The sequence below is a fragment of the Mya arenaria genome, chromosome 3, assembly GCF_026914265.1.
Source record: "Mya arenaria isolate MELC-2E11 chromosome 3, ASM2691426v1".
Classification (NCBI taxonomy): Eukaryota; Metazoa; Mollusca; class Bivalvia; order Myida; family Myidae; genus Mya; species Mya arenaria.
Window position 1 is genome coordinate 43,600,987 of NC_069124.1, and position 121,896 is coordinate 43,722,882.

Consider the following 121,896-nt stretch of genomic DNA (forward strand, 5'->3'; position numbering starts at 1 on the left):
AGGTGCATGTTTGTGAAATTATTCTGAAAATCTGGCCATACTTTTTGGTGAGGAAATTTTGTATGTTTTTAAATATTCATATACTGAAAACTAGCCTCCCCTTTTCGGCAAAGTTTTAAAACGATCAACATTGGTAGAAGTATTTTGATACAGGGCCACATTGTCTGTAACATTCTTAGTTTTATAGTATAGTATATAAATGTTCCATATAGTCATATAAACTAACCCGCTAATAATAAGTACTAGTAAGTATTATTCAAGAAATAATTTTGCATTAAAACAATTTTAACATCTTTAGTCATAACGAATATTTATTCATATTTCAGTCAGGTTTTGTTCGAAAGATCTCAACTGTGCATTGGCTTGTATAAATATCTACCCCTAGTTTTGCCTTGCTCTAGATGATGGTTAAGAAATAAGAGAAGTATTCTGCGACATCACGTAGCCTTTTATGATATATGGCATGAATAATTTCTCAGAAATAAGGAATAGGCATTTCTTATTCCCTTTGACAATTGCTTACTTATAAGGCCAATAAAAGAAAACACTTCGTTGTCTTGTCAGGATCTATGTCTCATACAGTTTCAATATCAGCTGGAGTCACTCAAGGTTCAATTCCTGGGTATCTCGTCCTTCGCTGTCTTTATTAATGACATAATTTGTAAAATAAAATCGCCCAAACCTCTTTTTGTAGAAAACACTACTATCTCTCTATGTCGATGACCCTGTGTTTGCTGCTCAACGACTAAACGGTGACGTGGAAAAGTTATATATGTGGACTATAAATGATTTGTATCATTATTTCTAGCAAAAACGAATCTCTTTTTTATTTTTCGGTAGAAACATATCTAGGCTCTTACACACAACAGACATGAAGGCTTTGCACTTAAATGAGTGCATGAACATATTATCACTTTGGAAGCCCTATGGTCACAAAACAAGTGAAAATCAAAAGTTTGTGTCTTCGATTCCTGTCAGTTCCATAGGTCTCATCCCCTTGAATTGTGAAGTTAAATTTCAGTCATGTGCTCATTTTGTCAAGGTGACTTGCAGTACCGCCTTGTTTTGCGGGCACTGATATATATTTTATGACTCGTTAAAAGCGGAAACTAGCTATATTTTCCAATGATCTGAATTAAAATCACGGAAATCTATTTATATTTCAGATAAATATGATCTCAAACTTTAATTTGTATTTTTGTGATATCTTGGAAAACGGCGGCCTGCGTAATGCTAACTGACCACCCTCGCTAAAATAATACTCCAGACATCTTCATACCCAAATATACCTGGACAAAAATGTATACGGATGCCTCGATAGACAGTTCAAGTTACCAATTGTTATAACATATACATTTAGCCACTTGCTATGTCAGTGTTTGGTTTAACAGCTGCCAATAAACATGTTTTAACGGAACCCCCCAAAGAGCACTATAAGTCATATCCAAATGCTCATACATTTATCAAAATAGTCCCTTAAGCACTTAAAACACATGTCTTACCTGGGCTATTGGACTTAAAATGGCTTTTCGAAAATATTGTTTATTGTTAAAAAACAAAGTGTAACAACATCGCCCGTATTATGTAAACCTGAATCCTTCAATGTTTGAAGTTTGACAATGTTGGTCTGTGTTTTTGGCTTTCGTCCTGTTCCATTGGACGGTCTTCATAATTAAGCGTTTGACAACTGGACTTGTTTTTGTAGTTTTTCATTAACATTTTGACGTACATGTAATTTTTACATTCAACATACTGTTATAGTTCAAGGAAAAAGGCCTTAGGGTATTGTATCTAATGTTTTGTATAGTTCTGTAAGCCAAAACTACTTTCATATATATTGTTTCAAAGCTGATTTATTTTGACAAAAACCTGTAAAAAATGAATACAACGATTTGATAATATGTTTACTCAGTCTTAAAATGACGTTTAAGTTTTAACTACAGAGGTAGTTATTAGCTCAGCCATTTAATTTTTTATTGTTATTGATCATTGTCTTTATTACATTTAAATGTCAGACCAAAAGAAAAAACATGGTACTAAATTAACATGAATAAAATGGTTATTATTGTTTGCCATCTTAATTTCCTTTTTCTTTACCATTATGAATTTAAAGAGAAAGACACATTTTATTTAAATCGTGTTTATTTCAATTTCAAATACATAAATAAAGCAACTGAAAGGAAACTACATTTTGCATTTGCAAATGAAAGAAAGTCTAATAGTTAACATCTGACCCTGGTAATGAGTCAGGATAGTTAGGACACTAAACCATGTTTAGGACAGGCCATATACGTGCAGCCACTCACGCCATTCTCATAACAGGTGCACGTGTTACATTCGTCCATGTAACTTTCTCCGACACCGTACTTTACGCCGAGATGTTCACAAACCGAAAGAAAAACGACCAAACAGTTATTTATACGCAAAAGATTATTACTAATATAAAGTATAGTAGCGGTAACCTTGCAATTTTATATGAATTGGTCTTCGATCATGTGTCATTCAAATAAATATTAGGTTGTACTTTCATTTTTAAAACTTTTCGTACCAAATATTTTATAACATCATTTTACCTACTTACCTATGCAGTTAAACCTAAGACCGCAAAGTTTGACAATATTTTGTCTTCAATGGGTTTATGAATGGATTTCATTAGCAATACGAGGTGTTAATCAATTAAATGCACTTACATAAGTATGCAATTTAATATGATTTAAACATTTTTTCCACTGATTTTGATCATGTGATAAAACAAATAATGGGAACACGTGCCTTTCTCACATGCCATCTGAGTGCAGGCAATAACACCTGCGGAACAGGTACATCGGTTACAGCCGTCAGTCGCCAGAAAATCTGCACCATCCGCGTACTAACTACCGTTCACATCAATGCAACCTGCAAATCATTTTGTCAGTAATAATATAAGGTAAGCGGAGTTTTTTACTGGTTGAACAAAAATCAAATTAATGTTTTGTTCGTCTAACTTTTGCCGAGAAATGTTGGGGCGAACAAAAAGACATATCGTCATTTGGTTTGAATACAGAGCGGGCGAAACGAGCAAATTAATTGTTTTGATACAAAGTAAGTGTGTTCAGAAGTATGTAATAAATACAGATATTTAACAGTAAATAAGTGTGTCTTGAACATGCAAGATCGTAGTTCTGTTTTAAAAAGAATTTACATGCCAGTCTATCATGACTGTTGCACAATAGGCAAATAATAAACAACTTAAAAATATCAACACATTTTACATTATGTGTACATCTTATATCATAATACAACAACATTTTATTTTGGCTATATAAGAACCAATACTAGCTGTAATAGAAAAGAACCGTAGTTTTGTTTAAAACTGAATAGCCAATCGTGTCTTGTGTCTGTACGTTTACCTTTTATGGCGCCTTTAACGACCACTGCTATAACCAGTACAACAGCCAAACAGAGAATGCTCTTTATCATTAGGAATTTTGATCTAGGTACAAAACGTATTATTTTATGCTAGTCTTGTATATAAAATTTGATTTGTGATTAATTATATTTCCTAAATAATCATATAACGTGTTCGTATAATTCTGTAACATTATTTGTTTTTGTACGTTGCGTTTATATATTCACATAATCATGAATGTTATATATAACTCTATAGAAATGAGTTACAAGCAAAATACCATTGTTTTCTTACTTTCATTTCGGTTTGCATTGAAATACTCGTACACATCAGGTTTTATATAATTCGATTTTGCAAAGAAATCAATATATTAGATGTGAATTACATATTTACGATGTAACTTAATCAATATTTTGATTTTTAGATATTATTGTCTATATAAAAGAGGCATTACAATCTTCAAATAGACTAAAACAAGTGCCATAAATAAAAAAGTAAATGATAAAAACATATGCGTTATCAACAAACACAAAATTGTACCTTTGAAATGTCGATGTTCGGAATGAAGAACTTATGGTCAGTTTACGATTTTATATAGCAAGAAACATATGCACTTCGGCCTATTTTGACACCCCGTGCTGGTTTGGGGATCTGGTCGACAGGTTGTACTAACAACAGCATGACAGGTCGCTCCCTTTTTACCAAATTGACCAATTAATGTGATCACACAATACACACCCTGCGTCAGTAAATGCTTCACGTTATATAATAAACATGTTTAACCTTGATATTACTAATCATACGGTCCGCCAATCTGAACAATAACAGCTGGGCCATATTGGTCGTATCGTCCAATAACCCCTCTCATCAAGGATATCTTAGGCAGAGAAAAAGTTGTGACATGTTTATGAAAACAAAATGTTGATATATTTTTAAAAGAACTTTAAGCGTTATGAACGGTGAGATTTTTATATATAAATGTTTTGAGTGATGAACGCAAAACAAGTGGAGTATACATAGCATAATATAAATATGGAACTTTTAATTTCTGAAAATAATATATTTAATTGAACACTGTATAGTCAGATCTTAAATACTTGGAAGGGGCGTTTATATAATATCAAATCAAATATACGTCAAATCCTACTTAATTGTCTATATAACAGTAATTCAGAAAGGTGAACATATATCTCCCCTAGTGTAGAATCCGGTAAAACTACCTTGGACACCGACGAAAACCTTACACCAATTATAAGACCGGTCAATTGTATCTGACAACTGTACACATCAGCAACATCAGCATCATATTATACTATATACCCCTTGAAACAAATACTTGAGTTCCATTTTACAAGCATTCTCGTCAAAATGGGAACTCTGATGCCACAGTATGCACCTAAATTCATAACCCTTCCTCGCGGTGAAAATGACGTCTTGTTTCCCTTGAAAAAAATGTGTCGTTCTTTAAAATCTTACAAAAACTGTACATTTGAATTTAGACTTTTTTTTCAAATATATTCTGTCCAAATTATATAAAAAAAAATCGCCTGCTATCAAGAAAAGAGTCCCTTACCGACTTCGTTTTTGCTTAGAAATAATTATTTTTAATCAACCATTACGTATTTAACGCAATACCGGGACAATCGTGGAACTAAGTTACAAAACTATATTCCAAAACTCGCCCAATATTGACCAAAGTTGGTTAATACGAGTTTCTGCCGTTTTGATTGGCTACTAAACTCTCCAAATACGGGATTAATGGAATGGACCATTTTCACTGGTTGTCGAAACTCGCCTTTATATCAGAATGCTGTAAAGTGTTCTAAAGGCAGCCATGTTGTTTTCTGTTTTATTGACTCTTTTAAAATTGTGTGCCTTGTTTAAAACATATTTAAAATAACGAGCCTATAAAATACTTCAACCACTTTGTTCGGTTTGATATTTCAGTTGTATTTCACCTGTTGGTGGATTGTTTTGGCAAACGATTTACGAAATAATCGCGAAAGAAATGCTTCCTTACGTACAGTGCAATTAGCTTTATTCATAAATCTGTGCAATGTTGCTATAAAGGATTCATGTCAAAATCAGCAGTCCCGTCTTAATAAGCAGAATTCTTGAATGGAAAGGGATATAAGCTTCAGTAATAACTTAAGGTAAGATATTAGAATGTTTTAACCAAATGTTCGTAGCATACGTAATAGTTGATTAACTAAATTCTCATTAATCGTGTAATTTCGTATTGACCTAGTTATTTTTTTGGGCATTAATTACCGGTCCGGGTCTGTTCTGAACGTCAAAAATTGATCCGTCTTGCGTTGAACAGGAAAAAATGAATTTTGGGGTTAATATTCAACGGGATCAAAATTGATTATTACACCGGTGTAAAAGGGACTGTACACCAGATTGCCACCAAAAAAAGTTTTTTCTGTAACGAATCTCAGGACAATTACCTAATAGATTGTGTTACGCTTTGATACCATAATTGTAAAAAATGTACCAAAATGTAAAAAACAAATTGTGTTGGAGACCGGGTTCGAACCGCAGTCCAGCGTCGTATCCACTGAGCTACGACGGCTTACTTTAAATGGGTGACATAATTAAGCTATACATCTACCTCGGTAATATCACGTGATAACACCGACTAGCCAATCACGCATAAGGAATAAATTCTACCTGGTAGACATACCCAGTAATATTTTTAAATGGAAAAATACGAAATAACTGCTAAACTTAAATAAATTGTAAACTATGTGGTACTTCAGTTAGTAAGTTTCAATGCATTGTACATATCGATGCCAAGTTTATGTCAGTTTTCGACAATTTTCTTTTTTTTTTCGCTATTTTATCATACGGAGTACAGCCCCTTTAACATAAAAACACAAAATTATTAAGCTTTGCGCACGCACAATAAGACAAAATATATACTTCAAATGGTAATTGAAATGGTGACTTTCAAGTTTATGTAATTAGCGCGGTGAATTGTTGTTTAATTCTGTTGATCAACGCATTGTTTGTTGTCACGCTTACCTTGTTTTTATGTTTTCCAGACTTTATCCCGCACTCAAAGTCCATGCTGTGCAAACAAGCATTTTCATGAAACATCATTAAGCGATACATGCAATGCCCATGACACAGATGACAACACATCAACCTTATTTTGTACTCAAGGTTTCTGCTGTGCAAACAAGCAATATCATAAAATATAATTTAATGATACATCCAATGCCATTGACACAGATGCCATCATAGCAACCTTATCCCGCACTCCCTTCGGACTCCACACACATTGACCAACCCAATTGCGTTCATACCCCGATAATGACATCAACCCCGCAATTCATTCCTTAAAATGCTTAAAGTTTTTACGGGAACATTTGGAATAGTTCCATTCATTGTTAAAAGTGGTTTGTCCTCTAAATAACTGCAGTATTCTGTACCATGTATATTTTGCATTGACATACATGTGTGTGCGTGTGTGCGTGTGTGCGCGCGCGCGTGTGCGCGCGCGTGTGTGTGTGTGTGTGTGTGTGTGTGTGCGTGCGTGCATGTGTGGCGGCGTTGGGGGTGGGGTGTGCTTCGCGTGCGCGCGTGTGGGTATGTGTGCTTGGCGCATGCTTGCGTGTGCGTGTGTGCCTGACTTTTGGTGTATGTGCGTATGTAAGCGTGTGTTTGTACGTGAACTATAGCAACCCGAAATAAAATTTATTTATAATCATTGCAAATCTGATTGAATCATGTATACCTTTTGGACATCAAAATACAATTATAATAGAAGAATATTGAGTGACTACTTTAACGAAAATAACAATTGGCTATAAAATATAATTTATGATAGTTCATACAAAACACGATGCCGTTTTTCCCGCGAAAATTGAAGTTATTGACACAGTTAAAACAAAATACGTCAAATAAGAGAAAAAAACAACAACATGTTCGTGAATGTTTTCACAAGACTCAATTGAGGGTGAAATTTCATTGCTTTTAACGAACAATTGGCGAAAATATCAGCTAATGCAGCTGGGACGAAAAAATTACAGACGTCTCAATATTTGCATCAGTGGTATATTTTGAAAACTATTAATATCAAAGCTGTTTTGAATATAGAAAGTATAAAAAACAGTCCCTAATTGGGCATATGCTGTTTTATTTGTATACAAATTTTCGAACATTAACTCGAGAAATCGCCAAGGATCGCGTTCATCCAATGGCATTGACTGGACTAACATAAATAGTAGGCCTACGGAAAAACGTCGGGTTATCATTGTCACTTTTGTATTACATCAGACCAAACGTACATTTAAACAAGAGAGCCAATATGGCCATGAACGCTCACCTGAGTGAATGTTTCAAAGAAAACAGAGAAACAGTAAGTGGTTACTGACAACATCTTAATTGTAGCCATATTGGGAAAATGTGCCATGCACCTAACAGCATTGTTAACAACACGATTTTAAGACATATACGAAAGGGTAACAGCATGAAGACTAAAATAGCAGCTTCAGACAAGACATTAGAAGCTTACACTTCAGAATCATAGTGCATATTTGCAACAAATGTTTATAATAAATCAACATGACTTTAACAGTTTTAGGTGAGCCAAGGAGGTTCGCTGTGAGATTATTCAACAATTGACCTGTGTTTATGGCAACAAAAGATCTAAGTATATGGATCAACTTGAGATAACGCAATTCGAGAGAATATTGATGTTCAAGGGTTCCAATAATTTTCAAACTTATAGAAAATACTAGATATTCAATATTCACTTAACTATTATCGTTACTTATATTTCTATAAAAAATGTACATTATATTTTCCTAACACGTTAATGATGAATACTATAAACGCTACTAACTTAATGTATAAAACAAATTAATTGAACTGACAGCTACTATATATGGCTTAAAGGAATTTCATAAAGCGTCACCTTAGGAATGAAATAATTTTGAAATCCGGCCAATGGTCTCAAACAAAAAGTTATATAGTGAAAACTAGCCCCCCCCGTCCCCCAACCCCCCGCACGGTCAGGTTTTTTGCGAACAGGCGGCTGACGAATTTGGGGGTTTTGTTTTGAAATCTTGCCAGCAGTTTCTGAGGCGAAGATTTTCCTTGATGGTACATAATGAGTCTAGCGCTGCAACCTGTTGGCCGAGCATTTTTACGAACCTACATGGCTTGAAGAAAGTTGATAAAGGACCCTGGGAGGAACACTTTTGTGCAATTGAAATCTAGCTCTGATTCGCGATAGTCGACAGTACGATGATGAAATCACGAAACTTCGATAACAAAAACGCGACAGTACGTTGATGAAATGGCGATAGCACGCGTATAACAAAAACGCGATTATACGACAGTACGATGATGATAATGCGATATATATCGTGCTTTTACCATCGTACTGTCGCGTTTTATCGTGATATCGCGTTTTCGTGATCGAAGTACCGTACTGTCACGATACCATCATCGAACTGTCTCGTTTTAATCATCATACTGTCGCGTTATCATCATCGTACTGTCGTGATTTCATCATCGTACTGTCACTTTATAATAATCGTACTCATCATACTTTCGCGTTATCATCATCGTACTCTCGCGATTTCATCGTCGTACTGTCGCGTAATTATCATCGTTCTGTCACGTTATCATCACCGTATTGTCGCGTTTTTATCACCATACTGTAGCGTTATCATCTTCGTACTGCCACGTTTTCATCATCATACTGTCGCGTTATCATCATCATACTGTTGCATTATCATCATCGTACTGTTGCGTTATCATCATCGTACTGTCGCGTTATCATCACCAAACTGTTGCTTTATCCTCATCGTATCGTCGCGTTATCATGGCAATACTACTACGTTATCATCATCATACTGTCGCGTTATCATCATCGTACTGTTGCGTTATCATTATGATACTGTTGCGTTATCATCATCATACTGTTGCGTTATCATCATCATACGGTTTTGTCATCATCATCGTACTGTCTCGCTATCATCCACAGGCTCTTCAACATTACAGACATGAAGGCTTCACACTCAATAGGGTATAAGAACATATTCAGTCCGTCAAAGCGCAGAAGGTCTGGCAATGCATTTGCCTCGTGCGATCAATCAAAAACGTCCTTGATCGTAGAAAACTTAACCTTTTATATACAATGTTTATTCTGCGTGTGTTTGGATATACAAAAGTTGTTTGGTAAGTGGCAGACGAGAGGACCTAGAAAAAGTCAAGCATGAGGAAGCGACTCACTAATGGCTCATCATAGGAGCAACACGACTTATTTTCATTTCCAATCTGCATATTGAAACGGGACTTAAATCTGTTTCGTTAAGAAGGCGGAAACATAACAATACGCGAGCATATAACTTCTTTCCGACCATTTACAATTTTCTCATGTTTAATTTGAACGCCCTATAGTCACAATGAAAACGAAAGGTTAGTGTCTCCAAATTGTGTCAGATATATAGCTCTAACCCCCTTGATTTGTGAGATTAAATTTAAGCCATGTGTTCTTTTTATCAAGGCAGCGTGCAGTACCACCCTGTTTCGCGGGCACTGATATTCTTTTATTAATTCGTAAAAAGCGGAAACTTTTGCTATCGTTCCAAATGTTTCATTTAAATTACTATCACGGGAAATTTGTATAACTATTTAAAATTACAGAGAAATATGCACCTCAAAATTCAATTTGTTTTTTTATAATATTTTGGAAATCGCTGACCGACCCGAGACGATATTTAAGACAACATTTCTCGACACGCGTACACAAAGTATATTATCGACACTGTTTTGTTTGTGTTCCAACATAGCTGACCGATCCTATGCGATATCAAAAGCAACATTTCTTGACACGCCTTCATTTAGTATACTACAGACGCTCATTAGCTGACCGATCCGAGGAGTGATATAAGAAAGTTTGTCTCGACACGCGTATAATTAGTACCTTTATGGCGCTTAGTAGTTAAGTTTGCCAGCATCGCTGATCGATCCGAAGCAATATTTAAGGCAAAATGTCTTGACACGCCTATAGGGTATATTACTTACGCTTATTAGTCTTCTGTGCCAACATCGCTGACCGACCCGAGAAGTTATATCAGAACAAATGTCTCGACAAACGTAGAATTAGTACATTAATGGCGCTTATTGGTTGAGTGTGCCAGCATCGCTGATCGATCCGAGGCAATATTCAAGGCAAAATATCTTGGCACCCCTATAGGGTATATTACTTACGCTTATAAGTCTACTGTGCCAACATCATTGACCGATCCGAGGAGTTATATCAGAACAAATGTCTCGACAAACGTAGAATTAGTAAATTAATGACGCTTATTGGTTGAGTGTGCCAACATCGCTGATCGATCCGAAGCGATATTTAAGGCAAAATGTCTTGACACACCTATAGGGTATGTTACTAACGCTTATTTGTCTATTGTGCCAATATCATTGACCAATCCGAGGAGTTATATCAGATAAATGTCTCGACACGTGTATTATTAATATATTAATGACGCTTATTAGTTGAGTGTGCCAAAATCGCTGATCGATCCGAAGCGATATTTAAGACATAATTTCGTGACAAACCAACAATCAGTATAATACAGACTCTAACTAGTGTGCCAACATCACCGATCCGATCCACGGCAAAGTTTAAGGCATTTTCTTTCTAGACACGAATAAAAAAATGATGTCCGCATCAGTTTTAAAGCTATGTTATTGGTCGTATTGTCATTGCTTGATTTTAGACTGAACTGTTTAGTCCATAATAGCTATCCTTATTTCTTTTCTCTCTTTGTGATTTAGTTGCCATCGAAGTTGAAGACAAAATATGCAAAGTAATTCCATTGTGGAAGAATGTATTTGCTAAAGTTTGCATATCACACATCGCCTCTGCCTTCGAGGATATGACCAATGATTATATGGAACATGAATCTCAGTCGTCGGGTATGGATTACAAAATGTATTTACTTTTCGAATCCCTCGGCGTACAGAAAGAAGTCTACAAAGCAAAGGAAGAGAAGTGCTTACTTCACAAAATATCCTACTGTGGATACGTAAAGAACGTTTTAAACTTTTGGATTGAGACAAATCGGGATGCGAACACCGAGGATTTGTGCAAAGCACTCAATACAGCCGGATTTGAAGATATAGCTAAAGATTGTGAAGTCTTAGTTGACCGTTATAATAGTGGACTGCTTGATCTGGATGTGTATCATGATAACTTGATCTCGACGGAACAAATGAATGAAACGATGTGTAAACAATTGTTTGACATGCAAGAAATTTAACTTAATCGTGTAAGAATCACTTACGCTAAGTTCGTTAGCTTTTTTTCTGTGACGTGTCGAATGACTTCCAACACGTTCTTTCAAATTAATAAATATCAAAAACAAAACAAAAATCATTTTCCATTGTTTTTTATTTGATATAAAATATGCATTGAATCTGTATAGTTTCTACAAGTCGTGACCATTGTTTGTTGAGACGTGTGAGCATAAATAAAACGAATTTCAATTTATTATCTATTCGCTTGAGCTGTTTCGTAGTAATCGTTACGGGTATTTGTTACTATGTGATTCTTCAACTTTATTGACAAATGGTTATGTATACATAAGGAGAGACCAAATGACGGTTTAAAGGTCTCCGTAAAAAAACACTCTGTTAACTACTTGTTTATTGCACCGTATGCTATGCGGGCACGCGTGATTATTCTAAAATGGGCTGTATATACCATAGTAGCGCCGTTTAGCCCCTGGTTGCCGCTTCAACACGTTCATCTCTACGACACTAGTGGCCTCACTGGTTTGAGCTTGTAAACAGTTATGCCCAATATGTCTCTTAGGCCTTATTAGCCCCATACAGGAGTAAAATCTCCGTACTACGATCTTTTTAATTACGTACTCCGTATAGGTCTCGAAACCCTTACGATCCCCGACCTGGCAGTGCTGATTTCGCAATTGCGCATTTGCGGATTATTGTCATCATTTCTAGTATTTTCAATTGGCCCCGAAATCACCCAAATTAATTTTGAATTAATTATATTTAAAATAACAAAAATATATATCCCTTATTTTTGCGCATTATTTTATATGACGTATGTTATATGTTTCATCCATACTTACAACGCGTCTTATGTACTATTGGTAGAGCATTTGTTTAACAAAGTGTGCATACGTCTTGATTATAAGGTATGGTTATTAATACAGCACTATGATTCGATTTATTCTACATGGCAAGGGTAATAACTGCTATTACGTGATATAGAATACGGAGATTAGTTATTCTTTCTAACAATTCTAACACTTATTGTTCATAACATTTAATATTTTGAAATATAGCGCAATACCTTTAGGCAGCGGATATAATATCAAAGAAGAAGAAGAAGAAGAAGAAGAAGAAGAAGAAGAAGAAGAAGAAGAAGAAGAAGAAGAAGAAGAAGAAGAAGAAGAAAAAGAAGAAGAAGAATATCTTTATTTGAAAAGATGACACATTATGACATAAAATGGTTACAAAAATACTAATTTTACAATATGGTCTTCTACAACAACAAAGCAACTTGCCAACAAACAGCAAAGGTAAACGTTTAATACTTTTCATATAATATACACTAAACTAGTCAACACAACACAGACACATTCTCAAAAAAATAAGATAAAAAAATGAAAAAATAATCCATGTATTGGCAAAATAAGTTACATATTATTTAGACGTGAAAATGACAATTTTCGGTTCATTTGATGGGAATTAGATATTGCCGTTATTTTGGTTTAAATCTTGCTAAAGAAACAATATTTCAAAGACAAGTAGGTATATACTTTCATGTTTCAATTGCAATATATGAAAAAAGATTAAGTACCTATTTCTATTTTTTATTTTCACACGAGAAATATCGCTATTGACCATGGATCTCAATGCATATGACTTGTTATTTTTAGTGGACAATATCTCGTAAGTGAGAAGGCGTGTGGCCCCATAAATACATGTGGACAAACTTGCACTGTGAGATTTCCAACTATATCATTATAAGACATAAATATTCTTTTTATCTAATTTATTTTGAGCGTAATATACTGAACATTTATTTTATGAATATGACATGGAATTCCATCTCTTTAAATATAAACGTAGAGCTACTCTATCGGTATTAATTCTAAAGTATAATCATCAAAATTGTGTTTGGACGAATCGTTCGTACTCGATTTTTCATTTTTGATATGAAAACCAGAATTATTAGAAGCTTTATTTTCTATAGTATTTCAGACAAACTTATTTCGTCTTTTCAGTAGATATATATTTGATTATCACAACTATTACAAACATATTTTTCTACAATTATAACACTTTCATACAAAACTCATAGCATTGCCAACGTTGGAGCTTATCAGGGTAAAGACGGTCTCTATCGATTTCTCCTCTCAGTGCATTAGTAGCGTTAAGATACGCTAGTTTGGCACTTATTTACCAACTTGACGCAGTGTAAGATTAAGGCAGATAAGAAATACAGATTTTATGAGGGTCATAAAGTTGACCCGTCCTTTAATTATAAGTTGCGATTGAAAATTTCAGTTTTGGAGATTTTAGATTAAGTCATAATTAGGAAGAGTTGTTTTATATGGGAAACGTTAGTTGATAAAGTACTGAAATATCAAATTATATCTGATAAACTTACTTCTTTTACATATTATATTCCGTGTCGTTTCGTTGAAGTCTATAATTGATCGTTTATCAAGACATTTAATTGGGGCCATTTCCACACCTTTACTTTAACAGTTTGGTATTTTTTCTATTAGCAGTGTAATACAAAATTGCGTGTGAAATATCGCAAAGGAACAGTTAAAATGAAATTTTAACTGCAGTTGCTATCATTTAGTACCGGTCTTTAACGATACAAGTTAAAATGTTATTAAAGTTGTATTGACTATAAGACAGGCTTACCCTTTTATTCCATAACAACACGTTGATTTAATGGCATTTTGACACGTTATGAAAACCTAGTGCACTCTTTACTAAAAATATAATGCCAAAATCCATGTTCAAATTTTTTGCCTATTCAAAATAATTATATTTATCCTAAATTTATAAACATGTTTGGTTGAGCGCAAAATGGTAGACCAAAATGTTTACCATTAGGAATTAGAACTTAAGCAATTATTATGAACATGTTGACTCGATGTAGATATGTAAATTATTATCTTTGAACACCCTTATTTATTATATTTCATGGCCCATATGTATTTCCAAAATTGCCAATGAAACTTGAAACATTAATATTTAAAAGAGCTACGTTTTAACTGTCTGTAATAGTGATTGCGGTGAATTATGTGAAAAATTTTTCCTAAATATATGACTTTTCTTAACTACATATAAATTAATAATCGAGTATCATATATTATTTCAATAATATGATAATGATAAAAGCCAAAAAAAAATCCGAAATAGTTATGGAATAATTGTATTGCTATAAATGACAAACTTCGTTGCACATGTCATACCCAGTGTCATAACCTTGCCGATGAATTATTTCTATCCTGCCGTGAATACGCCGCAGGGTGGGCCATAAAACCATTACCGTGCAGTTGAATACACAATTTTTGGGGAACGATATTCTACAAATTTTACATAAATGTTCAAAAAGGACCAAAAGATATTTAAAAATCCATTATTTCGAAAAGTGCATTTGAAAGAGAAAAAAATCTACATCGTAATCCGTTGGAAGCTAAGCGATCGGATGTCAATAATAACTTTAAATAGCAAAACAATGTTTAGCTCCTTCATATTTCAATGTAACTTTTAATGACCAACAAAACCCTAAAAAAGGACCAAAATGTAAAAATCATACAATTAATACAAAACCATCATCTTAAAGGGCAAGAATTATCCTAACATATATGTAGGAAGTAGGTTGATCTGTTGAAAGACTAAGTCGTGAGAACTGTATAACCATATTTTCCCTATATAACTCTATAGGCACTTTCCCTACAGCGGATTTCTCTAAAGTTGGCAATGGTAAGATATTTATCGCTCTCAGTATACATTCAGGTTATTGAAGATTTTTTATAAAGATTTTATCACATCGGCAAATAGATCGATTGCAATTAAAACAGATGTCGTTTGAAAGTATTGTCTTTGGTTCCAAAATCGGAAACAATCTGATTTAAGCACTTAAGTAGAATTATTGTCCCTTTTCGATTGAAGTGAATTAGGTCCCTAAAGTAAAAATATTCATGAAACAGTGCATCCGTCCCCTAAAACGGTCGAACATAACTCGTCAAACGACAAAGCCTGTATGATTCTCGTACCTGCTTGATGATGTCATTAATTGCCATGACGTCACATTCTTTTCGCGGAGCTTTGTCATATAAGTAGGTTTTGCAACAATATTTAGGGAGCTCTGCGATGCAGTCCTGTCCACCATATTTGCAAAGGAGATCTCTATTATCCGGAGTTTGACGCGTCATTCCATCAAATAAAGATAAACAAACATGTTCGTGTTGTTTACATGTACACCGGTAGAATGCAATCGACTATATAAATCCCGATTATTAAGCCGGGGAGAGCTTCAACAACATCAACGTCGCCTCGTAAACCTCGTTTCGCAATTGCCTTTAAGATACTTTCTCTGATGATAAGAGTATCCGGTCTAACCGGAGTACAACTAATTGAACGCGTGTTGTTCGCACCGAAAGTTACCCTACCGATATCCGGTTGGCTCGAGGTTGGTGTATCCTGTGATTTTAGACTGTCATGGTTCTCTTTTTCTCTTTCTGCATTATCCGATGACTCAGCTGCTATATCCGTTAGTAGCTGTGGAACAGGTAACAGTACTGCCGGTTTATCGCGAGCACCTTGTTTTAGAATGAATAGAAACATTTGCGATATTGATGTAACATTATTCACCAGCAATTGTTGTGATTCATTTGCGGTTTTTACGCCGTCCGTCACTGATTGCAAGCGCATGCTGATCATGCCCGCCTTCTTTTCGCATTCAACTTGAAATGATTTTGCTCTCATTTTTGCGTCGTTCAGGGCGGTAGGTGCTTTTTCTGTGGACAAATTCTTCTGATGTTTTATACAGACGATCTCAACTCGGATTTGTGAAAAGTTGTTTGTCCATATCGGATGTGCGTATGTAAGCAGTGCTTTATATCATTAACGGATACCAAGATGGCATCCAAAGACTATATGTGTTTGCTCAAAACTAGTTTGTTTCGTATTGTTCTAATTTCCCTAAAATCAGAGGAAGAGGGACTAACCCCGCTTTTTCAATACATAACTTTTTTTCAAAATATAACGAAATATCAACAGCGGTAGTTAAAAAGAGTTATCGGCCGCTTTTTGATTATCGACGCCCATTGATGCATATTTTTTGGCGCATTTCTTACTCTCTCCATATCGTTTTCTACCCATTTCTCGACTCCTTGCACCTGGTCATTTTGGTCGTTCCACACAGTTCTCCTCCTCCTTACTGGCAATCCTCGCTGTGCCAGCGGGAGGGAATGTAAACACTGAAAAAGCAATAAGCCACCACGGCCATAATTTGCAGCCTATTAACTCTTTTAAGTTCAATCTACATCGAGATATCGACATGTAGGCACGCGAAAATTGCGGAAAGGCGATTACTAGGCGAGTTAATTTGCTAAGGCATAAGAGTACGATACACGGCGACAGAAAGGTTCGAGCGGGGAGGAGAATACAAACGCCTGTAATAATCAATGCGCGAGGCGCTGAAAGACTATCTGCGGGCAAATATGTGAGAGTTGCAAATTTTATTTGAACTATGGGAATGGTTGAAGGGCACATAAATGAAAGTGAAAAATGTACCGAGAGCGCGTGTGCCCACACTTGGCAAGGAAACAAACTAGGGATGCAAACGAATGGCAAAATTGATATTCGAATATTCGTTAATTCTTTCGATCGAATATTCGAATATTCGATTACCAATATGAATGTATAAGAAATGTAGTAAACAACTTTTATTGTTTGCTTTAGTAATAGCCGGGGCATTTTAACCCTTCTTCGTTGTAGCCGGTATACGCGAATGACCCTGATTTTTCCAAACATTGGCAATGAAATTCCCCATTTACAAAAATATCGAACAAAAGCAATAGCCACTGAAAAAGGCGAAGATCGTAAATGCCTGGTTGAATGTCATGATGCACCAACGGGTCGTTCTGTAGGACGAGCGGCCTCGTTCTGGGATTGACATCTACTAAATATAACTATGAAAACACCAAACCTACTCGGAAATTAGATAAATAATAAAACGAAAATAACCCCGAATTTTGACCAATCTATTGTATAACAATGACCTAAATTGCTATTCTATACAGTTACATTTCAAAGCACGAATGTTATATCGAAACATGGAAAACAGCATATAACTAGCACATGTCATCCATATTATTACGGCGATTTGAGCAATACTGCACAGCTTAATTGACAGCCATGACACCACTTTGGTTGCCGATTCCGTTTATTATCCAATAATGGTCATTAGAATTTACCGAAAATAATTGAAAGTTGTTTGATGCCACTTGTCTTATAGCCAGTTTTTGTAAAATTAAGGGTACTGTTTATAGTCTCCGACTATGTGTCCCTAATTAACATATGACGCGTGTACCGGTATAGTGTCATCACGTCACGCCTCTGGCATTAAGGGGCCAATCGTTGTAAAAACAAGACATGCTAATATATACAACAGCACAGATGTAAGAAAAAGGTTTATTATTATATTTACCAAACAAAAAGCATCGAATATTCGAATACCAATTTTGCTATTCGAATATTAAACGTTCGATCGAATATTCGAATATTCGAATATTCGTTTGCATCCCTAAAACAAACATATCTATATCTTTATGGGGTTTTGTGTCATTTTGTTTTAGTAAATGCCACTTCAATCGTCGTAATCCCCCATCCCCATGTATTTAGTGTTACAATGCATGCCCCATTTCAATCGTTTCTAACGGGTTGTCGTTGCTTTGATTAGATATCATACGATAGGAAAATACAATACATCATATATATTTCATTTCCTTTTATTAACATACACGTTTTGTTTAGGGAAAATCATTTTTTTACAAACAACTTCAGCAATAATTCCATTCAAAATGCACAGCTTATCACTTAAGTCGACATACCCCTATGTATTTGAAGTTACAGTAAATGCTCTTTTCAATCGCGTCTAAAGGTTTTTCGGTGCTTTGATTAGATAGCATACGTTAGACAAGTTTTATGAACTAACACGTTTTAATTCTTTAAGGAAAATGATTCTATTTTTACGAGCAACTTTAGCAATAATACCTTTTAAAATGCAGAGCTTATCAGATGATCGTTTTCCCGCGGTGAGGACAAACATGTTGTCAGTTAATGTAGTTGAAACTATTTTTAGATTATCGAACTTGTCTGTTTTATGAATGAGAATATGATTGTGCTTTTTAAAGTTTATTGATAAATTTAATGTTATTAATGTTTTATGTAAGTACCTGTGTAGAAATAGTACTAGTGTTGTTATGAATGCTTCGTACTCTTTGGATGTTAAACAGGTCTAATCCGAACTACTTTGCTTCACTAAACGTATGCATGACTCACTGTCGTATCAGGGCATGTGTGCTGATATAAATTAAAAGCCTAATGTCTAAAACTATGCCAAGAATACACCGGAACGAAACTTTTATGCAAAAAAATGAAAATATCTCATTAGAAATATAAACACCTAAAATCATAGAATGAATAGTATCTTGTTATTGTGTAGCAGGTAAATTGCAATGTATAGTATTTGAAGCATTAGCAATGCGAAACCTGAGATACAACTATTTTAACACTTAGACAATCATTTCTGTTTCTTATCTCATAAAAGACAAATAAAAAAGCACTATTACAAATAAGCGTGTTTCAGGGTCACGTCAGGTTATAATAACAAATCCGGCAGGCGATGGGACACTTGCGGTCGGTAATCATTTCTGAAACATCATGGGCTAAACTCAGAGTGAATATCAATATGTTATCTTACTACCAGAGCCTCCATTATCTTGACCCTCATTAATTTGATAAATATAACGATCTAAAAATAGTTATATTCTGCTAATAATAAAACGCCGGGATACATAATTACAGCGCGGAAATAGCCGAACAAGCAAAAACTCATACTCGGACTGCAACACAACCAATCTATTTTTATGGTGTCGACGTCATTCTGCTAAACATAGAGCGCATTGAGACAAAAAAATGGGTTAAAACGACATGAAGTAGTTCTTTGGAGTTTGTGGTCTTAAGACTACATGCGTGCATGCGCAGATAGTCTTAAAACGAATACAGCGAACAAGACGATACGGCGGACTCCTCCGAGGACGAGCAAAAAGACACGTTGGAGCTGTTGTTATATTCTGCTATTTAAAAGTGTCAAACGGAATACAGAGACCAAGTGCATGACTAGTAGGAGATTGAGTGTATTCGATCAGTTGATGCTAGTCCTGACCACAAATGCATCGGGTTTCATTACAAATGTAATTCAAATCCAAATATGTGTTATTTTCTTAATCAAATAATGAACTATTATTATCGGATCGCAAGTCTTTGCTTTTCATCCCATTAGGATCCAACGACGCGACCTAAGAGTGCATGTTTTGTCCTTATCAACACATATTAATCGTATAATATATACGGTTTATTGTAGAGCGAACTATATGGAACGAACGGTCTGGTACCTTTGACGGTCTTATATTAGATAACACTAAAATGACTGGTCTAGAGTGGTTAAAGACACTTAAGATGTACATAATATACGTATCATGTTCCGTTTTTCAAAAAGACTAAATACTTCTTTTCTAGGTAAGGTTCCTTTCAGAAGTGAAATGAATGATATTCCACAAAAGATCATATCATTTTTCATTATCCTATAAATTATGTTCCTTTCAGATAAAATACCTTCCCTGTCAGTATGTCATACTAAATGAATTTGCTTTTCACATTTCACGATGAAACTGAATATTACATATTTAATTCGATAGTTAAACAAAAATAAATTAAGCACCTTTGTAATATTTCATGTAAGCCCCAGTCAATGTCGAAGTCCATCCGGCCATCAGCAATATCCTTACGTTTTAAGAAAAACGTTTCTTGAGAAAATAGATTAAAGCCATATGGTCTTAGTGCAAGTACAGATTAAAGGTTTGTGTCCTTAAGTCATATTTAAGCGGAAAGATTTGAAATACTTGGGAACACGGCGGCCATCTTGGTTGCTGCATTAATAAGCATGGTAACCTGCAAAATGCCAAACTGTCGTCACCGTCGCTTAAATTAAACTTCAGAACACCCCATACACAATTATACTACAAAAATAATTTGGAAAGATGCGCACGAAACCTTGAGGGAATGTACGTATGTTGCTATAGGGTTGCTACTAAATGTTGTAATATATTTTGACTTGCTATGGCAATGCATGATTTCACAGCTGCCGCGCAACATATTACAACGCATACACCAAAAAGCATAAATTATATCTTCAGCAAATTACTCTTGTTTCATGTAACGCACGTATGTTACCTGGGATATTATACTTAAAACGACCTTTCGAGGGTATTAGTTATTGTTACCAAAACAAATCGAAATAAAATGATATCCCCCGCAATATTTTATCCTTAATCATTCGATGCAAGTTTTGGTGTACATGTAATTTTGATATTCAGCATATCCTTACACTTCAAGGTTTATTGCCGGTATTTATTGTTTATCATGGTTTGTACAGTTCTGTAAGTCAATGCTTCATGAATGTTGAGTGTTTAAATGACGATTTACGTTGAAGAATGTCAGCAAAAACAACAACAAAAATTTGATAATATTTTTTGCCAATCTTGAAATACGTTTATGTATCACTTATACTGATGTTATTACCATCCCAGCCATATCTGATTGTCTTTGATAGGTCCCAATGTTTTACAAAAGTTAAAACATTTTACTGATTTAAAATAAATTATATTGTTATGTTTGTTGTCGACCTTAATTTCTTTCTTTACTATTATAATTTTAAAAAGAACACACCTTTTTTAATTCGTTTTTATTTCAATGGATATAGTTTCAAGTATATGTTCACAAACTGTAAGAAAGACGATAAAACAGTTATTGAATTGCTAAAGACCATATCAAATATTAGCTGTAATAGCGGTCACTATTCAATTATTTTATTCGGCTTGATTTTCTATCAGGTTTCATTTGAGACAAACGAAGAAATAAATAGTTAAATAAGAAAAATAACTTAAGAACCTTTCTTAGCAGGTATTTGAGAATATTAATGTTACTTATTTTTCGCAGTTTTATATAAGTTTGATAATGCTATATTAATTAATGATGTTTTATGTAGCAAGGTTTTCTATCGGAATACACTGTATTTTACAATTAAAGACACGTACTAACGTACGCAATTAAACATTGCATAGTTCTACTGCTTCTGATTAGTTATGCAAGAATATAGCGTGAGCAGCTTCCTTTTTGTTTTAATTTCATTCCTTTTCCATAGACCATCCGAGTGCAGTCGATAACATCTTCGGAACAGGTACATCGGTTACAGCCGTCAGCCACCTTAAAACCTGTAACATCCGCGTACCCACTACCGTCCTCGTCAATCCAACCTGTAAAGTATTTTGTTGTATATGCATAATGTAAGCGGGATTCCGTATATGTTTAGCCAACATCAATTCAAAGTATTGTTTGACTGATTTCAGCCGAGAAACGTAGGGGCGAACAAAAACATATTTCCATTTGGTTTTAAAACAGAGCAGGCGAAACGATGAATCATATTTAAGTTTGTGTAACTGATTTCTGCTTGAATCGGAAAGTCGGTAAATATGTTCAAAATCAACAAAACCAAAAGACTGTTAATTTCTTGTTCTATTTTATTTTTTGTTTAATACATCGTAATTGAGGCAAGGCAGCTGTCTGAAATAGAAATTATACAAGATTGTAATCTAGTATATTCATATCCAGGAACAAACTGTTTTCTACCGCCTACGGATTATTTACATTTCAATCATAAATAAGTGATAATAAACGATAAATGTTTGTGAGTACCATTTAAAACAATCATTCATCTTTGAAAAAAAAAAATGTTTCAAATGTCTGTTGTTAACATTTCGCATCCAAAATGGCGGCTGTCACATGCTGTATTTGACCTAAATACAACCTGTTTTTGACCATGACCTTTAACTATACTTCAAAACAAAATTTGTGCACAATATTTTTTCATTTTAATTTGTATAACTTGTTTTAACTGTTTGAAGTATTAAAATAAATTTAAAAGTAATTAAATGTTTACATATTTTTTTCTTTATAGTTACTTATCACCACAAGAGGGGCAAAGGAATGCATCATCCCTAGCTTCTACTGGCTTTCACATGGGTACAAAATGATAAATTCACCCATCACTGGCCCAACTCTGAATGAGCCTCATATGACCTGACCTGCCTAGGCTGCAATATTTATAATGTTATGATAACTAAAAGCTCAATTATAATTCAATATAGTTACCTGAAGATAAATTTCATTAATTTTAGAATAAGCAAAATACCATATTTCGATGCGCTTTTAATGTTGTGCACTATAGCTAGAAAACGATAGGGCTGGCTCTGGTTGATATGTAAAATCTGGCAAACAAAAACAACATGATTTTAAAGAATATTTTACACGTGAAATCATTCTAAATGAAGGGTTTAATTTGTCATTAATTAAAAATGACTAATTGGTGTTGTTTCAAGTAAACTGAAGTATTTTTAACACTAGCATTCCCATTCTTTTTCAAATGAGGTTTTCTGACAGTTCTACTGTTATGGTTAACAATTGGAGCTTATTTTCACCGGAAGTGACGCAAAATGGAAGTGTTTTACCTATTTTCAGGGGGCGGTCGAAAATAGGTTGTGGTCGAAAATAGGTTGTGTCGGGATATATTAGGATTTATTTCAGTATGCATTCATCATTCAGCAAATTATAACATATATTCACATTATATTCTTGGAATGTGTTCAAACATTTGAACTTTTATATGAACCTTTTTTATGTAAAAATCCAAACAATTTTTTATATAATACCTTGTTGCAAGAATAAAATGCATGCACCAATCTAACTATTGTCCCAGAGTACAAGTACTTTTTACGGATATAGTTATAAGTTATTTCCTCTTTTCATAATGTTATTTAATAAGGAAATGTTCGTGTATTTGATTTTCAGTAAAGATACATTACTGCAATGCACAGTCTCTTCAACATTTAAGATAACATTTCACTGATATATAACGTCATGAAAACTGGGACTACAGTTAATTAAACTAAAGGGAGGAATTTTATGTCCGCTTCACGTACTTGTCCTCTTAAATAACATTTCATATAAGTTCTCATCATTTCCATTTCGTTTAAACAAGATTTGTATGACAATATAATTATACAAATGCATGCATTGTCAATTTAGATCATAATCAGTATATATCTACTGACAAACACACATGAACATAATAAAGTGAAGAAAGACATGAACAAAATTTAGCTTAAACCTGACACTTAGTATCTCTTCCGTCAATCATTTTAAGTACTTATACTGGTGTAAGTACTGTTGTAAAATGTTAAATAATTCTGATAGGACTGTTGTGAATGAATTGAACGACTTTAAACATGAGTATGAGAGAAAAAAAGGGGAAAGTAGACACACTGAGGGTCACTGAACGAGACGGATCGTTAAAAGAATGTGAACAGGTCATGTCAGTGGTTGAATCAGAAAGGTTCAATATAGGTAGCAGAGATCAAACACGTTTAGTTTGGCGAATTTAATGCTGAAAATGGTAAAATATGATTATGTTCGCCTTATCCGAGGCTTCCGTTAACCCGAACAGAAATACTATAATATGAAATATTTGCATGTACTATAGAGGATAGGAAAAGAAGAAGTTGTCAGTATTTTCAATTTTGCATTAACTATTCTATTGCCATTATTGTTGGAAAAAGAAATATTCATAAAAACACTACAGTTAATACTCAACCTTGTGTGAGTCACACTTAATTTGCGACCCTCTAATAGTATACATGAGGCATTAATGTATTCTTGTCATTAAAGCGTGGAAATTCAAAGCGGACATCTTAGATGGCAGGAAATAACTCAACAACAATTTATTTGTATGCAATTTCACGCAGGTTAACCGCATAACCAAGATGTCATGAAGTTTTATCATAAAATAAGCTGGTTTAAGGAAAGAAATTAAACATCTTTTAGAATGGGATGAGTCCTTTCGCTGAATTTCCCTCAACGGTTCGAGTCGAGTTTCAGTGAATGCGAAGTTGTATTGAAATTCTTTGAATAGCTTAAAGGTATGGCTTAGACATAAACTATCGAAATACAATTCCGTTTATAGGTAGGGAGGTAATTAGATACTAGTAACCATAAAGTTAAGGATGGCCCAGGTAGTATTGTCATGACATTCCAATGGGGTTACAGTGATATCTGAGAGCTTTGAAATCACAAATCTTCAAATGGATCTGCAGTTTAAATTTGTGAAGTTTAATTTAACATCCTGTTGATAATAAAAACGTTGGGGGTGCGATAAAAAAGTAGTGTTATGAACTCCATAGTGTGCATTGCTAAACTCCTAAATTTGGTACGATAAAATGGGAATCACGTTAACAAACCTTACCATGGTACTCGACAATTCTGACAATAAATGATTAATATGAAATCCATATTTTTCAACGCTGACCTCGAAGCAAAACCTGGACCTTTCATATGGTAGAACGATACACATTAGATGGTCCTCTTAAACTCCGAAAATTTTATTGAATTTCAATTAATAGTTAAAACACTATATGGCTTAGACAATACATATTGCTCTCTAGGCTGGAATTTTTACTAACAAGTCATGCCTAAAACCTAAATTGGCTTACCGTTTTTTTATTATTATAAGAATTTAAGAATTACAGCTTAGATTGGAATTGTATATATATCTATCAAAATTCAAATTCGATATGCACTAATCTTGTCATAAAATCACGCAATCTGCTCTTTAATTCTTGTCCGGCAATTTGGGTCGTAATGACTGGACATTACTGATTGGTAAGTATCGTTTGATACCATCCAAATAGGGTCAACTGTCCGAATACTAATAATGGAAATCAATACTCATATTCGTCAATTGCGTTTGTACTCAATCGAAAAACAGTAGCAGACAGCAGTTTTCTTAAACTGCAAGGAACAGTCAACATAATTTTAGGTTTAGTAATTATAAAATCACTTAATGCATACTGTACAATGTAACAGGATCAAACTAAGCATATTCATTTAATGACATATACATGTAGGATTATTAATTGATGGAAACGCCCAGTAGCCATACATTTTACGAATACCCTGCTTAAAGCACAATTGAGGCTTAGGCCTAACATACATTGAACTTGGCACAACGCACAAATAACAAGGAACAACCGCACTATATCGATAAAGTGTTTTCTAGCATGTAATTTCGGATTGTTCAATTGTAACCATGCAACATTGCAACCATGCGTTACGATTGTAATGCATAACTTCGGTAAATGTCAAAATAATTCAGGATGAATAATGATGGTAGTAAATGTCACATACTTACATTCAATTAAGTCTCAAGTTTCAAATTTTATTTCAAAGTCTAGATATATGAAATGCATGTGTCCTTCATAACTATAAAAATTAAAATAGTTGAATAAACAACTCCAATTGAACAATCTAATACATATTACGAAATGTTTTTATCACTTTATAGTTTAAGAACTTTCAATTGTGTTACTACTATATTTGCAGCTGTCAGTGCAAATGATTTATTTAAAATATTATACACAAAGGATTTTACGTAGGAGTGTTGCTCGAATACTTCGAATTCTACAGTTTTTGTTCGGTATAATACAATACCGAATACTTCGCCTCGGTCGACAGTATTTACCTCAGGTTGACAATATGCACTATCACCCTTAAGGCAGTCAATATTTGTATCTATTTCTGAAATTAATATGTGTTCTGTTATATTGTTTTGTACAATACACCATCCTAAAACGTACTTTGGTGTTCAAACCGAAAACATTCATTACTGCTATCTAGCTAGTAAATGTAGACGAAATTAAACATAGTATACTGTACATTACCCACATGTAAACGAGAGTAAAGTAGACTAATAACTCCTAAATTTGTACTTTAGACTAGGCTAAATGATTGCTTATTTTACGCATGAAGCATAACTTATATATAATTAATTAAGAACTTGAAGTATTTCGGTGATTCGAATCTTATTCTTACATATGCATAATTTATTTCATGGTCGATTAAATCTTCATAATTTTCAATAAAATTAAGCTATGCTCATGTATCTGTACACAACAGAATACAATGTTTTTAAATTAGATGTATGCATAAATAAAAGACGTTAAATGATCAAATAAAGCAAACTTGTGATATCTGACAGGTACGGACCAGTATCAAGGGGTTGTTTTTGTTATCGGAATAACAAATCTAATTCCAAATATCAGAGAACCTAAACGCGAATAAATAAATAATCGGCCGTTACGCACGGACATAAGCCGGATGTTAAACTTACGTAGTGCACTTGTTGTTAAAGGAACAGCCAAAATAAAAATAAAACAGATACGCGGTATGAAGTAAATATCAAAGGCACACAAACACACACATTATAATTATATCTTCCGAACTTTTATAATTTACTCTCTGTCAATACATAAACACAACAATGTTCAATTTTATGTACATTTTAAATGAATCCTTAATTATATATTTGTTCTTATTTAGTAAGCTGGTATACCAGGTATACCTGGTATATAAATTGTTGAAAAGTTTGAATAGTTGATGGTGGTAGTGTATATGTTACAATAACATGACATTCAATACTAGTAAATATACATCTTAATTATACAAACATTTTATGTTATAACACGTCTTGTTTTGAAGGCTTCAAAATGTTGGTTTGAATCCATTAAATAAGTCTGAAAAAATCATGACATCGTTTCACTAAGCACTGTTGCTCCATACACATACATTCATTTGCAGGTGGTGTTTGTATTTATTATTTGGGTATTATATCTTATAAGTGTATATGATAGTTTGCTTTGGTTTATTGTTTTCAAGTTGATACTGATTATGCTCATATTCTCAACCCTATGTCAGAACAAGTGTGATTTGTAATGTATCGTAGCTACTCGGCAAGTGTATGTTAGGAACTGCACCTTGTGCATATAAACACCGTCATCTCGTTTATGCAGCGGGGCATGTCCATGAATTTTCTTCTTTATTAAGTTAAAAACACATAACTTGCACGCTAACATAACATGAGGCTTAAGTAACTTATTGTTTCTTTCTGAATCATGCTTTTCGATAAAATATGGAGTTTTATCAGTGAAATAATAATAGATATTGCTGATATTTTCACGGCAAACCAAGGTGTGAAAATATTAAATATAAAACTACTTTTAAAATCAAGCATAGTTTCTTCCGCTTGATCAAAACTTAGCTCATAACTTTAGAACCAGTAAATGTTGCAAAATATAATTATCTAATATTTAAAAAGCTTATGTTAAAGAAATGATTTTTTGTGCAAATAAAAATAACTTACCGTTTATTCAAAAATGGTAACCCTGTTTTGCAAACGTTTTCTTGAACATGAAGCTGAATTTTCGAACATTGCATTCGTACACAGAAATTACAGACGAAAACAACTGCTCAATAAATAAATTCGATGTTATATCATCGATCAAATATCTTTTACCAACTGTATGACTTTGAAGTACGAATTTTTCGAAAATTCATTATTTTTTTGTGTGTATTTGGGACCGGCTATTGTGCTCGACTCCTCGACTTATTTAGGCATCGATGCAGCGTCGGTATATTTCATATGAAAATAGAAAGAAAAATGTTTTGACCTCGAGGGAGCTCCGGTGCTTGAACGACCGCCTGTTCAAACGACTGCAGTTTTACCGTAATGCATTGCTTTGCTCCAGCCGCCTTAACCTTTGTCAACAACCAAGCGTGGTCTTCATTTTTTATCAGTAAAGACACATATCTGACAGTGAGTGGTTATTAAATATTCATATATCATGAAACCGACACTTAAACTTGTAAAACTGTTTTAAATCCACGTTCATTCGCAATAGTTTTGCCTACACGTTCAAACTTTTCATTCAGTAAATAGCGACCAGTGTGTTTTTGATCATGACTTGTTCAATTAAAAAATACTGTCCTGAATTAAGTGTAAGGATATGGAAGATAGATGCATCAATTTAAGCTCTTTGGTGAATTTTCATGAAATGTGCACTAAAACACGAGTTTAAAATTAACTATAAATATTCTTTGAGAACTATTTCATTTCGAGCTTGAAATAAAATGACAGCTACGCCATAAGCCATCAACACTTAGCGTTATGGGTCTCCCACGGGAAGCGGCGAAGGAAACATTCTTTTCATAGAAACTCGATTTTCTTAATGCAAATGTTTAGGCGTTTGGAGTAAAAACATCAGTTTATTGATTTATGAATTTCAAGGAAGTTAGTACTCTTCGGAAAGGGGGTATCTAGAATAGAAAAGTAATTAATATACCAATAAAATTATAGACAGATATAGACAGAAAAAGATAAGATAAATAGCCATTAAAGAAACAGAAAATTATTTGTTCTTATTGTGAGATCGTATGTAATTTACTCGTAATCATAAAAAAAGTATATTTCACTCGTCGCTTCGAAACTCGTAAAAACATGTTTTTGTATTAAACTCATGAAATAAAATAAGTTTTTACAATAAAACCAACATAAATCCTCTATATTTACAAGTTTACATAACGATTTACATGATGTCCCTTTTAAGCAAACTGACTTTAAATATGATCAGTGCATGAAGTGTATTTTAATATTCGTTTGCTCACCGTGTGTATAACACAGATCTTTATCTGTGATGGCTGTGTCTTAAAGTAAATGGTTAAGATATATATTTATATATATTTGCATAAAGATTGGCTTAACACCATGTCAAAGTTATACTTATATTTAATATTTAGTGTGCTGGTGAGCAAAAGTAAAGCTAAGGACTTATATATGGAGTGCGGTCCAAGAAATGCTTGTGGTTGTGAAAAGTTTGACAATATATCCGTAAGAATGGATTGTGAAGCAAGGCATGTTCGTTTGTCCGAAACTTGCGATAGTATCAGAAATATTTCTGGTGAAGTCACGGAACTCTTTATCGGTGGCAATAATCTAGGGAATTTCGGAATGAATGAATTCCATGGATGTGAGGGGGTTACAATCCTTGGCTTGCAGTTTAATCAAATCACCCGAATGGAAGAAAATGTATTTAAAAAGCTTAAAAACTTGACCGTTTTAGATCTGTCCAGAAACAACTTGAGGATTTATGAACATGGTTTTAAAACGACATTCATTCCACAAACCGTTCAAATATTACGAATGAAAGGGAATTTCTATGGGAAAAACGATAACAATGATCTTCCCACGTATCCTAGTTTTTCTCGTCTCAAACGACTTCAAGAACTTCACATAGACGGTATAAATGGAGTGAACTTTGGTCTTTCGTATGCGGATATGAACTTAACACAAGTTGATATTTCCGGGTTGGTTAAGTATAGCTATTGCAATGTAACGGAGATAACAAACACGACATTTCAACATTTGAGTTCGGTAAAAAGCCTAAATCTCTCAGGATGTTCTGTTCGAAATATTTTTGCAGGTGCGTTTATAAACCTTCTTCAATTACAGACACTTGACCTATCCTTTAACAGACAACTTGGATTTACGCCTCTATCCAACGTATCATACGGCCTGCAGTTTACAAACATTAAAGTTTTAAACTACTCGCACGTCTACACGACATTTGGAACTGGTACAAAACTTTACAAAAAAGATATTTGCTATTTACGGAACACGACGCTAAAAGAGATGGTCCTTGACAATAATCGTATTGAACTGATTGAAACGAATGCAGCGATTTTGGCTCCACGCTCTCTTGAGACAGGTTACATACGCCAGAACAAATTTACGTTCGGACCATATATATTGCAAATGGGATGCCTTGAAGGTGTCAAAACATTATATCTCGAATGTCCAGACTTCCAGTTTAGTCCACTTGCCTACTCTCTGGAACCGGAAGATCTTCATGAAAATACCAGATCCTCAACATCTAATTGTCCATATATGGCGGAAAATGAACTTCAGAAAATTGCTGAAAAAAATAAGGATTGTCTTTATTATGACCCCAAAATCCCAGTGCGTTTACAATATCCTAGAATACCACCAAGTCTGCAAAGTTTTTACTTTCATGATTGTGCTATGACTTATAAAACTATAAGCATTGATTACAAAGTTTTCCCCAAAAATAATAATCTTTCGTATTTGGATGTATCTGGAAACATTTTTGATGCAATGACTGGACACATGAATAACCTTCCAGAATTACGTTACATAGGACTCTCAAGAAATTATTGCAAAGCAATTGGATTAACAACATTAAATTGGGAACAACTGGAAAACCTTCAACTAGACATCAATTTTCTTGGGACCGCATTAGCCAATTCTGACCGTGCAAATATCTTTGATAATCTTCCTAATTTAAAAATTCTTAATCTATCTTCTAATGGAATTACTACACTGCTTTCTAGAACATTTCACCGATTGCAGAAACTGCGTCATTTAGATCTCAGCTTTAACAACATAGAGAATTTCGATCTGAATATTAAGCCACTAAAGAATTTGCTTATGATTGATCTACAGGTGAATTCTGTGCATACACTTAAGGGAAATATTATTCAGCAATTAGAGCAAAATTCAAAACGTCTTAATACGTCATTTGCAGTTGATTTGCGAAACAATTCTATCTCATATGGCTGTGATAATCTTCATTTCTTGCAATGGCTGGCTACACACGAACACAACTTTGTAGGTTTTAATAGCTACTGGTTTGTTGCGGACAATAGTTCGATACTTTCTTCTGATGATTTCAAAAGAGATATAGAACACTTGCCGAAGAGATGCAAAACGTACGTTGTGCTGATTGTTATTTGCTCTATTTCGGTTGCGGTTTTTCTTTCGATTGTTATCGGAGGTGTGATTTATAAAAATCGTTGGAAGCTACGATACCTCCTTTTCATGTCAAAACGGCGATACTTTGGCTACCGAAGACTTGACGACGAAACTATAATAGAAAACTACAAATATGACGCATTCATTTCCTACGCTGAAGAAAACATAAGGTTTATTCGTGACAGGATTATTCCGGAGTTAGAAGGTCGCGGCCTATCACTCTGCATTCACCAGCGTGACTTTTTGGCGGGAAATGACGTCACTGACAACATTATCAATGCTATTAAAAGTAGCAAGAAAACTATCACTATTCTTTCGAACGGATTTTTCCGTAGCAAATGGTGCATATACGAGTTCAATATGGCCCGAATGGAGACAATATACTCCCGGGAAGATCGAGGGTGTCTGGTCATTGTCATGTTAGAAAAGATCCCGGCTGCCCGGATGTCGGCGGAAATGCTGGAGTGGATAAAGATAAACAGTTATATCGAGTATACGACGGACGAAGAAGGAGAGGCGCTCTTTTGGGAAAAGCTTAGAATCGGTATAGAAAACTAGTGCAGAACTATCTGATATATTTCTGAAGTAGATGTGTAGAGAGAAGAGCCCATGATTACGAACGGTCTCAAGTCCAAGCCTAGATTCAGACACAGAAAAACACGACTAATAAGTTATAAATATATTTGTTATTCCTTTCCTTTGAGAAAACTATATTTTAAAAAGGTTCCAATCAGTATTTTAATTCAACAGATTATGCTGGAAAGAAAGTACCAATGATATTTTTAGTTTTGAGTCTTATTTTTAAACTACTCGATACCTTTCGTAAACATGGCCACACATCTTTGGTTAATAAATTGTATAACTTATGTGTAGTTTATGCAACTATTTACATACTGCTAGATGGAATTGTGCAATTGTACACATTGCGTTGAGACACACATGTTATAACATATGTGAACAACATTCCTGCAATCTGCGTATGCTGTGATATTTCAAATTGTGAAAATTTTGCGCGTATTATGTGATGGCAAACGCGAGGTCTAGCTGGATTGTATGCATTTGTCAATGTCTTGTTTCCTAACAAAATTGAACCGTTACTCGTTTATACTGATTCTACTGGTTTTGAACCAGTTATTATGTAAGAATATTTTGTCAATTAGATGCTGCGGTTGCCTTTCAAAAAAGGAGACGTTTACAAAACACTGATGATTTGTTGACCTTATGTAAAATACTTAGTAAACGATAAACTAACATATATTGTTAAGCTTTCTATACTATTATTTGGCGATTAGGTGTTAAAGCAGCACTCTCACAGATTGAACGTTTTGACAATTCTTTTATTTTCTGTCTTGGTAATTTATGCGGACATGCATGAGAACCATTCAAATAAGACTTCAGACAAAAAATACGATTGCAATTTTTTTATATTTAAGTTTTAAAAAAAAATGATGTTTTATGCATTTTTCTTAAACCGTTAGTAACGCTTTAATCCATAAACATTAATTTTCGAACAGAAATAGGAGAATCTGCGATCTGATATTTTGTCAACAGTCTCTAATCACTGGTTTACAACTAATTTCGCAAAAAAATGCTCATTCCAGGGTACATCTGTGAGTGTGAAAATTTAAATTGAGATTGTATCACAATGTAATTGTTACATGACGAATATTGTTAAATACCGCAGTCATGATGATATGCCAATTGTATGATATTTTTATGTTGTCGATATTTTCATTCTGTAGATAGAACGACTCATTGTGGCAATAAGTTGTATGAAATATGAATATCATAACTTGTTAATAGCATATATTAGGTCATATGTTTGGAAACTGTGACCCCTATCGATACCATATATTCACAATTTATTTATTTTTGGTTCAATAGCATCTCGTTTAAGGTAATTGCGGAATCAAGTCTCTCAAAAGTAAGGCACAAGGTCATATAAACGAACACTCATGTTAATATTCGTCTCTGAAGGTCATACGGTATTCCCAATCTGTGTAAAAGAGGAAGAAACACATTCTGGTTCAAGCAATCTGCAAAAATGTTTTTAACAAATTTGTTCACATTACCAATACAAATATTTACTGTTTAAAGTATTTTAGAGTAGATCATATGAATAAGCCTCCCCGGACTTCGTATTAAATATATAAATTGTGTATAGCAATATAAAACTAAATATATAAACGTGTTATAATAACTGTATCATTTTGATCAAATAAAATACAGAGTTTCGTCGTTGTTGTTTATATTTCTCGATGTCCTACAGACGGCTTGTCAATAGTTTACTTGAAATGATCAGCCAGTTTCGCCCTTATTTTATTATCAAATCATGTTGTTGGCAATGTCATAGAATGTACTCTACAAGAAGAAATACATCACTATTATATATTTATAGAGATTTACCAAGAAGCACTTGGAATTTTTGAAAAACAAATTATTCATTTTCCTGCGGATTTAAACATTCTAATATTTTTTTTCTAAATTAAGTAAATGAAATCGTAATATATATTGTATAGCAATCATTTCAAGACAGTATTAACAACATGGAGTGTCAACATTTTTAATGTTTAACTGTGTAGGTATGTCTCACATTGCGAAACCAGTCTTGCCCGCTTCAGGCCACGCTTGACGCAATTTGCATATCTTTGCAATGTCAGGAAATTTAGGAATGAATCATTCAACAAAGTAATCATGTCGAAATAAGGAAGACCGTAAAGACTTGACTTTTGGAAAAAGTTTGCTCTGGGTTTTTTCTCTTTATCGATCGGATTCATGTGTCGGTAAGATATCTGGCAATGTTTCTACTGGAGCCTGGGCTGGTTTTCATGAAACATCCTAAGTCATTTCCTGTCTTTAGTCATTTTTTGCGCTTGAATATGTGATAATTCGTGGTTGCCATGGATATGCGCGCAGTGATTCCGATTATGTTAACAGTCAAATCGGTCTTTGAATCTAACTGATCATGTGATATTATATTTATATAATATCTGAAATTCTTTATGGTCATTGATTTTATTGAATATAAATATTTATTTTAAGAACCCTTAAACTTTTGTTTTAATTTGACAATGAATCATTTAATAAATCGACTTAAGTAAAGAAATGACTTAAGACGTTTAATGAATACCGAACCGGATCTATATATTGAGCGAGATACACTTCATGGTAGTGTTAATGTTTGGTTGTAACGCGAGCATTTGATTTATTAAAACTGGGAGAAAACGATACGTCTACATATTGAATAAATCAACTGTTTTAGAACACCCATACTTTTGTTTGAAGTTACGATCGCGTTCAATTTTGGAACGAATGACAACATTGCATCAGGGTCATACAGTTGGTTACTTTCCAGAATATCTCATCCTCATAGAAGTCAGATTGACTTCCATCTTTTTGTTGTATTCAATGTTGAAGATGTCCGTTCCGTATGTTGTGTTAGTTTTTTTTTAAATGAAACGTATGTATATTGTTTTTAATGTTGACTTATGTCAATTTTTCTTTTAAGAATTGATAAAAAACCAACATTTAAACAAATATGTATGTTTAAGTATTTTAAAAAGAAAGACACAGTTTGGTTTGAATCGTGTTTATTTAAATGCACAAATAAATTTTACTACGAGAACATAATGCGTTGAACATTTAAAATAAAGTTTGACTAACAACCAAAGGAAAGGTATGAAACATATGACCATCGTCATGTTTATGACAGTTAGGAAACCAGGCCATGGCCAGGACAAGCCATTAGCGTACATGCCATCATTCCATTCCCCTGGCAAGTGCAAGTGTTACAATCGTCCATGACACTTTCCCCTACACTGTACTCTTTGCCGAGATGTTCACATACTAAAAAATACACCATGAAACAATTATTAAAATATTGAACACCAATATAAATAATAAGTTTTATTACAGTCAATCATATTTGGTTCCAGTCGCTGTGTTGTATGCTATACTCTTACTTAAAATTTCAGTAGTTAGTTACTTAAGAAAATTCATAAAAGATTGACAACGTTATTACTGTTCTTACACTAGTTCGTAAACGATAAAAGTATGCATTAAAAATACAAGGCATTTTTCAATTAAATGCAAGTACTAAGCCTGCTAATAAACGCATCTAACCATGGTTTAAGCAAATATCTCGATTACTTCCGATAATTTGAACATTAAAGTAGTAGAAACAGATTAAATGCAAACACATAAGTACATGCCATTCAAACAGGCCATCTGGGTGCAGCCAATAGCTCCTTCGTTACAGGTACATCCGTTACAGCCGTCACTCGCCATAAAACTGGCACCATCTGCGTACTCATTCCCGTCCTCATCAATGCAACCTGTAATTATTTTGTTTACTCAACGCAAGGCGTTACTAGCAATAACATATAAAAGTATTCACTATAATATGACTTTTCAAGTATTTATTTGTGTCTTAGAGTTATTAATTTGTCAGCCACCTTATCCTCATGCTGCGTCAAAGCAGGTTTTGTTCTCATATTTTTCTTTTAACAACCACAAAAAAACGGAAATTGAATATGGCATAAAAATGGTATCATTATTAGATGCAATGTTCAAAAAATATAAACATATTTGTTGAGTACCTTCCCAACAAAAATATGTTTTGAAAAATGATTTTGAGCTATTTTCATAATCTAAGTATGTTCTATTTAAGCTATATTTAGACATGAACTATTTTATTAATAATACAGTATCGTTGTCAAGTTTGAACCAGAATTAGACTTAAATAGCCAATCGCGTCGTACACTTGTTCGGACGATTACCTTTTGCGTCGCCCTTGACGACCTCTGCAACAACCAGTACAACAGCCAAAAACAAAATGCTCCTGATCATCGTGAATTCTGATATACGTCCTAAACGTAAGATATTAAATTGGTGTTATTTTGTACTTTCATAAACCAAGTTTGTATGTGAATAAATACATTTCCTAACGAATATACCATTAGTATGATGATGGATCATGACATTAATTTAAAATTGCTTTCAAATATTTCACATAAAATATTTATGCAATATATCACTTAACGGCGTTCTTCTTACTTTCATTTTGATACTAAATAATAATTAATACATTCCAGTTTTTAAATAAGTCAATTTGCAAAGAAATCAATATATATGATGTAAATTTATCATTATTACGACATGGTGTTTAATTATGATTTTTTTATCTAAACTGTATCAAAGCATAAAACATCAAAAAAGTTTTAATTAAAACTAAAATAAATAGTATTGTTCTGTTTAAAGAAAAACAAATACATGTATTTTATGTATTATAATAATATACAAAATTATATAAACAAAGCTAACAATAAAATCGTACCTCTAAATCGTCTATGGATGGAATATAGAATCTATAATCAGGTTACTGCTTTATATAGCGAGAAACAGATGCATGTCTGCCTATTTTGACGCTTGCAGCTAGTTTTGGCATATGGTCGACAGGTTGAACTGACAACAGTATGGAAAGGCCATTCACATTTTAACCAAATTCATGAACTATTGTTTACCACGCAAAGTATCATCAATTAATGCTTATTAATACATTATTGTTTTTAACTATTTAATTACAGAAAAATACCCGATTGTTAGCACTTTCTACTCCACCATTTTCGAAACAACATATATATTGTTAAAATGATTTTATATCACTTTGTTTTGACAAATATAATATGAAATGCATTATCAATTACTAGATCATAAATTAATATTGTGATATTTTAATGAGAATACACAGAGGATAATTGCTTGTTTTTGTGAAAGATATTTGTAAAATAATATATTATCTGACAATGTTTTGATAATAATAACATTAAAAGGCATTATTGCTTGACTGTTATCCAAACGTTTGTATAATTTGCTAGGTCATAATTTGAGAGTCAGAGAATATAAGTGTTTATTTGACAGATTTGTATCATAAGATTAGACTCAACTCACAAATTGAAGTAATGCTTAATAAATCAGCCATAAACACTTTTTCCGGTTTAATCATATATGATAAATGTTCGCAAACTTAATCTGAATTACTTTGCGGGTGTCCTCAAAGAAGAGGATTCGGGGCAAAAATTGAAGGTCAATCACTTAAAATTGAAATGGGTGGTGCTGATCAATACAAAAAATTGTGTTATTTTAAGCAATTTCAATGAGGAGCCTGATGGTGTAAGAAAGTGACCTACATATACCATCCAATGTCATTGTCAAAACCTACATTAATGGTAGGCCAACGGACAAACGTACGGATATAGCTGTCACTTTTGTATGACATAAGACCAAATCTACATTAAAACTAGAGGTCCAATATGGACCTTTACGCTCACATGAGTATTTTTTTCAGGATTAGCAGATGAACATCTCTGCACATACATGTTTATAATAAACCAACATGGGTTTAATATTATTTGTACAGTCAAGGAACTTTTCTGTAAGGTTTTATTATAATTGACCTGTGTTTATGGCAACTAAAGATCTGTATGGATTAACTACATATAAAGGAATTTGAGTATTGATGTTCTATGGTTTCAGTATCGTTGAAACTTAAAGAAAGTTTTCAATATTTATTTCAACTATTTACATCACATATATTTCTACAAAAAAATGTACATTGCATTTATTCTAACAACACTTTAATGATGTATTCTTTTAAACGCTAATTACTTACTGTATAAATTAAAGTTTTTCATCTTTGTGCACTGACAGCTACTATGGTTTCCTTTCTTTTTTAAATTATGGCTGAAAAGAATTTAAGGAAGTGACACCTTAGGAACATAACTATGAAATAATTTTGAAGTCCGGCCAATGGTCTTAAAAGTATATTTACAGAATTGTACATATAGTCTTATAGTGGAAACTAGCCCCGCCCCGCAAGACTCAGTTTTTTTCGAACAGGCGGCTGACAATTTTCGGGATTTTTTTTAATCTGGAAAGCGCTTTCTGAGAAGATTTTCCATAGTGTAATAAAATCAAACTAGTCCCGCACTCTGTCAGCCAAGCTTTTGACGAAGCCACATGGCTTGAAGTATGTTCATAAAGGACCACTGGAGAAACACTTCTGTAAAATTGAAATCTGGCCTGCAGTTTCTGAGAAAAAGTTGTCCGTATAGTGAAAACTAGCTCAACCCCCTGCCGGCCAAGCTTTCTACAAACCAACATGACTTGATGGAACTTTATAAATGGTCACCTTAGGTGCATGTTTGTGAAATTATTTTAAAAATCTGGCAAGACGTTTTTGGTGTGGAAAGTTTGTATGCTTTTATATATTCATATACTGAAAACTAGCCTCCCCCTTTCGGCAAAGTTTTAAAAGGATCAACATGGGTAGAAGTATTTTGATACATTTTTATTTTTATAGTACAGTATATAAATGTTCCATATAGTCATATATACTAACCCGCTAAAGTAAGTACTAGAAAGTATTATTCAAGAAATAATTTTGCATTAAAACAATTTTAACATCTTTAGTCATAACGAATATTTATTTATTCATATTTCAGTCAGATTTTGTTCGAAAGATCTCAACTGTGCATTTGCTTGTATATATATATATATCTGCCACTAGTTTTGCCTTGCTCTAGATGATGGTTAAGAAATAAGAATATATAGAGAGAGTAGTGTTTTCTAAAAAAAGAAGTTTGGGCGATTTTATTTTACAAATTATGTCATTAATAAAGACAGGGAAGGACGAGCTACCCAGGTATTGAACCTTGAGTGACTCCAGCAGCTCTCTCTCTCTCTCTCTATATATATATATCATTGTCGATGACCCTATGTTTGCTGCTCAACAACTAAACGGTGACATGGAAAAGTTATATATGTGGACTATAAATGATTTGTATCATTATTTCTAGCAAAAAACGGATCTCTTTTTTATTTTTCGGTAGAAACACATTTAGGCTCTTCCGCACAACAGACATGAAGGCTTCGCACTTAAATGGGTGCATGAACATATTCAGGCCGTCAAAACGAAGACCTGGCAACGCATTTACTTCTTGCGATAAAACAAAAAGGCCTAGATCCTAGGTCACTTTGGATGCCCTATGGTCACAAAACAAGTGAAAATCAAAGGTTTGTGTCTTCGATTCCTGTCAGTTCCATAGATCTCATCCCCTTGAATTGTGAAGTTAAGTTTCAGTCATGTGTTCTTTTTGTCAAGGTGACTTGCAGTACCGCCTTGTCTTGCGGGCACTGACATATATTTTATAACTCGTTAAAAGCGGAAACTAGCTATATTTTCCAATGATCTTAATTAAAATCACGGAAATCTATTTAGATTTCAGATAAATATGACCTCAAACTTTAATTTGTATTTTTGTGATATCTTGGAAAACGGCGGCCTGCGTAATGCTAACTGACCACCCTCGCTAAAATAATACTTCAGACATCTCCATACTCAAATATACCTGGACAAAAATGTATACGGATACCTCGATGGACAGTTCAAGCTACCAATTGTTATAACATATACATTTAGTCACTTGCTATGTCAGTGTTTGGTTTAACAGCTGCCAATAAACATGTTTCAACGGAAATCCCCAAAGAGCACTATAAGTCATATCCTAATGCTCATACATTTGTCAAAATAGTCCCTAAAGCACTTAAAACACATGTGTTACCTGGGCTTTTGGACTTAAAATGGCTTTTCGGAAATAATGTTTATTGTAAAAATCAAATGAAAGTGTAATAACGTCCCCCGTATTATGTAAACCTCAATCCTTCAATGTATAAAGTTTTAACAATGTGCGTGTTGTTGTTCGGTGTTTTTGGCTTTCGTCCTGTTCCATTGGACGGTCTTCATAATTAAGCGTTTGACAACTGGACTTGTTTCTGTAGTTTTTCATAAACATTTTGACGTACATGTATTTTTTATATTCAACATATCGTTATTGTTCAAGGAAAAAGGCCTTAGGGTATTGTATCTAATGTTTTGTATAGTTTTCTAAGCCAAAACTACTTGCATATATACGAGGGTTGTCCGTAAAGTTTTGAGACTGCATTCATAATAACCTTACCACTCATAGGATGCATTTAAATTTTTATCAGCTGTCAATTGTATCTAATATAAAGAAATGATTATCCTGAAAGTTTCAACAATATACTACGAAGTGAACGTATACAATAAACATTACAAAAAGTACAGGTTACAAGCCACGGAGCACTTCGTTGTCTCATTGCGTCACGTCATTTACAGTTTTTAAAAATACGCTCCTTCTGCGCGTGCATACTTACGTTGGCAATCAACCCATTGCTTGAATATCTGTCCGTACCACTCTTTATGACATTATGAACACTTGTCCTTTTTATCTGAATGGATTCGCCAATTCCCCCCCCCCCACTGTCCTCCTCCGGTCTTCTTGTAACATGTCCCGCACTGAATTTACGTCACTTTCACTCACGACTGACGGTCTGCGGCTGCGATTTAAATCGCACACATTTCTATGCCTGTCACTGAAACGTCCATGCCAGCGAAATACCAAAGATTTTCTACCTTATTCGAAACGTATAAGTATTTGTAGGAGTTTCCCTGCTGCGAACACAGTGTTTGATCATAGCGCGCTGCTCCGATTTTTTTCCGTCATCTTCGAGATACCTCTCTACTTCCGCTGATTGTTACAACCATGGCTACAGTTAGAATGCGTCAATAATTTGCGCAGTGATGCAACTGATGTCATACTGTCGTCATATGTTTTGACGTGACAATTTGGCGTCTATTATTGAGACAGATTAGTATATATGAATTTTGAACAATTTTCAGAAAACGTCAATTTCAAAGTGCTCCGTGAAGCGCTAGTTTGGTTGTCTTGACAACCATTTCCTTCCTTATTATAAGAGTATTTCATTTTTCAAAATGAAACTCGTGAATAGTCTATATACACAGTTGTTCATTGTTTTTTTGCTTCAAAGCTGATTTATTTTGACAAAAATCTGTAAAAAAAATGAATACAACGATTTGATAATATGTTAACCCAATCTTAAAATGACGGTTAAGTTTCATTTTAACAGAGGTAGTTATTAGCTCAGCCATTTAAATTTTTATTGTTATTGATCATTGTCTTTATTACATTTAAATGTCTGACCAAAGGAAAAACATGGTATTCAATTATCATGAATAAAAGGGTTATTATTGTTTGCCATCTTAATTTCCTTTTTCTTTATCATTATGAATTTAAAGAGAAAGACACATTTTATTTAAATCATGTTTATTTCAATGTACATCATTTTCAAATACATAAATAAAGCAATTGAAAGGAAACTACATTTTGCATTTGCAAATGAAAGAAAGTCAAATAGTGAACATCTGATCCTGGTAATGAGTCCTGATATTTAGGACACTAAACCATGTTTAGGACAGGCCATTAACGTGCAGCCAATCACGCCATTCTCATAACAGGTGCACGTGTTACATTCGTCCATGTAACTTTCTCCGACACCGTACTTTACGCCGAGATGTTCACAAACTGAAAGAAACACGATCAAACAGTTATTTATACGCAAAAGACTATTACAATTATAAAGTGTAGTAGCGGTAACCTTGTAATTTTATATGGATTGGTCTTCGATCATGTGTCATTCAAATAAATATTAAGTTATACTTTCATTTCTAAAACTTTTCATAGTAAATATTTTATAACATCATTTTACCTACTTATGCAGTTAAACCTAAGATCGCAAAGTTTGACAAAATATTTTTCTTCAATGGGTTTATGAATGGATTTTATTAGCATTACGAGGTGTTAAACAATTAAATGCACTTACTTAAGTATGCAATTTAATATGATTTTAACAATTTTTCCACTGATTTTGATCATGTGTTAAAACAAATAATGGGAACACGTGCCTTTCTCACATGCCATCTGAGTGCAGGCAATAACACCTGCGGAACAGGTACATCGGTTACAGCCGTCAGTCGCCAGAAAATCTGCACCATCCGCGTACTCACTACCGTTCACATCAATGCAACCTGCAAATTATTTTGTCAGTAATAATATAAGGTAAGCGGAGTTTATTACAGGTTGAGCATATATCAAATTAATGTTTTGTTCGTCTAATTTTTTCCGAGAAATGTTGGGGCGAACAAAAGACATATCTTCATTTGTTTTAAATACATGAAGAGCATGGCGAAATGATCAAATTGATTGATTTGATACATGGTAAGAGTGTTCAAAAGTATGTTATAAATACAGATATTTAACAGTAAATAAGTGTTTCTTGAACATGCAAGATCGTAATTCTGTTTAATTGTCAGTCTGTACGCACAAAAGGCAAATAATAAACAATTTGAAAAATATCAACACATTTTACATTATGTGTACATCCTATATCATAATACAAAAACATTATATTTTTGCTATATAAGAAGCAATACTAGCTTTGTAATAGAAAAGAACCGTAGTTTTGTTTAAACCTGAATAGCCAGCCAATCACGTCTTGTGTTTGTACGTTTACCTTTTATGGCGCCTTTAACGACCACTGCCACAACCAGTACAACAGCCAAACTGAGAATGCTCTTCATCATCGGGAGTTTTGATCTAGGTACAAATCGTGTCATTTTATACATGTAAATAATATTTGATGTGATTTAATATATTTCCTGAATAATCATATTACATGTTCGTATAATGCTGTAACATGATTTGTATTTGTACGTTTCATTTATTTCACATGATTATGAATGCTATATATAACTGTATATAAATGAATTACAAGCAAAATACCATTGTTTCATTACTTTCATTTTGGTTTACATTGTAAGTACTCGTACACGTCAGGTTTTGAATAATTCGATTTCGCAAAGAAATCAATATATATGATGTGAATTAAACATAAAAACGATGTAATCAAATCTATATTTTGATTTTTAGATATTATTGTCTGTATAAAACGGGCATTAAAATCCTCAAATAGACTAAAAAAGTGCCATAAATAAAAAAGTAAATAATAAAAACATATGCGTTATCAACAAATACAAAATTGTACCTTTGAAATGTGATGTTCGGAATAAAGAACTTATGGTCAGTTTACGATTTTATATAGCAAGAAACATATGCACTTCGGCCTATTTTGACACTCCGTGCTGGTTTGGGGATCTGGTCGACAGGTTGTACTAACAACAGCATGCCAGGTCGCTCGCTTTTTACCAAAATGATGAATAATGCGATCACACAACACAGACCCTGCGTCAGTAAATGCTACGCATTATATAATAAACATGTTAAGCCTTGATTTACTAAGCATACGGTCCGCCAATCTGAACAATAACAGCTGGGCCATATTGGCGAAGGGTCGTATCGTCCAAAATACTCTCTCATTAAGGATATCTTAGGCAGAGAAAAAGTTGTGACATGTTTATGAAAACAAAATGTTGATATATTTTAAAAAGAATTATAAGCGTTATGGACGGTGAGATTTTTTTCTATAGATGTTTTTGGTGATGAGCGCAAAACAAGGGGAGTATACATAGCATAATATGAATATGGAACATTTAATTTCTGAAAATAATCATTTTAATTGAACACTGTATAGTCACATCTTAAATACTTGGAAGGGGCGTTTATTTAAGGAATGAATTGCGGGGTTGATGTCATTATCGGGGTATGGACGCAATTGGGGTGGTCAAAGTGTGTGGAGTCCAAAGGACTCCACGAGTACTTTGACCGGCCCAATTGCGTTCATATCCCCGATAATGACATCAATCCCGCAATTCAATACTTATATTTACACCAATAGTTTATGAGTTCATTCCATAATTGTTAAAAAATACTTCATTTCATTTTATAATATCTTTCAGTTATCCGTTCTTACCCATTCTGTAAATAGAACGACCCGACTGTAACCGGAAACATTTTTTCAAATGACGTCACAATAACGCGGGAAAAGTTCAACCACTTGAAATCACTTTTAAACGTTAAATAGAAATACTTATGGCAACATTACATTTAAAATATAATAAATTAACACTTTCTAAAATGTTGATTTATATTTTATGGGATCTGCGGACACAATAAAAACAATAACAAGATCAATAGTGTGCATCTATATTGTTATGCGATGACTTGAGATCCGAACATATCCGAAGATGTTGCGTTCATCCATTGATAAACGCAATTGCCAAAAGGCATTTCATTTAAGAAATGGAGGTTGAGGTGTAAATATTTAATATAAAATCAAATATACGTCAAATCCTACTAAATTATCTACTTAACAGTGTTTCAGAAAGGGGAAAATATATTTCTCCCCTCCCACCTCAGATAAGTAGATCCAATAATTTAACCATGCTAGAAATTCTTATCTTGCCCACTGGCGAAGATAAAATGCCCGTATGGAACTCCTTTTTACTGGTCACCACATTGTAATTACCTCCCTTGTTGAAGACTGTCGTCTGTAGCATCTGTCTGCTTCACTTTTTTAGAACTATTTAAAGACCGGTTTGACTATTAACATAATCTGAATTACTGCGCGCATATCCATGACAACCACGGAGTATCGCATATCCACACGCAATTATTTTCACTAAGCACTAAAAAGTTCCAGCAAAAAAATACATTTTTACTTAATTTTGTTAAACTGAGGTGGGAAAAAAGCATGTACCATAGCCGCTCGTGTGAGATAGGTTCATCCCGATCATCGCGCAGGGTGTTTTGCGGAAACTCTGTAAACCTCGTTTCCGCAAAACACTCTACGCTCGCGTCGGAATGAACCTATCTAACACTCACGGCCATGGAAGATACTTATAATCCCTAGTGTGGTTTCTGGTAAAACTGCCATGGAGACCGACGGAAACCTTACACCAAATATAAGACCGGTCAATTTGAGAAATGTATCTGCCAACTGAACACATCAGCAACATTATATCATATTACAGGGAACGTTGGGCGCTGAAACATGGTTGATGTTAGGATATTTAATTGTTTAATTATGGAGAGAAAATAAACAAAAATACATACCGTCAGCCCAGCTGTTATTGTTCAGATTGGCGGACCGTATGCTTAATATTTTTAATAAAACTCTGATAATTAATATATATAGTTGTGGCAAACTTTTCACTAACAAGATATTACTTACACTCCATAAAATGATAATTGACAGAAATCTATACCGCATTAAGCACTAGCGGATCCTGGGGGGAGGGGGGGGGGGAGTACAAAAATGCTATAAAGTACTCTAAAATGCAGAGAATACATTGCTTAAATGCATGGGTAGGTACCCCTTAGCCCCCTGCACACATTTCAAACTATCTTAATTTAAGGATCGGAGGAGGGGGTAAATGTCAAAATGTTGTTCTGACGTCAATTCTGGACCCGCTCCTGATATATACCTTGGATGCGACTATAGAAGTCAGTTCGAGGATTTAAGTTTAATGTAGCGACTTGATAGATTATCGTTGAATAAAAAAGAACATATTCAATTAATAAAAATCAAATAAGTACAACCATATGATTGACTAAGTTTGATTTTGAATATAACCCTTAATGAAGATATTTTTTCATCAAGGGTTATTATTTTCGGTCGGGGTCAGTTCTAAACGTTAAAAATTGATCCGTCCCACGTTGAACAAAAAACAGACTTCTTCGGTCAATATTCAACAGATCCGAAATTGATTATTACACCGCATACATGCGTGCGGTCGCACGAGTGCGTGAGCGTGGGTATGTGGATGTGTGTGTGCGTGCGTTTGGATGCGTGCGTGTTTGCGTGCGTTTATGTGTGTGCGTGTGTGCGTGTTTGTGTGTGTGCGTGTGTACGTGCGTTTGCGTGCGTGCGTGCATGTGTGCGAGCGTGCGTGCGTGTGTGCCTTCGTGTACACATGTTCGTTTACTTGCGTGTGTCTGCATGCGTGCGTGAGTGTGAGAGCATGGTGTGTATATGTTCGCTGAGCGCCTGCGTGCGTGCGTGTGTGCCTGTTTTTTAGTGTATGTGCGTGTGTAAGCGTGTGTTTGTATGTGAGCTGTAACAACCCTTAACAAAAAGAGCTTATAGAACCTATTAAATGTATTCATTTATAATCAGTGCAAGTTTGATTGACTCATGTATTCTTTTTGGACATCAACAGAAAATTATGATAAAAAAGGTTGAGTTACTACCCAAAGAAAATAAACAAGAGCTATAACTTATCATTTATGAGAGTTTATACAAAACTATACTCTCTTAAGTTTATTATCTGACCGTTTTATTTACATAAACAACATTTCGATTAACGTCATATTAAACACTTAAATACAATAATGATTGAGTAATAAACTGGTATAAGTGAAACATGAGTTGATATTGCGCAAAAAACGAAGTCATTAACGTACACTTTTCCAGAAACAAGACGATTTTTTTTAAAGAATGAATAAATACACATGTATGTCGTCAGAAATCAAAAATTTAAATGAACATTTTTTTATAAAAGTAAAGAAAGAGTACTGTTTTCAATGAGACACGATGCCGTTTTTTACCGCAAAAATTGAATTTATTGACGCAGTTAAAGTAAAATACGTTAAACAAAAGAGAAAAAAACATGTCCGCGAATGTTTTCACAAAACTCACTTGAGGGGGAAATATCATTGCGGTAAACGAAAAATTGGCGAAATGTCAGCCAGCTAATGCAGCTTGAACGTAAAAAAATACAGACGTCTTAGTATTTGAGTCAGAGGTTTATTTTGATAACTAGAAGTTTCAAAGCTGTTTCGAATATTGAAAGTATAATAACAGTCTCTAATTTGGCATATGCCCTTTAACTTGTTTACAATTTTTCGAACATTAACTCGAAAAATTGTTCAGGATCGCGTTCATCCAATGACTTTGACAGGACCAACATAAATAGCAGGCTTACGGAAAATGTGGAGTTATAATTGTCATTTATGAATGACATTAGACGAAATGTACATTTAAACAAGAGGGCCAAAATATTAGCCATTTACGCTCACCTGAGTAAATGGTTCCATGTAAACAGAGAAACAGTAAGTGGTTAATGACAACATGTAAACGATAACTTAATTCTAGCCATACAATGAAATGTGCCATGCTCCTAACAGCATTGTTAACAACAAGATTTAAAGAGATACATGAAATGGTAACAGCATAACGACTAAAATAGCAGCTTTAGAGAAGATATTTGAAACTTGCACTTCAGAATCAAAATGCATATTTGCAACAAATGTTAATAATAAACCAACATGACTTTAATAGTATTAGTAGAGCCAAGGGGGTCACTGTAAGATTCCTTGACCTGTGTTTATGGCAACAAAAGATCTGTATGGATCAACTTGACATAAAGGAATTCGAGAGAGTATTGTTAATCAAGGGTTTTAATATCTTTGAAACTAAATACTAGATTTTCAATATTTATTGGTATTACTTATCATTCTATGAAATATAGACATTGTATATTTTCTAACAACACGTAATTGATGCAAACACTACTTACTAAATGTATACAATATATTATATCAACTTTTTGCACTGACAACTACTATGTTTTCCTTTTAAGAACCAACATGGATGAAAGGAATTTGATAAAGTGACACCTTTTCCTATGCAATAATTTTGAAATCCGGCCAATGGTCTTAAACGAAAAATTATATAGTGAAAACTAACCCCGACCCAGCTAGGTCAAGTTTTTCGAGAACAGGGGGCTGACGAAGTTTGGAAACTATTCTGAAATCCGGCCACCACTTTTTGAGGAGAAGATTTTCCATAATGGTACAGAATGAATCTAGCCCTGCACTCTTGGGTAAGCTTTTTTACGAACCTACATGGCTTGATGGAAATTGATAAAGGACTCCGGGAGAAATACTTCTGTGCAATTGAAATCTCGATAGTACGATGATTATAACGCGAAATCACAAAAAAAGATAACAAAAACGCGAAAGTACGTTGATGAAATGGCAATAGTATGATAACAAAAACGCGATTATACGACAGCACGATTATGATAATGCGTTAAATATCATGTTTTTACCATCGTACTGTCTCGTTTTATCGTGATATCGCGTTTTCGTGATCGTAGTACCGTACTGTCAAGTTACCATCACCGAACTGTCACGTTTTCATCATCATACCGTAGCGTTATCATTTTCGTACTGTCGCATTATCATCATCGTAGTGTCGTGATTTCATCATTGTACTGCCGCGTTATAATCATCGAACTCATCATACTTTCACGTTATCATCATCGTACTGTCGCGATTTCCCCATCGTACCGTCGCGTTACTATCATCGTCCTGTTAGCATCATCGTACTGTTGCGTTATCATTATCGTACTATTGCGTTATAATCATCATACTGTTGCGTTATCATCATCATACTATTGCGTTATCATCATCATACTGTTGCGTTATTATCATCATACTGTCTCTTTTTCATCACCATACTGTCGAATCATCATCTTCGTACTGCCGAGTTATCATCATCGTACAGTCACATTTTCACCATTAGTCCGTCGCGTTTTCATCATCGTACTGTCACGTTATCATCATCATACCATTGCCTTATCATCATCTAACTGTTGCGTTATCATCATCATACTGTTGCGTCATCATCATCGTTTTGTCGCGCTATCATCCATAGGCTCTTCCACATTACTTACATGAAGACTTCATACTCAATATGGTGGCAAGAACATATTCAGTCCGTCAAAACGCAAAAGGTCTTGCAATGCATTTGCCTCGTGCGATCAATCGAAAACGTCCATGATCGTAGATAACTGTACCGTATATATACAACGTTCATACAGCGCAAGTTTGAATATACAAAAGTGGTTTGGCACGTAGCATACGAGAGGACCTAGAGAAAGTACAGCATACTTGCTCACTGATGGATCATCATAGGAACAACACCTTTTGTTTTCATTTCCAATCTGCATATTGAAACGGGACTTGAATCTGTTCCGTTAAGAGGGCGGAACATACCAATACGCTAGTATATATCTTCTTTCCGACCATCAACAATATGATCACGTTTTAAGTCGAACATAACTGGTGAACAATTAGAACGCCCTATGGTCACAATGATAATGAAAGGTTAGTTTCTCAAATTCGTGTCAGATATATAGCTCTAATCCCCTTGATTTTTTAAATGAAATCCAAGCAATGTGTTTGATTGAACAAGGCAACGTGCAGTACAACCCTGTTTTGCGGGCACTGATATTCCTTTTATAACTCGTAAAAAGCGGAACCTTTAGCTATCGTTCCAAATGTTTCGTTTAAATTAAAATGGGAAACTATTATAACTATTTAAAATTACAGAGAAATATATGTATGCACATCAAATTTTAATTTGTATTTTATGATATTTTGGAAATCGACGGTCTGCGTTATGCCAACTGAGCACTATCGCCACAATTTTACTAAAAACATCCCCATAGCAGCTGCCACTAAACATTTCCTTCAAAGAGCATAATAAGTCATATCCAAATGCGCGTATATATATCAAAATATTCCCTATGTGTACAACATGTAAAACAAATGAAAGTCGAATATTAGCCCCTGCAGTATGTATCCTCTGTCCTTCGATTGTGCAAGTTTTGACAATGAGAGTGTTGTTTTGTGTTTCTGGCTTTCGTCCTGTTCCATTGGGCGGTGTTTATTTTTAAGCAATCGACAACTGAATTTGTTTCTGTAGTTTCAAATATAAATATTGATATACATGTATTTTTTGTATTGAACTTATTGTTATAATACAAGGTTAAAGGCCTTAATGTATTAATTGTAAGGGTGTGTATAGTGCTTTAAGGCAATGCTACTTGCAGGTATATTGCTTAAACATTGACAAATGTGGCCTTTGAGACACACACAAACATGGTAAAATTTCAAAACAAGACATTTAATTGTGTTTTTATTTTTAAAATCTTTCATAGTAAAGATATATAAAAAACAATATTACATATGTACGCAGTTTCATAAGTTTCACAAAGTTATAACTGTTCTTAAAATCTATTAATACGAGGCATGGTTTTCTTTAGAAATTCAAGTATTTTACAATTATGGCCAAATATTGCGGTACGCAGTGAAAACGGTTCTGTTCTAAATATTATAACATTGCGGAATCAGGTATTGTTTTACTACATGCCTTTTTCACAGGCCATCCGAGTGCAACCAATAATTCCTCCGGAACAGGTACATCGGTTGCAGCCGTCGACAGCCAGAAAGCCTGCACCATCCGCGTACTCACTACCGTCCTCGCCAATGCAACCTGTATTGATTTTGTTGTATTTACTATCAGGTAGGCGAGATTGATATCGTGTTTTGCCAAGTAAACGAGAAGCAAAGGAGCGAACATATATTTATGAATCCACTTGGTTTTAAAACCAAGCAGGTGAAACAAATTGTTCTAAATGTTTAATATTTAAAATTATTATCATAAAGGGAATTAGACACGAAAAATTCAGTTTGTATTTCTGTTTCATTGTTTTCAGTAATAAATAAAATCATTTTGAGCGCTTGATGAAACATGGCTTCCTACGGATTGGTTTCGAGCGAGCTCTATTTGTTCTTATTAGTTTTAGACAATGTCTAAAAGCAGTGGCAGTAAATAATGTGGCCTTAATTAAGTGTCATCTGGCTTGCAGGTATTTGCCATTCGAAACGGAAATAATAGCATTTTCCACACTAACATTTGAATTAGATTTTATACAAAAGAAGCATGTTCAGAGCTATCATATTGCGCTATTAACTATAGACTTATTTAACAGTTGTTTACGGGTTTATGCATTATTGCAAAGGCATACTTTTGTCTTAAAAGGTATTAAATCGCCAGACTGCCTTTCCGCATGCCTGCTGTAAAAAGGCGTCTTTCAATAATTTTGCGTGGTAGGAAGTTTTGTTGTTGTAGTTTTTTTTTTCAAAATAAAACCCGGAGATAAACCAAGAATCAATGGGATATCATTCTGATAACATTTTCATGATTTATTTAGTTTCCATTCTGACTTAAAAAATGGCTACAATAAGCTAGAAAGATGCGTTCCGAAATATATGATGTAATTTTCTTTCTTACTTTATACAGTAATTATACTATACATAAATATTTCCTCGATAAGAAAATTAAAATATAAAACCATATGTTAAGAACCTTTCCTACCCAAAGTAGTGCTTTAAAAAAAAACGTTTATGTGTACATCTTCTCTACTTATACTTCATCATTTTCAAATTGGTTATCTATGACAGTGTGTGTATACCACGTGATAAATTGCGTCATAAATGCTACGTCGGAAGGCAATATTTTGCTTCGAATGAATACTTTAAACAAAGATAACTTCACAATTTCTTCACCATTTTAAATAAAACATAGCGCAGTCTACGCCGCTTACGGAGCCTCGCCTTCGGTATTTTACCAGAGTTTGATTGAGAGTTTAGTTTCTTAAAACACTTCGACAAACCTTTTCACAATACGGCGTTCTGACGGAGCACTGTCAAAACATTATTTTGGAAACAGGTTTGTCGAAGTGTTTGATGATACTAGTCACCTTATCAAACTTCGGTAATAAAACGAAGGCGGGGCTATTTAAGTGGCATAGACTGTCCTTTGTTTTATTTAAAATGGTGTAGTAAAGGAAAAGTTATCTATGTTTTAAGTCTTTATTTAAAGCAAAATGTTGCCTTCTGATGTAGCATATATGACGTAATTTATTACGTGGTATACACACACTGTATGAACGTGTACTATTTTCTTAATAAAACAGTACCTAAGTGTTTTAAAAACCTGAATAGCCAATCACGTCTTTTACGTGTTTGGACGCATACCTTTTGTTTCGCCTTTGACAACCACTGCCACAAGCAGCACCACAGTCAAACAGAGAATGCTCTTCATCATCATGATTTGTGATCTACGCCCAAAACGTAAGGTGTTAGTTGGTGTTATTTTATTCATTTAAAATCTTAGATGCGATAATATATAGTTTTCTTCAGACTCATACAACATTTAGTATAAAGTAAAGTATATTAGTTTGCATTTTGCTTTAACAAACTTAAAGCCTTACATCACAAGGGAAAATACTGCTATTTATTAACTTTCATTAAGGTTTTAAAACTTGATTATACATTCCAGTAATTGAAATAACAAACTTTGGCAAAGTCGGATTTTGAAACATCACATTTAGATAAAGGTAACTATATATTTTTATTTCTTTATATTGGAGAAAATAGAAATGAATACAAAATGTTTAAACAAAACAGTGGTAAAAACTTACCTTTTAGCTGTCGACGTATGGAATATGTAGCGTATGGTCAATTAAAGGATTTATATAGCAAGGACTAGATGCCCACTGGAAAAACTGTCATTGGCATATGTTGAAGTTTAGTGTCGGCTGTGGCAAGTCGGCGACAGGTCGGACTGGTCACAGCATGAAAAAAAACGCCCCCTTTTTAATGAAATTATAAATTATTGTGACCACTCAATACTTACTCCCTGTGAATAATTAATTTACACTTCAACTATCAATATTTAGTATTGAAGGACAGTAGCTTCGTCTTTCAAACTGGGAGGGTCCCATAATCCGCCAATCTAAGTCGTAACGGCGAGGTTGATTTATAAGATGTTTATGTTTATGCTTGAAAAACACCAAAAAATATTGAACGATCAGTTTTACTTTCGGGTTTTATAAATATGGAGCAACACTATATATAGTTACTGAAAAGACATGTTGCATATACGACATCCAAAATATGCGTTCAAGGGGAATGTATGTTATATGTTTTATATGTCTGTCGAAATGAATTTTTTAATACGAACTTTTTTTTGTCGAGAATTGGCCTTTACCATGTTCTATTAATAAAAAATGTGTTGGGTAATTATAGTTTGATTTTCATGAAAAACTTAAACATTAATGGGCCAGAAATGTAACACTGATGTACTCTTCCGAATTAGGATTTGACTAGCGAGTCTTAAAGATGCAATCTTACTCCCCCAAAACGATTTACCACCATTATATTATTTAATACAATTGTTTTATTATCCCGAAATGTGCATTTATTAAATCCTTCAAGCGGTTCGTTTGTGTTGGTTAGAATGACGTTATAAATAGAACAGAACAGAACGTATATATATATCTGAACTGAAATACACACAAATACAAAATGAGTCTAAAGGACAATTGATTATTGACCAGAATTATTACGTGTTAATATATACATGGCTAGCAGTTTGTCAATACACGAAATGAAAGAAAATTTAGTATTTGAGCACAAAATATGGCATACTTCATTGAAAACATAAGAGATTCCAGAGAAAGTCAATGTTAAATTAACCTTGACCTGTCATAATATGCTCTTCGTGCACACCACACTTGATAACATCATTAAAGAACATCTATTACAATTCACATTTTTCTTCTCGTAATTGAACGCACCTGTTCCATTATATTCGTGGTCTCAGGTCCCAGTTATGTAAAGTGCAAATTATAACTCGCTATAGCTAGTTGGTGCTCTACATTCGGGAATACTGCGTTCTGATGATCCGTGCTTCATGCACGCAAGTTACATATTATCTTTCATCATGAGGGTGGTTGAATCAGTAAATATTCTGTCATTGAAGCGTACAATGTTACGTTCTGTATTAAATACCGGGTATGTCAACGAAATGACAGGCGGTAGTTCTAAAACAAATTATTCAATCATAAGTTCAACCAGTTCATTGCTTTTAAACGCTAACATAATAAACTTGCACAGTGCCATAAGTTGCTAAGGAGAAAATTAACAATTGAAGAGTTTTAAGTGTAGATCGATTGATTATTTATTCCGAACACCTGCGAGAATGGTTTTTGTCACGTTTGTGCCTATGGCGTAAACGGGTATACGTAGATAGCAACTTTAAGGTACACATATCAGTAGCGAGGGATATATATGGTGTTTACCCTAAACAACTTTTCAAACCCGAGTTACTTTCTATACACGTAATTGTAAAGGGGCGTATTTTTATTTTATGGCAGATGGAGCAAAAAGGACGAGAATGCGAAACAATAGCCAGCATAACAGTTGTCTCAACAATCGGCGGTTAACTCATGCATAGGGATTAATTATAAAATGTGAGAAACCGCCCCACCCCGATTTCTGACCACATTTCCTGTAAGTAATGTTGTAATATCACGATGGTGTAGTGCAGCATATGTTTATAGCTTAGGTCTTGTAAGTTTCTTTCAAGCGATATTACATTAAGTTCTTCCCAAACAAAACAACGTATATAAGTTTGGTTTTGCAGCATGAGGCACACTAACTTTAATCACAGCAGGAGTTGCATTCACTTGACGTGACTCACTTGACGTGAACGGTTTAGTGTGACTCAACAGACCGCAGCTGGCATAGTGTAGTGTTCAAATCAACGAATCATATAAACTTGTGGTTATTCTAATCCTATGAAGTTAGTACTTTATGAAACATAAATACATAGAAATAACGATTGAAGGTTTTTTTGTAATTAAAAATTACTTGTACAAATTTATATGTAGAAAAAAATATCATTTATGCATATTATTGCAACATAAGCAATAAGATGTAAAATGTACGTTTAAGATATATATGTAAATTTGGGTATAACATATTTTATATATTAACATTACATCTCTGCATTCCATTCCAAACAGTTACGGCTAACTTGCTAGTACACCATGACTTACATATATCACATATTGATAACGATATAACTTATTTAAAAATACACCATGGCTTACATATATCACATATTGATAACATTTACGGCGTACATACAAATACACCATGACTTACATGTATCAAATATTGATAACATTTACGGCGTACATACAAATACACCATGACTTACATATATCACATATTGATAACATTAACGGCTTGCATACAAATACACCATGGCTTACATATATCAAATATTGATAACATTTACGGCGTACATACAAATACACCATGGCTTACATTGATCAAATATTGATAACATTAACGGCTTACATACAAATACACCATGACTTACATATATCACATATTGATAACATTTACGGCGTACATACAAATACACCATGACTTACATGTATCAAATATTGATAACATTAACGGCTTACATACAAATACACCATGACTTACATATATCACATATTGATAACATTAACGGCTGACATACAAATACACCATGGCTTACATATATCAAATATTGATAACATCTACGGCTTACATACAAATACACCATGACTTACATGTATCAAATATTGATAACAGTTACGGCCTGCATACAAATACACCATGACTTACATATATCACATATTGATAACATTTACGGCTTGCATACAAATACACCATGGCTTACATTGATCAAATATTGATAACATTAACGGCTTGCATACAAATACACCATGACTTACATGTATCAAATATTGATAACAGTTACAGCATACATACAAATACACCATGGCTGACATATATCAAATATTGATAACATTTACGGCTGACATACAAATACACCATGGCTTACATATATCAAATATTGATAACATTTACGGCGTACTTACAAATACACCATGACTTACATATATCACATATTGATAACATTTACGGCTTGCATACAAATACACCATGACTTACATATATCACATATTGATAACATTTACAGCATACATACAAATACACCATGGCTTACATATATCAAATATTGATAACATTTACGGCGTACTTACAAATACACCATGACTTACATATATCACATATTGATAACATTTACGGCTGACATACAAATACACCATGGCTTACATATATCAAATATTGATAACATTTACGGCTGACATACAAATACACCATGGCTTACATCTATCAAATATTGATAACATTTACGGCTGACATACAAATACACCATGGCTTACATATATCAAATATTGATAACATTTACGGCGTACTTACAAATACACCATGACTTACATATATCACATATTGATAACATTTACGGCTGACATACAAATACACCATGGCTTACATATATCACATATTGATAACATTTACGGCTTGCATACAAATACACCATGGCTAACATTGATCAAATATTGATAACATTTACGGCTGACATACAAATACACCATGCCTTACATATATCACATATTGATAACATTTACGGCGTACATACAAATACACCATGACTTACATGTATCAAATATTGATAACATTTACGGCGTACATACAAATACATCATGGCTTACATATATCACATATTGATAACATTTACGGCTTGCATACAAATACACCATGGCTTACATATATCAAATATTGATAACATTTACGGCATACATACAAATACACCATGGCTTACATATATCAAATATTGATAACATTTACGGCATACATACAAATACACCATGACTTACATATATCAAATATTGATAACAGTTACAGCATACATACAAATACACCATGGCTTACATTGATCAAATATTGATAACATTTACGGCTGACATACAAATACACCATGACTTACATATATCACATATTGATAACATTTACGGCTTGCATACAAATACACCATTGCTTACATTGATCAAATATTGATAACATTAACGGCTTGCATACAAATACACCATGACTTACATGTATCAAATATTGATAATATTTACGGCTGACATACAAATACACCATGGCTTACATATATCAAATATTGATAACATTTACGGCGTACTTACAAATACACCATGACTTACATATATCACATATTGATAACATTTACGGCTTACATACAAATACACCATGGCTTACATTGATCAAATATTGATAACATTTACGGCTGACATACAAATACACCATTGCTTACATATATCACATATTGATTACAGTTACAGCATACATACAAATACACCATGGCTTACATATATCACATATTGATAACAGTTACGGCTTACATACAAATACACCATGGCTTACATATATCAAATATTGATAACATTTACGGCTGACATACAAATGCACCATGGCTTACATATATCACATATTGATAACAGTTACGGCGTTCTTACAAATACACCATGGCTTACATATATCACATATTAATAACATTTACGGCTGACATACAAATACACCATGACTTAGATATATCACATATTGATAACATTTACGGCTGACATACAAATACACCATGGCTTACATATATCACATATTGATAACATTTACGGCTGACATACAAATACACAATGGCTTACATATATCACATATTGATGACAGTAACGGCTTACATACAAATACACCATGGCTTACATATATCACATATTGATAACATTTACGGCTTACATACAAATACACCATGACTTACATATATCAAATATTAATAACAGTTACGGCTTACATACAAATACACCATGACTTACATATATCAAATATTGATAACAGTTACAGCATACATACAAATACACCATGGCTTACATATATCACATATTGATAACATTTACGGCTTACATACAAATACATCATGGCTTACATATATCAAATATTGATAACAGTTACAGCATACATACAAATACACCATGGCTTACATATATCAAATATTGATAACATTTACGGCTTACATACAAATACACAATCGCTTATATATTCCAAATATTGATAACATTTACGGCTTGCATACAAATACACCATGGCTTACAATGATCAAATATTGATAACATTTACGGCTTACATACAAATACACAATGGCTTACATATATAAAATATTGATGACATTTACGGCTTACATACAAATACACCATGGCTTACAATGATCAAATATTGATAACATTTACGGCTTACATACAAATACACAATGGCTTACATATATCAAATATTGATGACATTTACGGCTTACATACAAATACACCATGGCTTACAATGATCAAATATTGATAACATTTACGGCTTACATACAAATACATCATGGCTTACATATATCAAATATTGATAACAGTTACAGCATACATACAAATACACCATGGCTTACATATATCAAATATTGATAACAATATGGATTACTTGCAAATACACCATGGCTTATTTTCCTTTTTGGAAGCACTAAATGGTGATCCTTTTATTTTTTAAGTCACGTTCATTATTTGCATGACAAAAATTGAACAAGAAAACCATCACATACAACACTTTCATCGTAAATTCATTGCATTTATATGAGATACATATAATAAAGCCTGACTTACATAGAAAAGATATTGATAACATGTTTGGCTTTTACTTTCAAATATACAATTTGACTCATAATAATAGCATTTTGGCTAACATGTCAAAACACCATGACTTCCATCAATCGAAATTGATATTGAAAACATTACGGCTTACTAGCAAATACACCAAAATTACATAGACACGAAATTGTGTAATTGCATTGAAATTATTATGATAGCTAAATAATCAAAATATCTTACAATAAACCAGTCAAAATACATTTCCCAGTCTTTAGAATATATAACCCGGCTACAATTTAACCGCGTTTGCAAACATTTGCAGGTTTAACAAAACACTCGCCAACTTCAAAGGATTTCAGCACAGGTTCCAGAGTCTGCCTCCAATAACGCCCGAATTAACTTCTTCCTCGCTCAAACAAACGTTTATTGTGTTGTAATTAAAAGTTTGGTAGCTGCTTGTTTACCGGAAACTTGAGTAGGAGTGAAAAAATGTTGTGGCTTATGTTTGCCGTGTAGGTCGAAATCACATTTAGTCTTGATATTTACAATTTTATGATGGATCGTTCCGTGTTTTTTCTTGGAATTATTATATATTTGTTTAACGGTGTTAGCTTTGCCATTGGTCGAAGGTAAGTTTAATTAGATGTATTTGTAAACATATTATTTTTCCCAGCAAAAATAAAGTTCACGTACAAGGATGACGTATATTTGGCCAAATTGGAAACGTACTGAGTCTTGTAGGCTTACGATGTATTTGTATCTGAAAGTAGAACCCACGGCAAAATAGTAAATATTCTCAACGTTTCCCTTGTAGTTTTCTTTGAACAATTTAATGTACTCTCGCGCACAGTGTTCAGAAATTGGCCCAGGAAGAGCAACATGTGATAAGCATATAGAGAGCTGATTTTTCTACCTTCTGTACCCAGTGCGTAGGGGTGAATGGAGTTTTATTAATGAACCTGTGCAACAGTGCAAACATAAAAAATAAGATCCAAAAGTTATATCAGTCACTGAACATTATATATATCATATAAACAAACAAATATGATAAATAAAAGACTGATAAAAATAATTCATATACTCTGAAACTATTCTGTTGCCTTTGTTTTCAGGTTTTATATTTAGTGCAATATGTTCAGACAGTTCGATCATTATATTATTTCTTCTACTTTTAATGCACAAACTGTTTCCTTTTCAGCGGGTATCTGCTAACATTGCCTCAGGAACTCCAAATCGGGGCAAATGAACGTTTCTGCCTTAGTTTGTACAACGTCTCATTTGACGTCGACATCACTGTCAATATAACATGTTACGGAAGAGACGTCAGACATCAGCCACCGGCGTTTAAGCAAGGTTTGTTAATACAGTATATGTTTTTATTGTAAAGTTATTGTTAACTGTTCGAATTAAAGATGGAATATTCATGATTAAGTGAGTGAATATGAACAAAAAATATATATGTTTCTTCTTAATAAGGGTATGTACATAGACGTTATTACAAAACTTAAAACTGAATTAAGACTGGACATAGATTACCTTTAGCATTGGACATAGTTAAAGCTGCACTCTCACAGATTGAACGATTTCATAACTTTTTTTTCTTTTTTTATCTTGGAACGAGCCAATTTATGCGAAAATGCCTAGAATTCAGTTAAATAAGACTGCTGACAAAAATTATATCGCAGATTTTTACATTTTAGTTAAATAAAATATGTTTGAGGCATTTTTCTTAAACCGTTCGTAACGCTTTTAGCCATAAAACATTAATTTTCGAACGAAAATCAGCGGTCTGATCTTTTGTCAACAGTCTTTTATCACTGGTGTGCAGATATTTACGGTAAATTTGTAAGAGTGCAGCTTTAGAGTGATAGATTAATAATGCCTATCATGTGTTTCTGCGAAAGATCCGACCCTCTGTCTCGTGCATAAGCCCATTACGACGCTTGTCGAGTTACTGGCCACGCAGCGTGCACAAGGGTCAAATCTTTCGATCCGGACCTGAAACACATATTGATCCTTTTTCTTGCGTACCTTAAATTTTCAGTTTTTGTAAAAATTAATGTAGAAATGGTATTGCTGTACCAAATAACACGTGCGACGTTCTTTACTGACGACATGATGTGAAGTAATTTATTTCAATGATGACGTAAAATAGTTCGTTTAAAGACGTAAAATAGTTCGTTTAAACTCGCGTTTCCAAAGTTTATCAAATTTGATTTTGAACTTAATAATGTTTTGGAATTATATATTAAATTTGACATTTTTGAAATGTTATTAGTTATAATTCATTAACTGTTGAGCAGCAAGATGTGACTCGTCTTTTATTATTAAGAATTGTTAAGCCGTGCCTAATATCAGTGTGTGTACACCATGTGAGAAATACGTAACATTTATGACGTAATTTATCACTCGTTATACACACACTGAATATTACTCTTTTGTCACATGTAAGCTAATTTGCGACCAAATCCACGCAATGTCTTCGGCAGTTCCATTTGAATGTTGCAGAGGGGAAAGGGTCTGTGTAGTCTGTCAGAAGTAATTACAGGACAGGGCGTGATTGCGCCGTAAAATATCGCGAAAAGCGTAGGTCGCCATACAATCAAGCATGGATATATATATATATATATATATATTACGCCTGCAATATAAATGACGCAACGCCATTGGTCCAGGACTGGTCACGAGGTGACCCCACATTTCTCAATATTGAGTCACAGAATTTGAAATGTTTTAACATGTAAACAGGTTGTCGACGTGGTGTATACGATATGGGGATAAAAGGTGACCCGATATGGGATATACGGGGCGCAGGAAACCATATTCGGGTTCGAGCTTCGCTTTTCTTACCCGATATATTTTCCTTTGCCCCGTATATCCAATACCTACTAACCCCGTAACTTATAATATTTTTAGGACAAGGTGGATGTTTTATGTGGCGTATTCCGGAGTCCCTTGCGGCCGGAAAATGCGACTTCCGTATGATTGGCGGAGGCGGGTCTTGGGAGATAGATGACACGAGACCAGTGGACGTGGTTGACACGCACCAGATCACGTACATACAGACAGACAAACCCCTCTACAAACCCGGGGACAAAGGTTTGGAAATGACAGTGGTCATTAATTATACTGGCGTTTCTTTAAGACACAAGTCGAGGGGACGAAACAAAATGATTCTAACTAATACTTATTCACTTAGTCATTTAGACCCGTTACGCTTGCTTCTATTGATATCTAGCGATCTACTGACTTATTTGAGCGCACTTTTTACGAGATCTTTATCAGATCTTGACCGTGTTGAAATATTAAATAAATTAAGATTGAATAACATGTACTCGAGATTAAAAATCGGTTAAATAAATTTATATAAACAGTAACAAATTTGAGTGTGATATTGATGTCTTCCATTTCGGTTATTGACCTGTCTTGTGAATATTAGTTCCTTCTTGAATAGGTCGAATATTTACATTTTTTTCGATTTTTTCAGTTCGAATTCGTGTTCTCACAGTAACTCAGGATTTGCTTCCTATTCAGGATAAGGTATACTGTTCTTTTGTACTTATTAAAGATTATTATAATTGAAATGTTCTTAATCCTTATATTTCTTGTATTACATGGGAAAAAGTATACAATAATTGAGCTCGATTTTACAGTCAAAACGTCCCAAAGACAAAACACCCTTGTTCAAAACGTCCAAATTCTAGTCAAAACGTCCCGATTATGGATTCAAAACGTCTCCAAAAAGTGTTTTGATTTGATGTTATGAATCACGTATATGGTTTTAAAGCATGAAAAGGTTTTCGAAAAACCATTCCAATTGCATGAATCAAGGACGTTTTGACCTGCAACCGTTGAGCTCCACTGTATTTGGTTTTGCTGACTTTTCCAAGGACGCTTGTGTCAGGTCAAGGTCACATTTAGATGTCACCCAGAATAAAAATAAACGGAAAAAATGTACTTTATCAGGGAATAAAGGTCACAAGGGGAAAAACTCTGCTCAGTTTATTTTTCGATTAAGAAAGATTTTGTGTATGCTTCACACTTAAACGGACTCAAATGTAATTTGTATAGGCATAATAAACATTATTGTAAAAAATGTACGTGTTTAAATCATTTGAAATCCATAGGCTGTATTCTTATAATTATGAAAAATACATCTTCTCTTCGTACCTCGTACATACTAAACTATCTTACATAATTAACATATATAATTACAATACAATTGAAGTGATTGCAAAGTATACAATTTACTTTTTCCCTGCATTAGCTTCAGTGCTGATAAAATGTTTTAGAATAGTTAACAATTCTTAGTTTGATTTTCACTTATACATATTATGTAAAAGCATCAATGACAACTTTTAATGCATTCAGGAAATCATGCCTCTAGCATACAAGCAATTTAAGAGCTAACAGGTTTCAATAAAATGATTGATCAAAATGTACAAACTTCATATTATAATACCACAACAGAAAAGTGCATGAAATAAATTGCCCTTTGCCACATGATCGTATAATTAGGGCGTGTAACTATATAAGTGCACAAATAGTTTGCAAAACTGTATAAGATCGCTTGTTGAGAATGCACAACCAATCTATTGTTAAAACAAATGAGTTATAATCCGGGTTCAATTGGCCGCATACTACAAATGGAATGTTGAGAAGCTATGAGCAACAAATTTGATAGTTTGTCTATAAATTGTTATACGTTAGCCCACGTTTATTATTTAGAACACTCACTGCTCTCAATTGTAGTTAATCTTATAGGATGGCAAGGTTTTTTGTTGTATTTTTTGTGTGTTTTTCTTCAAATTCGACGTATGTTTTTTTTTGTAATTCAGCAATCATGCGTAATTGGTTTTAATCATGTCTGAACAGAGGTTTGGCTTGAAGACATAACATAATCTTGAATGCTTAAAATCAAATTAGGCGTAGTTTAAGGGCCGGTGACTGCTTTGATTTGATAATTGCAAGCATTAGCCTGATTAGTGTTCACAATTATGTACTGACAAAACCTCTGTTTAAATGCACAACAATGAAATCAATAACGACCTACTGCTGAACAAATAGTGCCATTGTTTTGGACGAAATGCCGTATTGAACACCAACTACATGTTTCCACTTCTAACCTATTCTGTGTTATTGTTTCTACTGCCTTTAAGTATATGATTATCTTTCTGAAATGTATTAAGTTTTATAGTGTACGTACGAAGGGCTGTCTTTCAAAATGAGTTAAAGTTAGAAATAATAAAGTTTAAACATTTATCTTGTGTAAGCGCTCACTAAATATATTTAACCCTTTAGTGGTCTACATTTTATTGTGTTAACTATCCTGTAACTGGACTCTGTAGCATATACCATTCCACCTAATATAATTCAATCGCGGCTGACAGCTAATATTCCGAACTAAATGTAATGGACAACAGTAAAAGTGCCTTCTTATTTGACAAAAATTAAAATGTTTACCACTAATATCCATTAGTTCAAAAATAGTATTTTAAACAGTTTAAAATCATGAATTACCTCCTATAATTGTAATTCAATGTTTTTGGTTAGTCATGATCATTCAACGTCATCTGGACTGACGATATGATTTTAGAAACGTTTTTAACTTCGACCCCTCCGTGACCTTCCGTGACCGTGCATGTGCAACGCGTTACGGTCATTGATCATAATGGAATATACATTACTGTATGAATTCACATATAAAAACTCACATTGTCTGGACTGATGATATCATTTTAGAAACGTGTTTAACTTCGACTCTTCCATAACCTTGCAGGTGGAACATGTTACGGTCATTGATCCTAATGGAATATATATGAAGCAATGGACCAGGATTCCCGTACAGAATGGTATGACCCAAAATGATGAAGGCCCTATAAGTTGTTTAGTTGAATGTCATGCAACACATTGTATGAAAGTTATCCTTGTTTTAAGAAATCATTCGAGTCAAAATGTTGACTTCCGACGTAGCATTTATGACGTAATTTATCTCGTGAAATATACGCACTGTTATTGGATGAATATTGGCCAATCAATAAACGTTTCGGTAATCTCTAACCAAACTAAAATACCAAGTGTTATACCATTTGCTGCTGTTGTAGTGTTGCTGGCGGATATTAAGTAATAGTTAGATGAATAATAATGGGCGTAGTGAGCATAGCGAACCAGCTATTATTACTTTCCTGAGTTTGATCAGGTGATTAGTATCCTCAAACACTTTGGCAATATTGTCTCCCAAAAAACTGACTTAGAATACAACCTCATTGGCTGATACAATGACGGCGCAAAATCTGACTCAGGGAATGTGCATTCGAATGAGTGGCAGTAGGCGGACCTTTAAACACCCGCGAAAGGTGAAATTCTTAATGATTAAGTCTAGTGCTTAATGATTGCCTATCTGCAATATCATTGGTTTAAATGTAGGTTGTATTCTATAAAACAATGTTATATCATTGATACTCATGTAGGCTCGTCTTTCATCGAGAGTCAAAGTGGTTTATTTCTAAGTATTTAGTACTTTTAGCATTTAATTACCATATGATATAAAGGTTTATTTCTAAGTATTTAGTACTTTTAGCATTTAATTACCATGTGATATAAAGGCTAATTGCTACAAAGAAGTGTTTTCAATGGGAATTCACTAGCAAATTAAGAAGAAGTATATAATTTGACTGAGCTAGTGTAATCAAAAAGATAATTGAATGATTAAATACATATTGGCTAAACCTTCTAACACATTGTTATCTATTTTTAACAGGTTTGCTGAATTTAGAATATCGGCTTTATGCTGAACCCTTACTCGGTAATTGGTCAATTGAAGCACGTGTAAATGGCCGTACCACTGTTCAAAATTTCATCATTAAGAAATACGGTAAGTGATACATAGTCAAGCAATCGGAACAATCCGGCCTTCATCCATCGAAATCTATATTGTTTGTATATGGACGATGGGCAATGTCAGATTTTTAAAAATTTAACTTCTCTGCAATTAGATTGCATAGTAATTTTAAATTAGTAGTTACGCCTAGGGACTTTGCTTGAAGGAATCTTTATCATTTATGCAAAAATACACTTCTCTGGGAATGTATTTAAATTTAGTAATATTATATATTTCACCTTAAAACGTTACAAGTACGTAATATTATTATTATTAATTTTAAGAACAACTTGTACTGGCATACATCCGAGGTTGTTGTCGCCGGAAAAGGGCCTATGTGTTTCGATTGTTTGCCAAGATATCATTGTAAAAGCAAGGCAAAATGAATATTGGTTTATTTTGGTGAGTTGGTAAGTCAAACAACAAGATTGGTTAATTTTGTTTAATAAGAAAACGTTCAATCTTGTCGACCTACTTAAATAAGAGCGGACAAACATCGTCCGCAGCCGCAGATGTTTGTTTGTGCATTTGCAGCAGCATGGTTTATATGTTCTGTGGAAAAATATACATTTAATGGCCTTGTCCCTTATATTTCATGGTCAAATTATATAATGTTTCTTTTAACAATTACAGTTTTGCCGAGGTTCCAGGTTGATGCTACACTACCGGACGGTCTGACAGTTGACACAAAGTCTATCGACATTAACATATGCGCCAAGTAAACATAGACTTCTTTGATACGTTGTTATTTTATTTCATATTGGATATAGGGAAACTCCTACTATAGTTTGCATTTCAAAATTGCTGACACTGGTTCCAAAACTTGGGAAATTATATTCGATACGCAAACACAAACATAAAATTCAACGCACTTTTGCATGTATATAGCTTATCATTTCACCAAGACATTTCTTATCATGTCACTAGTTATACCCATGTGTGGTTTAGTCATATACTCTTAGTATCAAGTGAACGGGTACGGCTTGATAAATACTTATATAGAAAACAAATGATTGAAAAGGCTCTATAGATAAATGTATTGTAGTTTGTAAGTCTGATCTTTATTTCAACTGCGATTGGTCGTAATGTCTATTTTTTCGAAGGCCAGAAAAGCTTGTGTATAAAATGTGTTCGGTACATGTTTCGTATTGTTTCTTTAATCATAAAAGCCTTTTGGTTGTCCGGTTAGCGCAGTGGTTAGTGCACTTGCTTCTCACATAGGCGACCCGGGCTGGGCGCATGTGAGTTTGGTTGTGGTCACCAAGCCGGACAAGTGGGTTTTCTCCGGGTACTCCGGTTTCCCCCACAACACAAGACCACACTCTCGCGTAACATCGTGCCAACGAGAGTGATTAATATAAGTTGAAATAACTTGTTTCACAATAGTTGTAAAATTAAATAAGTTTAAATTAAAAGCCTTTTGAATGGTATTAACAAACCACCATAATTAGACCTTGTATACCTAATTATAAAGTATTTTTGTGGTATATATGATGTAACCAAAGCGGCTAACTCTCAGATAAACATTTTAAGGTACACGTTTGGAAAGGTTGTCGAGGGAACAGTTAATGCGTCCGTCTGCCTGCAAAACCAGGAGACAAACTGGTACTGTTTGGAGCAGCAAAGGCCTTGTGTTAACTTCTATGTGCAAGTAAGTACTATTACCCAAGTTATCTAGCCATTTTGTTGCAAAAATAGGGATTTATACATGGAAAAAACTGATAGCACCTATTATCGAAGGCAGAAACTAAACACGTAAAAAGAACATGGCAACTGTAATAAAGCAAGTCGAAAATTAATAGTTTAATATATGTTGCAATAGTTTTACCGTATTTAATAGTATATTTAAGAAATTAAGTTATAATGAAATTATAAAACAGTTAACTGGGATGCTTTCAATTCAGAAAATCTTTTTGTAGATATGCATATATGGTTCTCAATAAAGAATACATAAAACATTTTCGGCTTGATAAGTGTATATTTCTCTTTTAATACTTCCAAATTATTTTGTAACACCGTATCGGGGATAAGGTGTGGTCGAGCTACATTGTAACATATAGGCGAGAGCACAAATTAAAGACTCTTTGTAATAGACAAACCTGTCTTTTCACAGTTGCGGGGCTGCCACCAGTTCAACGTGGAAACGTCCCGTCTGAACCTGACGGATCGTACCTTCTCCCTTCTGTGCAGGCCACGCCTACACCTGGATGTTAACGTCACTGAAAAACATACAGGTGATATACGGGTTTCGCAATCATAACACACCTATATTTAGTTTAAATTCTCAAGAAAATAGGCCAAAAAATACACTTAAGGAGGGACATATAACGTAACAATACGATAATCCATTCGGAGCTCCTCGGCCATTTTATCGAAAACAACCTCGGATGTATTTGGACGGTTTACATACTCAAAAAGTGCCACGTTTAAGTCCGCTGCAAGTAGATCGCGTAGTAATTTTATTAAGCAGTTAAATTTTATGACTTTACTCGTGGGAATCTTAATTTTGTTTACAATAATTCACTTCACTGGCAATCAATTTAAACTTAGATCAATAAATACAACTCTAAAACAATACATTTAATAAATGATATAATTCAAAAATTTACGAACTACTTCAACTGATGTATGATATATTCCGAATGTACGATAATCAATACGATAATGCAATCGCAAACTGAGTGATCTCCCTTGACGTGCAAAGAAAACATTTGCAAAACTTTACCTAAAAGGGTGAATTTCAGCATTGTTTTTATATTTGAATGTATTTTTACACATATTCATGCAGTTCTCCAAATGAAAAGAAAACCTTTTTTTAAATGACGTCAGGTGATTTTTACTATCATCGCATGATAAGCGTGGTGACAGTGATTACTGTATGGCAAAGGGAAGTAATCGATGTGTAAAGTTCGATTCTTATGTCTAGGTTTATGACACGTTGAGGGCAAGCCACATGCCTGTGAATCAGTCTACTATGAAAAGGATCATAGGTCAAATGCATATGTATGATCGGTGAATAAAATAATTGGGGATTTAAACGAGCTTGAATTCCAAATGAATTACTCCGATTGAATGATGAGTTTATGAATGTTCAGAGTACTATGCAAATTTTTCGCTGTCTTTTAATTCTAAGAAAAAGTTTGTTTTGTCTTTGGACTGTGCAATGTACTGTACGTGTATTGTGACATTAAATACGATACAAGGAACAGCTGAAGAGATAACCAAGGTAGTTTAAGATTGGGCAAGAATGACAACTCCGTCTTTCCGAACCCAGGAAATAAAAGCTGCTGCTTTCCCTTACATTGGAAATTAGAAGAAATATACTGACCGTCAATGGAAACGCATCATAGGTTGATCCGATGTCATGTCGTTATTTTTTGTTATTTTGTTCTGCGTCCGATATCACAAAAATACAAATCTTAATCTCATTATAAAACTCATTTCACCGCTCAACATCAATTGTTACTCAAAGCCGTTTTTGTTTTCACTCATTCTTAAAGCGTATATTCTCTCAGAATGTATTGATTACAAACTTTAGTCAACGATCTAAAGAAAAATAATATAACAGAATCGATCTCAACTCACTGTTTTTGATCAATTGGCCAAGTATACTTTAGCTCTTGAATTATTTTTTGTTTCGAAATATCAATCAAAAGTTTAAATGAACATGCTCCTTGAGACATTACGATCTTCAATCCAATACGGTCAAACCAACACCCAGTTGACCATATACCTTGACTTGTACTGTCGACTGCAATAAACAACACTTTTCACTAGAATATAATTGCCGGTAAACTGTCAACATGCTATGCTTTTAGAAATCCACATTTCATGAAAAATACATTGGAATTCAATAAATCTCTACATTTCTCTATTTGTCCATACCCTGTCAACTTGAATAATATTGCCAGCACAATCTCAAATAGTGACAAATGCTCAGGAATCTTGACTCAAACGTGTTCACCCCCCCCCCCCCCCAAAAAAAAAACAAAAAAAAAAAACGTGTAGTGTACACAACCTTTGTGTATTGATCTTAATGTAATTGCGTAATTGTATTATCCGATCGCCGATCTGAATATCCTGCTGTGCAGTTTCGGAGGTTTAAATATAGAAATGGACCCTAAATGGCCCTGAGCCAATAAACGAATAAACAGGAAATTGACCACCAGTGCAATTAGCAGGATATGCACAGCAGGGGATTATCATGGCAAACATTCCTTAAACTAGGCCTTTAAAGCAGGGCGTTAGTATCAACATTGTGTAAAACGTTCCCTGTTTCGGCATTTGCATTTCTATTTTCCAATAATAATAAATGAATCAGGGCTTGTCTTATGCAACGTTTGAACTGGTCTGAACCCGGATATCGTTCCACGAAATGTTTTGTTGTGAGACAAGTATCCCCTGAAATCGTTATATCAGATGAAAATCTATTTCATTGTTTGCCGTGTGTGCATGCTATCGCAGAAAGGTTTGATGAATTACATAATCCTTATGCATTTTGTTTAAAGTACCACATTCCTTTAGACATAATCAAAACGCCCAGCAATATATGATGTCACTCATTAACCGTAACCCTAGGAAAGTACAATTTTGAGTTTATTTCCTTTGATTTTGCCTAAAAAATTTTTTTTAAAACAAATATGTAATGCTTGGTATTGTTGTCGCGTTGTGAACTTGTGAGGCTCTTGTTTAGCGTTTGTTTGGATTTGATCCTTATACGTTTAAGCATTAACTTGGTTACTGTTCAGGCCACTAAGCTTTCTCTGTAGTTCTCAATGTTGTATTAAATTATTTGTTTGTAGTTTATAATGAAAAGGATTTTCCAAACACGTGTGAAAATGCATTTAAAGATTATAATCTTCATACTGGTCACCGACCTAAAATATGTTTATTAGTTATGGAGTATCATCCATTGTTGATCAGTTACTTTACTTCGACGTCAAGGTGTGACTGTCCATGACGTGTTTGAGGGTCCCGGTGTTTGGGAGGAGCGGGTCAAGATGCAGATTCTCTCCGACAAGCACTTTCGGCCCTTCTTTCCCTACGTTGGCAAGGTGAGTGGTTCATAAATAGCTGTAGTTGTATTTGTATTGTCTTCCTCTGGTTACTTGCGTTTTCTTGTAACAAAACTTACTATCGTAACAGTGAAAGCCATGCTTTGCATGTAGAAATGTCCGGATACTATTACCAAATGTACCAATTTCCGAAGGAAAGAATATTGGGGTTGTATCTGACACAATAAGACAAAACAGTTCGGTCGGTAAACATGTAAATTCTGATAAATTTCATGAATGATCTAACAATCTTCAATGTACATAACATACAACAAATGGCGAAATGAATGTGGAAAATCCCATATGAACGTATTAAATAATGTACCTAAATTGCGACTACCTACTTTTTTATATGGATTTACTCTGCAGGTTCATGTGTGGAAGCCAGATGGTTCCCCATCAATTGGGGAGCGGATAGAGGTCGCTGTCAATGAGCTGGGTATCAGCGTCAACTTGGTGACAGACACTTCCGGACATGCGCATTTCACAATACAAAATTTGACGCAGGCTACACCGTATTTCGTAATAAATGTAAGTAATATAAACCCTAAAATGTAATTCGTACTAAAGAAAGAAAATACAACCTTATTCTCTGCTTGTAGATAAAAGTTAACCTTACAAATCTACAAACTTACAGTGTTTTGTCTGCTTGTTTTTTCCGGCATAAACCGTGATAATTTGTGTCATAAATGCTACGTCGGAAAGCAACATTTTGTTTCGAATAAAGACTTTAATAAAAAATAACTTCACTTTCTCTTCACCGTTTAAAATGAATCATAGCCAGTCTACGCCGCTTACGGAGCCCCGCCTTCTGTCTTTTACCAGAGTTTAATTGAGAGTTTAGTTTCTTAAATCACTTCGACAAACCTTTTCACAATACGACCGTCTGACGGAGCACTGTCAAAATATTATTTTGGAGACAGGTTTGTCGAAGTGTTTGTGATAAGTAACCACCTAATCAAACTCCAGTATTAAAACGAAGGCGGGGCTCTGTAAGCCGCATACACTGACCTTTGATTTATTGAAAATGGTGAAATAAAAGAAAAGTTATCTTTGATTTAAGTCTTTAATTTAAGCCAAATATTGCCTTCCGACGTAGCATATATGACGTAATTTATCACGTGGTATAGACACACTGTTATTCATACTCTCCTGTATAAAATGCGATTTATTAGACTCATATGGCGCATATATGCAATTTTCAATAAGACAATTTACAATTGATGTACATCAGGCCAGATCTCTTGACAAAGAGTACACAGACAACAAGATTTACACGATATACCCGGCCAAGGCAAGACGTCACGTAAAGCAGTGGTTTTCGCGATCGTTGTCGTACGTACAGCTGTATACCTCATACCGTGAACGACGTCACTGTGGCGACAACGTACACGTGCATGTGACGTATTCACTGCGACCGGAAGCCAGTATTGCATCTGCGTACTACCAGGTAAATGCAGATGAACTAGACAAAAAAGAGATACGAGAAATAAGTTTAAGTTGTTAGAGTTATTTTAACGGCAGGAAATCTCCTATGAAAAAAAATAATACCCACATGTATATACCCATTAAAAGCCCATACGCAATACATATCGATTCAAACGGCAGTCTGTTTTCCTCTCCGGTCCAATACGGCCGTATTCCATATTGCTTACGTCAAGTTATAACAAGTATCTCTGCACCAGGTTTAAAAGACGTCTTAAACAAATGCGTCAATAAAGTGATATCCAATATGTACGCATGTGTCATTTAATTAATCTTACCCAGCAATGCAACAGGTAAAATTGCTTAAAAGATACCTTTTTTGCTCCGGAATGTCGTATTTGACTCTTGTGGATTCTTTTGCAGATTTTGATTTCACTCGGCTATACCCTCGTAAATTCCGAATCTGAAAATCCACTCAAATCGAATTCATCCTCCCGGTTCAAAACTCAGTAATAACATTATACATAAGAAACAAATGCGACGGAAAGCGTATTGTGTATCACACATAAACAAGACATACTAGACATTTAAATTCTACCGGTAAAATATATTATTTTCTTTTTAGGCTAAGGTCGAAATTATCTCCTTTTAGATATATTTGGTTATAGTGCATACAATTTATTTAGTTTTTCATTTGAAAAATAGAACTGGGTATTCCGTTATTATTTCAAATTTTATAAGGTTTACTATCTTTGTTATTTTTTATTTTTTTGTACATTTTTAGCTAGCTCTAATTACATTATAATGTACAATACAAGACATATATCACTATTCTTGTGTTCTGATATGGCTGTATTTGAGGTTGGCTTCCTTTAACATGAAGTTTGTCTGACGTAATCAATTTATATTGATGACGTTTAGAGCAAATTTTAGCATTGTACCGAGGCTATGAATGTGTAGTTTTTATTGAGTTTGATGCTTTGTCATCATACAAATAATCAATTTATTAACTCATGGCTCTGTTAATATTGTCAACATCTACGTTATATTCCGGCAGGTAGCTAGCATTGTGTTTTACAGTTGGTATGTTTATAACAAAAAATACTTCAAATCATTTCTCAATTTCATTCTTTATCTCAAGACATTCTTTCCACATAACAGTATTGCATGATTCAAAACTAAATATGTTTTACTCTTTTGAAAAACTCATTCACTGATACTTTGTGTTGATAAACAACATAGCTGATTATTGATAGGAAAGGTATTATGAGAGCTGATTATTGATAGCAAAGGTATTATGAGAGCGCTTTCCAGTGTATAAAATATATTAATAATGTTCTCATGAGTTATAAAATAACTTAAGTCTGTCCGTGGTATTGGAACCTGGTTCCAACATGACAAAGTTTCTTGTATCTTACAGCTCATCTCAAAAGGCAATATCCTTCAATTAGAAGACATCACATCTAATCTGACCCTTAGTAGAACATTCAGACCAAGGACCAACGGAGTCCTCCTTACAGCTTCTGTCGGAGCAGGGACACAAGAAGATATTGATTTCTTTCCTGATGACAACTACGGCGTGGCTGGGCCGCCTGTAAGTGAGGGCAAATCGTATTTAGCCGGCCCTCCCGGGTCTGAGGGAGCTAAAATAGGGCCTCCAGGGAGACCGGGGTCAGAGGGGCGTGGTACAGGTGCTCCTATACCACCTTTTCAAAATTTAGAGTTGGATGACAAAAAGGGTAAGTCCCTCTTTTTGGTTTATTAAACTACATCGATTTCTTACTATGTAAACAATATCACATTTGTATCTAAATTGCTAAAATATAATTTACATTGGCATTTGTTTCATTCGAAACACTAGTATATGCCTCTGTTGCATTTAAACCATTTAATCCTTTTATTAACTTCTTCAAAGATCAATATCTATATCATATTGTAACATTTTGCTAATGAATTAATTAATAATCATTTCTGGTAGTTATTTAAGGAGTACATTTTTCGGTTGAGAAATAAACTACACCTGGTACTAACTTCTCATTTATAACATATATTTTCCAAGAGAGTATTAGTACTCAAATCGAAGAAGACACATCGAAACCTGCTGAAGAATTCATAGACCTTTCACCACCAGCACTCCAAGAGTTCACAATAAGTCAAGTGCTTACAAGGACAATGACCCCGAAATTACGAATCCTTGTCTACATGGCGACTTTGGATGGGGAAATCGTGGCTGACTCGATCGACCTTGATATCATGCAATGCCATTCAAATAAGGTATGTTTACTGCATGTTAAAGGGTTAAAAAATGTTTGGTTTCTTTCAGTCCAAACCGTTCCGTTTTCTTCCCGCCCGACTTTGTGTATTATTGCCATTTGGACTATTTTCCTGACTGTTTTAAATATATTTGGTAGTGTCTTGCTTTGGAAAAGCGTGTATAAATATTGGTTTTACCTTTAACAGGGATCACTAGTTAATGTTAATCCAGGCATTTCAGACACAGCATAAAACACTGACACCCTATCATAGTATCCAAGGGCAGTGAATCGGAGGCAAACATATGTAATAGATTTGGCCTATTATGATAGGTCGCAGCAGGAGTTTGTATGTTTAGGATAATTGTTATTTCAAAGTAGTTCTGCCTCAAAAGAACAAAGCTGTCGAACCTGTACTTAAGGTATCAAAATGTTCCCAGGTACTGATATATCATTATCAGTTTCATTTTATTGCTATAACATGTTCACAGTTTGTCTTTGACGCAATACAAGGAATTGGTTTTAACAACGTGTTTAGGGCGTTGACACAAAACGTGTTAATGCCAGGACAAGACTCCAAGCCATGGCCTAATGTAAACTAACGAATACAAAAAATAACAACACGAAATGTCTATTTGCCTAGTAACGAAACTGGCATTGGGACAATTGCTAAGAACTTTGTTAAAGCTTAATAGGTGATTAATAACACCGTTGTTTAACTTAAAAAAGTTGATAAAGTGCCATTATATTTAAAGAAACAAGTACTTCAAATCACAGTTGTATTCGTTAAACCTTCGGAGCAATAAAAGGTTACAACAATAATGTTAAATACGTTTAAACACCAGCAAAGTTCTAAACACAAGGCCTGATAACCTGGATATAATTCAAAACTATTCAAGATACTTGCATGGCACTTGGTACATATAATGTTGGAGAAGAAATGCACAGTAATCTATAGAAAGGCCCATGGACGTTGTTTTTTTATTGTAAATTATGCCTATTTATCGACTGAAAGACAACAAATTAGCTTGAAATTGTGACCACGACGGTGGCGGTCATTTTAATTTCTTGATAGTTGCCTCAAGGCAGAGCGCTGGTATCTAGCTTTTTTTTGGTAAGTCATCTAAGCATTGTCATACTCCTACGTTGAATATTATCCTTCAAATATGCTGGACCAAATTTGATGGTTGCCTAAGCGAGAGGGCATTTCTGAAATAGTCCGCCACCAATTGATTTTAAATAATGTCTAATGCCGTAAGGCGTAAGGATGCTTTTTGGCCGTTTATCTACTTTCGAAAAGACAACCAAGTGAACTGAAAGCTTACTGCGCTCTGACCCAAAGCATTTCGTTTAAAGCGCATTATACATAACAGTCCTGTTGTGCAATGCTTAGGTGCAGATGTCATTGGACCGCAGCAGCGCCCGACCAGGGGAGAATGTCAAGGTGACGATGGTGGCCGCCGCTGACTCACTGTGTGCTGCTACCATGGCGGATCGGGCTGTATACATTGCGGGCGGCCTAAACATCCTTAGAGAAGAGCACGTGAACAAACGTCTTGAGGAGTATGACGCCACTTCCGATTTCATCAACGACTGGAAGTACTGTTCTGATGCATCTATTTTGCCGCCGGAATTCGCAGATCAATATGCTGGTATGATATTTTCTACATCTACGTTTATATGCCAAACAATTGCCCCTGGCGAAAATTAATCAGAGAGCCAATCCCTACCCGGTCTAATTTTGCCCCGGGATATTTACATGATAAGTGAGTGTAATGCATATTTTTGAAAAAACAATGCATATTTTTAGTGAGTTAAAAACGCACTTCATGAGTTTGCTCTTGTGCCCTCCTGCGATTGAGCACATGCACAAAAAGAACAACCAATCATTGCAAATACTCCCATTCTGCAGCTCCACCGTTTCCACCCGGAGCGCCCGGCTCAGACTGGTTCCAGTTTTCTCAGGATGCCCCCAAACGCAAAAAACGAAATATCATGCAGTACTACAGCAATATGTACGACTCCCTGCTAGCCTTTAAGGTACGTATTATTACTTTTTATGATCTACTAATTCAATTAAAGATTAATTGTTTTAGTAGTGTGGTCAATCGGATAGAACATATTTGAATAGTGAGCGATTGCTTAATGCACCAGTCATTTGTAGCCACGGCCCACCAGGTCCGGGGATAGCGGGGACTTTGACTTTCGGTCCAGCCAAGCCCGGGCAAAGTCTCCGCCCTGCGGGGACAATCTGCTGATAAAACCCCCGCCAAATGCCCCCGCACCCAAGGGACCCTAGATAAGACCAATATCCCGCTAAATTTGGCGTGAATACAAAACCACCGCAGTCACCCGGCACCGCGGGGCCACCTAAAAAGTAAAAACACGGCCCATTTCCCCGGCTATCCCCGATATACCCTGACCTGGGGGAGGGGGCGTGGTTACAATTGACTAGTGCATAAGTTCGAGGCACTTTCCTTTTATTTCGGCAACTATCGAATCCTTTTATACATAGATGAATGTTTCATATTGGCATTCACTACTTGCATATGTTATCCTAAATATTTTAACTAGAACGCTAAAGAACAACACTTCCAAGACAATTCAACGTAATATGTATGCGACAGTTATACATAGAGGCTGACGTCACATATAATTAGTCGTGTCGTCATTTGACTAATCAACAGTGTCGTCATTGTAGGATTAAATGTTTGGACGATGTTGAGTTCATCTGATTATGATCTTAATTGAAAGAGTTACGTATCGCAATGGAGGTCTAATTTTGGGTATCGTAACTATTATTACCTAACGAGGCCCTTTTTACATTTTAGGTAAGATTAATATCATATTACGTAGTATAATAAAGCATTGTATATTACCGAGTGAACACAAACATTACTTTTGGTCTTCACAATATACAATATTCTGCAAAGTTACATTGAAGCAAACATTTTTTTAATGTTTGTAGTTAATAAAAAAAACAATGATTCATTGATTTTTATTTTCTAACTCTGGAAACGACTTTCCTTCTATGGTAGCTTATTCAAGAAAGATATGACATTTTGTTACTACTGGAATTGTTTGTTTTGGAGCTTGAAGTTTATAAACTACTGGCCCCGATTTCTCGAAACTTCTTTAGTCCTTTATAACAGGATTAAGCTAATCTCACTATGTTTGTTGTTCTATAAAATGTGTTATATTTACTTCTTTAAGAATTTTTAGAAAGTATGTAGGAATAATCTGTATGATTATCAGAATTAACCATTTTTCATTGATCAAAATCCATTTTCAGTATGTATTTTGGCTAATTGAAATAAGCGACTTAAGCCTGTTAAGCTTAAGAAGTTTCGAGAAATTGGGGCCTGTTTTCTTTAAAGTACGACGTTATTGTCACACTTATTTTTTGGCTGACATAAACTGCTTCGCAAGTTTATTCTGCTAATTTCACGGGTTTATTTAAGGTTTGAATATGTTCGTATAAAGGTTGTACCGAAACACTTGGTCAGCGCATGATTAATATAATCCGCGGGTCTTATATTATCCTTCCAATGATCAAATGTTTTCTCGCACAGATGAACGCTTAATCTTAAATGCAGTTTTATACGGTAATCTTAGGAAGTGCAATGAAACTGTAAATTTAGACTTAAGGGTTTATTAACAAAACATCGAGTTAGATATGCCCTTGAGTATACATGGTTAAAAAAGACAAACATAATGACATAGTGATCAAGGTACAATTACAACGTTCAATAAATTTCAAATATATAATTATCACAATCATGATTATGAAAAAAATATATAGAACATTATGTGAGGTGAATATTTTTAATAGTGTCAGTCTCATAATACATTAAATATGTGTCCCTTATTTTTATAGCATTATTCCATGAAATGAGCTGTTTTATCAGTGAAATAACAACTGTGAAAATATCAATACGATGAAAATCCATCGTAATCAAACTTAAACGCCATTTTTTAACCAGAAAATGTTGCCAAAAATAGTTTTAAAAAGGTTGCATAAGTTTCAATAAAGATATAGTTGGAAATTAACAATTCACCGTTTATAAGAAAAATGGTAATCCTTTTTTTTAGATGTTTTCTTGAACTTTGAAGCTGAGTGTTCGAACAAAATAAATCACAGACACAAGCAACTGCTCGAATACCAATGTTTTGCTATATATTCGTTTAAACATCCATTTTAACTGTTTGTTGTTTAAATACGTAAAATAAACGTGGATATACCTGACGACTCTGAGTTTTACAAATCAGAATCAGTACCAAATGCATCTTTAATATTTCATAGAGGGCGGGAATGGCGGTACTGACAGACCTTGACCTTCTGACCCGGCCCTGCTTGCACACCGGGGACGCCCTTGGCCCTCCTCACTTTCCAGGAGACCCCAGGGGACCTATTCCGGCAGAAGGTGGCAGCATACATGCGCTTGACCTACCACAAGGTACGTAAGTTATCACAATTGACGGGAGAAAAATAGTATATCACGCGAGTGGTCGCTATATGCGCTACATGTTTTCATTAAAAAAGTTTAATTAAGGAATGAATTGCGGGGTTGATGTCATTATCGGGGTATGAACGCAATTGGGTTGGTCAATGTGTGTGGAGTCCGAAGGACTCCACGCGTACTTTAACCAAACCAATTGCGTTCATATCCCCAATAATTACATCAACCCCGCAATTCATTCCTTATATTTACACCAATAGTTCATTATTTCATTCAAGAATTGTTAAAAAAATTTCTTCATTTCATTTAAGAAAACCTTTCAGTAACCCGTTCTTACCCATTCGGTAAATAGAACGACCCGACTATAACCGGAAACAATTTTTTTCAAATGACGTCACAATAACGCGGGAAAAGATCAACCACTTGAAACCACTTTAAAACGTAAAATTGAAACACTTCTGGTACCAATATATTTAAAATATAATAAACTAACACTTTTAAAAATGTTGATCTATATTTTACGGGACCTGCAGACACAATACAACCAATAACATGATCAATAGCTTTCATGTATATTGTTATGCAATGAAATACGATCCGAACATATCCGAAGATGTTGCGTTCATCGATTGATGAACGCAATTGCCGAAAGGCAGTTCATTTAAGGAATGGAAGTTGAGTTGTAAATATCAACCGATACAGCTCTGCAGTTCGTTAATAATGATCTAAAGCATACATATTGTCCGTTAACGCGTTACACATGTTATCCTTAAATCTTATATTTTCTTATGATACGACAGTTTTAACACGAACTATGCGTTGTAGTGTATCTCATTTTAATATGTAAATGCTGCCCGCAGAAACAATGTCTTATCATTAGTATCCGACAAGTTAGGACATACATTCAGATATAGGTCTGCGTTCAAACAGTGGAGGAATTCACTACATCTTAAGTCATTAAAATAAGTTAAGTATATCATTGGTCATATGATAGTATAATTTGATATTGTCTGAACTTCTTTATTTGCATTCATGTTTCATTGATGTTATTGAAAATATAAATTTTGAATTAAAAGCACTCTGACTTTTTCTTTTAATTTAACCATGAATATTTTTGGAAACTGACCTAAGTTTAGAAGACGTTTTTATGAAGTGCCAGCTTTCTTAACTTAAGTTATTTATGGCATGGTTTTAAGTATAAAATAACACACACACAGGCGACACAAAAACTATTGATTATGTATTTGTAACGTTTTCCTTACTTCCAGAGCCGTACGATACGCAGGCGCCGGTTTCAAATCTAAGAAGGCATTTCCCTGAGACATGGCTGTGGGAACTTTATGAAATACCGTATGGTCACATTTCTTTCATTTTCTTGTCTAAATTTTGATTATAAAAATCGTAATCGATTACTTTAACGGAAGTTTATTGTCTTAACTACCTTTATAAATTATTTTAAAACAGATTAAAAAAAATATATACCCTAGTTCAATAACAAAATGGTTCATCTTTTGTGTAAAGATTGTTCATGATTTGGAATGATTAAGGCAAACTTTTATTTTCAAAACCATTGCAGTAAAAGGAGCCTTTCAATACAAATTAATTTAACAACAAAGTGTTTCATCGTTTGTCTTAAAGCTGCACTCTCATAGATTTACCGTTTTTTCAACTTTTTTTATCTTTTGTCTTAGAATTAGAAAATTTCTGCATAAATATTTGCAAACCAATGATATAAGTTTGCTGACAAAAAATCAGATCGTAGATTTTCATATTTCCGTTCGAAAGTTTATGTTACTAACGGTTTAAGAAAAATGCATAGAACATCATTTTTACACTCAAATATAAAAATCTGTGATCTATTTTTTTGTCAGCAGTCTTATATAACTCGTTTCCATGGATTCCCGCCAAAAGTGGCTCGTTCCAAGACAAAAAATAAAAAAAAAGTTGTCAAAACGTTCAATCTGTGAAAGTGCAGCTTTAAGATTGTCTATAATACAGTAATAATAAACGTTTTTTTTATAATTACCTGTGACACAGAGCAAACGGTAACGTAACCTTCACTGAGAGGATGCCAGACACAATCACAGAGTGGGTGGGGAACACTGTCTGTCTACACGAGAGCGCAGGGCTCGGGATATCTGACGTCGCTTCCGTCACAGGATACCAGCCGTTCTTTGTTGACGTCAAACTGCCGTACTCTGCTGTTAGAGGAGAACTGCTCACCGTCGACGTCAGCGTGTTTAATTATTTGCCTCACTGCGTCGCTGTAAGTCACTTTTGCGAAGTATTCTATGTAAAGGGGCTAAAAGTAGATTGATGCAAGTTCATTTTTATATACATGCATTATTATGTTTAACTCATTTGACTTTATGATAAAAACAAAAACAAAAACCTATGATTTGTGTAGAGTTAAAAACATAAAAGCCTTTACATATGTTTGTTTTTGAATAAATAGCTACATAGCCATACATTATCCAGTTAAGAAAGCGCCAAAATATAGTTTATATGTTTATGAGTTTAACCGTGTAATGCATCAAAATTAAAAAAAAATGATCAGCATCTACCTATATTTTGCCCCTTTAAAGGTTCCCTGCTTAGTACATTGTAACAACAAAAAGAAAAGAACACAATTGATCCTACAAAAAATATTATACAAAATGTGCTGCCATTAAAGGAACTGTACACCAGATTAGCACCAAAAAGTATTTTATGTAAAGAATCTCAGGGCAATTATTGAGTAAAATGTTTTATTCTTCGATATCATAATTGGAAAAAAATACCAAAATGTAAAAAAAAATCGAGACGTAGACCGGTTTCGAACCGGTGTCGCCAAAATAGTAGTCCAGTGTCGTATCCACTGTGCTACGAAGGCTGAGGCTAAACGGTTGGAATATTCAAGATATATACCTAACTTGGTTATATCATATGATAACATCGACTAGCCAATCACGCATAAGGAATGAATTCTACTAGGTAAACATACCTAGTAATGTTTTTAACGGAAAAATAGGAATAAACTGCGGAAAATAAATTAATTGTAAACTATGTGGTACTTCAGTAAGTAAGTTTCAATGCATTGTACACATCGATACCAAGTTTATATCAGTTTTCGAAACTTATTTTTTTTTGGCCATCTTATCATACGGAGTACAGCCCCTTTAAGAAACGAAACTATAACTTGTAATAATTTGTAATAATTTGTAATCTTTGCATGCCAGGCCCGCCATTTTGACAATAAATAAATAAAATTACTGACTAAAACACATTTGTTTTACTTTATTCAATGACAAGGTCAAGACGTAATAGTGCATGTACATTGTCAAAATCAATCTTAACAGTGAATTATCAATAACTTATAAGGGTACACAAAATTCAGGTTCAAGTAGATACAGTAAGAGACAGTAAATTTCAATGGATAATTTATGTACACAACAAACAGGTACAAGTGGATATCATCGAGGGGGCGTGGTTTATCTTGGAGCCGCATGAAGACAACCAGTTTTGCATCTGCTCGAATGCTGCCCAGGCGTACACCTTTAAGATACGACCTCATACGCTAGGCCGGAATTCTATCACTGTTTCTGTAAGTATGACCACTTACTTTATTCGTCTGATTTTGAAATGATAAATTCCGGCATGAAATGCCAGACGTATTGTGGCAAGTTGGTTTCCTCTAGGTACTCTGTTTACCCCAACAACACAAGATCACACTCTCGCGTAACATCGTGCCAAAATATTGTGGATGATTGTTTGTTTCAGTGTAAGATCGTAATATATTGCACAGAGTGGGCACAAATGCTAAATTTCACAAGTAGCATTACAATGAGTGAACTATTTACTTTTAGTGTTCGAGGAGTTAAATATGTTGCGATCTTACACTAAAACCAACAACTTTTCTTTTCATTATTTGCCGAAAAAATATATGAAATAAAAATAATTTTAGTTTTTCATGAAAGCGCACTAAATTGTATGCGGAAGTAACGTCATTTCGGAAATTGTGTTCTAGCCCTGTGCGCGCTGACGTTTGATTTGAATTTGAGAGCTGGGTAAAACTTCAATACAGTGTAAAATATCAGATTCTTATACTCCAAAGAAATATGGAGTTTTATCAGTGAAATAACCACACTGAAAATATCCATAATTATCAATTTGATATTTTCACTGCAAAATAAGGAATGAAATTATTAACGTTCAGAACTACTTTTAAAATCCATTTTAGTTACTTCCCCTTGATCGAAGCAGAACACTTCACTTTTTAACCAGAAAATGTTGGCAAATAAAATATTTAGAATTTAAAGGAATGTTATATACGTTTAAATGAAGACATATTTGGAAAATAACAACTTACCGTTTATTAGAAAAATTATAAATTCTTAATCTTGAAGCTGAATGTTCGAACATTTGCTTTCATACCAAACAAATTACAGACGAAAACAACTGTTCAACATAAAAAGAATGCTATATAATTGTTCACATGTATTTTGAACTGTTTTTCGTTGTAATATGTAATACGAACTTCCCGGAAAATTCACACGGAAGCCACTCGTGAAAATATGTTCTTCTATGACTTTCCTAAAAAAATACGCTCTTTCACTGAAATAAACGAACATCTTCTATATAATTTTGTAATAAATGTTTATATATTTAGATATAAATTTACTGAATTTACATCTTTTTCTATATATCTATTGTGATAGAATATTTATAGTTTAAAAGTCTACCCACTTCCATAACTCTACTAAACACGTTTCTACAAGTGTGTTTTTCTACAAGTATCAAGGCGTCCACCATCATCCACGTGTCGACAGGAGAAACACTTGTCAACACGTTTATGTTCGAAACGTGTTTCTAGCTTGACCGATAGACGTACCTATTTTATTGTTTCATATCAGAGCATGTGCTTTTACACTTTAATGTATTTGATGGATCTGAAAATTGCGGCTATAGTAAGTCGTAAGACTTGCTGCGACTAAGAGATTCGATTGATAACAAATATTCTCCAGTAGTTCATTGAGCGTTGTCGTAATTTGTACGATGCAAATTCATAATAATACGAACTAATGGTTGATTATAATGTCAGAAAAAAATATTATTGAGCGTTCAAGGACTTTAACCCTAAACTTTAATGATGACGATACAATTTTATGCAACCTGATTCTCTTGTCATGTTGTATTGTGTGCCTTGTTCGGCATCTTTGGGCTTTTGATACGTGTCTCTTTAAACACGCTTAATAGTGTCAATATTTTGAAAGCTGGTCTCAAGCCTTTGTTTCTACTACATTGTTTAATATTTACGTGTTAGCTGCCAACAAGGTTACCAAAGTATTAGCGTTCAAAAACCCGTACCTTTTATTGTTGCAGGCGTTTCTGCGAGAACACCGAGTAAGCTGTCATAGTACTCAGTCACCTCCTGGCTTTTCAAATAAACGCGCTACAGAACTTCTCGTCCGAGATATCCTTGTGCAGGTATGTTGGTGGTGTACGGAGCCCCTGAAGTGACAAAAGGAATTTTTATTTGCCTTTAACAAAATAAAAAAAAATATCGAGAAAAAGTAAGTATTCTGTTTTAAACATAAAATGAAATTTGTTATAACAAACTATTACTTTGTTATTTCAATTTCAGGAAATAAATATTTGTAATGAACTTAAAATATCAAAATTATTCTTTTTCTTTCGTTATAGCAAAACAGGTAAAATGAATTAACCGAAAACAAATATGTGTTAAGTCATTTTAAAGGTTCCTTAGTTGAACAGCAAACACATCGTTAAGAATACTATGACACTATTGTTACTCATTTCACAAAGTTTTTTGTTATTTAATTCTTCATATATTAAGTGGAAACATATTTACAACTTCGATTTTAGAATATAGGTCTAAGTTAATGAATTGCTATATATGTGTATTCCATGTATTCCATTTATTCCGATTTATTGTTTATATGTAATCAAGGTAAATGTAATGGGATGACACATGTTAAAATTGACTAGTTTTGATAATGTGTTGATATTCAGAGACTGTGTTATCAATATTCCGTCGTTAATGGAACAGTTAAGACTGCGATAAAATAGTTTCTCTCTTTAACGCACTGACGTGAGGGATCCAAGCGTCTTTGGTATGCTACCTATTCAATGCATTTAAATCGATAGGTCACGTTAATTACTAAACACTTTTATTGAAAGCTGTTAATCCTCGACCAAATTTGTATAATCTAAAATTGTTGTCGTACAAAATATTTGTGAAACTTTAACCAAACTCAAATATTGAAAGTGAGTACAAATGTATTGTTTGTACCAATAACGATGTAGAGATGTTTGCCACTTTGATATATTTTTCTCTTCGTTAAGAGAAGTAAGTAAATAATTGGGTCATCTTTTTTAAGATGATACAAAGAATGTTCACATTTGTAAATTTGTTCTTTACTAATATTGACTCTTATTTAAACTTTAGTTTTAAGTGTGTATGTTATGCTTTATTTTATAATTTATGTGTATAATGTAATGCCAGGAACAGGAAGGTTTGAAGAAAATAGCATTTGATAATAAGATCAACAGCCTTACATCGAAATAAAATATAATTATGTTTGTTATGCTAATAGCGCATGTGAACTGCCTACGATAGTGTTTACCCGGTTACTCGTTTGTAGATTTCTTTTTTTAATGTTAATGGTATAAATTATATATTTACTTAATACAATGTTATAGGGGGATAGTAGCTTGGCTGTTGTAGAATATTGTAGTATTGTCATATCCTTTTTATCGTCACCACTAGCCACTAGGGAAATACGCACATGTGTATAACGTTATATTCCTGACAAAGTCTTCGTATTTTATACGCATTGATCAACATAAAAATGGACATGGCAGAAAAACAGTTTTTGTTTGTTTGTTTTGTTAAACAGTTTTCAGAAAAAGTTTTCTACTACTCATTCTCCACAACCGTTTCATTGATATTATATGTAAGGTAAACAAAAACAAGACCTTGTTTGTGTGCACTTTAAGCAAAACACTCCTCACTCTTATTATAGTTGTTTACTTCAGTGGGTAACGGAACGACCATTTTGTCCTACAATGCAGACAGTGTGTTCATACCTTATTACACAATTGTTTCTCTATTTCTGTACCGTTATGCCATTGATCGTTGATCTTCGTCTACAGAAGGAGTTGGGGTCCCTTATCGTAGAAGTACTTTGGGTTTACCTTTTAGTTTATCACTATTTGTTTTATTCTAAATGTTCCTCAAGTTAATGTATGCTTTGATTAGATTTACTATTCACTTTTTAACTTTACTCGGGAGTTTTGGGATAAGAGTGAGGTTGTTTACATAAACTAGTTTAAACCTCCATTAAATTTACATTTTCCTGACAGTTCCAAGGCGGCACCTAACAATCATTGATAAACACACCTAGTTGTATATATATTATATGTAGTGCGTTGTTGGTGGAGTTTTGTGTTGTTGCTTCATGTTTCTGGTTTGTGTTTGTTTGTTTTTGTGTCCTATGCCATTGGCATTGACCCTATGCCATTAAAGGGGGTTTATGTTTAAAAATTCCTTTCCAGGCTGAAGGTTTTGAGGAGGAGAAGACACTTTCCAAGTTCATATGTCCACAAGGTTTGTTCCCTGTTCGTTCTTCCACGTGATAGGCAAGCTCACATGTTGTTGGAAGGTGATTATTGTCAACAATAACAATTATCACCTCCCTAAGTCTTCACTCATATGCCTGTCTGCAAGAACCGTTTGGCAGCACAGTCATACACAATGCATATAAGTTCCACATACTGCATATTTCTTTGCATACATGTCATAAGTAATCGCGTTTTGTGTCACTCAAAACTTTAATTGGTAATAAATTGAATACTTGTTAATTTGACACTTATTTTTCTAAATACAGTACATGAACTATTATTCACAATATGCTCACATGATTATTGACTAGCACACCGTGTATATAAATAGTTTTCATAGCACACCGTGTATATAAATAGTTTTCATAGCACACCGTGTATATAAATAGTTTTCATAGCACACCGTGTATATAAATAGTTTTCATCGAAAATGAATGTTTCAAACATAGCAACACATACAAACGTCGGAAAGCCATAATAAAAACACATCGAATATATGTATATATATATAAAAAATATTCTCGTTTGAGCCGTTAGGTTAAATTATGTTATATGCCTTTTTTGAAGTTTTTACACGTATCATAAATGCTCCTGAACACATATCTTAAGCAAATTAGATGAAAAATGTTACCGTTGAGATCATTTTTTTCTTATGTAACTATAATTATCAAAAGACACATTCAAAATAAAAATTGCAAACATGTATATCTATAGACGCGATCTGAAGACCAGATAGAATGAATATGAAGGATACTGTCGCCGAAATCAGTCATATATATTTAGCATTACAAAATTGCTCAAATGAAATTTGATTTAGCAAGTGGTCCATTTGTATGCAGAACAATTTTAAGAGCAAATATGTAATGTGCACACAGATACCTTCATTTGTGAAACTCGTATGAATTTATTTTTAGTAACGTGACAGTTTCTAATATACCCTTTATTGCTCAATTTCGGAATAATTCAACTCACTGTTTAAACGATGTAATACAGAATTGAATAAGAAATATTACAAAGTGAACATTCGTTATGAATGACACAAAGTGGATGTATGGTCAGTATTGATATGAATAAAATAATCTTAAACAGTCGTTTAATACCAGATTCTACTGATGGCGTATATAGCGAGGTCTTACAGCCAGATATACCAGACACCGACTACATAGTGCCGGGATCTCTCAGGGGATGGGTCAATATCGTAGGTAATGTATTTTAAGTTTTGTTTCAACGTGTGAAGTTGATATCTGTAAAACTAGTTTAAATGTTGTTTCTATAATTATTTATATGATATGAACTCATAAATAACCAAAGTAATTTTATATTTTAAAATTGCAATTCAACAACATGACTGTGTTAATCATTATATCAGATGTTGATAATTGTGGAGCATAAACGACTCCTTTGTCTTTGTCAGGCGACATACTTGGTCCCGTCCTGGGTGGGTTAGAGGACATAGTTCAGTTGCCAACGGGGTGTGGAGAACAGAATTTGATTCGTCTTGCTCCCAACATAGCCGTCCTTCGTTACCTGACGGCTACCGGACAGATTACCAACGACATTGAGCTGAAAACCATTAGTCATTTAGAGAAAGGTGCGATATAATGCTGGTATAGTCTTTCCTCTTTGTTGTTAATGTCGTTCTATATTCTACGTTGCTATGGTTATTAAGGTAATAATAAGGAATCATACGAACGCTCTATATGACAAAGTAGCTATGGTAACTAAGGTAGCACATTTACACTCTATATGACAAAGTTGCTATGGTAATTAAGGTAGCATATGTACACTCTATATGACAAAGTTGTTATGGTAATCAAGGTATCGTTTGTAAACTTTATATGACAAAGTTGCTATGGTAATCAAGGTATCATATGTACACACTATTTGCCAAAGTTGCTATGGTAACTAAGGTAGCATATGTACACTCTATATGACAAAGTTGCTATGGTAATCAAGGTATCATATGTACACTCTATATAAAACAGCATCCGGATTAAGTTTGCAAATCCGGAATTTTTGCAAACTTATTTTTTTTATTTTTCACCCAATGTTTTTTATTTTTGTATTTTTAAAATGTGTTAGGTAATACTAATAAGAGATATTTTTTGTTTCCTGAAATTTAATTTAGAAATATGTTTTTTTGGCATTTAAAGTCAACTTTTCCAATGGGAGTCCCATTGGAAAATGGCCTTCCCATTGGAAAATGGCTTTTTCAAGCTTTTCCAATTGGAAAACTGGCTCTATTAAAATTGTGGGAGAATTTGGAACATAATTTTTAAAATTGAAATTGACTGTTTAATTAAGAATATTTTACACTCACTACATGAAAAATAATATATTCATTAAAAATGAAGAACCGATAGATTCATTTAAGGCATTTGTTTGCGAATCCTTCCCATGAGTGAATCTTTCCAATTGGAGGATTCCCACATTCAAAGTGGGAAAGTATGAACATTGGAAAATTCCAATTGGAATATTTGGTTAATGGGAACATTCCAATTGGAGAATAAAGTTCAGTTTTAAAATGGGAAATTTCCAATTGGAATGACAGGTAAGATTTTGTAATGGGAACATGTAGGAAATGGGAATAAAGAAAAATATTGCCATATTTAAAGCAAAAATTAGCAAAATGACACTTCTTACAATGTCCTTACCTGTCAACTGTCGACTTATCCATATTCCTCATCGCTGCTAAACTATACAATGGTTAGCATGACGTCTAACCATCGTATTGCTTCATTAACCCTGTATAAGATACTAGTACAATTTTTTATCCGATTGAAAAAAAAGACAAACAAAAAAATCCATCTTTCATCAATGTCACAAAAACGCTGTCGTTAAGCTTGATTACAAACATCTTGCCATTTAACCGATTATTTTCAAGGTTAAAGGCAACTAAAATTTGGTCAAGAATTAGCATTAATGAAGTTCTTTGAAGTCGAAGATATAAACTTTTTTACACTTCTATCTTTGTAGACCACATGATTATGTTCATATATTTACACAAATTATAAAGGAGTCGGAGAGGTGATGGAGATCTATTGTATGAAAAGGCTTAATTTATGGTATTTATGGGTAAAAATAGTGAAGGAACGACTCGCCATACTGTCATTATTTCATGTACATTGTGCTATATGAAATTATTCTCGTTCACCAGAGTGATGGTGCCATGCGTTATACATTTGATTTATCACTATCAAACCTCTTGTAAATGAGAATGTGTGAATATGGTGTTGATAAATCAATGAATGGTTTAAAAAATAAACATTTTGAATTTTAAAAAAAAGAAGCCTGAACTTGAAGAATACTGCCATGACTAATGAGATGCAATATGCCAGGCCGCAAAAGTTTTATCAGTGAACATATTAACAGACAATTAAGATATTACATTCAAACAGGGAAAAAGTAATATGAAAACCTATCGCTGTCGCTAAAGTAATGCACCAGTCAATGGTAAGCATCCCCCCCACCCCAGGTCCGGGGGGACAGTCGGTGGTTTTGTGTTCGCGCCAAAATAGCGGGGAATTGGCCTTGGACCGACTGTGTAGCTCAGGGAATTTGGTCGAAGCGCTAGCGGTTTAAGCGCCCGGCGTGCGCCACCTCTAAAATAATCGAAGTTTACTGTTTTCATCAATATCGGAGAAACAAAGGTAATAAAATAAGCTCATAATGCACCATTTCCGACTACATACATGAGGGAGTAACCCCAAATTCCCGTAAAACAGTTTATGCCATATACTTTCGGTTCTGAGGGAGGAGCACATGTCAAAAGTTGCGCCCCTAAGTTACTACCCCTCTAACATCAATTCCTGGATCCGCACCTGCGATGTGCCATGTTTCCGCAACCTGGGAGATTTAATAAAAACGCTTCTGTTTCTGGGGCTGTGATTACGAAGTTCGTAATCACTGGTTCTGCTGTAATAAACCAAGATGATACTTGACTTCTACTACTACAAGTTACCTAGATTCACGTGCATTATTTAGCACGTTATTGCTATGTGTTTCACAAGATTTATACCCTGTGTACTGCTAATATTTAGCATTCTAAAACATTTATTGTTGAATAAGATTTTAGCTGATAGCTATTTTCTATTTGTCTGAAGATGATGAAAAACATAATCTTATATATTCAACCTCAAGTCAGTTTCCTAGTCTGAATTTTGAGAGGATACAAAAAGTATTCCTGGTGGGTACAACCTTTAAGGTAAAAGACAGACACAAATACATGCATGCCATACTTTTGAGAGGCTTTGCAGTGGATTTTAGTCTGAATTCCAGGGAATATTGGTCTAAAGTCCAGCGGATTTTGGTCTTAACAATATCAACATTTATTATTTAAGACTAAATACAGAAATTTGAATGCATATTTACTTATATTTATTTAATGATCTAGAATACATACAATAAAAGAATAAATAATATATTATGAAATTATAATCAATTGTCAATGCATATGATAAATAAATAATACATAAAACAAGAGGGCCATGATGGCCTTGAGTAAAAGAGTTTAACCTTTGTTATTAATATAGCTTGTTTCTCAAAGAATATTGAACAAGAGCTGTCAAAGTATGTGACAAATGCCCCCCAATGTGACATTGATCTATGAACAAGTACATAACAAGAGCACCGCGAAACGGAGCATTATACGCCCGAAGAAGATTCGGCTTGAGGTCCTTTTAATGTAGTGATGATTTGTATAAAGTTATTTGAAAATCGCTTTATTAGTTACCAAGTTATGGCCTGTACACGGAATTGCTAACGGACGAGTAACAAAGATGTGGCCCGGACACAGAATTGCTTATGCCCCCCATGGTGATTCTAGTCTTTGAGGTATGGACCTGGAAATTGCGCGCGACACATCCTTTTAATGTAGTGATGATTTGTATAAAGCTATTTGAAAATCGCTTTATTAGTTACCAAGTTATGGCCTGGACACGGAATTGCTAACGGACGAGTAACAAAGATGTGGCCCGGAAACAGAATTGCTAATGCCCCCCATGGTGATTCTAGTCTTTGAGGTATGGACCTGGTAATTGCGCGTGACACATCCTTTTGGACACGGAATTGCTAACAGACGAGTAACAAAGATGTGGCCAGGACACAGAATTGCTAACGCCCCCCATTGGTGATTCTAGTCTTTGATTTATGGCCTGGACATGGAATTGCTAAAGTCCCCCCCCATTGCTAACGGACGAGTAACAAAGATGTGGCCAGGACACAGAATTGCTAACGCCCCCCATTGGTGATTCTAGTCTTTGAGTTATGGCTTGGACATGGAATTGCTAACGTCCCCCCCATGGTGATTCTAGACTTTGAGGTATGGACCTGGAAATTGCATGTGACACATCCTTTTAATGTAGTGATGATTTGTATAAAGTTATTTGAAAATCACTTTATTAGTAACAAAGATGTGGCCGGACACAGAATTGCTAACGCCCCCCCCCCCATGGTGATTCTAGTGTTTGAGGTATGGACCTGGAAATTGCGCGCGACACATCCTTTTAATGTAATGATGCTTTGTATAAAGTTATTTGAAAATGACTTTATTAGTGACAAAGTTGTGGCCCGACACAGAATTGCTAACGCACCCCCATGGTGATTCTAGTCTTTAAGGTATGGACCTGGAAATTGCGCGCGACACATCCTTTTAATGTAGTGATGATTTGTATAAAGTTATTTGAAAACCGCTTTATTAGTTACCAAGTTACGGCCCGGACACGGAATTGCTAACGGACGGACAGATGGACAGACAGACGGACAGACGATGGAGGCCATAACATAATACGACCCTTCGGGCGTATAAAAAGTTTATCTTGCCTGTATGTGTCAAATACATATTGCAAGTTATATTAAATTGCCTCTGAGCAAAAAAACAACAATCATACTAAATGACAGCCAACACTCTTTATGTCCTCATATTCAGCATTCCATTGTGAATAAACACTTAGTGTATCTTTCACCTTAGAGGTAGGGACATGGGTCTTGCACACGACACATTGTCTTGGTATGTTGAAAACATATGGCATTTTCATTTTAAAATCTGTCCATATAAGAGAAAGTCACAGCGCGGACACGACAGCCTATAATTTCCTTCAGGTTGCCATGGCAACCAGAGTTCTGCAAGGAATTAATTTTTTTTAACAATTTTGAAAAAGCACCAACCAAGGATCATTCCTATGAAGTTTCATCAAAATTGTCCAAGCGGTTTAGGAGAAGATGATTGTAACCAATTGTTGACACTTTTCCTTTAGGTTGCCATGTCAACCAGAGTTCTAAATGGAATTAATTTCTTTGAACAATTTTGAAAAAGCACCAACCAAGGATCATTCCTATGAAGTTTCATCAAAATTGTCAAAGCGGTTTAGGAGAAGAAGATGATTATAACCAATTGTTGACATTTTCCTTTAGGTTGCCATGGCAACCGGGCCAAACAAAATTATGTGAACAAATTTAAGAGAGGTCCATGCAAGGACACTTCAAACCAAATTTGCTGAAGATCTATCAAGGGGTTCATGCGAAGAAAATGTTAAGTTTTTTTACTAATTTTAGCTCTGGTGGCCCTTAAAAGGGGCCAAACAAAATTATTTGAAAAGACCTGACAGAAGCCCATGCTAGGATGCTTCAGACTTGAAGATCCATCAAGCAGTTAATAAGATAAAGTTGTTTAAAGGTTTTTCTATTTTTTGCTCTGGTGACCCCTAAAAGGGGCCAAACAAAACCATTTGAACAAAGTTGAGAAAGGACCATGTAAGGATGCTACATATCAAGTATGGAGTCATTCTGAACTTTACTTTCAGAGGAAAAGATGTTCAGTGACAAGACAATGTAAAAACAAATGACCCCTGAGCAAGGCCAATTTGACCCCGGGACAATAATTTGAATACCTTTGGTGTAGGTCCACTAGGTAACACTATATACCAAATATGAAAGCTCTAGGTCTTATATTTTGGAGAAGAGGATTTTTAAAGTTTTATTATATAAGACTATATAAAAACAAATAACTTTCAGGGCGGGGCCAATTTTGACCCTGTGGCAATAATTTGAACAACTTTGATAGAGGTCCACAAGATGATGTTGTATACCAAATATCTAATCTCCTGGCCTTACGGTTCTGGAGAAGAATATTTTTAAAGATTTACTATATAACACTACGTAAAAACAAGGACCCCCTAGGCGGGGTCAATTTTGACCCTGTGGCAATAATTTGAACAAATCTGGTAGAGGTCCACTAGATGATGCTGTATACCAAATATCTAGGCCCTGGGCCTTACAGTTTCGGAGAAGTTTTTTAAAGATTTACTATATAACACTATGTAATGAAACTAGTGACCCCTAGGGCGGGGCCAATTTTGACCCCAGGAGAATAATATGAACAAATTTTGTAGAGGACCACTACATGATGACACATACCAATTTTCAAGGTTCTAGGCCTTGTGGTTTTTGAGAAGAAGATTTTCCCTATATAAGTCTATGTAAAACAAGTGACCCCCGGGGCAGGGCCATTTTTGACCCCAGGGGGATAGTTTTAACAATTTTGGTAGAGGACCACTAGATGATGCTATATACCAAATATTAAGGCTCTAGGCCTTGTGGTTTTGAAAAATAAGATTTTAAAAAGTTTTTCCTTTCCGTTGCCATGGCAACCAGAGTTCTGCATGTAATTCAATTCTTTGAACAATTTTCAAAGGGGACCACCCAAGGAACATTCCTGTAAAGTTTGGAAGAAATTGGCTAAGCGGTTTATGAGGAGATGTCGTTTAAAGTAAAAGTTTACGGACGGACGGACGACAGACGGACGCCGGACAAATTGTGATCACAAAAGCTCACCTTGTCATTAATTATTATAGCACTGCGCATAGTAATATACTTTTCATTTTTTCATTCCCCCCCCCTCCCCCCCCCCCCCCCCGGGAATATATGGCATACACAAACCAAACTTATACTCTCAATTGTTTCAAATGAACATTATTATTTATTAACTATTTTGATTCAATTAGCATTCACATTTAGTCAAGTCACCATGATTTGCATTTGAATTTTTGCTATTTGTAACATTAGACATACCTTATATACTTCATTTGTACCAAAATTAAACAAATAACGATCTGTATTTTAAGATAGCATAATTTGAAAAAAAGAAAAAAAACAACTTTTATTACTTAATTAATTGCTTAAACAATAAACATACATTTTTCCATCCTTTTTTATGAAATTCAAAAGCCATTGCATTACTCTTCATATTGACAAACAAGAAATAAAAATAGTTCATGTATGTAATCATCTATTTTATTTAATTTAAACAATCATTTGATATCATTATAATTTAGTTCTTACAAATCATGTAAGTAATTTCACTTTCAATAAATTGAGAGTTAATAAACAGTCACATGACAAATTCCTTTTATTGGATCTTCAATGTCAGATGGAAAGCTATTATTAAGGACCCAAGTGATGTTTGTTCCTGCATCTGAACTGCCTAAATGCAGCCAATTAGAAATTTTGCATTGAATGTTACATATTTGGGTTAATTAAGGGCTATAATCCCTGTCCCGACAATTTTGAAGATAGAACTTAAGAGAAGTTATTGACTGGCTAAAAGAAAAATATAAATTGAGGAATATAGGCAATGTAATCTTTACAGATATACAAAAATGATTCGCAGATACATATTTAGACTTATCGACATTTTACTTAATATCAGGTTCTTACAAATTATTTATAATATTATTCTTCATATACATACACATTATTTAGTAAACAGTACTGTTTCAACAATTCAAACAAATACATAGTTACAAATCAAATGTTGCTGTATTATGGCAAACACTTGGTGTTCTATCAGTACTTTAACTGAACTGGAACCTCAGATCAACCCATAAAGAAATGGAGTCTAGTAACTTCCCACTCGCCTGCCTCTTGGAACAACTGGGCCATGATTTTACCAGTTACCAGTAAGTGTTCTTTTAGACCATCATGTTGATCAAAAATGTAATCAGACAAATCAAGACTGTCCGTAACTGGAAATTGGACCTGTTTCAATACATAGGCCACACTTTTTTTATCCAACTCCTTCCAAATGATGGGTAGTGACATGGACATTCCTCAATCTAACTTCTGCAGTGACTTCATTCATTCCTTTAGTCAAATACGGACAGTGTGAGCTGTTGAGCTCCTGTGACATCACATTTTATTGTGAAGAATGTCCAGCATAGATGGCTTGTCATCTAATGTAGCTAATATGTCCGCCCGGTCAGCTCAATCGGTAGAGCGTTGGACTCTGAATTGGACATCCCGGGTTCGATTCCCGGGCGGACCAGGTCACCTCTGTTGTGATTGGTTATGAAATCCTTTCTACGACCATTCGCACTGTACCACTGCACCTGGCATGTACAGAAGCTGTCAGTTCCTTGCAGAGGTGAAGGCACCTAGTACTGGTTCTGCCCAGGATAGGTGTGCGGTGGTTGAACTGTCACTCTGGGACCCTTCAATGTGCTCACGCCGGGACCCGGAGTATAAACTACTAACACCACCACCTGGCAGCCTGCTCTGAAGCTTGTCCATAGCCCCATATGTGTGGCCAGTCATCCATTATCCCCATTTTAATGATAATCTGAAAATAATCCCAAGCACATTTATATGCATATTTATTATATCATATCCACTTCTATACACTTATCTTCTCTAGGATGTTCAAACAGGCTTGATGTGACAATACAAAATGTGAAGACAAATAAACAGTGAGATACAACAAGTATATTGAATTTTCTGTCTGATTTAAAATGATTTGTAATATAAACAGGACAGGTGAAACTTCCTATTCGACAAATACCTTTTTTTTTTATTGTCATTTCCAAGCATTTTTTATGATTAGATTATTTAATATTTCACAACTTAAATACTATCAGGAAGTCATAAGATTAACCATCTATATATATATAATAAATCATATATATATATTTAATATATAAAAACAAGTCATTATACAAATGATATACACAAATTAAAAAGGTATTTATACTTCTGAAACACTGTTGCACAAGCCACTGGGCACAAAGAGGTTGATGAAGGTTTTCCTGATGCCCTTTGAGGTTTCCCCACAATAATGAGAAAGATGACCTCTGAGAGAGATGGTGGTTATTTCCTGAAACATTAAATTTATACATGTTGTATATAATTTAAAAACTAGAAATGTGTCCATAGGACACGGATGCCCCCACTTCGATTTTTTGTCACAGAAAATAAGCCATAATGATTATTCAGGATAATCTGCACATATAGGATAAGTTGAGTTGAGTTGGGTTTTACGGCATCGCAAGACTGTATAGGTTATATGGCGCCATTCAGGCAGGAAAAAACTTGTTGGATCCACATTGGACACATACTTTTCAAGAATTAGATTGGAAACATATATCTTTGAAGTATTTTTGGCAAAAAAGGGCCGTAACTTCTAAATGACTAAAGCGATTTCCATGACTATCGAACTTGATCAAGATATTATGGTCACAAACATGTGTTTAAAGTTTGGTGAGGATTGGACAAACAGTTTTCAAGAATTAGATTGGAACATATATTTTTGAAGTATTTTTGGCAAAAAAGGGCCGTAACTCCTAAATGACTAAAGCGATTTCCATGACTATCGAACTTGATCAAGATATTATGGTCACAAACATGTGTTTAAAGTTTGGTGAGGATTGGACAAACGGTTTTCAAGAATTAGATCGGAAACAATCTTCGGGACGTACGTACGTACAGACAGACAGACGTACGTACGGACAAGGGCAACCCTTTATGCCCCCACAAAGTGGCGGCATAAAAAGGACACTTGACAATATACAGAATGCTGTACATAAAATTCATAAGTCCTATAAATAAATGCTTTTGAAAAATTCCAGAACATATAAACAGCAAAACCCAAAACCTCTTGATTTTGTTCTCAATTGGCCAACAGAAAGTATTTTTTTTTCAAGAATCCATGAAAACCAGTGATATAAAACTGCTGACAAAAAATTAGATCATGCATTTTTCTTTAACTGTTAGTAATAGTTTAACCCACAAAACATTGGCTTTCAAACGAAAATATGCAAATCTGCGATATGATCTATGTCAGCAGTCTTTTATCATTGGTTTGCAGATACTATTAAACCCAAAAATTTGCTCTTTCCAAGACAAAAAAAATAAAAAAGTTGTAAAAACGGTAAATTTGTGAGAGTGCATGCAGCTTTAATAATAATTAATATATTCTTGTAATGAAGCTGTTATGTGCTAAAAATAGAACCCAATGAAAAATAAGCATATCCTAATAAGCCTAGCTTTAATATTATGAAGTATTTACTGAATCAAATAGACATATATAGGCAAATGACTGAAAAGCTACCATAATTAAAGCTGCACTATCACAGATTAAACATTTCGACAACTTTTTAATTTTTGTCTTGGAACAAGCCAATTTTTGCTACAATCCATGGAAACCAGTTAATAAGACTGCTGACAAAAAATTAGATCGCGGATTTTTATATTTAAGTTCATAAATTGATGTTTTATGCATTTTTCTTAAACCGTTAGTAAGGTTTTAAGCTCTAACATTTTCGAAAATATGAAAATCTAAGATCTGTTTTTTTATCAACAATCTTACATCAATGGGTTGCAGATATTTACGCAAAAATTTGCTCTTTCCAAGACAAAAAAGTTGTAAAAATGGTAAATCTGTGAGAATGCAGCGTTAAGAGTATTTTTTAAACTTATAATGAAAGTCATTTGCATTTATTTTACATAAGCACGAAAACTAATGTGTTATTTATTCTCCTTTATAAAAATGTAGGACAAAACATCCCATGTCATTTTTGACTAAGGGGACAAAACACATCCAACCCATTTAGACAGGGTTGACAAAACAACCCAGATCATTTTGACATGGTGGACAAAATAACCAGGAAAATATTGGCAGTTCAAAAAGTTAAGTCCCCCCTCCCATCCTACCAACACTTGAAAGATTAAAACTAATTGGCCATTATCAAGATGTGTTTTATTACCCCCAATAAACACCCTTTTTCACTTAATTTATTAGGTTTAGAAATGTTACTATGGAGATCTTTATCACAGCATAAGGAAGACACAGTGACTTTAATCATAAGGATTTGCTACAAAGCTACAGTACAATATTAAGTTCAGCATTATGATAATCCTTACTTCAAAACACTCTTCTTAAAAAGGTGTTCAAGGCCAAAATCTAATATTCATATTCATTACAGGCTGCTTTGCATGACAATTATTAATTTCAGATATTTGCTTTAAGCAATTTATTTTTAATTATAAAAACACTTTCTCATAGTTTTCATCTTCTTTTTGATATTGACATGTTAATATTAAAGGGGCCTCATTTGTTTTTAATATTTACGTTAGTCTTATATTAAAGCTGCAACCTCACAGATTGAACGTTTTGACAACTTTTTTAAAAAATTTTGTCTTCGAACAAGCGAATTTTTGCGTAAATATCTGCAAACCAGCGATAAAAGACTGCTGACAAAATATCAGATTGCAGCTTTTCATACTTCCATCCAAAATTGATGTTTTATGCATTTTTCTTAAACTGTTAGTAGTAGTTTAAGCTGTAAAACATTAAATTTGGAATGGAAATATCAAAATCTGAAATCTAATCTTTAGTCAGCAGTCTTTTATCACATAAGCAGGTATTTACACAAAGAAATTCTAATACATAAAGTTTAAACAAAAAATAAAAAAGTTGGAAATCAATACATACACAAGTTGACTAACATATATTTTGAATAATAGATCTTAAATTACTTTCCAAAAAATGCATTTAAGGAAAAGTTACTTACTGAAAACAAGACTGTAACAATGCATGTATTTTAAAGTGAAAACGCATATATATTATGTATTTTAAAAATGTAATCCTTTATACTTTTTACTCTTTCTGTTTTTAAAAAGGATGTAACCCTAACCAAATCATTTTATTTTTGGCCCTACTATAACACAATCAAGAATTTAGCCCCACATTCCAGAATGCAGGGCTTAAATTGTGTTATCATTTTGATCACTGACATGACATCATTGACAAAATAAGGATTCAAAAATCTTTGTTTCCGCCCAACTGACCCTATTTTTATCCTTCTGATCCTTTTTTGTTTTTGGTGTTTTGATCAATATGTGCTTTTTTAGTAAAGACCTTAATAATTCCCTGATATAGGTCAGTTTGCCAAAGAAACATGGTCCTAAAAAAAACAACAGTTACCGTATGCCTACCTTTTTTGATATTTAACTGGAAACTATGAATACTTTTTTTTGGCCTAAGCAACAATTTTTGTTTGAAGCCAGTGTGCATGTGCATACTGTGTATTTTTTTTACTTAATTACATTGTATTGTCTGCGAATTACCAATATCAAATCCATTGTCCTATTTAACAGGATAATGGTTTTGATAATGGTCCCATGTATTATCATTATAAAAAGTGTAGGAATTTTATTCAAGACCATTTGCAAGATGTGTCATGTTTGGTGTCAATATTATGCTTGAATGATCATATTTTATATTTGTCATTGTTAGATATTTAATTTGTATAAAAAAATGAGCAATAATAAAACCTCTAAAGTTTTTTCCTCAGTTGGTAAGAATTACACCTGTTGTTGTTGTTGGGTTAATAAAAGTCTGCTTGCCTATGGCTCCATTATGGCTTGACCCTGTCACACCCCCTAGTGTGACTGAAACATATTTGTGAGGCCAAAGGGGGATCTATCTTCATTGAATGTCAGTATTTATTTTAGCTCCTACCCTTTTACTTGACCTGGCATCGCCCCTTTCACTGAACCTGACATCTGATTGGCTGAATGAATATGCCTTTTAAAGGTTTCCTTATGACTGACAGCCCCCACCCCCCACAGAGAAAGACTGGTCATTTGAGACAATCACTATCATATTTTGAAAAGGCGGCTATATGCATGACTATGAATTGGCTTGTAATTGATTTAAGATAATGATCATTATCTGCAGTTATGCACTTAAATTCATAAAAAATTCATGTTCCTTATACTATGAAAATTTTGGAAGAAATACATGACTGTCAATTTAGAATTGAACTTAATTTCCATGTAAATATCCTTAAATTGTATAACATGTCGAAGGCAAAATGTAGATTTTCACAGATTGATACAATTGCTAAAAGGCATGTTCATTTTTTCAAGATAATGACATTAATAGAAGGTTTCTACTTTGTGTAAGGTTTTCTGAATTTAAACATTTTTTTTTTGTCTTCAAGTCTCTTAACATTACCAAATAAAAAGAACTGTCCTCCAGTTTGTATTATGTAGAATAAGATGTAATTTGGAAGTAACTGTAATTTGTTACAAAGATGGTTTAACCAAAACTTAATGAAAATCCCACATTGATTTCGTGCATTTATATATATATATTAATACATATAGCCCGGAATAGTTGTAGCCCGGAATTATAGCTATTCTAGTTTTTCCGACCTAATCCTCCGGTACAAACAAAATTAAACCGTTGTAATATACACACATTACTTCGGAAACAATAGAGTCATTGGACTGTTACATGAATTTCAATAGCTCGAAATTCACCTTTTATTTGTTACTTCCGGGCTATATGTATTAACATAACAGGGTTTTCCCATGCTGGTACAAATAAAAGGCGAATTTCGAGCTATTGAAATTCATGTAACAGTCCAATGACTCTATTGTTTCCTACGTATAATTCCGGGCTACAACTATTAAGAGCATATACTATCACACTCATCTGATATATTAGGGATTAAATTTATGTACCAGTACATTATCTTACAGAATGATAGTGATAGTCATTATCAAATTATTATCCTGATTAATAAGTAAGTTGTTGAGTGAAAACTATTTTTAAATTGAGACAATAAGGTGGATGACATGTTAAGTTATTGAAAGCTTTGAAGATTTTATACAAAAGTTATAAGTTGTCTCAATTTATGATTTCGAAAACCATTAAATTTGCAGGCCTAAGCATTATGAGCCACTCACAGACTTTGATGGAATTGGTAAAAGACAAAAAATAAATATTTACTTTCTTAGTGTTGCAATGCAAAAGATACTGGGCCTACTTTCTATCGAGTAAAACATTCTTAATATATATATATATATATTTAGCTTTTTTCCATTTGCCAAATAATGGAAAATTATTTGAACTTGATTTTGTAAAATAATTATTTTTTATCCTGACTATATAATTATTTAGTCTTTAAAACAGACTCTCTTCCTTTTAAACTCTAAAATATCTTTAAAAATAAAATATAATACATTTAAACCCATTAAGATTTAATTAATTATTTAAACAGGCCAGTCTGCACTGCCTTTTCAGTAAGGATTTTAGTCAAAATCATATCTTCGTAAGAACAAGACAGTACACCATAGGTAATTATGACCCCCCCCATAATTATGCATATTATGCATATTTGTATACATGTATTAGCTAGACAATATACAACGATAAGTGTATTGTATATATTAGTGAGAAAATAAATGCATTAATAAATAAATAAATACAGATTTATACTGGTAAATAGATTTATAAATATAAATATTTTAGGAAAGATAAACATTAGATAAAAAATATTATCAAAGCCTTTTTAGCCATATTGTATTGGCTGGTGGGGTTACTCAAAATTACCGTGCATGGTCCGCTTACAACCAATTAAATATTTTCAATAGCTCTGAGAATGATTCATACAATCTTTGATATGATGTCAGATTTTTTTACATGGCATGGCTTGACTTGATCAATATAAATTTTATATTATATGACTTGCACAATTCACATGACTTTTCATATATATCCTTTAAGTTTTGTGTGATAATAGATCTTTGATCTAAATTTGTGATTCAAAACTTAAAGATACATATATGTATATATATATATTTACTGCTTCGGAATCACACTTTACACACAAGACATGTTAAAATAGATTATTGTACTCACTGTTTTTTAATTTAAGTTTATTCATCAAACTCTGTCACTCTAGCTGTCTCTGTATTATCAGCATCACACATCAACTAAAACAAAAAATAATAAGAATTATAACAAGAAAGGTTCAAGTAGTTAGAAAATATATGGGCTGTCATTGGACATATAATATAACAATTTACCATGATTCCATGAAATATTTTTACAAACTAGCAAACCTGAACTCCTTTGTATTTTTTTACATCTTTGTGAGATTTTGCATAAAGCATCTATCTAATTCTTTGTTAATTTACCACATTAAAATTTATTGATTAACTGTACTTTTATTTATTTTATAAATATCTTATATGTTGTGCACCAGTCAATTGTAACCCTGGCGCCCCCAGGTCCAGGGAATAGCGGGGACTTTGACTTTCGGTCCAGCCAACCCTGGGTCTAATCCCCTCCCCTGCGGGAACGAACTGATGGTAAAACCCCGGCCAAATGCCCTTGCACACCAGAGACTCTATATAAGGCCCAATCTCAGCTAAATTTGGCTCAAAGACAAAACCACTGCGGTCACCCGGCCCTGTGTGGCCACATAGAAAGTAAAAACACGGCCCATTTCCCGACTATTCCCAGTATACCCCCAGACCGGGGGGTGTGCGTGGTTAGTAACCGTTACAATTGACTGGTGCATTGGTTATAATAACTGAGAGGCCTCAAAGATGCTCACATGACTGTGACCTTTTTGACCTTTTAGCAGATTAGAACAAAGAAAGGATTTTTAAGAAATATACTCAATGAAACAGAGTGAAACTTTATTCAGGGGCTATACACCGTATGATGAAATAGCGAAAGAAGAGAAAATTGTCGAAAACTGACATGAATTTGGTATCAATGTGTACAATGCATTGAAACTAACTAACTGAAGTACCACATAGTTTACAATTAATTGATTTTTCACATTTTTTTTCCATTGAAAAAGATTACTAGGTGGGTATACCTAGTATAATTAATTTTTATGTGTGATTGGCTAGTCGATGTTATCACTTAATGTTACCAAGCTAGGTATATATTAAATCAAATAAACAAATGTAAACTTTCATAGCAGTGGATACAACACTGGACTGCAATTTTGGCGACCACAGTTTGAACCCGGTCTCTGTTATTTTTTCTTTACATTTTGATATTTTTTTACCAATTATGATATCAAAAGGATAAACATTTTATTGAATAATTGTCCTGTATACTGGGACTGACCCTACTGTTTGTATAGTCCATTGGTTAAAGAAAATAGATTAAAAAAGAGAAAAAAATAATTGTAAAGTGTTTGTTTAAGGTAGCACTACCCTAATGAAAACCTCCACTTGAAATGCTTCATTTTAATGTTTTATCCTTTATTGTTAAGCACAAACCTACACATCTTTTGTGGGTTCATGTGAGCAGTTCAACTTCAAAGCAACCCAGAAGCTGACATACATGCCATATCCCCCGGAGGGGGAAAAATCCCCTGGAATTTCGACCCATCCCCCGGTCTCCCGGAGGGGGATGAAAATCCCCCGAAATTAAAAAAAGTGTGTTTAAAATTACGCAAAATTATCACAGGGTTTAATTATACATGCCTGTTTGCAGTTATAATGCCCTTCTTGTCTTAATTGGATTATCAACTGATGGTGTGTTTTAACAACACCAATTGGGTGACACTTAATAAGTCAGCAGGGCACATTTCATGCATTGTTTTGATTGAAACTGTTAGAATTTGCATAAGAAATGTCAATTAGACTGGTCAGATAAAAGGACGATTTTCATTGGTTAAAACTATAGGTTTTATCCAATCAGAGAGGATGTAACAAATTAAAGTGTTTAAACATGTGTCATTGTCATCAAAATGATTTATGATTTAAAGGTGACAGTACATTATTTGGTAAAGAAAAGGATTAAAATTAAAAAATTAGGATTAAACTAATAGACAATGCTGTTCTTTGTTATGACCCACTAATATGTTTACATACATGACATGACCTTCATCTCAAATATCGGAGAATAACAGAACTTCCAGAAGAGAAACTGAAAGTAGACAATTCGGATGAAATGACTTTTATTTATTTTAATATTATGGTGGTGATGTTTTTTATTTTTTGATGAATGCCAAAAGATGATATGTTTATGAACTTAAACAATAAATTATGCATTTGCTTTTTATCAGAAGCAAACAAATCTGACTATTTGGAAATTGAAATGAAAAATATTGATAAATCATTCCATTCTCTCTATTAGTCTGAAAGTCATCATTTATGATCATAATGAGCAGATTTTGTATCCAATTTTAGAGGAAGGTAAGCCCATTAAATTGTCTCTGAAACATATTTTTCTGTGAAGTATTCTATTTTGCAAGTGAGTGCTTTTATTATGCAATATGGCTGTGTCTCATTAAAATATAGATGAAGTGCTGGAAAAAGGGGTAGACAAGGTAAATTGGCACGTGTGTCATGCCCGTAATGCTACATGGCGATGATGAAAATTCTCTGGTATGTGACCCAAATCCCCTTAAATTCTGGACATAATCCCCTCGGGAGTCTTTCAAAATTATGGCAATTTGTTTTTTTGTACTTGCGTCTTAAAATACTCTGAAATTTTGTCAAATTAGACCTGCTAAAAAAAACCCCTGAATACTACCAAAATCCCCCTGAATTTTCAGACTTTTGAACATTAATCCCCCTGAATGGTCTCAAGAAAATATGGCATGTTTGGAAGCATCTTTTTATTTTCCATTACATTAGCTTACATTTTTCAACAGTAGTTTTATTAGAAAATAGTTATTTTCTTATACCGAAGGTAAAACATACTGTTGTTTTTTTTTTGCATAATGTTCCTAAAAGTTTAAAGATATTTCATATTGATAAGGAACAGGTCATGAGTATTTTTTTAACTTGTTGATTTCGCTGTAAAATGACATTCACAAGCTAAATCTTAGTAGACCAAAGAATTGTACGTTTACGGATTTTTGTATCTGTTTTGATATGGCAAATCCTTCACATACAAATTGTTTAGTATCAAAAGTGGGTAGTTATTCCGATCGGGATTCCGGGTTAAAGCATTTAACATCTCAAAAATATCATAAAACAAGAAATATTACCAGATTATGTAATTTTATATCAGTTCCATACATAAAAATGTCATATCCTATGAATAATTATGAGTTTGACGTTTATTTTTCATTTCTTGCTGTCAAAACATAGCGATATATACATGAAGGGCACCTGCAAGGCTTCAGGGCACAATTTTTAAACAATTGGAACATTTCGGCCATGGCTGAGTTGTTACGATTGTATTTACGAGGTCTATCTAGAAGCTTGTCAGTGGTGGCCGAGTTATTACGATTGGGTCGAGTTGTTCCGCTTGGCATAATTGTTGTCTGTGTCAGTCAACTTTTGTTTTATTGGAAAGGTAAATAATGTGTTTTAATGCAAAATAACTTTTCACTTACATGGTAAAGTATGAATATAAACCTTTATGATCAATTTAAACCATAAAATACTTCACTTAATACAATTTCAATATTTTTCAAAACACCCCGGTTTTTGCACAAGCCCGTTTAGACGTTACTGGCTAAGGTCACAAATCCGAACACTTTCTGATGTTTTTTACAATTATCTTGGAGAGTTTATGTTGTAGTAAGTTAAACTTTCGTATGAAACATCTTTGGTTCATGTGAAAACAGCTGTCAAAGTACAGATTCACGATCTCGTCAATATTATGTCGAAAATCGTTCAATTTTATGGATAGTAAATCACCCTTCAAAATACGCTATGGAGGGCACAAATACCGAACACTTGAAAAGCGAAAATACATGGTCATACAATTATAATTAAAAAGTATGCTATAATAAATAAATGGCATTTTTTAGAAAAATGCTTAACAAAACAAGATGAAACTTCGCAAGTGTGACCAAGGCAAGCCTCTGTATTGATCTAGATCATCGAATAATTGATCACGGTAAACAAACGCGTGTTTTAGCCGGTGTTCAGGATTTGTGCCCTGTTAGGAAATGTACCGTCAACCAGTAAGGATTGGAAGAATGTATTTCACGTCTATAATTTTAGACTGGGGGGCGGGGGGGGGGGGCTACAATAATAAGCGATTAGGGATACTTTTTTTATTATTTTGACATTTCATGTGTATCCCTGTAACTGCCATAGTCTTAAAATCGTCAAAAGACCCATTGACGGTCATTTAGGTGGACTATGGGGGGGGGGGGGCATGGTTACAATTGACTGGTGGGGGCTTATAATCGCTTATTATTGTAGCCCCCCCCACTGGGACACCATTTTTTATTATTTTGATATTTCTTAAAATACTCGTTGACGGCTATTTAGGCAGAGTAGCCCCACTCCCTGTCGAAGTGTGGATAAGAAGAGGACTGTTTCAAGTGAACGTTCTTTACGAGATGTCCTACTTATTGACTGTAAAGTAAACCTGGGAGGAAAAGTGCGCCGGGTGTGGGGCTCGAACCCACAACCGCCGGAACACTAGCACGGCGCTCTAACCAACTGAGCTAACCGGGCGGCTGGTTCTTACCCACACACACTACACTCCTCCCCCCATTAACCTTTTAGGCCGACGGAGGCACTACTGCCGTTTACCGCTGCCACCAGTAAAGTAAACCTAGGAGGAAAAGTGCGCCCGGTGAGGGGCTCGAACCCACGACCACCGGAACACTAGCACGGCGCTCTAACCAACTGAGCTAACCGGGCGGCTGGTTCTTACCCACACACACTACAACTGTTTATATATTCAAAAATCAAGACAAAAAATTAAATGGAAAAAAATAAATGACTTACCAATGGGTGTTTGAGATATCCATTTGGCACCACTTTAGTGCCATTCATCGCTCTTCAAAGCTCCATAAAACAAAATCATTCGTCTAACACATTCCCGACATCTTAACACAGATGGTATTGATTACTGTGACATGTTGGTGTTAAACCGGTTTGAAGGTGCATTCACTCGAGTAATAAAGTCAAAGATGCACTCTTAAGTACTGCCAGATAAGGTTTACCACAATAATGTTGTTTCAATATTCCTAAAAGAATGAATAAATGTCGAAAACAATGGTTCTTATGAAGGATATCGAGTTAAATTTGAAAGAAATGAGCATTACACACGGTATTTCTACCTTATGAGACTATAGTAGACCACAATAAATCTTTTAGCATTTACCAATCATTTAATATTTTTTGCGCTTTCTGCTATTAAAAACACGGTTACAATCTTGTTATCAGTAATAAATATTTTCAATAAATGCATTATTTAGTATGTAGTTAAAGGTTTATCAGTCACAATTGATGTTTGTTATATATGTGTATGTATTGATTTTGAATAACAGTGTCACTAAACAAAAAATAAACAAATTTACGCAATTTCACAACCTTTTTTCCAGTTCTTCTGGATTACCCTGTATCCCCTGCCTCGAAACGAAAAGTTAACTTGGACGACATCGGTACGTTGTGGTTGGGGGGGTGGGGTCACCCCCCCCCTCCTTCTGGCCACTAGTGCAATTGCAAAATTAATTTTGATGCGTGAGGGATATACTTAAGCGACGATGTTAACCATTGCTTCAATATTTATGCATGCATATATGTACTTGTTGGCATTTTGGGTGCCTCATTTCTACATCAAAAATGCTCAACCAGGTATGAGTTTATTGTATAAGTTATAGCTCGTAGTTTGTAAAATGTGGTTCTTTAGCAAATTTGTTTTAAATACGAAATAAAAGGTGTTGCTTCCAAGGTATGCATGATCAAAATATCCATAAATTATGTATGAGTCCCTTTTGCTGAGTAGTTATGCTATTTATTTGCCCATGACGTAAAAAGCGTAGGTTCACCCCTGATTAAAACAAGACTTTATTTTCATACTTTCATTGTATTTTGTTCTGCAATTTCAGTATCAAAGAGTTAACTAATTATTTCAGACACATTACCTGGAAAATGATTATTTGGTGCCAATGAGGTACGAGTCCCTTTAAGAATGACAAAGTGTTTTTACAATCAGCTAGATAACAAGTTCATTTTTTCCACATATACAAGATGATTTACAAGTAATCATCATATGTGTATTTTTGCTTCACTGCTATCTTGTAGGATGACTGGCTTATATACTACTACCGGGTATGTAGTAAAGTGAAAACATGGCATTAATTACCAATAGCGTTTATTTTGTAATGCAAAATTCACCAGCCTTACATGTTTGTACAGTTCGATATTTTTTTCTAAAACATATACTAGTATTACTGTTTGAGGAAGGCATTGGCACATGATGCATGTTAACATTCTAAAATGCCTTGCAGCATTTTTAATGGTGTTTAGCTTGGACCAGCTCAAAACCAAATAATAGGGGTTGGAAAGTCTTTGGTTTAGGAGTTAAAAAGTCTTTAATATGGTTATTAAAATAATTCAACTAGGGGTTGAAAAGTCTTTGTTATAGGAGTTAAAAAGTCCAAACAGGTAGGGGTTGAAAAGTCTTTGAAATAGGGGTTTAAAAGTCTAAGGGTTGAAAACTGAAAAATGTTCTTTTTTAGAAGGGTTAAAAAGCCTCTTGGGGTTGAAAGGTCCTGCTCCCCTGCAGAACAGTGTGTATGAAATAAACTATTATCTTAGGTAAGACATTTCATATGGATTTCCATCAATTAATTACATCTTCATTAAAAATCAAGAAAATGGTACATTTTCTGTGTAAAGGTACTGACAACCGAAATAACATTTTCAAGCGTAAAAGTGAGTATAGCTTTGAAAAATGAATAAGTTCTTAGTCGTTTGTAACCACAACTTAATCGATTAAAAATGGCGTCTGAGGAGATGAAACTAGTGTAAAGATATTTAAAAAATGGAATTTGTGTCACTGGTTGAGTAAGAATACTTCAGGTAATTTTTGATATGATTTATTGCATTCAAATTCATTAAAAGATGCTTAAATCTTATCGCTAAGATATCAGCACAGAAGTATTAGCTTGGAATTGGATGGATACAATGTCAGGACACAGGTAAACAATAAAACAAAACTTCAAATATATTCCTAAATAAATAAATAGGTGTTCTTTTAAGAGATTTAGGAAAGTTGAAATATTTTCCCATTAAAATTTATTGCCAGAACCTCCAATTGGATTAAGCCCATTGCCAATGTTACCAATTGGAAGATTCCAATGGGACAATGTTCCAATTGGAGTTTTCCAATTTCCTGACTTTTCCCATATTGAATTGTGGGAAATATCCAATTGGAAAAAATGGTCGACGGGATTTTTTTTTACAAAAAATGATAAAAAGTACTATAAACGCACTTTTTCTAGATAACATTATAACCATTAATGATAATGATTGTTATTAATCACTAATTCCTTTTTTGAAAATGTGGGAGAATTTTCCAACAAAAAATGTTGGGCTGATTTTCCAATTGGAAAAACCATTTTTCCAATGGGAAGGCCATTTTCCAATGGGACTCCCATTGGAAAAGTTGACTTTAAATGCCAAAAAAACATATTTCTAAATTTAATTTCAGGAAACAAAAAATATCTCTTATTAGTATTACCTAACACATTTTAAAATACAAAAATAAAAAACATTGGGTGAAAAATAAAAAAAAATAAGTTTGCAAAAATTCCGGATTTGCAAACTTAATCCGGATGCTGTTATAACAAAGTTGCTATGGTAATCAAGGTATCATATGTACACACTATATGCCAAAGTTGCTATGGTAACTAAGGTAGCATATGTACACTCTATATGACAAAGTTGCTATGGTAATCAAGGTATCATATGTACACTCTATATGACAAAGTTGCTATGGTAATTAAGGTAGCATATGTACACTCTATATGACAAAGTTGCTATGGTAACTAAGATAGCATATATGTACACTCTATATGACAAAGTTGCTATGGTAATCAAGGTATGATATGTACACTCTATATGACAAAGTAGCTATGGTAACGAAGGTAGCATATGCACACTCTATATGACAAAGTTGCTATGGTAATCAATGTATCATATGTACACTTTATATGACAAAGTTGCTATGGTAATTAAGATATCATATAAACGCTATTGTGACCTGTTACTGCCTGATAAATTCATATCATTTGTTGTTGTTTTGAGTAGAGAAAATGTCTATAATGAACAAACGAAGAACACAAACCGCATAATCTGTATCTATATTAAAATACTTGAAACATATTAATACGTTTTCAAATGATACCAGATTCATGGTGAAAAGTATGTTGGTGCATGCAAACTATTTTGATTGTGTGATTTTCTATTAAAAAATGTTAGTCCTCGAAATATTGTCAAAGAGGATGTTGTTTCGTGTATAATCTAATAGGAGTTTGCTTGAACAGCTTCGAGATAAAAACATACACTAATATAATTCAATCATTCTATTAAACTACGAATTGAACAAATCATACTCAAAGGTGTGTTGAAACAACATTTTGAAAAAAAAAAAAAAATATTTAAGGATATCAGCAGCAGCTTCAATTCTTGCATACGGATGGCTCCTACAGCGCGTTTGGGTCGGCAGACGACAAGGGATCAACGTGGCTGACAGCTTTCGTCTTTAAGACGCTTGCGCACGCCCAGGAGTTCATTTATATCGACCGGAAAAATATCCAGACGAAATCTTGGGAATTCTTATTAAACAAGCAAGGGGAAGATGGGTGTTTCTATGGTAACCTGTTATTAATATGTTCACGTTATCAAATTACTTTAATTAAAGACGTACATTGTCAATAATGTCAGAGCATGCAAGTTATTAAGTAAATATCAGATTAAAGGAGTGCAGCTCTCCTTTAATAGTTATCAGTATTACTCATTACAGTTCGAATAACATTGCCAGGCTAGAATATAATGATTAAAGAACTTTATTTTCTGCACCTGGTATTACATGTTTTGATTCAGCCTTCATTTATCAGATTATTTCGACCTTTATATGCCATTGAATTCAATGCGATCTTACCTTCAGTTATAATAAAGCTGTAAAATGAAAATAAAGGTTTGCCAAACCTTATCAACTTTCAATGAGAATTTTATCATGTTCAGATTTATTATATATAAGTCGGCACGGTATTAACATATGACATACCTTTTTCTCTTTAATTCCAACATAATCATACCCATGTGTGTCAACAAAATAAGGGAGTTTTAATGAAACACGATGATATGTTTATTATATTGCAGAACGGGGAAAGGTATTGAGTAAATACATGATGGGTGGGGTAGGTGCAAGTCAGGAAGACCACAAGCGCGCACTAACTGCGTACGTGCTAACCGCCATGTTGGAATCATTCCAGATGATGCGCGAAAGAACCCCTGTATGTTGTCTTGATGAAAATATGTTTATGTCTTTCATTTTTAGAACTCTCCTTTTCTGCGAAATGCCTAATGATATTATTATTGATCACGAATTTGAATTTTTACCTAGTCTATCTAGTATAACATTTTTTCAGCCTTACGATTCGATAACCTCGCTAAAGTGACTGAATGGTTGGCATCAGTTTCATAATACATAATACATTTTCTGCTCAAATTTATAATTAAATGCAATGTTTATATATTTCTTTCATTTAACGTGTTTTTTTTTTTTTGCTAAATATTTTAACCCAAATGGCCATTACTTCACAATATTGCATCATTAAACGATGTAGTAAATACTTTAAAATGCATATACATTAGAATACAAATACTAAAATGGACTGCATACGCCAAAGTCATTGAAATATTAAAAACGTCGCTCACTAAATGTAAGAACGACATCATTGTAGTATTGGACTAATTATGAGTTCAAAATTTAGTATTTAAACTATGTACAAGAAAAGCTTACATTTTTATGGTTTCTTGTATAGCCTTTCGTGGCGTTGGCGGTGCGGTGTATCCAGGTTGAAGATCTGACAGACACGTACACACACGCTCTGGTAGCGTACGCAATGGCTCTGTACAAGCCTACGAGTAGATTTACCTCAATTATCATCGACAATCTCCGTGAGAAAGCCATTGTAAGAGGTATGTGTCCAGTGTAAGAAACATACGAACCCACAAACACTTGTTGCCACACCATGTCTGTACACACTCGCCTGTAGAATGACCTCAAATACCATAGTCCATCTCCGTAAACAGGCCATTTAAAGAGGTATGTAACCGGTTGTGATAATATAGTATGTACATGCACACAATGTATTTTCAAGCACGAGGAAGAATCGAAGACTTCTTTCCATTTCCTTCTCTTGAACATAATGAGCATTTTCCATGATATGGAAATGTTATCTGTCCCTAAACATACACCGACACCAAACGCAGTCCCCCTGACCAACAGCACTAACAAAAGAATAGACTCATCGTTATCAAGCGGTTCAACACATGGACAGCGTTAACGGGAAAGCCATTGTTAGTGGTACACTTGACACCCAAACAAAGTGAACGTTTATATTAAACACTAAATACTTGAAGGCATTCTATGAATCGGTGTTTCGTTATTGTTGACGACAAGCTTTTTCTGTGTTATCACACTATTTCTGTTTAATAAAAATAACATTTATTTTTCTTTCTTATGTATAGATTTTTAGGTAGGTAGTTTAAACATTACAGTGAAACTGGATATATGTTCTTGAAGACTGACATACTTTTGCTGAAAGTATATTTTTATTTTTATACTAGGCGATACAATGCACTGGCGTCGAGAAAAACACCCAGATATCCTGTCTGGACAGGGCCGCGCCGCCTCGGCGGAAGTTGAGATAACAGCTTACGCCCTACTTGCTATTCTCAGTCAAGACAAGAATGCTGCTGTTGGAGAAATCATTCCAATTGTGCGCTGGCTGACTAGTCAGAGGAACTCCTATGGAGGGTTTGCATCAACACAGGTACGTATGTCTTATGTGTAGGAAGCGATTCACACTTTTGTTACCTCATTTCTATTAACTACATTTTCAATACTCGTCATTATGCAATTGTACATACTAGGCTGTATTACTTTTTGTACTTTGTTGTTGTGGGCTTACTTTATTTTCGTCTACACATTGAAATTTTTAACTCCTTAAGTAGGCGGTGCTTCATTTTGCTATTTTCGTGGGCATAAATTACAACACTATTCACTTTTTTGCACACAAATTCTGGAAAAATTATCCATGACGAAACAGATACTCCGTTTCCCTAATAATTGAATATATAGACTTGCGCAGAAATATGTTGTATCCTTTCAGTAAATTGGATTGGATTGTGGGTGTATCAACTATTATTCAGATAGTAATTACTTATTGTAAACAGTATACCACAACTGGTTTATGAATCAATTCATGAAAGATAATTTATTACATACACTATTGTTCTTGATTTCAAGTGTTACCCCATTCACTAACGAAGTGTTAAGATACCCATTTAAAACGTTATGAGTTGGATTCTTGTTTAATTCTTAGAACGAAACCGACAGACATTTGCGAGATGTCATCTCACCCGAATATGAATTACGTGTTCAAATATTTGTTAGAGGGAAAGACGCCTATTCTCCAGCAAGATAAACTACATTATCAGTGTGTCAATGTGTACTTTCTAGACACACACGTTTTTGAATGTGTTTCATTCATAGAAGTGTTCAAAATGTTCCGCATTTGAAATTCCTCAACCTTTTGAATAACGCGTAAACTGCAATAGCTATACTGTTTCGGGTTTTGTAAGTTAACAAAAACATAACAGTGTATGGTTGTTTTGTTAAAGGACGTGGAATATATATTTAGAGCATTGTGGGTGTGAGGTAACATGAAAAATAACCAATTATTTCATACTCAAGACTCACAAATCGAAGAATTCAGTCATCAAAGTAGACTGTACATACACAAGGCAGTCGCAAAGTGTCTATGTTTTCCAGTATCAAATGGTGGTCTACCATCAAAAGAAACCCCATAACCCGCGTACAAACTGATGAACCATTTCCACGCAATTTATATTTTGTTGATTTATCATGATTAACTAAAATGCTTGCATTAAAGAACTGTATATACATGCACTTCACACACACTGATTCATGTCGCTTGGCAATATACATGCACTTCACACACACTGATTCATGTCGCTTGGCAACAATTCCATTCTGAGTCATACTTTCTTCTATATCACGTTTAAAAATAAATGTGTTTCCTACTTCTATATGCCATGCTTGTTTTGCTTCGTTATAACATTTAGAAGGGAGCTTTTTTTAAAACAAAAATAAGCCGACCAACTATTCCAAATAAATCAATTATTATCATGGCCTAAATCATTTCATCTCGATGCTAACCTCTGCGTTTCGGTCTCAAACCCTGCTTAGTTTCTTTTCCAGTGTACTTTCACATAATGGATGTTAATTAATCAAAACCATTGAAATGCGCGTGATGGCATTTGACAAAATAAAAGATATAACAATATCGAATTGTGGACGTTCATTCATGTTGAGGAATTATGTCTGTACTATTTTCCTAATTGTTCCAGGACACAGTTGTTGCGTTACAAGCACTTGCCCTATTCAGCAGGCGTGTATACGGCGATGGGATTGATGTCAAGGTCAGCCTGACAGATGAAAACAGCGCTAGTCTGGACTTCCACGTGCTGCATAGTAACAGAATAATACTTCAACGACGTGATTTGCCCAACCCGGGCTCTCAACTTACATTGAATGCAAAAGGAGAGGGCTGTATATTGTTTCAGGTACAAATGTTATTTGAACGATTAATTCTATATTTAATATATATATATATTACATATTGCATGATAAGAGTTTGGTAGTTAAATTAAATTACTGTCAAAATAAGTCATCAATCAATTCATAGATGCATGCAATTGCTATTTTCAGTTTAGAATACTTTGAGAAAAATGGACTACAACAGTACTTTTTCATAGATCTGATATGAAAAGGTATAATGAAAATCATAAAAATCTTACTTATTTCTTTGTAAATAAATTGACGTTTTGTACAAATAGACGCTTAAAAACCACACACACATACCTGGAGTAAGGATAAGCATCTACTAATTCCATGGAAACAAATTAATTAATGATAACAACCGGTATACTTCAACATATATAGGTTGATACCTACCTCAAATCAAGGTTTTTTATGTTAACATCTCAGTGAAATATTGATTTTAAATGGTGTGAATCCCAATAATCGACATTATCAGAGTAATTTTGTTCTCTCAAATATTTAAAACAAATAATTCTCTATATAAATGATTCAGCGAATTACCCGCTATATTATGCACTACTTTTATAAATTACTCGACCCTTAATTTACTTAGAAAAAAAAACACTTCTCTGTTGAACTGGACATTGGACGAAAAAGCTGTTATTGGGAGACATTACACCGTCACAATACAACATACGCAATTAACAAGAGATCGATATTTTAATGTTAATATTTGTTGAGGTAACTGCCTTGGTACGGTCTGTGAACACTTCCCTTACTTACTTGGGTTATGAACTCGGTTAACGAGCGCTCAACTTCACACTTCGCAACACATTCATACATTACTTATCATAAACACCTCATCAGGACCCGAATCTTCTTGAAGGCAATGTAATTTAAACAAATTATCCCACCAAATAGTAAAGGTAATACCCAAAATTCAGGTTCGACTTTTTCTGAATCATATGCATTTAACAAGAAATATATACATAGCGATTAATATATTTTGCGGTATCTTCCCTTGGGGAATCAGTGAACTTACCTTATTGAGTTATAAACCGGTTATAAACCGGTTCATAGGCGCTCAACTTCACACTTCCCACCAACATCATATTGAAGGCAATGTAGTTTTAATAAAATATCCAATCAAATAATAAACTTTAAGGTAAAACCCAAAACTCTTAAAAAATCATCAACATGTTAAGTTGCGCTTTTACCTGTATTTAAACATCAAGCGCCGAATATTAAAAATGACTGGTGGGTCCTAAAAGATTTACGGAGATCAACCTTTATCTCATAAGGTAGAAATACCGTCTTTTCTGCACCTTTCTTTCAATTAAAATTTCAAAAACGCTTTCTTTCATAGGAACCATTTTTTAGATATTTATTCATCCTTTTCGGTAGATTAAAACAATTGTATTAATTGTAGTACTGCTTATTTAGGAGGACGAGTGCATCTTTAAATTGTGTTTCAGTGGACTTCGAGATACAACGTTGAAAATAAGGTCTTGCCGGATGATGTTTTCAATGTGTCAGTGACCACACCGGTCACAAAGTCAATTTTCCAAAAGGAGTGTAAGGGAAGAACAATTCATATATGTGCTAGGTGTGTACACATTCCCATTTCTTTTTTGTTTCTTCAGGGCGTTCTCACACCTTTTTGCAACTATTTGTCCATGAATTGACCGCGTGTTTATGATGATGCATGCCATGATAGGCAACATAAAAAACAACAACAAAAAAAACAAAGACTAGCTGCATGTCTTCCTCATAGTAGAACAAAAGATTATGTAAAATGGATATATTACAAGGGCAACTACGGATACAACCTAAGTAGCCTTAAATGACTATTACCTTTCATTATAACAACATTGTTCGAGGCCAAACAGATACACAACGAGGGACACACAATTCCCCGATGCAACACAGATAGATTACATATACTTATAAAGTCAACTATTTAATTTAATGAATGTTTGGGTAACTGCATTGGAACGGTCATTGTAAAAGGAGTAACTGGGTGTTTAGTGCTCAACTACTTTAAGGGTACTACTCAATTTAATTTCCTCAACCTCAGACGTGAGACATTGGTAATGCTTGATATTCCAACTTACGTCGTATTACTTCTGAAATGTAGTTATATACTATCACTGATCATGTTGAATTTATTTTTAAACCATTGTGTCAACCCATTTAACAATAAGGCCTATATTATTTATTTTTCTACAATCATGCTTATAGTTATCACGGCAAAGACTACTTGAGCAATATGGTGATAGTCGAAGTGAGAATACCAACCGGCTGGCGATGTGACATGGAAACCTTACAGCAGGCAAGTACAATCAAATACAATTTTGAAAAACATATTAACAATAAGTGTATTAAATGTTGTGGTTCAAGTTTAAAGCAATAAGTATCCAGAAGCCTATTGTAAACCACTGCTAAATTTTCTGGTTACGATAAAGCTAGCCAACAAGTTTATCGATTGGTCAATAGTTATTCAAAATTTCCTATTTACTAATCAAAAACCAATAATATGCAGACTAGCAAAGTTTGAATCTGCCGACATCTTTCAGAGTTTAATACAATTTTGAATTTTTGAAAACATTTAATTTAATTCACGTTTTATGGTTGTTTTTGCATCCTAAAATTACAAGTTTTGTATTTTAAATAAAACTACTGCTATATTTTTATATTGACCAATTTGAATAATTAAGGAAGGGTTTTTTGTTTGTTTTTTCAGTACTCGAACCAGGTTAAACTTGGTTTAAAGAAATACGAAGTGAACAAAGAGTTTGATAACGTCATCAACTTCTACTTTGAGGAGGTAATGTTCGTTACAAAATGCTTTGTTTCCGTTTGTTGCTGTATTTTTCAGAGAACAATCTACCAAGTTAAATACACACACATTTTGTTTTAGAAATCACTCGAGTCTAGAAACTGAACAATCTGGCAATGTTTTACTGGAGTCAAAGTATTTCTTGAGGGCGACACATTGTACTTGAACGGATTCTTCTATCATATTAGAGTATACCTAATTAATTAGTTTAAAAAAACAAACACACAAGTAAAACACTTTTTCTTTATGCGTAACGCCAATGCGCATTGTAGGACGTCTGCATATTTATCTAAATAATTACGAGGACATGAACATGTTTTAACCTTTGTTTAAGATGGATAAAACAGACAGATGTTTTGACATCCAAGTTTATCAAGAAACTGTTACAGAGGACAACAAAGCTGCCGTTGTTAGGGTGATAGACTACTACGAATCAGGTAATGTATTAGTTGTGTTAGGTTAGATAAGGGAACAATCCAAGTCGATACTGGTGTTACTGTATATTACCAATGAAGTATACTGGTGCTTCAATGGCCTCTTAAATATGAGTTGTTAGCTTACATGTTGAAATACTGACTGCATTTTAATTTATTTGTAGGTCAGCAAACTGCGATGTTCTACAAGATGTCTGAATGTACTGAAGAAAATGTAAAAGATATTGATGTTAATATTGATACTGAAAAAGGAGAATCGGATGACAGCGATATATTCTTCAATGGCGATCGGATAAATGCTGGTAAGATATTGGTCTACCAACAGTTGATAATGAAAGTCTCGACTTGTAAATCCATTTTTTCGTAGTCCAATACGATTCTTAAAGGGTTTGATTAGTGAAAAAGGTTCTTGTGTTCATCAAATAAACTTTTATCAAATGCTTACCTAAAACACACACTCACTCGCTAACAAGTAATGCAAAACCAAATGAAATATAATTAAACTCAAAAGGTACAGCAAATGCAAGACATTACGAAACACCCTTTATCGCTTAAACATTATGTAGCTTATATGTTTTATTGTACATGTAATAAACACTTTTGTGCAGTTTTAGATCAAGCATCCAACCCGGTTGACAACGATGGTGATGGTGCGGCCGCTCCTCCAACCAGCAAAAGCACGTGCCCAAGCTGCCACGTGTCTGGAATTGTAAATATTCTCAGTGATATCTGCACGAGGCAAGGTAATATACAAGAAACGTGATGCAACATGAACATTGTATTAAAAATGTCAGATGAAGGCTTCTAATACTTTTACGTTATTCAAGCTTACACAGATTTGTTAGATATCTAGCTTATAACAAATATATGAAGGCAGATGATATGAAAGCAGATGATGATGATGATGATGATGATGATGATCTCAAATATTTTTTTCAGTTTGGCTACTTGAACCAAATGGCGGTAATTTCATGCTGCGGATAATAGCTGGTGATGGCGTCAGCCCTCCCCTCGAGATTTTATTGCCGAATTCAGTACAATTTTGTACCGATTGTCAACCTTTTGTTCGGGATCAAGGTATAAGAGAAATTTTATGTTCAATTTAGTGAATCAATCTGAAAACTTGTTCTCTTGATATTCACTGCTATGGGTAATTGTCCAAATAATTATATCTTATCTTGGCCCGTTATCCTGACCTGACCTCTCAAAAAAACACCATGGCCACCGTCGTTATCCTGCATTTCAGATGTAGATCAAAAGTGCATATCTTTTTTGTTAGTGTTAAGAAGATATTGCAATGGCATTTATTACTTATGGAAACGTTCAAACTGACAAGATTTACAATAAATAAAACAGCTTGTCCAAAACAATGTTTTCATTTAAACTTTTGTATTTCTGAAACTGAGTCTCAGCCTCAAGACGTCAATGGATATGACTCAAGAACTGTTTTCTACCCTTGAAATTGACGCGAACATTATTTACATCAGTAAATTTCTGTTTTTTCTAAAGTTTAAGACGAATATCTGTATTTTTCAGGAATGAAAAGTATTATGCTAGTTAATCCCTACGATTGGTCAGACCTTGGCGCTAACATCATGCAATCATCGACAAAGATTATTCCATGGTCGGAATCGTTGGAAGCTGCACTTCTTGGCATTCTAAAACAATGTGTCAAACACTAGTTCATTCGGCAAATATAAATAGGATTGTTAGTGTAATATTTTCTTTTTGCTCTATAATGTAAACTTTCGCAAAGAACTGTGTGTTAAGCGCAAGTCGTGCACATGTAAATCGAAAAATGAAGGTGTTGCTAATAAATGGTCAGGTGCAAAAGGTGAATGGTTCCTTAATATCAATTTCATTTACAACATGTGCATCGCTTTTGTATATTTCAATAAAGAAGTCACTGTGGTTGTGTTTTCGCTTTTGTTATTACCGTCGTTAGGTTGATACTTGGGTTGATAGCCAGCACTTTCAACATATTTAACAATTGATTAAACATCCTTCAATCACCAAAAACACAAAATGATTGTTTGCCGTTGTGTCTATCCGTTAACAGAAAGCCAGTTATTGTTATCAACAGCTGTCTTGTGTTGTCAATGGGATCATGCTGGAATAACATGACTTAAACCTTTCGTTGCATAACTTTAACTTTCCAATTTTACTATATTCGTCTTTAGAACTACAATTTTTGCATATTTCACCAAGAAGCGCCTACATCGCGTCATGACGCGCAAATATTTAATCACCGTAGGCGTTGCTTAAGCACATTGCCTTAAGGGGGACTGGATAATGTTGAATTGCTATAATATTTTTCTTAGCATATTCATTTATTTGAATCGTTAAAAACTAAATTCTATAAAATTATACATAAACTTATTTTTAATTGATGCATTGAATATGCCTCATTTTCCATCGTGGTGGGTTATGGAAGTGTCTAGAACTGGTCACACTTCCGGTATGAAAATATTTCCTTGTACTGGTCACAAGCCGAAAACACATCTATTGAATACAGGAATACACAGAATTTTTGGAATATTAAAAAAATATATTGATAAGTAAAGATGTTATGGGATTGATATTGTTTATCCTCAGCAGTGTGTCATGTTTATGAAACAGTCAGTATAGATCAGGTTCTCAACCCAAGTTTCCCGTAAGCTTAGAAAAATATCCTTGTACCGCCATTTTATAAGCCACTTGGGGATATTCCTATAAAGCGATCAAAGAACAAAGTAGAACGAACGTGGTGGCGTTATTAGAACGCAATAAATGTTGGAAGAACTTTTGGTGAATTTTATTATACAATTCCTGAGTCTTGTCTTTTTGATTGGTTTAAAATGTCCAAACGCCTTTTCAAACATATTCATAAAATAGTATTTGTCATGATTAGAATACTTACTAGTAAATCAAATAAAAACCGTAATTCAATGAGTACAATGAAAACAGAAAAAGAAATCGCCGTCATATGTCGATAGAAGGAGGCTGATGATTTAAGAGAAGCCAAAGTGAATGTGGCAGAGCGAAAGCAGGTCGAGATGGTAGCTAAGAATGTGGCCCGGGACGAGAAAAGAAACAAAAAGATGCGCAGAATGCGGCGAGGAGAAAAAGCAGCCTTGAAAGTGGAACGTTGATGTAGTTACAGTGCTTACAGCATCGTATGTTTGTTGTGAACGTGGAGAGTGTGGGCGCGTAAGTAATGAACAGAATGGGATTGAATGGTTTGAGTGTGAGGGATTCAAGAGGTGGTACCATGGCCATCGCCGCAGTGTCTGTCATGAACACTTTGTGTGTGAGCCATGGTGACTGGTATTGTAAACAATGACGTTCATGGGTGTATGAGAAAAAAAATCCAAAAAGGTACAATGGTATAACTTGTAATTTAAATATCGAGGATGCGCATGACCCTTTAACGGTCATTCGTGTTTGATTTAATATTGCTGTTTAAACACACTATGTAAACCTATTTTGTTGTTATATTGCGATTGGTTTTGAAAACTGTGATTATTTTTTTATGTTAAATTTTCCAGGGTGACTTGACGTTGATTAGTAATAATTAACACTTCTGTAAGGGATAATTTGCCAGTTAAGATAAAGTCATCTTGAGAAACTCGTTTTTCTCTCCAACGAAAAATGAAAAAACAAAACAGAAACAACCGCTCAAATAAAGAAAAGTAATAATAAGGCCAAAAACATGTGGTGTTTTATAAACTTAAACGATATACCAAAT

General features: G+C 34.2%; 3 protein-coding genes and 1 long non-coding RNA gene across 4 annotated transcripts; 2 read left to right on the forward strand and 2 right to left on the reverse strand.

The window, feature by feature from the left end:
- The first annotated feature begins 29,291 nt into the window (after positions 1-29,291).
- Positions 29,292-33,719, forward strand: LOC128225922 (toll-like receptor 4). Its single transcript, XM_052935816.1, has one exon. It carries the CDS (start codon positions 29,355-29,357, stop codon positions 32,025-32,027), a length of 2,673 nt encoding a protein of 890 aa, XP_052791776.1. The 5' UTR covers positions 29,292-29,354; the 3' UTR covers positions 32,028-33,719.
- A 1,397-nt stretch (positions 33,720-35,116) lies between these two features.
- LOC128226039 (U-reduvitoxin-Pr21-like) lies at positions 35,117-43,023 on the reverse strand. The gene is made up of 6 exons (XM_052935937.1): positions 42,921-43,023; positions 42,322-42,435; positions 41,813-41,932; positions 36,248-36,337; positions 35,681-35,803; positions 35,117-35,315 (listed from the first exon to the last, which is right to left on the reverse strand). The coding sequence occupies exons 1-6, from the start codon at positions 43,021-43,023 to the stop codon at positions 35,182-35,184; spliced, it is 684 nt and encodes a 227-aa protein (XP_052791897.1). The 3' UTR covers positions 35,117-35,181.
- A 15,921-nt stretch (positions 43,024-58,944) lies between these two features.
- Positions 58,945-120,080, forward strand: LOC128227734 (alpha-1-inhibitor 3-like). The gene is made up of 37 exons (XM_052938538.1): positions 58,945-59,186; positions 59,756-59,910; positions 61,474-61,656; positions 62,045-62,097; positions 64,337-64,409; positions 65,318-65,431; positions 66,071-66,155; positions 66,971-67,088; positions 67,551-67,671; positions 70,382-70,491; positions 70,861-71,022; positions 71,726-71,941; positions 73,337-73,655; positions 73,976-74,190; positions 75,562-75,820; positions 76,081-76,208; positions 78,472-78,625; positions 79,897-79,978; positions 80,666-80,894; positions 82,068-82,211; positions 83,990-84,094; positions 86,186-86,237; positions 87,355-87,453; positions 87,666-87,842; positions 110,706-110,915; positions 111,425-111,558; positions 112,090-112,246; positions 112,898-113,103; positions 114,704-114,919; positions 116,372-116,502; positions 117,138-117,228; positions 117,640-117,723; positions 118,070-118,172; positions 118,334-118,471; positions 118,778-118,912; positions 119,109-119,246; positions 119,706-120,080. The coding sequence occupies exons 1-37, from the start codon at positions 59,110-59,112 to the stop codon at positions 119,849-119,851; spliced, it is 5,319 nt and encodes a 1,772-aa protein (XP_052794498.1). The 5' UTR covers positions 58,945-59,109; the 3' UTR covers positions 119,852-120,080.
- Positions 95,430-107,143, reverse strand: LOC128227735 (uncharacterized). The gene is made up of 4 exons (XR_008259848.1): positions 107,039-107,143; positions 102,231-102,304; positions 96,273-96,395; positions 95,430-95,864 (listed from the first exon to the last, which is right to left on the reverse strand). It is a non-coding gene; the product is annotated as an uncharacterized LOC128227735 (long non-coding RNA).
- Positions 120,081-121,896: the final 1,816 nt, after the last annotated feature.

Bases quoted from the DNA above. Each gene is read 5' to 3' on its own strand.
- LOC128225922 (XM_052935816.1), top strand. From the start codon at position 29,355: ATGGTTAAGATATATATTTATATATATTTGCATAAAGATTGGCTTAAC.
- LOC128226039 (XM_052935937.1), bottom strand. From the start codon at position 43,023: ATGACACGATTTGTACCTAGATCAAAACTCCCGATGATGAAGAGCATT. The intron at 36,338-41,812 runs GTTTAGTGTCCT...TCTTACGTTTAG, and splicing joins AATGGCCTGTCCTAAACATG to GACGTATATCAGAATTCACG. The intron at 35,316-35,680 runs GCATGTACTTAT...TGTATTTTTTAG, and splicing joins CCAGATGGCCTGTTTGAATG to TATGTGAACATCTCGGCAAA.
- LOC128227734 (XM_052938538.1), top strand. From the start codon at position 59,110: ATGATGGATCGTTCCGTGTTTTTTCTTGGAATTATTATATATTTGTTT. The intron at 71,023-71,725 runs GTAAGTAATATA...GATGTACATCAG, and splicing joins CACCGTATTTCGTAATAAAT to GCCAGATCTCTTGACAAAGA. The intron at 112,247-112,897 runs GTATGTGTCCAG...TTTTTATACTAG, and splicing joins TGAGAAAGCCATTGTAAGAG to GCGATACAATGCACTGGCGT.